Here is a 144,179-nt window from a genome sequence, read left to right on the forward strand (position 1 = left end):
GGATTCTGACGAAATCCCCATAGTGGAAGTTTCCACATAGCATTGGAGTTCCCCATCCGAAGGGGAACTAGGATTAGGGGTAAGTGTGCAGCTATATAATATGTGTTTTTTACCGTAAAAAAAATTCATTACGCCTATGGAGAGTCCTCGCAAACCATATACAGGAAACGTGTAATAGAATACAAATTTTGCTAGAGGATCATTTCCCTTAAACTGTATACAAGTATATGTAATTGCTCTGTGCTAAATGTGAACTGCATTTATTTAACTTAGTGTCACTGCCTGTTCATTCAACAATTCTGCAGCTCGTCTTCTCAACACATGGCTGAATTTCCTTCCTCTTCTCCGTCTCTCTTTTTCTCTCTGCAATCTTTTTGTCTGTAATGTATACAAACAATTCCTTCTGCATTAAACCCTCAAAGGAATATCCAATGAGTCATCTTACAACAGAGAATCAAAGAGAAAAGTGGTCACTTCCTGATACACTGGCACCAAATATCAAGTAGTTTACTGCGATAGAAGAAGACACTCTGAGCACTTTTTCTTGTATATTGTTTCTTATATTTCTTATATTACAAAATGTGTATAAACATAGGTGGATGGCATCTTGTGGCCTTATAGCTAGCTGTGAATGCCTTTGTTTCAATTACAAATTCATATCAAGCTTTTTTGTTTTATAATTGGCTTAATTAACTGTTTTCCGTTCTTAACTCATTTATTTAATTGATTTGTTGAGACTTTTTCTTTGGAAGTTTTCGATCATCATTTGATAACTGCTGTGAGAATCGAATGTATGTGCCAGTATCACCGATTGCTATTGTTATCCAGCATCTTGCCTGCTCTTAACCCCTCTGTCCCCCACGGTGGAGTTTTTATTTTTTTTTGTATCAAACAGCTTGGCAACCTGGAGAGTTTCCTCCTTCATTCTCTGATCCTTGACAAAGCAATGCGCTCACAAACTTAATTAAACCACCAATTCAGCTGAATCCTATTATGCAAATCTCTGTTTTCCGAGCTGTAAAGAGTCTCTCAGGTAATCTTAATGTTGTGAGGATATTAACAGGCTGATGTCTAAAGTTTGGATTTGTGTATTTGCTGCTCTGAGTTACTTTTAGCAAACAGTGGCCTAGTTCTGCTTTGGTTGTTTTATTAAGGAACTTTCCCAGGCCGTGTCTAAAACTGAATGCATTTGCCTTGCAGTCTTGCTGCCAAATCGGCTCCTTTACAAGGAGAATTTTGTGTATGAAGGTACCTTGTAAAAAAAGCAGTAAAAAAATACCCTGACAATTTCTGAAGCACATTGAAGGTATCTTAGTAGACATGATGTTACGTAAACAGGCTAGGTTACACGACAAGGATGTGGTCAAAACCATCGCTTTAGCGCTTAAAAAATTTCAACCCAGGCTCATTCTGAAAACGTAACGGTATAAACATTTCTGGAGAGTGCCAACTACATCCCAGGAGCTACGTTTTTTAGCAGTTTTTTGTTTTCGCAAATCCACCAGAGGCTGATGTGTATGCTTTTTGAGAACTCAAATTTCTCTCGAGGCCGAACAACTGACCCACGCTCCTCCTTCCCTAATGCTACGTTCACACCAGATGTGGATGAGGTGTCAAGAATGAGTGATTTACATGTTAAGTTAAGGCAAAGATGCGAATAGACATCCTAGAGCATGATTCGCGGGAATGAAGTGGCGCGAGTTGAGCATTTTGCGCGACTGACACATGCGAATCGCTCAAGTTGGAAAATCTGAACTTCAGTGGACATTCAAGCCGTATTATCCAATCATGAGCTTTGTTTTGTAGGGGCGTGATTATGACGTAGCACCTGTTGTTGATGTCCTGTGGGAAAATCCTGCCGACACTGGACAACAGTTCATTAAACTGGGCTCAGCTCAGTCAGAAGTACTGCTGAAGGCTTCCATCATCCAGGTATAGTTTCTGTTGGAGTTTATGAACTCACAGAGCTGGGTGCACCTTTGAATGGATCCAGTGGACTCAGACACCAATTGACACTGCTTTTTAGCCTTTATTAAGCTCATAAAAACATTCCCTCAATAAAATCCATGTTAGCCATTCTCAAGTTTACCGATGTACATGACAAGTCCTGGACAAACTGGTAACAGCTGGAAAGCCGTCCACACGGAGGTAAGTGGTTAGCTGGTGAGCGGGAAAAGGAACGGCATCATACCACCACATAGCATTCATTTTAAAACAGCCATACGTACTTCTGGCTACATAACTTGTGATCTTTAGAAATGTTTATAGGGCTACGTTTTCAGAATAAGCCTGTGTTAAAAAATTTTTTAAGTTACCACGACAATTTTTAAAATTCGCATTTATTCAACTGTTAAAAACTATTACTAGTTAATTATTTAAGTAAATAATAAAGCTATGATAACTAATAACCTTAACTTTGCCTAATTGAATTGTAATGCCTTGATGTAAACCCTTCCTTAAGATGCTTTGAAACAATTATTATTGTGAAAAGTGCTATAGAAATAAACTTGAACTGAACTGAATTTAATCGAATTACACATTTTCCCAGTACCGGGTTGCAACTGGAAGGGTAAAACATATGCCAGAATAGTTAGTGGTTCATTCTGCTGTGCCAACCACTGATAAATAAGGGACTAAGCTGAAGAAAAATAAACGAACGAATGAATTACACATATGCGAAAATGGATAAAAATGCTGGATTACACATGCCAAACAAAACGTTGGGGTACAACGTCAGTATGACATCATGTTGACGTCCTGTGCCTGCAGGGTAGAAATTGCTGTGTTTGTATGATGCATCTCGCATCTGTAATGTGAAGTAAATTCACAATTTACTGATGTAGCTTTAGAGAACACTTCTGCAACGACAAAACTACCATGTACTCCACCATTGTTATGTACTATGCATGTGTGTGATGTCCTGGTTTTCATAGACTCATCGTTTACAGACATTCTGCATTTTTAAAACATCTACTGTTTTCAGATTTATACATTTTCAGTCCTAAAAACAGCAACAAACAGGCAAAATGCATACAAAATTATTTTGGGAAAAACTAAATCTACAAATGTTGCGTAAATGACCCCTTAGATGTTCCTTGATTTATCTGTACCTCCACGGAGATACACATATGTTAGCATTATAAACATTTCAGTGTGCGACTGACTTGCTAGGGGAGCCAGTCCAGAATTCCTAAGTCTGGAAATCCAGGTCTACGAAGTTTCTCTCATCTTTCTCAGTAAAGTTCAGGTTCTGTGGTATTTATGACCCAAGCCCATTGCTTCACACCGCAGTACCGTTGGCTGTTAAGCAACTGCCACCAAATAAAAGCCTGTTTGACATCTGTTCATCTTGATTTGCAAGATTCCACTGACGTGTAAAGCTTCACAGCGTCTTAAAGATTTTTATGCCGTACATGAATCCAAATAACTGTTACTTGCTTCAGTAACAGTTAGTTCTTCTTGACCTTTTATAGGCCACCAACAAGGGAATTTCTCTCCATCTGAGAAAATACAAGTTATTCAATTAAACATTAAATAAAGTCACAGTATCTTTTACTCCTGCTCATTCTAACTGCAGTTCACCATGGGTATTCTTGAGAAGTCCTACATGGATCAAAGCTTTGGGATAGACAGGCATGTTGGTCTGGAATAAAGAGTGGTGGTCTCTTCTGAGGAGGCAAAAGGAGACAATGAGGGCAATTCACAATAGTATTAGCTAATGAAGAGACTCAGGCATTCCTCGCTGTGGAATGTAGGGTTGGATTAAACTGTAACATACCTTTTTTTGGCTCAAAAGCTGCTAGACAGTCGCCTATAGCTGATAGCTAGTGTGAAAGATGAATAAGCAAAGGATTGTATTCTGTAGACCATTTTGAGGGATGTAAACAAAAACAATGGTCCAAGTGTATTTCCTGTTTTATTATTAATTTCTATAGGTCATTGAGAATCATTGATAAATAATGTTAAGATAGCTGTTTTAACGTTATGATTGAATTGCCTCTTGTTACAGTTATGAAATAGTTTGATAACAAGCAGGAAATATTCATGGGCCAATGACATGACAACATTGAAATGGTCCATATCAAGGTGTAACCTCATTCATCCATTAATACGTCTTTGAATTTGACAGTTTTACGCCATCCGCCATGTCTTAACTGTTAGGGTTAAGGAAAAGGAAGACTGAGAGGAAATATCTGAATGTGATTATTGTGGCGCACTTTGAGGAGTGTTGAGAAGAAAACCCGCTTGTTTATTTAATGCAGCTCCAACTGGAAGTGACTTTGTGAGCTGTGGACACCAAGCCAGGATTCATTGGCTCTGCTTATCTAAACAGTGTCAACATGCTCATTTTAACTGGTGGTCTTTGACTTTCCTGACAGACCCCATCTGCCATTTTACAGGCTTATGGGCTATTTAACAGAGGGTCTCTGTAGCCACCAGAAGAGCAATGAAAAGGAATGCTGGTATTCACCCGAAACTCTAGACTTTCACTTTTGAGAAGCCAACGATTTGACCACCTTGAAATCGGAGACTCTTTAAATCCAAAAGAGCTGCAGGAATGCCTCAGACCCGTATAGAGTCCCTTTTCCCAAAGTCCTTCCATGTTAAGATGTTGAAAGAGAGGAGGCCTTCACTAAGACTCGAGCAACCATGTCTTGTCACTTTTTTCTTTTGCTATGCTCTGGTCACTGCAGGGGTCTGGGAAGCACCTTTTGTTTTACACAAGCCTATCTAAAGTGCTATTGCATGTAGCAGAGTAAATGGATGTTACATGCGGGATAGGCCTAGCATAGGAATGTGGTTCCAGTAGCAACAAAAGATGTTGATCCATGAGCATGTCTTACTTGTCAACCTTACAAAGACAACTATGTTTTCATACTCTTTCATCTTGTTCTATATTGTATTACATCTTTGACAACTTTTGATCAAGGCACTGGTTGATTACAAGAAGCTTGTTGTAATACTGAGTAACACTGTAGTATAGAAACCAATTCTCACTAATAACTACTAGTGGCGGGTGGCACAGTGGCTCAGTGATTAGCACTGTCACCTCACAGCAAGAAGGTCATTGGTTCGAGTCCTGGCTGGGCCAGTTAACATTTCTGTGTTGGGTTTGCATGTTCTTCCCGTGTTGACGTGGGTTTCCTAGTTCCTCGTGTTTCCCCACAGTCAAAAGACATGTGCTATAGATGAATTGGATTAACTAAATTGGCCATAGTGTACGACTGTGATAGTAATTGGATAGCGAAAGTGTATAAGCAGGGCCGGCGCATCCATAGAGGCAGAATAGTGAGAGCGGCCACCGCCAACCCCTTCACTTCGCAAACTAGTCACTTTTGTTTTCACTTTCGGGTTGAGGGCGGCGTCATCATTATTTGTCTAGAGTGCCAGTTTAGCTTGCTCCGGCCCTGTGTATAAGTGTGTGAATGAGTGTGTATAGGTGTTTTTATGGGTGCCATGCATTTTGGAATTCTAGACATAGATTACTATCTGGGTGGACACACCAGTGCTGCACGTTGATGGTTGTCCACAGCACCCAGCTACGAAACGACACTGTTCATATTTTTTTCGGGCCACAGAGCGCCACTAGTTTCATTTTAAATAACATGTGTTATATATTGTGCACGTCCAGTGTGCATCACTTCCAACTGTCATGTGCACGCCATGTTGTGGCGCTGACTGGCGCATATGATGTGCTACCCCCTCAATGCCTCATTCACACTAGCAGTGACTTTGTAGCTGCCTGTCGCTCTGGGTGGCGACCTGCTGCAAACGCAGGTCTGTGTAGGTCTACAGGCCAGAGAAAACAACCAGCCTCTGAGAGAGCTGAGAGAGGATCACGTGAGCTCTACTGGTGCTCCTATTGGCTGTCGCTCAAGAAAGTCGCTGTTTATTTGAATAAAGTTGAAGGATTCTCAACTTTGTCGCATCTCTCGACACGCCCACCTTGTAGCCAATGGTCACTGTCGCTCGTGTAGAGGGAAATTGCCGAAAGTTGCTCGCTGTCTGTTGAAATGAATGGTCTCTTAATGCTTTGCCGCAAGACTCAGGACACTGTTTATATTTCTGCCGCACCACAGAGCGCCATCTGAATAGTTTCATATTAAATTACATTTGAATGTCCGCGTCTGGTGTATGGTACTTCCAACTGTTATGTGCGCGCTGCGCCTCATCCGATATGAATGTATGAACTACTAGTGTTTTATTGGGTTACACTTTAACATAGGGACCAATTTTCACCTGCCTATTATTATGATATTGATGGTTTATTAGTACTTATAAAGAGCATATTCTGCATGATCTTATTCTACATTCCTAATATACCTTAATAACAATCGATAAGCAGCAGATTAGGTCGTAGTTAATGGTTTGTTAATAGAAAGAACTGTACCTTGAAATAAAGTGTGACCAAATATAGATTACCTCAAACTATTTACAAAGCTCTAGGTTAGTAATTGTCATTACCATTGCTTGAAAAGTTGACGATTGTATGAAAATGTATAGAACTCTCTTTGAAGCAATCATTAACATACAATTACATAATGTGAAGCTGGCATAACTTTGGTTACCGTTCATGTGCTCTTATCAAGTTCTACATACCTCTGCATGTTGGTTCTAGAGAATAATGAATGGTCACAGAGCACTGACATCAGTTTATTTTTCATTTCCACCACTCCGTTCTGATTCATACATGATCAAGTATGTGATGATTGGGAAGTAATGATGTGGAAGAGTAAATATTTACAGATTGGTAATGAGTACGGAAGAGCCGGCCACCCCCCCACCCCCACCCCCGGCCCCCTCTTTTTGCCCACTGACCATCCCTTTGTAACTCCTCCCCTCCGGCCATACCATGCATTCCTCTCCAAATCTGGATTTCATTGATGGCAAATCCAGTTTGCAATGGTGTAATTCCTGCTGAGGATTTGTACTGACAGCAATGGTTAAGTTGATGTCTACTCCCTGACATAAAATAAAGTCTATGTCAGTTCAGCCATTGATCCAGGATAAACGTTACCATAGTCTGGAGGTTTCAATTGAGTGATATTTAGAATCCAAGATTGTTACGTTGAAAATTGTGTTTAATCATTGCAGATTCAGTTCAAACTGGTTGATTACTGTGGATGTAGGTGATATGAAACATTGCTATGACCTTTTACCACACTTGTCGGCATCATAGTGTGCCGTTTCTGTGAGCAATTAGCTAAGATGTGGTCTAGCTGAGATGGTCCAAATGAGTTTCCTTCATCTATATCACCTCATCAGCTGGTTGCTCCTGCTGAAAGATGCTAGGTGTTTATGTCCACTTCAAAAGACATTCCTGTTCATCCAAAAAGACAGAGATCTCTGCTTTCAGTCCTTAGGCCAAGCACACACACATGACCTCCCCTCCTCCCGAACCTCTGCTTCTCCCCCACTCCACCTCTTTACCAGACAGGCCTTTCATGGCTGCCTAGCACAAAGCCTTGCAGCTTGTGAGAGGAAGTTTCCAATTTCCAATTTTGCATGTGGGAAAATATGTACGTTTCTGAGAGGACCTTTTGTCTTGGGCCTTAATGGCAGCAATTGGAGTGCAGAGGTCATAAAATGCAGCGTGTCATCGACACTACGCAGGCATGCATGAGACTTTTTATAAGGTCTCACTCTGGGCTGCAACCAGAATAGCTATGGTTAAAAGAACTGTATTTTACCTCACAACTCCACTTATGTATTTTGAAGTATCTGTCTTATTATTTAAGGAAACTTTCACTCTTCACTACATTCCAAAATAAAATACTTTTAATGTTTTAATCCACTATATTTCCTGAATATAACAGAGTAAAGTATTATTTTGAAGGGGAGAAATTGTCAATCGCTCAGAGATTAGGCATCAGTGTTTAATTCGTGGTCAAGCTGAATTTTATCTGTGAACTGGTTAAATCGGTTCACAAATTTCACTTAACATTTAATTTTTATTTGAACTGACATCTGTTAATGAGTCAACAACTCACTGATTTAAATGATTTGTTCAGATTAAGGCTCCAGTAAATTATTAACTGAATCAAATGATCCATTCAGGGCGATTCTCCAGTAAACTATTCCCTGATTCAAAAGATCCATTTAGGGTGATCCTCCAGTAAACTATTCACTGATTTAAATTATCCATTCAGAGAAAGTCTACAATAACCGATTCACTGATTCAAATGATCAATTCAGGGTAATTCTCCAGTAAACTGCTTACTGATTCACATTATCTATTTAAGGTGAGTCTCCAATAAATGATTAACTGATTCAAATGATCCATTCAGAGCAGGTCTCCAAAAACGAATTCACTGATTCAAATGATCCATACAGAGTGATTGTCCAGTAAATTATTCACTGATTCAAATGATCCATTCAGGGTGATTCACCAGTAAACTGTTCACTGATTCGAAATATCCATTCAAAGTGAGTCTCCAGTAAATGATTCACTGATTCAAATGATCCACTCAGAGCGAGTCTCTAATAAGCAATTGATTGATTCAAATTATGCATTCAAGGTAATTCTCCAGTAACAATTTACTGATTCAAGTGATCCCTTCAACGTGAGTCTGCATAAAAAACAATTCACCGATTCAAATGATCCTTTTAAAGTGAGTATCCAGTAAACGATTTACTGATTTAAATAATCCATTCAAAGCAAGTCTCAAATAAATGATTCACTGATTTAAATCATCCATTCAGGGTGATTCTTCAGTAAACTACTCACTGATTCAAATGATTTGTTCAGAGTAAGGCTCCAGTTAATTATTCACTGACTCAAATGATCCATTCAGAGCAAGTCTCCAATAAACGATTCACTGATTCAAATGATCCATTCAGGGTAATTCTCCAGTAAACTATTTACTGATTCAAATATCTATTTAAATTGAGTCTCCAATAAATGATTAACTGATTCAAATGATCCATTCAGAGCAGGTCTCCAAAAAAGGATCCACTGATTCAAATGATCCATTCAGGGTGATTGTCCAGTAAATTATTCACTGATTCAAACAATCTATTCAGAGCAAATCTCCAATAAACAATTCACTGATTCAAATGATTCATTTAAGGTGATTCTCCAGTAAACTGTTTACTGATTCAAGTTATACATTCAAAGTGAGTCTCCAGTAAATGATTCACTGATTTAAAGGATCCATTCAGAGTGAGTCTCCAATAAACGATTCACAGATTCAAATAATCCATTCAGGGTAATTCTCCAGTAAACTATTTACTGATTCACAGTATCTATTCAATGTGAGTATCCAATAAATTATTAACTGATTCAAATGATCCATTCAGAGCAGGTCTCCAAAAAAGGATTCACTGACTGAAATGATTAATTCAAGGTGATTCTCCAGTAAACGATTCACTGATTCAAATGATCCATTCAGGGTGATTCTCCAGTAAACTATTCACTCATTCAAATTATCCATTCAAAGTGAGTCTTCAGTAAATGATTCGCTGATTTAAATCATCCATTCAGGTTGATTCTTCAGTAAACTATTCACTGATTCAAATGATCCATTCAGATCCAGTGTCCAGTAAATGATTTACTCATTTGAATCAGACAAACGGATCTAAATGGGGTTTTGACTTGAATTATGATGAATTATCACTGTGGTTATTAGACTATGACAAATGTTCTTATGAAATAAACATTCATCAGCAAGTACTTTTGAAAATCAAGTAATATCAACTCAAGTAATAAACAACGTTATTCTTCTACTGGAGTAATATTTTATTTGGACATCTGTACTTTAACTCAAGAGCCTAATTTGCATACTTCATCCACCACTTTTAAACACCATGACAGATGAATCTTTGAAATTTGAGCCTGCCAAATCTCAAAAAGAGGAAGAGCAGCAATAATGACAGGAATGTAATGACTTCATTGAGAACTTCATCTCTACGATTCATTGGAAACAGTACTATTTTTTTACTGGTTTTCAAACCACCCTGGTTTTTAAGATCACTCACTTTCAGACAAGCAGCCTCAAATGTGATTAAAGCCTTTTGTATCTGCCATAAAATGCAAGACCAATAGGAGAAGAGGGGAAATCATTTCCTCATTTAGTCGTTTTCTCCCAGCTTCCTGATGTTCCTTGAGGCCACGGGGCTTAGTGTGTGAAACAAAAAGAAAAAAGAGCCTTGTAAATTCCTCACACACAAAAGAGGTGAAGGCACTTTTATTTTGAAACGTTAACAGCCAGTTGCTGTGACAGTGGCTACAATATAACAACAACTAGCTAATAATTGCATTAAAAGTATCGTCTAACATAACATGAAAGCATTTTAGGATGAGTCGAAATCTAAGTTTGAACGTAAGGGAAAATGACTTTCTGCCTACATAGACTTAGGCTTGTCATTTAAGCAGTTGTCCTTTCACAGCAGTTGTCCTCTATGGGATGTCCGTCTTCAGAAGTGAAGGGACTGCTGGGAGGGCAAGCTTGGTGGTCAACGCTCACTGCAGACTCCGATCCCCCACGCTGCCCCTGTCGGGCCTGCCCCATGATTAAAGGAATCATTTCCCGTTCAGAGGCTCATGGGACACAATGCAAGTGCCTTGAGAGGCTCGCCACAAAGGAGAGCAAATCTTCCCACAGCCTCGCACATCTCTCACTGCAAGGATTTGACAAAATGTATCACCATATCAAAAGTGCATTCTACCTGACCCCATTCCCCCCGACTGCGACCTCCAGCTTTAATGGCCGCTCCAAGACAAATGGTCACTACATGCCCTGCCCAGCTAACCTTTTGTCTCCCTTATTTCTCATCACTCCACTTCTGACAGGTAGGGTAGGTCAAGCCTTTTTTCCCTTTCTTTTCGTTTTTTTTAATAATTAAAAGAAAAAAGAGAGGCTGTTTTAAATCTTTAACTCTCTAATTACAAACGAAAATAGCGAACATGCCAAAATACACTGTACAAATTTGGGTTCCACACAATTCCTTCATGTTGTCCCAACACAAATCAATTAAGTTAACTATATCATACTTACAAATTTAAGTGGATTGAACATAAAACAATTGAGTTGTCCAGAAAGAACTTAATAATTATGTCGATTCAGCTCATTTTAAATCCAAAATTATTGTTTGAGTGTGTGTTGGACAACCAAAACAAAGCGGGAAATCACTTTTAATTCAAGATAACTTGGAAAATAGGATCATAAAACTATTTTGTGCGTGTGTGTTTGTATAAACAGCACTTTAAACCTTATACTTAGGCCTTTTCATACACTCTGTATGGTAAATGTAAGGAATTTTTTAGGTGCAAAAACGATTAAACATTTTAAAGCTGATAAATTAGCTGACAGCCTAATCAAATGAATCAAAAATACATAATAAATCAATGAAATAAGGTCTTGCGTACGTGTAGAATATTCTGAAAGATGCCGGTTCAACTATTCAGAGCTGGAATACTGTGGTGGTTATCTCATGGTTCATAAACTTGTCTCGATTCACAATTTTTTTGGGGACAATTGTTATCAGATATGTGCACATTAATATAGCTAATGCCAATTATCACGTATTTTGAGGGGGTTGTCCTTACTCCTTTATCCCTATTGATAACCCCTTCCTGTCATCCTGCCTGCTGATTCAGTTGAAAAGAGGCATATTCTCATTCATTTAGTGAGGACTCTCTCTCTCTCTCACTCTCTCTCTCTCTAAAAGAAGCATGTAAACCAACCATTTGTTTACACGAATGGTAGTCCTGAGTAATTTGAATGGATAATGCACTGGTGAATAAAAATAATCCACATTTACCTTTTCATTAGTCCCAATTTTGGGCGGCACAGTGGTGCAGTGGTTAGCACCATCACCTTACTGCAAAAAAGTCGCTGGTTCGAGCCCCGGCTGGACCTGTTGGTGTTTCTGTGTGGATGTTTCCCCCACAGTCCAAAGACATGCGGTATAGGTGAATTGTATAAACTAAATTGGCCGTAGTGTATGAGTGTGTGTGAATGGACCTGAATCAAAGGTCAAGAGCGTATCTGTGTTTCCTGGTACTGGGTTGTGGCTGGAAGGTCATCTGTTGCGTAAAACATATGCCTGGATAAGTTGGCACTTCATTCCGCTGTGGTGACCTCTGATTCAAATTTTTTGAGTCTTACCATTTCTGAATTCATCCAGGCGATCTTTAGGTCTGGAACTTTAGCTTAGCTTAGCATAGATCATTGAATCGGATTAGACCATTAGCATCTTGCTCAAAAAGGGCTAAAAAGTTTTATTTTAAGCTTCACTCTTCTGTAGTTTCTCTCTCTCTCTCTCTCTCTCTCTCTCTCTCTTTCTCTCTCTCTCTCCAAAACAAGCATGTAAACCAACCAATTGTTTACAGGAATGGTAGTCATGAGTAATGTGAGTGGATAATGCAAATTAATGTCAATAAATTAAATGTCAATAAATTTCAATAAATTAAAACAATCCATATTTACCTTTTCATTTGTCACACTTTATTTTAAGGTGCAACTCCCACTATTCATAAACAATTAACTATGACTTTGGCCTCAATAAACTCTGTCTGCATATTATAATCATTATAATTCACTGCATATTATTAGTTATTAAAGGAACGCTCCACTTATTTTTTTATTAGGCTCATTTGACATCTCTCCTAAAGTTAACCAGTTGAGTTTTATCACTTTTAAACCCATTCAGATCATCTTCGGGTCTGACACTTTTAGCTTAGCATAGATCATTGAATCGGATTAGACCATTAGCATCTAGCTCAAAAATGGTCAAAAAATGTAGATATTTTACTATTGAAAGCTTGACTCTTCTGTAGTTTCTCTCTCTCTCTCTCTCTCTCTCTCTCTCTCTCTCTCTCTCTCTCTCTCTCTCTCTCTCTCTCTCTCTCTCTCTCTAACTGGGTTTGGCCTCAATAGACTCTTAACTTGCTGCTTATTATTAATTATTAATGGTATTTTCAACTTATTTTTTAGATAGGGTCCTTTTACAACTCCTCTAAAGGTCTGGCGCTTTTAGCTTAGCTTAGCAAAGATCATTGAATTGGATTAGACCATTAGCATCTCGCTCAAAATTAACCAAAATATTTAGATAATTGTCCTATCTAAAGCTTGACTTTTCTGTAATTACATTGTGAATTAAAATCATTGGACACTTTCTAAGGCACTTTAGGATGACATGACCAGGAACTACACTGTAATTACAGCGTAATAATCAAGGAACTCTTTCAGCCTAGAAAAGAGTTATTTTTCATTAAAAAAAGCCTCCTGACAAGGCTTTCAACACTATAAAACAGTAAAGATGGACATTAAGTGTAACTGCCTATATTTTAGTACTTAGTTCAAATCATCAGATGGTATTATGGGAAATGTAGTATTTTTATTATGATTAAAACATAAATTTATAACATTGTTATCCCATAAACTTGCTAAATGTGTACTTTTTTCTCCCTTGTTTGATCATCATTATTCACAACAATACATTCTCAAGTTTCGCACAGGTAATTACGACATCAAGGTGGCATCCATACACATTCACCTCATAAATACTCCCATTCAGACATGACTTGAAGGCACTGTTCTCAGTTCAAAGCCGGCATCCCTCCACATTTAGAGCGGTCAGGATGAACTGACACCTATAGTCTCCTTGATGCATAGTGGCCCCCTAGAGGTCAATGCCTGACCGCTCACTTTGACCACTGCTCTCCTACAGCCCCAGACAGGATGAGATGACCAGCTGCAGGACACATTCTGTGTTTCCAAGTCTGTTTATCATGACAAACAGTTACATTGGCATTCTTAAGATACTTTAGTTGAGATATTGGTTTGAAAGAATCAATTTACATGTACAAGAAAAAGCAAAAGGGAACACATGATGGATAAAAAGGAGTGCAAACATGCTCTTTTTTAGATTAAAGTTAAAAGAGATGGTCATTATAAAAGAACTTGTAGGAATGTGGGTTTGCATAAGACGAGACTAGAAGGCCACACAGAAACCCAGTGAATCTGCCACACCACCTACTACAACCCAATAACTTTTCCTCCTTTGTTTCACACTAGCTGGAAATGATCCCGCAAGCTGACATTAGCATGTTAACTTTTCTAAACCATTGTTGCATGGTAACTGTAAGACCAAAGGAGCAAGAGATATAAAAGACCAGCTACTTCTTTGTCATACTATTTGGCAACCGTGATTCTTTTATAGAATAACTCTCTTTCGTAAAAGCAGCTTCATGTTAAATATGGGAACAGTTTGTCTTTGTCAATCACTTCCAGTAAGGCTAGAGACTTTTGCCAGGGAGTAGCTTGCAGTAGTTTTATTGACAGACCATTTCACTTTGCAATAAGGGAAGTCATGGTGGTTTTGAAAGTCCTGTGGCAAGCATGCTTCCTCAGCAATAGCAATGACATTATAAGGAAAAAAAAAACATCCTTAAACAAAACTGATAGCTCACACATACTTGGTGTGCATACTGAGGTTAATGTTGCATGTTCACCATCAAATATAATCAAAATTGATATAATTAATAATGTCATCATTTAAAATTAGGTAAATGGTTTAACATTTCCCTTGCCTTTTGTTGATCTTGCTGTAAAAACAGCTGTGTTGAAACATTTTTTTAAAAATGGTCAGTTTAAAGGGATAGTTCACCCATAACAGAAAATTCTGTCATCATTCATTTTCCTTTGGCTTAATCTCTATTTCAGATGTCACCACAGCGGAATAAACCACCAACTATTCCAGCATATGTTTTATGCAGCGAATGCCCTTCCAGCTACAATCCACTAACACCCATACACTCATTCACGCACACTCATACACTGCAGCCAATTTAGTTTATTCAATTCACCTATAGCACATGTCTTTGGACTGTTGGGGAAACCAGAGCACCTGGAGGAAACCCACGGTGAGAACATGCAAACACAGGGAGAACATGCAAACTCCACACAGAAATCCACAAGGGACTCAAATCAGAGACCTTCTTACTGTGAGGTGACAGTGCTTATCACTGAGCCATTGTCATAATTTATTCACCCTTTAAAACTTTATGAGTTTCTTTCTTCTGGTGAACTTTTTTTTTTTTTTAAAGTTAGAAACCAGTAACCATTGACTTCCATGGTATTTGTTTTTTCCTAAAACAGAAGTCAATGGTTGTAGGCTTCTAAATAAAAAAAAATGAAACTCATAATGGTTTGGAACAAGTACAGGGACAGAATAGGTTGAATAAATATTTAGTTTTGGGTAAACTGTCCCTATAAGTACTGTCAATACAATGTTGCCAAACTTTACTACAAATAAAAAAAAAAGAATAATAATAATAAAAACACAAAAGCCATCTAAAAAAATACCCCAAAAAAAACTTAAATACTCTATTTTGCTAAAACAATAGAGATTTGCTAACCAAAAACTTTCTTTTTCCACTTCATTAAGTTCAAATTATTTTTTGGATTAAAAATATAAAGATTCATTAATACATTTTCCTTCAGTTTAGTCGCTTTATTCATCAGGGGCCGCCACAGCGGAATGACCCGCCAGCTTGTCCAGCATACACAGCAGATGCCCTTCCAGCTGCAACTAAGTACTGGAAAACATTCATACACACTCATTCACACACACACACACACACACTACAGCCAATTTAGTCCATTCACCTACACCACATGTCTTTGGACTATAGGGGAAACTGGAGCACCCGGAAGAAACCCACGCGGACACAGGGAGAACATGCTAACTGACCGAGCCGGGACCAGCAACCTTCTTGTTGTGAGGCGACAGTGCTAACCACTGAGCCACCGTGTCACCCAAATATTAAAATATTCCTTCATTCTTTCAATTTCCTTTGGCACAGTCCCTTTATTAATCAGGGGTCGCCACAGTGGAATGAACCGCCAACTTATCCAGCATATGTTTTACGCAGCTGATGCCCTTCCAGCCACAACCCAACACACACATACACAGCAGATGCTGCCTTCACTATTCTGCCTCTATGGCATACCTGCCAACATCCAAATTATAAAATCCGAGAGATTTTATCCGGGGGTGCACGCGAAGTGAGGAGCAGGGGGTAGTGTGCGCGAAGTGAAGAGCGGGGAGCGGGTATGAAGATGGTTCATTGTGTTCGGTGCGCATGGGGACTGAACCAAAAAGCTAGCCGGACTGTACAAAAAAGCTGAGGACCGGGGAGGGGGAGGGGGGTTGATTTCCTGGAGTTTTCCAGGAGACAGTACAATACGGGTGATGGGCGGGAGATGGGTCTGAAATACGGGAGACTCCCAGGAAAAACCGGAGTGCTGGCAGGTATGCTCAATGGACGCGCCGGCCCTGCTTATACACTTCGCCTATCCATTCACATACACACGCACACACACACACACACACTCATACACTATGGCCAATTTAGTTAATCAAATTCATCTATAGTGCATGTCTTTGGAGTGTGGGGGAACACGAGGAACAAGGAAACCCATGTCAACACAGGGAGAATATGCAAACTCCACACAGAAATGTCAACTGACCCACCCAGAGCTACACTAAAATATTATTTTAAATTAGATTATCTACTACACTAATTATAACTTATATTTGGCAACATGGAGGAGTGGAGTCGACTGTGTCATTCAGTAAAACAAAGCAGTTTATAAGAGTCGTTTGTTCAGACAATGCTTTAAAGGAACACTCCACTTTTTTTAGCAAATAACCATTTTCAAATCTATTCAGCCAAATTACAACTCTGGTAGAAGCACTTTTAGCATAGCTTAGCATAAATCATTAAATCAGATTAGACCATTAGCTTCTAAAGTTTAAAAAGAGAGAGAACGATTGATCATTTTCCTATTTAAAGCTTGACATTTCTAGTGGGTGTCACGGTGCCACTGTGCCACCGTGACACCCACTAGAAATGTCATAGCACGATCGCCTCACAGCAAGAAGGTCGCTGGTTCGAGCCTCGGCTGGGTCAGTTGGCGTTTCTGTGTGGAGTTTGCATTTTCTCCCTGCGTTTGCGTGGGTTTCCTCCGGGTGCTCCGGTTTTCCCCAAAGTCCAAAGTCCCCCAAAGTCCAAAGACATGCGGTACAGGTGAATTGGGTAGGCTAAATTGTGAGTAGTGTTTGAGTGTGAATGAGTGTGAATGGATGTTTCCCAGAGATGGGTTGCAGCTGGAAGGGCATCCGCTGCATAAAACAAGTGCTGGATAAGTTGGTAGTCCATTCCGCTGTGGCGACCCCAGATTAATAAAGGCATTAAGCTGAAAAGAAAATGAATGAATGAATAATATACTATAATATAGAAATGAGTCTGTAAAATACCAGAAAACGTACTGGCAGATTGTTACACGGTTCTTGTACAGTTATATGTTATTATCGTTGTTCCTTTTTGCCTTTGCAAATATGTACCCTTGCTGTACATTAAAAAACATGGAGTTCGCTTCCACTGTTATGCTGATGATACACAACTTTATATCTGCTCTCAAGCTGATAATTTGCATGAATTTATGATGTATAGCTGATATAAAAAATTGGATGACTAATAACTTATTTCTAAATTCAGATAAAACTGAGGTCTTGCTTATTGAACCCAAAAATCTCACACGTAAAAATCTAGAACACTGTATAACCCTTGATGGATTCTTAGTTCAGTGCTCATCTTCAGTCAAAAATTTGGGGGGGATTTTTGATAGCAACCTGTCATCTGAAGGCCAGATTTCAAGCATCTTAAAAATGTTGCCAAACTTCGACATATGCTATCAATGTCTGGTTCGGAAAAGCTTATTCATGCTTTCATGACCTCTTGATTAGATTATTGTAATGCGTTACTAGGCGATTGCCCTGTTGGTCTAATTAACAAACTTCAGCTAGTTCAAAATGCAGCTGCTAGAGTGCTTTCTAGAACAAAGTAATATGATCATTTTACTCCAGTTCTTTCATCATTGCATTGGCTCCCTATTAAATATCATATTATATTTTTTTTTATTGACTACCTACAAAGCCCTGAATGGCTTATCTCCCCAGTATTTGAGGGAGCTCCTGGTGTATTATAGCCCCTCACGTCCACTACGCTGATTATTCCCAGAATATCGAAATCATCTGTAGGCAGTAGATCTTTCTCATATTTTGGTACTAAACTCTGGAACAGCCTTCCTAGCAGAGTTTGGGAAGCAGACACACTCTGTCAGTTTAAAACTAGATTAATGACACATCTCTTTGCATTAGCATACACATAAAACACAAAAGCTTTTGAAATCCAAATTCAAATTTACGAACACTTCCCAAAAGACAGGTATCTGCGCTTATGTTAGTCTGTTTTTATTATTCCAGAGGTTTCCATAATCCTGGACCAGGCCGTATCCTGAGCAGCTGCTGTTGTGGTCATGGAGGAGTGGAGAGCATGAGACTGATTCCTGAAAGACCCCAGTGACAGATGAGTCTTCGCATTGATCCTGAGGGGGCAGCCTGTACACCAGCAGATGACCTCTCCCACCTGCAGCTTCTCCACGATGGACGTCCAGGGTTCTCCAGCCTCTGGCGCCTAGACTGCAGCTCTGCACAAGAAGTTTGGACAGAGGAGAAATGGTCCTGCCCAACCGAGCCTGGTTTCTCTTGAGTTTTTTTTCCTTCACTTCTGTCAATTGGTGAAGTTTGTTCCTCACGGCTGTCGGCACTGGCCTGCTTGTTTCAGAACTTGTGGAGCTGCGCATTGATAGATTTGCTCTTCAGTGTTTAGACTCTCAACAGTGAAAATTAAACCAAACTGAACTGAACTGAACCTAAACTCTGAAAACTGAACTGACACTGTTTCAGTTTACTATAATCTTCTGTTAAGATGCTTTGACCTAATCTACATTGTAAAAGCACTATAGAAATAAAGATGAATTGAATTGAATTGTACTATAAAATGGGCAAGAAAACTGACCCTGCAGTGCCAACCCTAGTAGATCCGCCCCTGCTCCTGATGCACAGTCATTCTGTTCCCGAACAGAACCCTCCAACTTTTGTGCCGGTCTTTACACTCCAAGTACCACGACAGGTGAAATTAGGATGGGCTACATCTATGTTTCTGCAGCCGATCAAAAGGATCTCTCTTCTTTGCAGCTGTTGCGTGTAAATCAGGGGCGATTTCCGCAAACTGTCCACTCCTGAGCGCCCAGAGAAGGGGAAGGAGGGGGTACCCCCTGTGCAATGCATCTAGTAAGACAGATTCTATAGCTCTGGCTCATGGGCACTGAGGGTATATCGAGCAGATCCAGGCATATCAGGTTGCAGCTTGTAGATGACGCAGGGCCAGCAGCGTCCTGCCAGAGGAATATGTATGTGGGTGACAGCTGGAAGTGGAGCGGAGGGCCACTAGTGTGACATGCATTCCAGGGCATTGTGATCACATGAAAAAAGGGGTGATGGCAGTTTCCACAGAGGCGCCTGTGTCTGCGGAGCTTTAGTGCCCGGTCTCTTATCCCAATTACACAGGCCCCAGGGGGAGGTTTGGTATAGAGAGGTCGAGTAATCATGACCACAATGATACACAAGGATATTTATTCATTCAGATGATGCCATTATGATTGTTCATAAGCTTGTGAGTGCAATAAAGACTGCTCCGTCATCATGAGAACTCAAGGAAAGTGTTTTTGTCTTTAGAGGATCCTGGTTTAATTACTTTTTAATAATTTTTTTTAAATGTGGTTTAAAACTCATGGGGAATGTTTTAGAGATGTTTGTAAAAATGCATGTTTATGCAAGTCAGATCAATAAATAGTATCATTTTTGAAAACATTTAGTTTAATAAAAACTGTATTTAATGACAGTGAATGTGTCATTTCAATATTGTCTAGCTTTATTTCAATAATTTGATAATATTTTAATATTTTCTAACTTTTCTTATTTTTTTAAAGATTTTTTTGAGATGGATAAATAGACAGAGAGACAGAGATAGATAGATAGATAGATAGATAGATAGATAGATAGATAGATAGATAGATAGATAGATAGATAGATAGATAGATAGATAGATAGAAATACAAGGCCCTGCCATCTTACTTTCTGTCTGTTCCTGCAATCTCTCATTGAGTTTGACTACGTGACTACGGTTAGGCTTGTCTAATCGTGACTACGATTATTTTAATTGAGCAATTAATTTTTTAAAAGCGAATTAATTAAACTAAAAGTAAGTCACATTACATTTTGTAACAGATGTTATTACATAATTTTGAAAAGTTTTTAAGGTACGTGGTAAATTGATTTGGGCTAATTTTAGACTATCAAATTAAGTTGAACATTAAGAAATTTTATCTATTTAAAATCAGCCCATCAATTATTTGCAAAAACTTACCTTAAAAAAAAAAAAGTTAATCCAACGAATCAGGTTTTTTTTGTGTAGATAGACCTACTGACCTTATCACAGGCTATACTAGATAATAATAATAATAATAATAATAATAATAATAATAATAATAATAATAATAATAATAATAATAATAAATATGTCATAATGTGTATATACAGTGATAAAAATGTCAGCAAAATTTTACTAAATTGTACTAAAAAAAAAACTAAATTTAGTAATGTTCAACTTAATTTGTTTGCTTAAATTCAGCCCAAATAAATAGTTTAAAACCACTTAGCTTGAAAACAATGAAAGGGATCATCTTTGAATCATTTTTTCAGTGTATATATATATATATATATATATATATATATATATATATATATATATAAATCTAACTTAATTTCCAAACCCAACTCTTTTTTTTTAATCCGAATGGCCCCTGGGTGATTCTACAAATGACCGTTACTGCGCTATTCATTTCAAAGCATTAGATCTGATTTGCAATGAACAGGTGCATAAAATCACGGGTTTTGTCATGTTTTCCTCTCTGTGCTTCAGAACTGGGCGCCATTGAATAGAGCAGAGGGGATGCTCGGAACCGTAAAAAGAGTTCGTGGAAATAAGAGGCATTACCGAACAGCCGCACGAACAGCAGCTGCCCGAGAGAACAGCCTTCAGAGCGTATATGCGAGGACTGATGTGACAGAGCAAAAGATGGCCTATTGCTCCCTGAGTGACGTTAGGAAGAAATGTGCATATGTAGAGTCTCTCACACACACAAAAGCTGACTTAAAGTTGCATACCTGCTGCAAAAGAGGCTTTGAAGAATACAGACTTGTGGCACCTCAATGGATCATAAGCCGAAACGGAAAAAAAGTATGTTTTCCTTTGGATATTGTGTGTGTGCGTGCGTTCGTGTGAAAAGGAGCGGGGGTCAAGAACGGATGAGGTCCATTGGCAGGAGGCCACTATTAGCTATTCAAGCAGTAACGGCCAGTGGTGGAAGAGAAAGAGAAAAAGAGACATGGAGAGGCAGACAAAGACAGTGAGCGAGAAAGGCACACTAGGCCTGAAGTAAGTCACTTTCGGGGGTGACAATACCCGTGGAAGAAAGAGGGCCGATGACTGCTGCTAGGAGACTTCATTGAGAGGCATGCGGACAGCGGGCCCCAAGACCTCGAAAACATCAATGGGCTCATCCAATCCTCATTAAGGGCCTGAAATGATAGAGATATACATGAGAAAAAGCCCATAAGAGATGAGAGAGAAAAGAGGACCATGCCACCCAGTGAAGCAAGCCTGCCGCTGGCTAGAAAGCCTATTGAGACGGCACGCAAGTCACCATCTGCAAAGCAGTCACCCAGAGGGAACAAACAACAAAAAAGGGCTTATTTGTTTGTCTGAAGGGAATGAAATAATCAGGGAATGTAAAAAGTATTACACTGATCACGCTGGGACAGTCAAGTACATCAAACGAACCACTTATATTAGAAGGAATCTGCATGATACTTTGTTTCTGTCTGCTGATAGCGGGACATTTTTCACCATTCGCAAACTTCAAACTAATAACATCCTGCTTATAAAAAAGCTGACCTGCCTCTGATCTCCTTTAGCACTTTAAAATGGTTTATTTTTAGATCATGTGAAAAGAAAGGGGCTTTTCCTTGCACTTTCAAGCTGTTACAAATATAGACATTTTGATGAATGTTCATAGTAATCAAATATATACTGAAGCTTACAGTTTTTTTCAATACAGGCTCTTTGTGAAAATTTCACCTTTAAAACGAATGCTATGAGGCGGTGTGATGTCATCGACAGCTTCTGTTTCTTTTCGTGCAACTAGCTGACCACTTACCTCCATGTGGATGGCTTTTCAGCGGTTAACAGTTTGCTCAGTAGCTTGCCATGTACATCAGTGGACTTGAGATGTAAAGAGGAGTTGACTGCGACGATGGGGTTCGAGTCTGGCGAAGAACGGTTTCAGAAAGCAGGTAAAACAAAGGCAAAAAATAAAATAAATAAGTAAATAGCAGGGTGAAAACGGGGTACGGTCTGAAACCTGGTAAAAATCAGGCAGCCTCGAGGGCTTTTCTTTTTCTGGATTGCTTTTAAAAACACTATTGATTGGGTTTAGAAAAGCGGGTGATTGAGTCAGTGGGTACTTTTAAAAACACTATCGGTTGAGTTGATTGGTCGGTCAGACAGTCAATCGACAGTGGCCTGTGGTGGATTTACGTGAGAACAGCAGGCGCAACTGGCATTTCCGAAAGAAATTGAGGTCTGAAAAAGCATACACAGCGGCCTCTGGTGGATTCGCGAAAACAAAAACTGGAAAAAACATACCTCCTGGCATGTATTTTGTGATGTCCAGAAATGCATACAGGGGTACATATCAATAATGAGGCTGGGTCATACCTGTCAGCCCTCCCGTTTGATCATCATATCATCCCGTAAAGGTATTTTCCCGCATTTCTCCCGTATCTTCAGTCTTTCTCTGAAGGGTGGCAATAAACATTTAAGAGCCGATTCTCCTTATACACAACCCATACCGCCGAACCACCAGGGGCCGCCCCTTGCTCTTAAATGTTCTGTGCTTTTGTTTTATTTTGGCATGAAAGCCCTTTGAAATAAATATAAAAACTGCAGGATTCCCTTTCCTTTTCCTTACAGGTGCTGTCGGCCCTCCTTTGCAATCCTCAAAACAATCATATAGCGGTGCTTGACTGTCAGACAAGCTCCATAGAGATAAATAGACGCTGTTTCCCAACCGGATTCTGTACACGCAATTTGAAGCAGAGCAAAAGTCTGGGTTTTGGCTGCGTGTTTGAACGGACATATACACATAATTAATAATAGTAACATCTAAAGATGTCGATCTTGGTGGGTTTTTTTTTTTCAAACACAACAAATTTTGTCCTAAATAAGAATAAAAAGTTAGGAAAGCAATCAACAAGTTATACAGTGAAGAGTAATGCGATTTGATAACTTGATTCTATTTCTTTCAACTAGCTATTCATTTTAATAAGCTGAACTGTTTGCTAATTTATTTGCAGCTAATGTATACAATTAATTTTTTCTTTTGTAAATAATAATACTAAAAATTATTACTGACGTTTAACTGTTAATTTACAATGAAATAGCTCCAGAAGAATCTATTTAGTGATTTGTTTTTTTTGGGGAGGGATCCTTTATTATGGTGGGCATATCTCCTATTTTCACATCCCAATGTTGAAATACCCAAAGGTATGTTCTATTTTTTTTTTATTTACACTTTAATGTTCCTGATCTCTGCTCATACAGTGTTTGATGTCAAAAATATAACTCTACAGTTTAAAATAGGGTCCTTTTTGACCAAAATCAAACAAAAAGTGCTCAGATAATGTGTCAGTGCTCTTTGGGTGAGGGATTCATCAGAATAACAGCAAAAATTAGTCCAAGGCACTTGAAAAATGTGGAAAAAATATTCAAAAGCCTTTATTCACATGGCTAATGCTAAAAAACTGCGGCTACATGTTTCGGCAAAGAACCGCCTTCATCAGGGTAACAGTGATCAGGTGCGTCTGGAGTTTCTTTTGAATGCTACGGTCTCATGACTCAATAACAGAAATACATTTATTATAACACAAGCTCAACTCAATAAATATCATTAATTCAGCATTGATAAAGGGTGAGTTACTTTTTTGACATTTGTAATTGTCTAATCATTTTTATTATTATTAGAAATAAAACCGATACACTGTATGGTACATTTGTTAATGTGTTTAATAACATTAAGTAATGACTAATCTTGTAAAGCATTTATTAATTATTGTTCATCATTTATTAATGCATTATTAAAATCTAAAGTTGTACTTGTTAATGTTAGTTAACATGAACTTACGTAATTTAACTTAACATTAACTAACATTAACAAACATGAATAAACACTGCAATAAATGTATCACTAATTGTTTGTCCATGTGAGTGAAATAAAATCTGGAATTAAATATATTCTAGAATTAAATAAAATATGTAAATAAACCCTTAACATAACTGGCAGTTCATTACATGATATTTTTTTTACCATCACTTACAGTTTAAGTCAGAATTATTAGCCCCCCTGAATTATTAGCCTCCCTGTTTATTTTTGAATGAATACCAAAAATATGGAAACCAGTTAATTAAAAGCTTTTTATAGTAAAATTATAGTGACCACATCTAAATACATATAAATAATAAATAACAAAAACTGGATATAATTCATAATTGCGTGCTTTGTATATTCCAAACTGTATTGTACAGTGACAAATTATAGTTATATGATATCCTAGTGACTAGTAGTATAAAAATAATTATTATTTTAACAATATTACAATTGAGGTGGCATGGTGGCTCAGTGGTTAGCACTGTTGCCTCACAGCAAGAAGGTCGCTGGTTCGAGTCCTGGCTGGGCCAGTTGGCATGGAGTTTGCATTTTTTCCCGTGTTGATGTGGGTTCCTTTTAGGTGCTCCAGTTTCCCCCACAGTCCAAAGACATGCACTATAGGTGAATTGGGTAAAGAAAATTGGCTGTAGTGTACGAGTGTGTGTGTGAATACAAGAGTGTATGGGTGTTTCCCAGTACTTGGTTGCAACCCAGCAGAGGCTCAACCAGCGACCTTATTGCTGTGAGGCAACAGTGCTAACCACTGTGCCACCGCGTTGCCCTGAAGGAAAACGAATGAATGTTTTATAGTTATTATTGTTAAAACAGCTTGTTACAAATTTGTCACTGAATAAGTTTTAAAATGGCCCTCACAGTGCATCCGTGTGGTGAAAAGCTGAATTAAGATGAAAAGCTTTGATAGAGTGGTAGAAAATACTCACGTTATCAAAGGTCTTTATAAGAAACAAAATAAAACATTTTCTTACAACATGGATTCTTTAATAACACTGCTGACAAAACAGCTAACCCAGCCTAAATGTGTAAGTCTGGTTTCATGTGGTCTGCCAACCTAATAATTTTACAAGCTGGTCTTAACTGGTCAAGCTGAACTTAGTTGTATCATTAGATAAACATCACATTGGGCAGCCTGAGGGACCAGTTTGATTAGCTTAGCTAGGCTGGAAGACCAGCTAAAACCAGCTACGTCCAGCTTAAACCAGCCAAAGAGAAGCTTTTTTTCTCCTCACCAGTATACACCATGACACAGTCAGACCTGATGGGAAGTACAAATAGGACCACGCTACATAGGACAAGTTCTAATAATATTACTCTGTGTTTACACAAAGCTTACTATAAACCATCACCGCTGTTTGTAATAACTCTAAAATGCGCACTAATTTGTTCATGTAATAATACAGAGATAAGTTATTTTCTGCACATTAGAATAAGTGAATTCTTAAAACTGTTTAGCATTTCTCATATTAGCATCAAATTTTATAAAACAAAAGCTGAAATTTCATAAAAATAACATGCAAGACTTATGTGTTGAATTTCGAAATATTTCTCTGGAGACAGAAAGTGAAATTATTCCTTATAAGAAAGGATAGGGTGGGTTAGTGATGGATCTGTATCAAATGATTTTCCGTTGAGTCATAAAAGCAATCCTGGAAGTGAACAGCTATCGCTCACAAGAATGCAAAATTAAGGAGAGATTGAGTAGCAGTTGTGAGTTATAAAGTCGAGTTTTGAGGGGATAATAAGTTTTTATTGTATTTTCTTACAATTGGCAGTTCGCAATTCTGATTTTATAATTGTGCTACAAGGCTAAAATTGTGATATACAAAGTTGCAGTTGTCAGTGGGATACTGTATATCTCAATCGTTTGAAAAACTAAAATCATTTTTCTTTCTAAAAGCTTTGTAATTTATTTATTTTTACACTTTTCATCATTATTTAAATACTAAAGTTTTAGTAGGACTTTAGTTTTAGAACCTGTTATTTTGACTTATTATTACAATGAGTCATACTTGCATATTGGCTTTTTATTATGCTTATTACTTAAAAAAAAGACAAATTAAAGTGTTCATGACAATTTGAAATAGCTATACACTACCTGACAAAAGTCTTGTCGTCGATCCCAGTTGTAAGAGCAACAAATATTAACTTGACCTCTAGTTGATCATTTGGAAAAGTGGAAGAAGGTAGATTTTTCTGATGAACTGCATCCCAATCATCACAAATACTGCTGAAGACCTATTGGAACCCACACGGACCCAAAATTCTCATAGAAATTAGTCAAGTTTGGTGAAGGAAAAATCATGGTTTGGGGTTTCATTCAGTATGGGGGCATGCGAGAGATCTGCAGAGAGGATGGCAACATTGGCATCCTGAGGTTTTAAGTCATTTGTGCTCCCCATTACATTACAAACCACAGGAGAAGGCAAATTCTTCAGCAGGATAGCACTCTTTCTCATACTTCAACCTCCATATCAAAGTTCCTGAAAACAAGAAACGTCAAGGTGCTTCAGGATTGCCCAGCTCAGTCACCAGACATGAACATTATTGAGATGGAGGAGGCATTGAAGATGAATCCAAAGAATCTTGATGAACTTTGGGAGTCCTGCAAGAACGCTTTCTTTGCCATTCCAGATGACTTTATCAATAAGTTAATCGAGTCATTGCAGAGATGTATGGATGCAGTCCGCCAAGCTCATAGGAGTCATACACAATATTAATAGTTTTCCACTGCACCATGACTTTGTATTCTATACTGTACATTATTTCTGTTAAGACACAAGACTTTTGTCTAAGCAAAGTCAGACCTTACTGTCCTAATTAAATAATAAAAAATTAAGGCATGATCATATTTTATTTTGGTAAAACAAGCGTAATCTAAAGGCCTTTGCCTTTCATATAAGCCACTTCTGATAATGATCAACTAGAGGTCAAGTTATTATTTGTTGTTCCTAATAGGCGAAAAGACTTGTCAGGTAGTGTAAATATCCCCAACACCTCAGCATAACAACTTACTAACTATTAATACTCAGCAAATTTGTATTTTACTTTTGGGGTTGTTTACATGACAACATTGTCAGCCAAAAACAGGAAACTTCTTATGCATTTTGCCTGTTTGTTTACACAACAACACAACTGAAATCACATTCTTCTGAAAACAGTTTCAAAGTGTAAGTTTTTGAAAAAAAACAGAGATTTTTGTTTTTGTGTAAACACCCATTAGAATCTTTGAAAACAGTGACATTGTGTGTGTGTGTGTGTGTGTGTGTGTGTGTGTGTGTGTGTGTGTGTGTGTGTGTGTGTGTGTGTGTGTGTGTGTGTAGACTAGAGTTTAGATTCTCTGCCCAAGCCCAAGCCCAGACATTTTTCAAGCCAAAGCCAGATATTTCCTGCCACTATCTTCAGGCTGGGCTGGGCCGTGATCAAGCATTTGTGGGTTTTTTTTTTCAGTCATTGCTTAATTAACCTAATTGGGTGGAAAGCTGTGCCATAATTAGAAATATGATACAAATATTTTAGCAAAGTCGGTCTAAGCAACACATATGTGGGTCTACAAAGTTGCACAACTCAGAGCGCGAGTCATACGCAGCAGCACTCTACCTCCTGCAACAGCATTTCCTCCGCTGGCACACATTCACACCGCACATGCAAGCAGAGGTGAAGCAGCTCGTGCATAGCACACATGTAGAGCAGAAATAGTGAACATAGAAATCAGTGTATCTTATTGATGCATTTATTGGGTAAAATTGCTACTTTTTACTATCATTCAAAGTGTTTTTGGTAATCATAAATGCACGGTCACTTTAATTGACTGTGAGCAGCAGCAAAAATAGCGCCGAAATGATTGTGACTCTGCTGCTTCAGCTCTGCTCACGCTCTGCACTGACGCGCTACTTCTGTGTACGATAAAGAAGCTCTAATCTAATGCTCTTCATCTTCGTCCATCTTCGAGGGGCACATCCCCCCTCACTCTGGCTGTTCACTTTCGTCCGTGACACCACCTCCGACCGGCCCACTCTTCACTTGCATGAGGCTGGCATGAGCACCATGAGGGCGGCACGGTCGTCGATTGCCTAGAGTGGCAGTTAGGTTTGTGCCATTCCTGGGTGTGAAAGAGGAAAAAACAGGGACTTCTACGATGAACAGCCACATGAAGCAGGCTTGCCATGGAAGAAAGGATGATAGTCAGCCTTCAATGTCCTCTTTTGTTACGATCCATTCTGAATAAAGGCTTGGGTATGGTCGGATCTCAATCTTTGGGCCCTATCTAAGCTCTACATCTTACTGTGGTATTTGTGACTTTGGGTCTCTGTTTCATTGTGTCTGAGTTGCTGTCTTTCATTGTTCAGTGTTTATGCTGAGATCCGACCCTACTTATCCTGGATAGCAAAATGTCCCAAGTGTGGGTGTGGAGAACCGTCTCATTTTCATTTAAAGGCACAGGCGCAAAAAACAGCTACAATTACCTCTGACCCAATAATTGACATGTTCAACATGGTATAATGAATCTGATGGGTATTTTGACCTAAAACTTCACAGACACATTCTGGAGACACAAAAATCTTGTAAAAGAGACAAAATCTGAGCCCTTGATATATTTGATTTATATCCTTGCTCACATGATTTATTTGATGTGCATACTAGAATTTATTCAGCAAATGTGTTTCCATTGTAGTTGAGGTACATTTTTTGTCTTATAAGATAAAAAGTAAATGCAACTCAGATTTCTATGAGCATTTTTTGCACATCAGCATTTCCATTATGCATTTTTTTTAATGCAATACACAAGAATCAGTGAATGGAAACATAGCCAGTGATGAATTTAGAGACAAAACAACTGATCACAATGAGCTAATCGACACTTCCACACAAGGTGACAGTGCCAACTACTGACCTGGCATACACAATACAGAATTTTTAGCAGTTTTCGCAAATATGTGTAAATTTGAATTGCTTTGAAAACTTTGGGCTCAATCATACACCCGGCGCAATAAGGCGCAAGATGTGTTTGGCACAATTTATTGCTATTTTTCACATTTTGTACCACTTTGTTTAAATGGAAAATCCTTTTGCATCACTTTGTGGACTCATTGGTGTGCTGGTCTAAAAAGGAGAAGTGTTAAGGCGCATTGTTGGCCTGTTGCTATTTTGAGGAACTAAAATAGACCACGCCATTGACCAACTAAAAGCTGGTCTAAAGTCCAGCGCAGAGCATGTTAGTTATTCAATTTAATTCAATTAACCTTTATTTGTAAAGTGCTTTTACAAAGTAGATTGTGTCAAAGCAGCTTCACATTGAGGATTATAGTAAATTGAAACAGTGTAGTTCGGTTTTCAGTATTTAAGTTTAGTTCAGTTTAGCACAGTTCAGTGTGGTTTAATAATCACTACTGAGAGTCCAAACACTAAAGAGCAAATCCATCGATGCGCAGCTTTACAGATCCCAAACCATGCAAGCCAGTGGCGACAGCAGAAAATACTTCACCAATTGGCGAAAGTGAAGAATTAAAAAAACCTTGAGAGAAACCAGGTTCAGTTGGGCATGACCATTTCTCCTCTGGCCAAACATCTTGTGCAGAGCTGCAGTCAAGGCACCAGAGGCTGGAAGCTGGACCTTAGCGAAGACTCATCTGTCCCTGGAGCGTCACGGGAATCATTCTTATGCTCTCCACTCCTCCATGACCACTACAGCAGCTGCTCAGGATACAGCCTAGTCCAGAATATGGAAACCTTGGGATAATCTCGTTGTTGGTCTTGGATCGAATCAGTGGCACAGTTATGCGCCCATGCAGGTCCAAACGCTTACACATTGCTTAATATACACAGGATGTACAGCAATAAACAAATATATGAAAAAACAAGTAAAGGATTAAATTGTTAAATTATTATTTTCCAAATAAATATAAAAACCACTGCCTACATGCCTTCTTCATCTCAGGGGGCTTTTTTCAGTGTATTCATGGCAATTTGTATTTGTATAATGTTAATATTATTAGCAGTATTAGTTATTATATGTATATTTATATTTGTGTTAGTAAAAACAAGTTTAGATTTGTCCATCTGTCAGGTTTTGGAGACATATGCATCACCATGGGGCATAAGAATAGTTGTGTGTTTGGATATAACTCCGTTTTTTGACCACACTTCAGTATTATTGTTCGTTTATTATTTCGCTGTAAATTAGAACTGAATTTAGAAATAGTTTTGAAACAAATCTTTGCGCTTAACATTCATTCATTCATTTTCGGCTTAATCCCTTTATTAATCTGGGGTCGCCACAGCAGAATGAACCACCAACTTATCCAGCACGTTTTTACGCAGCGGATGCCCTGTCAGCCACAACCCATCTCTGGGTTGCATCCACATACACTACGGACAATTTAGCTTACCCAATTCACCTGTACTGCATGTCTTTGGACTGTGGGGGAAACCAGAGCACCTGGAGGAAACCCACGCGAACGCAGGGAAAACATGCAAATTCCACACAGAAACACCAACTGAGCCGAGGCTCGAACCAGCAACCCAGCAACCTTCTTGCTGTGAGGCAACAGCACTACCTACTGCGCTACTGTGTCTCCGTTCTTTGTGCTTAACAAATGAAGTTAAATATGTAGGCAAATGGATGTCTTCAGTGAATTGCATACAACACTGTTTCCTTATTCACGAAAGTAAAGGAGTAAAGTAAAGTGTAAAAGTATGATCTGTTTAACTGTTTTCTCGCCAGTGAAGCGTTCAGTTTTTCACTTACAAACAAAGACTGTCATGTAAATACCAAATGTGCCATGGCGACGCAACTGACTCTTAAAGAGAATGTGAGATGAGACTCTGATTGGTTTAATACACATGCTCAAAACACACCCATAGCTCATTAAGAGGATAAGCACAACCCTGTTAGACCATGCACCAGGGCACAGAGTGTATTTTTCCATCCTTAAAATAGCAAAAGTGGATTTGGACATGCCCTTAATGCTTTGGCACCATGCACTTTAGACTTTGCACCTAGATCGTAAAAATTTAGCTCTTTGTTGTTCGTGTATATGTTAATTTTTTTAAACAGAGAGAAAACATTTCTGTTTTGACCCTATATTTTTGACCCTATATCATGTAAACGTAGCCTTAGGCAAAAGTTGGTCGCTAAACTGAAGTTACCACATTTCTACATAGAAAAAAAAACACTGTGAACACAAAGTTTTTTTTTTTTAATTTTGAGCTCTATGGAAAATAGAAACTGACATAAGGGAGAACAAATAATGACCGAATTTTCATATTTGAGAGAGAAACCAGAATCACAGACAGCAAGTCAGCATTTGGCAATGGTGTGAGAAATGGTTGAGGTTGCGGTTGACCATGTCACACACAGCAGACTTGTTTAAAAACCTGAAGTGGCGAAGACATTCAGGTACTCATAATAAAGTCATGTAACCAGTGATTAGTAATCAACACCCTGTGGTCTAAAATCCTGAGCTCCAGCCATTCCATTTCAGAGACAGGGATTGAGCAATACACACTGACCATATTCTCCATCATAACCAAGACCACTGGAGGTGACTAAGAACATTTATATGTTATGGTTCACTATTTTACCAATAACATGATATGAATGAATAATTGACTTTACTGGCCTTGAAGGAAAGCAAAAGTGGAGTCGAAACACTATATTAGGACAATTTAGGAGTGGAGGAGACAAGGTTCATAATCTGAAGATCACATGAATTTTTTAATCACTAAGATTGCTTAGTGTTTTGTGAGGGGAAATTAATTGTGAAGTATTTTGAATATAAAATTAATAAAAAATAACTGCAATCTAAATACAGATGTGTGAAGGAGTGTGTATGAAAATGTAGTCAAATGTACCCTCAAGCATCTCTCAACTCACAGGGTTTCTGCAGGTTTCAGCAAGTTAAATTTATATTTTATTTTAGAATTTTGATATTTTAGAATCATACAGGGCAAAACACTAAGGAGATTTTCAAAAGGCCCAGTTGGGAAAATATTTTTATTTGCCCTATCAATCTTTTTTTACAATTTAATAAATTTTATAATAATTAAGTATTTAATATATATAATATATATATACATACATACAATAACTATATATATAGTTGAAGTCAGAATTGTTGCCCCTCCTGAATTATTAGTCCCCCTGTTTATTTTTCCCCCCACCATTTTCTGTTTAACAAAGAGCAGATTTTTTCAACACATTTCTAAATATAATAGTTTTAATAACTTATCTCTACCAACTTCTAATCTAAAGGGGCTAATATTTTTGTCCTTAATGTAGTGTTTAAAAAATTAAAAACTGCTTTTTTTCTAGCCGAAATAAAACAAATAAGACTTTCTCCAGAAGAAAAATATTATCAGACATACTGTGGAAATGTCTTTGCTCTGTGAAACATTATTTGGCAAATATAGTTGTATACATACACTTTTTTCAACATAAACTGTCTTGATTTTTTTTTAAGATTTTAAAAACTGTAATAAACTAAATATATGCACAAGAGTCTGTTCAGGTCAGCGTCCTCAGCAGTAAATACATGAAGAACTTTATAAAAAAAATTTATTGTAAGGTAAATAATTCAACCATTAGGGCAAATAGAGTTAAAAATTGCCTTCTTAAATAAAAAGTTAAAAGTTTTATTGAGAGAAATTGTTTAGGATTGGATGGGTGTAGGCCAGACTGGGTAGCTATACGTGAACAAACAAAAATTAAGACCTGTTTAAAAAAAGATTTAAGAACTACAACACAATATTTCAGTAAATTTAAGATATTTAATACCTGAAATTTAGTTTTTGAGATTTAAGACACTTTAAGACTTTTTAAGACCCCGTGGACAATGCTGTTAATTCTCTTGACTGAATAGTTCAGATGTGAAGATTATGTCAATATTTGCTCTCATTTACGCTGGTCCATATACAGCTCCTACAACTTCTGTTTTGAAATATTTAATAAACGAATTCCTGTGATGGCAAAACTTAATTTTCAGGAACCATTACAATTGTATGTGCCTATTACATGAATAGGAAATGTTCAAATATATAAAAATAATTTTAAATTGTTAAAAATATTTTGGAAAAAGGCTTAATTAACATAAGAGACTTTCAAAAGTTTTAAAACTTAAAAAAATGTCAACTAATACACACAAAAACAAAATACTAGTAATACATATAGTAAACACTTTTGAACAAAATAATATAGTAAATTTTACTATTCAACACTTAAATTGTTAATGAACACTTGTTAATGAATGCTACAGGATACTGTAGTATTAACTATAATGGACTGATAAACTGTTATAAACACTGCACTAGTTCAGTTTATACTGCAGTAAACAAAGGTGTATTGTAGTACAATATTCGGTCACACTTTATTTTGATGGTTTGTTTGTTGAATTTAAGTTACATTGCATCAACATGTCAACTAATTCTCATTAGATTATAAGTAGACTGTTAGGTTGGGGTTAGGGTTGGAGTTAGGGTTAGTATAAGTTGACAGTTTACTGTCATTTAACTGTCTGTTGAAGGATATCAACAGATATTAAGCAGACAGTCTACTAATACTCAAACGGACCATCAAAATAAAGTATTATCCAATATATAATATAAGCTTTGTCCCATTTCAAAAGCTACATCCTCCAAAGGATGTAGACTTCCAATGTGAGTCCTTCGAAGTCCACACAGGCCGAACCAAGCATTTTGAAATGAGATGATCTAGCCTACAGAGGACAGATCTCGTCACCTAGCAAGCGTAACAGCGGTAGGCCTACTAAAAATAAAGTGAATTTAAAACATATTATATTGATCTGAAAAATATCTTTCTTTAATCCATACATGTACAGTACACATAAAAATGCAAACTTTTAGTAAGACATTTAGCACTCTATTTATTTATTTATTTATTTTCACGCGTTTAGATATCTAAGTCAAATAAAACCTGATGCATACATTTAAAATTGTAATCTGGAGTTTTCTTTTCTTTTTGCCATTATTAGTGTGCAATGAATCTTGGGACGTTTAAGGTCGCGAAAGATCCATCAGTTGGGGGAAGTATCCTTCATTCATTCATTCATTTTTCTTCGGCTTAGTCTCTTCATTCATCAGGGGTCGCCACAGCGGAATGAACCACCAATTATCCAGTATATGTTTTACCCAGCGGATGCCCTTCCAGCTTCAACCCAGTACTTGGAGACTCATTCAAACACATACACTACGGCCAATTTAAAATGCATGTCTTTAGACTGTGGGGGAAACCAGAGCACCTGGAGGAAATCCACGTCAACACCCGGAGAACATGCAAACTTCACACAGAAATGCCAACAAACCTCAAACCAGCAACCTTTTCCCTGTGAGGCGACAGTGCTAACCACAGAGCCACTGTTTCACTTTGTATCCTTCATTACATGGGATATTTGAAGGAGCCTTCTAATTTTTTTGTTGACAGTTGAGACAGTTTTTGTCGCGGTGCGATGATGCAGTGCCCTTCGAATGCATCCTTCGGAGGAGACACAGCTATTGTGCTATGATATTGGGTCATTTGTTTATATTACCAGGTGTTGTATTACAATAGCAACCATAGAATTAGTAACAGAATCATTCAATTACTTTACTACATCATTGTTCGTAAAACGCTACAGTATTTACTAAAAGTTAAAAGGGTAATCTGTTTTTTTTTTCCTCATTTTTATTCATCAGCTCTAATCCCAGAAGAGTCATTAGCTCTTTCTTTAGTCCAGAAATTCTGCAGAATGTGTTTAAGATTGCTAAAGTTCCAAAAGTGTGAGTTTTACTGTCTGGCTGACAGCTCGAGACATGAAAAGATAAAATATTTGTGTGGGATGTGAGTGACAAACACTTATAATCTGCCAAATTCTGTGCCATAATTCAACCGTTTTTCAACTTAAATGTACTTGAGAAAAGGTAGTGAAAAAAAGAAAGAAAAATAAATTGTGTATATACAGTTGAAGTCAGAATTATTAGCCCCCCTATTTATTTTTTCCCCCAATTTCTGTTTAACGGAGAGAAGATTTTTTTTCAACACATTTCTAAACATAATAGTTTTATTAACTCATTTCTAATAACTGATTTATTTTATCTTTGAAATGATGACAGTACATAATATCTGACTAGATAATTTTTAAAGACACTTCTATACAGCTTAAAGTGACATTTAAAGGCTTAACTAGGTTAATTAGGTTAACTAGGCAGGTTAGGGTAATTAGGCAAGTTATTGTATAATAATAGTTTGTTCTGTAGACCATCAAAAAAAAATTGCTTAAAAGGGCTAATAATTTTGACCTAAAATGGTGTTTAAAAAATTAAAAACTGCTTTTATTCTAGCCGAAATAAAACAAGAAGAAAAAATATTATCAGACATACTGTGAAATTTTCCTTGCTCTGCTAAACATAATTTGGGAAATATTTAAAAAAGAAAAAAAAAATCAAAGGGGGCTAATAATTCTGACTTCAACTATACTGTATATATATATATATATATATATATATATATATATATATATATATATATATATATATATATATATATATATATATATATATATTTTTTTTTTTTTTTCTTTTTCTTTTTAATGTTTTTTTATTATTATTATTACAACTTTAAGGGTTATTTTTTTCAATGTTTAAAACTTTTTGAACCCTCAGATTCCAAATGTCCAAACCTTATGGTATATGCTAAAGAAATATATCAGAACTGCTAAATTAGAAAAATATTCCATTATGTAATGATTTATTAATTGCAAATAAACAAATAAAAACATACCTTTAGGCCTGGTTTTAATAATAATAATAATAATAATAATAATAATAATAATAATAATAATAATAATAATAATAATAATAATAATAATACTTTTTATTTATAGTGCGCTTTTCTTAGACCCAAAGCGCTACAAGGCATACCAGACAAACAGTAAGAAAGCAGAACAATAAAAAAAACAGTACAATAAGACAGTAAAATATGAACAATAAAATTGAATGATTAAATTGTTTTGTGGTCCAGGGTCACAAATGCACTGTAAAAATTGGTTCTGCATTTTATTTGATTTTGTAAGTTGAAACAACAAAGTTGGTAATTCTTCCTAACCTGGTAAGTTTTCGCTTTCTCAACTAATCTGTACTATAGTATATGTTGATTCAACTTAAAAAAACATATGCTGACCCAGCGTCCTTTAAGTTGTGCCCCATACTTTTAATACAGCAGGTGGCTGATTGTGCACCATTAAATCGGTTTGCCAACTACCAGTTAAACACTAGAAGAAGTCAGACACATGGGGGCTATTTCTCAATTCCAAGAACGCAGAGTATGGACTTGCGTTCTTGTAAAGACCGGTCTTGCCAGGTCATCTCGGAAGAACGAACTAGGCAGACCGCAAGAACACAGAAAGCATCCTGTGAGGAATGAGATGCTGCATTCTTCCTGATGATCACATGACCTTCACGCGTTTTTGACCGAAAATTATTGAAACATTACAGCATTCATACAATGATTTATTGTTTTTCCCCTTGTCACAATATATACTATGCATATAGACTTTACAATACACGTTGTACAAAACAAATAACAGATTTTAATAGGAATATGAGCAAATAAACACCCTTAATGTGTTAAGATGTTCATGGTAATGTGTACTTTCACCGTCTCCTTTAGGAAAGACAAATAAGTTATGTTGTCACCTTAGAATTATAAGGTTCTATCTGACATTTTTGTCAAAATTGAGTTATTGACATATTCTTATTAATTGGCAACTTATTAACATTATGGGATGTTTTTTAAGTTGTTTACACTTTAAGACTTTTCATTTAAAAAACAAATGTTACACACATACTGTTTGCTATGGAATGCAAAAACTTTGAAGCTCAATATCTCAAAATCATTCAGAACGCAGATAGAACCTTAAAATTGCAAGTTGACGATATCTCTGAACTTTAATAATAAATCTATATAAAATGCTTTGCTTCCCACCTCTAGTCGCAATGACTTCTGGGACTTCTAGAGTGGGTTCGGTCCTCAAGTCTGCATTAGTGCGTCCTCGATACCAACAACACATCCGGGAACTTTCACGCGTCCTCTGTTTTTGGGGTCTTGAGTATTAGAACTGAATTTTGGCAGTTGATGATGACGTTACATGAGAACGAGGACGCAAGATTGCTAAAAAACGCATATTAACAAACAGCTGGGAAATTTTTCACCAGATTTTTTAATTGTTCAATTATCACATTTGGTAAGTAATGCTTTTTCAAATTTGTGCTATAAGTTGTAAAATGACATATATAAACTGATTGTCAATGTATTGCTCCCTGTATAAATGTTTGTAGTGCAGATTAGACCTTTGTTAATACATGTGGAGTTTGGCCACATTTATAAAGCTTGGTAAAGTCTGTTGTAGGTTTGAATTTGCAATATATCACTATGTGTATAAAAATATTATATTTTTAGTTCCCTGATTAATCTACTACAGGTATTTTTAAATATATATTTTAATGGATCTCCCATTTACAGTATATACAGTATAAGATATTTTAGAAACATTTTAACAGTAATTTATTTAAATGCACTTTTCTCATTTTAAATGTTGTTGCCAGAGAACAGGCTGACTTATTAAAGGTGAGATTTTACCAGTATTTCCATTCATAAATGACAGTAGTCAAATATTTACAGTAATTTTCTCAAATTTGATTTTCTCATTTTAAAGGTTGCAGCACATTCCCAGAGGCCAGATTGAATTACAACTGTTGAGATTTTTTTAAACCTTTTTTTTACAGCAGAAATTCATATAAATGCCATTTTCTCTTTCTAAAGGTTGCAGCACATTCCCAGAGAAAGACTGACTTACTACAGGTGAGATTTTACCAAATATATCCCTTCATATGCATACAGTAAAGAAATATTTAAGTAACAGTAGACAAATAATGAAATATTTCAGTGAATTTATATTTTAAAGATTTAGTGATTACTCCGATCTTGATTGTGTACATGTACACTGTTTATTAAATATGTTTTGGCCTTTTTTCATAGAATTACTTCAAGATTCACTTCAATCAATCAACGAATGGTCATAAGACACTAAAAGCGGAGGCACTGCCATCACGCAAGTAATGATTTGTAGGTGAATAAGATTTGGTGTATTCATGTTGTGTTTATGTCTTTCAGCTTTAGACATAGATTTTTAGATGTTGTAATGTTTGTTAGATTTTTTATTGCTTGGCATATTTTATACAGCACACAGATTCTGAAGGAGAGTTGAGCAGAGCCATGACTCCTAGAAATCAGAAACTGTTAAGGACAATTGGAGCAGATTTCTGCAGTGCAAGAGTACACTCGCTTAAAAAATACATTAAAATAAAGATGTTGAAATCTGATTTTACAATCTTCTAAAGTTCTGGTGTCATTTATTTGTGTATTTTAGAGTTTTACAGTTTTTTCTTCCTCTAGATATTACTTTTACTTTATAGTTACTTTGTAAAAATTACTTTTTAAGAAAAAATACTTTGTAAAGACAATTAAATTGTAAGTACATTATGTGTAATTGCTAGAGTAAAAACATTTAATAATATGTGTAATATATTTTGTTGTCTGTTTTTTCTAATTGAGAAAATCTGCTAGATTAAATTCAGTGAACTTGAAAATGTAAATTCTTGTATTTAAACTCAACTTGGCAAGTTCTGCTTACTTGATAATGTAAGTTAACCTATTAAAACTAAACTTTGTAAGTCCAGTTAACTTGAAATAAGTAGTTGGGTCAATTACTTAACTTTGTCAACTAAACATTTTAAGTTGAGAAAACTTTGAGTATTAAGTCAATACAACTTAACTGAGTCAATCCAACAAGAAGACCTAACGAAGTTAAGTAGAGTGAACAAATCATTTTTTACAATATGTGTAATTTTTTTGCTCACCAAGAATGGTTTTAATTCTAAGAATGCATTTTGGGGTTCCTATGTCATTGTAGGGTCTAACTCAGCATTACAGTTATTACAGTTATTATGTTGACTTGAGAACGCCAACATATTGTAATCCTACTTAAACATATTATTATTGTTGTTCCATCTTCTTACACCAATTCTATCTCCTCCTAGGGCTTTAATGCTACAAGCCCCAAATTTGGCCAAAAGCTGTGTTCTGCATTACATTACGTTGCAATATCTTTTCAGGTTTATCAGACTTATAGTTTCTAAGTTATTAATTTTTAAGCATTATATTTCTTATATTTTCTTATTTTGAAATAAACTCTTTTACTGATATGGTAAGCCCTTTTTACAAATAGTGCAAGTCCAGTTTTTGACTGTAATAAGGACTGTCATAGAGACATTGTGGTTGAATTATATCACTCATATTGACAAGAAGCTTTGATGCATCATCACTAAGCTGTCAATTGTCCCCATAGCATCAAGACAGGCTAACCTAGCAACCATTTAAAAACAGCAATATCTCCACATCAGACCTTCGTAGGAACCTGGGTGTTGGTGCATTTGACTCTTGCTAGCAAAATGGGATTACTTGATTAGCCAAATGCTAATAACGAATAGCAACATGCTATTAATGAGTATCTAAAGGCAATAGCATATGCTAGAAATGCTTACTAGGTATTAGGATTTGATCAAACATGTACATGAGCGTTGTTATTTAGCAACACAGTTTACGTTAGCAACTATCTAGTAATGCCATAAACATTTTAGCAACTGTCTAGCAACTGCTGTGCTTCCTGCCAACTGCCATTCCCAGTCCTAGCGCAATCATGTAGCCTTTCTCAAGCCAACATCAAAGTTTGTCAATAAACTTTAGGTTCTAGTTATTATTATTATTATTATTATTATTATTATTATTATTATTATTATTATTATTATTATTATTATTAACCCAGTTATTACAGTGTTATAATATATCAATACACAATCCCAAACTGTTCCTAAGAGACTGAGAAAAATCTTTTTCACAAGGGGCTGTCACAGAGAGAGCGTATATTGGTGAGGGTCCATAAATCCAAAGGGTCTGAAAACCCCTGATCTCCAAGAAAGTTAAACGTTCAAATCTTTCCGTATTTTAGCCACCACCGCCCCCATTCACACTTCCAAAAGCGTGACCCCCAGGCCTATCCCCTGTCAGACTGCTGCCCACCTCTGCTGCATTCCTCTGTCCACCCTTCACACAATCGTACGTCCAGCGGCCTCTAAGCACATAATCCCCAGCAGCAGAGCCACTCTCTGCAACCCCGAAAGCTGCAGAAGGGGAAAAGGAAGGGGTGGATCCAGGGAGGAAGAGCTGTGGATAAGGGGGAGAGCATGGTGTGAAAAGCAGATGGTGAACCAGAGCAACAAGTGAGGGAGGACTTAACGAGTGGAGGAGGGCAGTGAAAAAAAGGGGAAAAGGGGGCACCGGGGAGAGAGAAAAAAGTCAAACCCTGAGATGGGGGAAGCAATTGTGCTGGAGAAAAGAAAGGATTAGGTGACAATATTGGACAGAGCCGAGGGGTCAGGGGACCAGGGGCCCGAGCGGCCTCCGTGGAGAGAGACAGATGAAAGAACGAGCCCCTCCTCCAGTGAATGGACATGGTTCAAGTGCAAGCGCACCTCTGGACGGGGGCAACCTGCCGTGCCCTGTGTACTCCCAGACCTCACAACCACTGCATGATGCACTTTCAGACACACAGTATATGAGACCCTGGACCACATACAGTTGAGGTCAGAATTATTATTATGGAACGATTTTTTCAACACATTTCTGACATACCTGCTAACACTCCCGTTTTTTTCCGGGAATCTCCTGTATTTCAGACCCATCTCCCGTATTGTTCTGTCTCCCGGAAAACGCCCAGAATTCCACCAACCCCACCCCCACCATCCCGCTCCTCAGCTTTTTGGTACAGTCCGACCAGCTTTTTGGTACAATCCCCATGCGCACCAAACCCAATGTGCAACCATCTTCATACCCGCTCCCTGCTTTCCAGTGTGCGCCACCTAGCACCCTACCCCCCGTCCCCCGTTCTTCACTATTCACACTAATAACTGACTTCTTTTATCGTTGCCATGATGACAGTACATAAAATTTAACTAAATATATTTCAAGATACTACTTTTCAGCTTAAAGTGTAATTTAAAGTTGCAACTCGGTTAATTGGGTTGATTTGGCAAGTTAGAGTAATTAGGCAAGTCATTAGCTATGTTTCCATCCAAAGATGCAAATTAAATTTATACGCATAACTGGAATATCGCTTATAAGACATGCGAATAAAGCAGCGTTTCTATCCTAGCCAACGAGAATAAAATTGTCACTTCCCGATTAACTGGAGCCAAATATCAACAGTACTGGAATTTTTTTTGGTAAAAGTGTTTCCATCGCAGTTTATATGTATCTTTTCTCATCGAATAACTGTATAACAGCAGTTTGTTCTGTAGACAATCAAAAATTGCTAAAGAGGGCTAATAACATTGGCCATTAAATTGTTTAAAAAAATAAAGTTGCTTTTATTCTAGCCGAAATAAAACAAATAAGACTTTGTCCAGAACAAAAAATAGTATAGAAAATACTGTCAAAAATTATTTTCTCTGTTAAACATCAATTGGAATTCATTATTGGAAATATTTTAAAAAGAAAAAAAATTACAGAAGGGCTAATAATTCTGACTTCAACTGTATATGTGGATGTTTGACACTTATATTTTTTGCAGTAGCCAAAAGTACATTAATTCCAAAAAATGATGGGTTCACAGTTGCACCAACACAATTCATTCATGTTGTCCCAAACCAATTAAGTTAACTTAATATTTGTTGTTGATTGAACATAAACAATTAAGTTGTCCCAAATATACCTCAAGAATTGTGTGTTTTGCACTTTGCAGAAGCAGAAAAAATCCTTTCTGAGTGTTGTTTCGGCCAAAATTATTGATTCTTTCAATCAAAAAAAATTCTATTTTTTGCTGCTTGTTCAAATTACTTATTTTAATATTAGTTGAAACAACACAACTCTTGAGATTTTGAGGGGAAAACTTAATTGTTTTATGTTCTATCAACTTAAAATTGTTAAATTAACTTTATTGATTTGTGTTGGGATGACATGAATGAATTGTAATTTTCGTTTTTTTCCAATGTTTATGCTAAATACACTGTAAAATAGTCTGAGTTCCACACAGTTCCTTCATGTTGTCACAACACATTTTGATTAAGTTTTGTTGCTTTCACTCTTATTAAATATGATGTTTGAACAAGTAGCAAAAGTGTATTCATTTAGATAATAAGTAAAGAATTTGTTAAAATACCAAAAAAATTGTTTATAAGAACTTACTTTGGATGACTTTAAAGGCAATTTTTTCAATATTAAAAAAAAATGTTTGAACCCTCAGATTCCAGATATGAATGCTCCATAGCACATGTAGAAGAAACATATTAGGACTGCCAAATGATTAAATGCAGCCATATGTACTTCTGACTACATAATTCGGGATCTCCAGCCATTTATATGGGGATACATTTTTAGAATGAGCCTATGTTGCAAATATTAACAGAAAAAAAGGACACTTATGACTGGTTTTGTGGTCCAGGGTCACACATTGGGGGCTTTCACACCACAGGTCCTGCACTCAAAAATTTTTTTTTTGCTGATTTTTTCAAACTATTTCATTAAAATGAGCTGAATCAACACAATTCTTGAGTTTTATTGGAGACAACTTAAATGTTTTATGTTCAATCCACTTAACCAAATTGTGTTGGGACAACATGAAGGAATTGTGTAGAACCCAGCATTTCTTACAGTGAGGGCTGGCATACTTGTTTTTTTTTTTTTTTTTTGTACACTGCAGAACTTGGGAATGACTTTAGCTCTAAGAATGCCATTTGGGTAACTAAATCAGCTCTTATTTTATTCAAGTATCTAACCCAGCACAAAATATACTACCAGTTACATAAGTGAAATGTCCACTGATTAGATGAACAAAAGTCAACATAGTCATTTAACGTGTTCCAAGACATACAGGAAGTTTTCAGAATTTACCTGTCGCTTTTGTCTGGAGGGTTGTATTCTTTTCTCAACCGCGATGATATGTAGCATTGCAAGTTGTCACAGATGATTTAGTCTCTTAGCTCTTCTTTTAGCTCTTTCTATTTCATTATGTAAACGTCTACGTTCCATCTCCATCATGATGGATTTCTTTATCCTACAGTTGTTGATTTTGCTACATTTGATGTTGTTGTCGGCGGGCGAATGCAACAAAGAAACTTATAATATTTACATTTATGAATCTGGCAGCCTTGAAAGCAACTTACATCAAAGTAAAGCTCATTAACTTTTTATTCTAATATTATAACATTCTAATTGAACACCTGACGGGATAAATAAATCAACAAAATATAATCAAGAAGCTTTATTTCCCACGGAGAAGAAACTCATCAATCAGAAAGCACATTTCTGTCAGTAGATTTTCTGACATGTCATAATCATATCAGAATACAGTGAAAGTCTGGCTCTTTTGTTGAAGCTACATATTTAACCTTTAGCTTTTTAACATCCTCGTTTAACAAAGGATGCGTCAAAACAGTTGACATACAACAAGATTAAAACAGGTAGTTTTTAGTACAGGAATTTGCACGTTGCTGTTGACTTGCATAACACTACTTTTGCTTACTATCTTTCACATGCTCTAATAGTTCACAAAGAAGCTCGAAACACCGTGGGAGTTTTTGCTTAAATTGAAATGTATACTTTAGCATATACTAGCTAGTTTACAACATATTTTGGTTGAACCATTAGTTCTTAAAGCAGAATGCAATCAGAAGATCGTAAACTTCATAAAATATGACATATGATTCAATAAAATTTAATTGAACATTTCCAACTTTGTTAAGTGTTGTGAATTTCAGGTAAACAGTTTAGCCTTTTGATCTCGTATAACAATTTCTGCTTATTTAATCGCTATTTTACGTTTTCAACTTTATTTCTAAGTGCTTTATCTATAGAAACATTAACATTAAAGGCATGAAAAATTATAATTTTGTTTCTTATTGGGTTGTACAATAGGCAGCAATAAATTTACACAGAAGTGCCCTCTTTACAAGCTTGTTTTCAACTACTTTTTAAAAATGTAAGTATAAACTTAAAGTTATATGAGACCTATAAGTCTGTAAAAGTGACATTTTTGATGCAAGTGTAAATTTTACAAGTGCTGTAGCTTTATAGCACAATTGTAATTCTTAATTTACTCTGTGCTTGTAAATTTTACAGTATTACTGGCGATTTTTACAGTATTACTGGCAACCAAAATTGAAAGTATTATTGTGAATTTTACAGCAATTTTTGCAGTGTACCACAGCACATTTTAGGGCTGTGCAAAATGACAATAGAAAACTACATTGGGATACAATGTTGGGTAAAATTTAGACAAACCCTGGCTTGGGTTAAAAACTGTAATTGAAAAACTAACATTGGGTTACAACAACAAAGAGTCTATGACACAAGTTACCCACCTCTGTATCAGATGGTATTAAGAGATTTGCATATTGGTCTTGTACGAAATGAGAGAAAGGGATCCTTTAAAAATTTTGAAAATGTGTAAAATGGGGGTAAAATCTGAAAACGTAGTAAAATCAGGCTGCCGCAAGGGCTTTTCTTTTTCTAGATTGCTTTTGAAATCACTGTCGGTTGGGTTTAGGGAAGTAGGAGGGTGGGTCAGTCAGTCAGTCAACAGCGGCCTCTGGTGGATTTACGTGAGAACAGCAGGTGCGAATGGCATTTACGGGATAAATTTGAGATCTCAAAAAGCATACACAGTGGCTTCTGGCAGATTCATGAAAACAAAAACTGCAGAAAATGTAGCGCCTGGGATGTATTTGGTGCTTTCCAGAAATGTATATAGGGGTACATAATCAGAATGAGCCTGGGTTGAAAAAAAAACAACAACAAAACACAACAACAAAGTGAACCCTCCACACTGTTAGCGATTTTTGTAACTTACACAGTATTTAACTGTATTATGAACTGAATCTTACTGTAGGACATTTATGCAGAATGCCATTGTATGGTTAAGTTGCACTGTGAAAATTACTGTATATTTTACAGCAAAGATATACAATACTGTAAATACACATACAGCAAGATAGATGATACTGTACATTTAAATCCTATGAATGCTATAAATACGGTCAATGTAAATACTAAATGTAGTACGTTTGCTGTAACTGATTTACAGTAAGTTACTGGTAAACTGCTGCCAGTAAGTTATCGTAGATTCTACAAGAATTTGTTAATAGTGTAGTAATTAAAAAAATAAAAGTATTGGTATTTTCTCAAAAGTTGGTTCCAACTTTCATTTTTTTGTGTAAACTGTTATAGAAATCATGCTTAAAAAAGATACCACTAATGAGGCATGGCGGAGAAAGGCAAATAAGAGCAGATAAACAAACACTCATGTCATGATACAACCAACAGCTCGAACTGCCCTCATGTTTGTTTTATCAAGAACCAGTCCAACTGTAAAAGTTGCAAATGGCTTCTTTAGAAAGCCGCTGGTGTGGGTCAAGCACTTGTTGCCAAAGAGGTGGAGCAGCTGGCAGAGGTGTGATAAGAAGTGAAAGAGAGAGAGAGTCAGTTAGGATATCACACGGTCCTCCACAAGCCACTTTTATGGTTTTTCCTTAATCCAGTGCTGTCAGCAAACAAAATGAAAACACAACTTCCTTTCTCTGTGCTATTTTGGGTTCAGAAAAAAAAACAGCCACGCAATCTCAATGTCATGGTCAGGAAGCTTCTACTTTTAGCTATTTGCATACAATAGTGTCTGCACAGGTCCAGCAACTAACTGTAGAAATAGTGTTAAACGGAGAAGGGGGGATGTGAGTGTTTCCATATCCTTAATACAGCAAAGGGACTTGCACTATTGCCCTAGCCCGTCCCACCAAAATCCTCCCTGCACTGAGATCACAGTTAGACCTGTGTTCATTTGCAGTCCAGGACGCTCTTCCTTCCTGGCTGACAGACAATAGCGGGGGTAAACATGACTCCACCCTTATCCTTCCCCGCACACGACCGCGGGACGGGACACGAGTGCCTGTCCCCCACCTCTCACCCCTCATATGCACTTACAGCACACACAAAAGGAAGAGGGCCGCTTTTACAATGCAGTGCAGACGCAGTTAGGGACGCATGTTTATGAATAGGGCCCGGTTTATGGAGGATGTCACAACTTTGGGACTGTAGCCACTCAATGACATTCGCAGCTCTCCAACAAAATCTACAGAGAGCTGTCTATTGTGATAACGTCGTATCCCTGAGGTGTTGAACCCGGTGCTGAAGGTGTCGGGACCCGTGAAACGCTAACATCTATCGCATTTCACTCAGGCAGAAAGATGAGGGTTTTTTTTTTACAAATACCGCTACTGATCCTAGTTAAACCTCATGTCTAATTTATTTATACAATGTAAAAAATTCTAGTCTAATTAGATGAAGTTAGTTGAATTATTAACACCCCCCTCCCATATTTTTACCACAATTTCTGTTTAACAGAGATAAGATTTGTTCAACAAATTCAACACATAATAGTTTTAACAATGTCATGATGATGGTACATAATATTTTACTAGATATTTTTTAGGGTGCTAGTATTCAGCTTAAAGTGACATTTAAAGGTTTAACTAGGTTAATTAGGCAAGTAAAGGTAATTATGCAAAGGTAATTGTATAACGATGGTTTGTTCTGTGAGAATCGAAAACAAATATTGCTTAAGGGGTTAATAATTTTGACCTTAAAACGTTTTTTTTTTTTTTAAACTGCTTTTATTCAAGCCAAAATAAAGCAAATAAGACTTTATCCAGAAGAACAAATATTATAAAAAATACTGTTAGAAATTCCCTGTTCTGTTAAGCCATTTGGTAAATATTTGAAAAATAAAAACAAAAATTCACAAGAGGGCTAATCATTTTAACTTCAACTATATATTAGTTGAATCAATATAACTTTTATTAGTCATCTCAACTTACATCAATTGAACTGACTAAAAATATTAAGTTAAACTTTGCATAACTTCAAGATTTTGTTGAAATCTCATTAACTTAACGGATTAATTAAGTTAAAGCAACATAAAAATGTTTGTTGTCTTTTTGTTATTACACTGTTTACAGTTAGGTAAAATTCTTAGCCCTCACGTGGAATTATTTGAAAAATATGTTCCGAGGGATGTTTAATATACACCACGAACATTTTCACAAAAGCATTTTTTAAATATTTTTAAAATATGTTTAAGGTCAGTATTATTTGCACCCTGATGACTATTTATTTATTTATTTATTTATTTATTTATTTATTTATTTATTTATTTATTTATTTATTTATTTATTTATTTATTTATATCAATAACTTGCCTAATTTACCTAAGTTGCCTAGATAACTTGGTTAACTTATTAATATTTTAGTCAGTTTGATTGATGTAAGTTGAGATGACTAGAAAAGTTATTTTGACTGAACTAATATACAGTTAAAGCCAGAATGATTAGCCCTCCTGTGAATTTTTGTTTTTGTTTTTATTTCCCAAATGATGTTTAAAGCAAAGATTTTTTCACAGTATTTCAGATTTCATTTTATTTTATTTTATTTTTTATTTCGACTAGAATAAAAGCAGTTTTATAAAAAAAAAAAAAAAAAACATTTTAAGGTCAATATTATAGCCACCTTAAGCAAAAAAATTGTTATTCAATTGCCTTATTACCCTTTCTTGCCAAATTGACGTAGTTAAGCCTTTAAATTGCACTTTAAGCTGAATACTAGTATCTTGATAAATAAATTGTGAAATATTATGTTTTCATGGCAATGGCTACACAAATCAATCATTAGAAATTGGTTATTAAAATTGTTTAAAAATGTGTTGCAAAAAATGTGTCACTGTTAAACAGCACTTGGGAAATATTTCAGAAAGATTAAAGATTAAACCAGAGGGCTAATAATTTTGACTTCAACTGTGTGAACTAATTTATGCACAGTAATAAACAGGAAAATAACACGGTGATAAACAGGAAAATAACTGCGGACATGTTGCAAAATGCATCAATTACAAAACAAATTCCTGTCCAGAAGACAATGACGTTGTTCTTTCAGATCAGGTCAGTTTATTGTTTTCTTCCATTCCCTGTCAGTGTTGCAAAGTTCATTCATTTTCCTTCAGCTTAATCCCTTTATTCATCAGGGGTCACCACAGTGGAATGAACCGCCAACTTATCCAGCATATATTGGATAAGACATCAAATGACCTTCCAGCTGTAACACGGAAACATCCATACACACTCATTCACACTCATCCACTACGGCCAATTTAGTTTACTCAGTTCATCTAAAGCGCATGTCTTTGGACTGTGGGGGAAACTGGAGCACCCAGAGGAATCCCTCACGAATACAGAGAGAACATGCAAACTCCACACACAAATGCCAACTGACCCAGCTGGGACTCGAACCAGCGACCTTCTTGCTGTGAGGAATTACACTTTTTGTTTTGACCAATAGCTGAAAAGATCTGAAGGACACTGTGTTTATTTAACTGAAAAGTGTGATGTCAGACACACCGATGTCATGCAAGCGTAAAAACACACTGTTATGAGTCACAACACACTTATAAGTTGTCATCTCATTAGCTTAGCAGACACAAACATGCTGATGTGTAATAAATAACAAAGGAGTGAAATTTGACAAGATCAAATGTAGCACTTAACACTTAACGTAGCACAAGGACATGAGAGAGAAGGTGTTCCTTTCTAAAATTTGACAAAAGTCACAGTTTGTCACATCAGGGTCAACATCACCTCGAAAAACAACAGATCCAGGAGGAATAGGGTATACACAGGAAGGCCTTTAATTTTCAGTGAGCCAGTTCTAGTGCTTTTGGTGAACTGTTAAGTCATTACAAAATCACAGCGTTTAGGGTCTGTTTTCTTTAAAAATCAGTGATCTTCACTGCCTGATTGATATACGATATACAGTGAGTCTTAGAACCTATAAAATGTACTGCATTAAATTATATTATTCCGCACAATGTCTTTAAAATATGAACATATATTTTACCACAGTATTTTCACAGTAAGGTTGCCTTGGTTGAAAACCGCGTATTTGATTTTTTCAATCAGGAAGGCTTTCAAAGGGTGTGTCTGCGACCAAAAATGTGACCTCCGGTGTGTCTCATTTCAGCAGCCCTGAAATGAGACACAGATTCAGAGTTCCACATCAGGTGGTTATTAAATAGCAAATAATATAAATATTACAAACATAAACATTAGGTGAGCAGGTTACATTGTAACCCCGTGTCCTAACAACACGCTACGCGACGAGGTTTGCAGTGATAAGCAATTTAGATGTTTACACCAGACGAAAACACACCAGAAATTTAAATACAGCCATTCAGAAGAACAGAATAGTGCACTTACTGCACTCCAACGAAATAACAAGGTTTATAATCTAATTAATACACATTAAACCTCTTTAACATCATTATATGTACATGCTGAATCACTGATATGTGTTGGTTTGCACAGTTCTAAAGTTCAATTTCAAATGAGTTATTTTATTTTCAAGATCTGAGGTGAACTATCTGCTGCTGCTTTCAGTAGTATGGCAATAAATGACAAGTAAAATGACATTCAAACTCACATTATTAGCATTTAACACTGAATAAAGCACATGAGGTGTACCTGAGGTGATCATTGTCAGGTTTCTGTTGTTTACTTGTTTTTGAAGCCGTTTATAAAATATAAATTTCAGGTGTTGGTTACAACAAAAACTCCTTTTAGTATGGAAAATATTCATTCTATCTTGTGCCGTTGCTTTTAGTTAGAACACCACTGAAATCAAGCTTGAATCAGCCTTTAGGCTCAAAAGTCAGACACACTCACATCAACCTGGCAACCTGCACTTGCGTGCACTGGTCAGAGGAGCAGCTGATTGAAAATGTGTTTTGATCCAGTAGTGCAATACCTAGTTCATCCACTGGGTGTCAGACTTACATACTGCACTTTTAACTGATTGTATGTCAAACAGTCAATGCTGTAAAATAAAGCATGAAATTGAAAATACTCACATTAACCTTTCACCGGAAGTTTATCGGTAGGGGACACCCCATACACCCCATTCATCATGCAAAATTCTCAATTAGCTTAAAGCTAAATCAATTAGTCATGTCCATTTCCTGCATTACAGCATTTATTGTCAGGAAATAAATGACTTTAGCACCTTTTGAACCTTCATCTTAACATCTGTCCCTTAAATACCCAAACCAAATTACAAAGGCAACTATTTGCACGTGTGATCAACAGGCAATTTATAATTTGTTAAGTGTCAGGTGTAGCCGCACACGCTCACTCTGATCTAATAAAAGGAAGCGTGCGTGTTGCAAACCATTGTGCTTGTTGTCTTTCAGAGCCCGCTTTTGAAACGAACGCTGCAGGTTTATTGTTGGCCCAGCATGGAATGTGCAGGAGATTTGTGGCAGATGAGGGCTATCTGGGACATGCTGACCCCTACCACCCTGCCACATGTGTAAGAGGTTCATCAAACTGAGGTCAGGGGTCGTGAGGTTAGGATTCTGTTTCCTGTTTCACACAGACCGCAGCTTCATCTGGGTCCAGATCTCAGCGCCTCCATCGAAGCCCTGACAATGGTAGCCATTCAAGCCAGGGCCCTTTCTCAAGCCATTACAGAGCAAGCCCAACAATTTCACTCTGATTATGACGAGATGTGGATGTCAGAACACTTCCTCCCTGGATAATTCTCTGACAGCGTTTCATTGAGCCACAATGACGGCTGTTTATATTTCACACTAGGTTCGGTTGATTGCTTTTGTCACCTTTATAGTCTTTTTCTGCCAGTGAGGCATTGCTTTTCTAAAGCTGTGTTCACATCAGTAACACTTTACAATAAGGTTGTATTAGTTAATGTTAAAGGTCTAGTGAAGTGCTTTGAAATGTGCATTTTTTTTTTCAAAATTTGACAATCTCAACCGAAACACAAAGACAAAGACATGTAATAGCTCCAACAGCATTTGGTTTTTATCATAGCTTTGCCAGTGAGAGTTAAGCACTTCCAATGAAAAGCAAATGCAAAGTATCTTAAAGGGGGCGGGACATGTCAGACACTAGATAGCATTTGATTGGACCGAGGATTTGATAATAAACTGTATGAAGTGTATGAAGTATGAAGTAATGTCAAAAATTGTATTTCCATTTGAGCAAAAGTGACAAACTTCTAGCTTTGGGTGTTTTTATCTTCTAAATGTGAATTTTGTCACCTGTTTTGAAGCATATAATACTGATAATAGCTTCTAATAAACTTTATTTTAATTTCACAAGACCTTTAATGTGTTTACTAACATTAAAAAACAATGAACAACACATTTATTACAGTATTTATTCATCTTTGTTCGTGTAAGTTAATGGAAACAAAGTTGTTTATTGTTAGTTTGTCAACTCAGTGCATTAACTATTATTAGCAGAGATAAATTTGTTAATGTTATGATAATATGTTACTAATTGCATTAGTAAATGTTGAATTAAAATGAACAAATGCGGTACAAGTATTGTCAGCCTGATCTCACGAGAAAACGTAAGTATTTTACGTTTTGCCAGTTTAGTGGCTAAGTCGTACGAAATTGTACATTTTTAAAAAGGAGGCGTGGCACCTAACCCCACCCCTAAACCCAACCGTCATTGGGGGATGAGCAAATTGTACTAAATTGTACGAATAAGATTGTACGAATTCGTACGAATTAGCCACTAAATCAAAAAGTTACGAATTGCCGTGAGATTGTGTTGGTATTGTTCATAATTAGTTTATGTTAGTAAATACATTAAATAAAGAAAACTTACTGTAAAATGTGACCTTAATATCTAATATTTATATTCAATGTTTATTAACCACTGTGGTGTTTTGAATGCATGTATGCAGAAATGACAAATGATCGAAATAGCAATCTTAAAAAATTAAGGTTATTGCATCAAATATTGCTTTTATAACTTTATAAATTTCAAGAGTTCACACTTTGATATTCCAGCAGATTTGGCATGCTGTTCTGAGAGAGAACCTTGAGCTCAGAGATAATTAAGCCCAGGTTTCCCGCTTGCCCAATGAGCATGTAAGGGGGTATGAGATCAGGTAATTCAAGAGAGCTCTCCCTGGTAAAGGAGGAAAACAGGGAAATAAGGTGGATGGGGTGAATCTTCAAAAAAAAAAAAAAAACAAAGATAAGGGAGTAAGGCTTGAGTTTGGAATAATTCGATTGGCTTACTAATGATTACAGATGACAGACCAATCATATCACGTGCTCCTCTCAAAATTAATTTCTGAAACTTCATGAAGTTAAAACATTTTTATATGGTGTAAAATTATCACGATCACCTGCGATCTAACCACCAGAGATTGCTGGAAAACATTCCCATTCACACTCACACGAACTACAATCCTGCCTCATAATAGACTACAAATCCCAGTCATGCAACACACACACTCACACGCTCCAAGTCACCACTGATTACACATTCACAGCTGCGGCTCATTCCCTCTCATCACCAGGACTATATATACAGCTCTCAAACACACACATGTTGCTGTCTCTTGTTATCTGTTTAGTGACATTATAATGTGTTTTCCTTGCTTTGCCTTCGTTGTTTTGAACCTTTGCATGCTGCCTGCCTTCTGACCATTTGCCTGCTATTTCGACTACGACTCTGGATTGCCCTCATACATCTGTTTGCTCCTGTGTTGATCATTGCTTGCCTGACCATCCTGTTAATAAAACCCTGCATTTGGATCCTCACCTCTGTTGTCAGTGTCACGTCCCCGTTACAAAAATAAATAGAATTAATAAATTACACCATTTTTTATTTAAATTGGGAAGAAAAATTAGAAGAAACGTTTTTGCACAAATTAGCAAAAGGTGTTTTCAGACATGTTTATATTATTTTTGACCACTCAATACCAATATTTACATCTAGAGACACTGAGCATTTTCAACTCTTATCATTTAACATATATTTCTTTATTTAACCAGATAAAAACCCATTGAGATCAAGATCTCATTTACATAGTTGACCTGGCCAAGAGGTCCGCAACACAAGACATGAAAAATATTAATAATAATAAATAAAAAGTAAAGATAATATAAAAAAATACAGTTTAGTTTATTAAAACTGTGTATTTGAAGGTAATACAATATCAATGTATATGTATATATATATATATATATATATATATATATATATATATATATATATATATATATATACATATATATATAAAAGCTTATTTTAAATATGCTCTAGAGTGCATTTATTCAATTTGTTAAATTGTTTGTAAACAACATATAATGAAACAGAAAAATGGATTTAATCTTTTCAACTAAAGCAGTAGATACGTTTATTTTAGTTAGTCAGAAATCAGAAAAAAATTGTCAGGAAAAAAAAGAACCAACAGAGATGCATTTGGAGTTGTATTTTGTGATTTTAACATATATAAGAACAGAAAGTAAATAATATCAGAACAAAGAGTACATAATATCAACCTCCACATTGCAGATGAGTTTTATAAGGTATACTGTCGTCCTTTCACTTCAGAGAAATCACAGTAAAGAGCTGAGTGATATGACATGATGCATAAACATACCTTAAACACATAAATTCAGCAGTTTAGATGTGTTTGTTGCCTCATCACCGAAAAAAAAAAATGCAGACACTTTCACAATAAACATGTTAAAATAACAAAACCAACCGTTAAACAAACTTTCTGCCTTTTCAAAGATGCTGAATTTATAATCCATACATACCCAGCCTGATCTCACGAGAAAACGTAAGTATTTTAAGTTTTGTCAGTTTAGTGGCTAATTCGTACGAATTCGTACAAGTTCAGTCGTACGAAATTGTACGATTTTAAAATGGAGGCGTGGCACCTAACCCCATCCCTAAACCCAACCGTGTTTGGGGGATGAGCAAATCGTACTAAATTGTACAAATTAGATCGTACGAATTCGTACGAATTAGCCACTAAATCAAAAAGTTACGAATTGCCGTGAGATTGTGTTGACACACATTATGTGTTATGGCAATAAGTTGAGATGCTCCATGCCTGGTTACATTTCCTGAGAGCTCAGTGATAATAATAATCTCAAGAATAAGGGAAACATCATTATTGTTGTCATCTCATTGCGAAATATTGTGGCCAGTTAAACTCTGCCTGAGGCAGGCATATTAATGATCTCATATTGCCAGAGTCTGTGTTTTGTTCCAGGATTTTCATTCCATTAAGAGAGTACACTTTTTAAATTGTTTCTTTACACACTTTGACTAAAATAAGGCAACATAAAATCAATTATTACATTAGAATAAAAGAAGTACATCCGTGATGCCATAAAATACCACCTCACAAGCCAGCTGACTAAAAACAGCAAACCATCCTGTCACTCAATCTCTGAAACAAACCTCATCCTTCAGGCTTACACAATCACAAAGGTCATTTTAAGCAGACTTCTGTACATGAATGTGTTTTAGAGGCAGACCCAACCCAGAGTCAACATGCATCAGCAATCCTAGGTCAAACTCAAATACCTCCGAGTTCTATGAACCCATTCACATGTGTCTGGGGAAAGTTTTTTTCTGCAGTGGGTCTCAGGTAAACTATGCATTGTTTCATGAAAGCTCACTCATATCTACCGTGAACGTGTTGTTATAGGCGGGTGTGTTCAGCCTTACTGGATGGGGTCCACAGAAAGTCAGCTGAGGTGCAGACATGCTGCTAATCGATTGAAACAAAGAAAAGAAAGATGAAGAATCTGTCTTGACTGTTTTATACTTAATATAAACAATTTAAGTCATTGAAGAATCACTAACCAGTATAACTAGTTGTTCACTCACACATTTGGTTTCTCTCCAATAATCATGCACTGTTGTGTAAATCTGATCATGAAATACTTAAAACAAAACTGTTTAGGGAGCTAGCCTTAAACTAGAAAAGTAAAGTTCGTAGACAAACATTATGGTGGCTTGAGAAAGTTTGAAGTATCTTTAAAGATTAAATAATTGAAGTAGTTTTTAAGAAGCTTGAAGCAGTCGGCATAGAGAGACAACTACATATATGTTAGCATGGTTCTAGTATGGATTGACATGTTTTGACTGATTGACTTGATTGACTTGCTAGGTGGTTGATAGGGTGTTCTGATTGTTTGCCAAGGTGTTAATAGGTGGTTGCTAGGGTGTTCTGAGTGGTTGCTAAGGCATTACTAGGGTGTTCTGAGTTGTTGCTAAGGTGTTGCTAGGTGGTTGCTTGGATGTTTTGAGTGGTTGCTAGGCGGTCGCTAGGGCATTGCTTGGGTGTTTTGAATGGTTGTTAAGGCATTGCTAGACGGTTGTCAAGGTGCTCTGAGTGGTTGCTAAGGCATTGCTAGGGTGTGTTAGGTAGTTGTTAAGGTGTTGCTAGGAGGTTGCTAGGGTATTTGAGTGGTTGTTATGCGGTTGCTAAGTCATTGCTATGCAGTTGCTAGGGTGTTCTGAGTAGTTGCTAAGGCGTTGCTATGTGTTTGCTAGGGTGTTCTAGGTGGTTGTTAAGGTGTTGCTAGGGTATTCAAAGTAGTTGCTATGTGGTTGCTAAGTCATTGCTATACGGTTACTAGGGTGTTCTGAGTAGGTGCTAATGCATTGATAGGTGTTTGCTAGAGTGTTCTAGGTAGTTGGTAAGGTGTTGCTACGTGGTTGCTAGGGTATTCTGAGTGGTTGCTATGTGGTTTCTAAGATGTTGCTATACAGTTGCTAAGTCATAGCTATGTGGTTGATTGCTAAGGTATTGCTAAAGTGTTGCTAGGTGGTTGCTAGGGTATTCTGAGTGGTTGTTAAGTCGTTGCTATGTGGCTGCTAAGTCATTGCTAGGGTGTTCTGAGTAGGTGCTAAGGCATTGCTAGGTGTTTGCTAGAGTGTTCTTGGTTGTTGTTAAGGTGTTCTATGTGGTTGCAAGGCAGTTGCTAAGCTGTTGCTAGGCGGTTGCTAGGGTCTTTTGAGTGGTTGCTAAGGCATTGCTAGAGTGTTCTAGGTGGTTTCTAAGGCGTTGCTAGGCAGTTGCTAAGGTGGTCTGAGTGGTTGCTAGGGTGTTCTAGGTGGTTACTGAGGTGTTGCTAGGTAGGGTGGGGCTAGTAAGTTGAAAGGTAATCAGTGATTGGCAGATTGGTAGTCGGAGTTAAATGAGTCCAACCTTAAAGGCGTTCACACACCAGAATTTCAGAATTCTAAACATAGGTTTCTATCAGGGAACACACCCGCGCTGCAAGTCGGCAGCTGTCTGCGACACCCAGCCATGACTCAGGACACTGTTCATACTTCTGCCGTGCCACAGAGCGCCATCTGAATAGTTTAATTTTAAATTGCATGCGAATGTGCGCATCTGGTGTGCGATACTTTCAACTGTCATGTGTGCGCCGTGTCACGGCGCTGAGCGGCACATCCGATGTGTGACAGTCTGGTACAACTTTATGAGGTCACAAAGTTTGGTCCAATGTTAAGTCAATGGGACTTTTTCTAAATTTTCTGGGACAGTTTCTGGGAAACTGTAATTCAGATCAGTTGGAAAAGATATACCAACTTAGTTCAGTATAGTTTGGAGGTGTATGAACGGTCATGAAGCTGAAATTTTCTTAAAATAGTCTAAGATGAAGAATAAGACGGAAGAAGAAGAATAAGTTTATGTAGTATAACAGTATGTTGGCTTTCTCAAACCACCATAATAAGCTGTTTTAGAAGCTGTTTAAATCAGAACTAGTGATTCTTAAATTAACAGAACTAAACTGGTATCACTCATTTTTCCAGTGTTAGGGTATATGCTTTATAGAAAATGAAAAATAAAAGTCACCGAATGAGGTGGTGTTTAGCTTCAGTTCTTTGTATGACACATATTTTGCAAACTGACAATGTGTCAGCGATGAAACCATTGTTTATTGTGCATTGCATGCATCTTGTGAATAAGCAAAGAGCTCTATACTGCAGGTAAAGACAATTATGTTGTATTGTTTATAGAAGCTTACTATACCATTGTATTTTTTATAACTCATGAAGTAGAGCATGGCACTAGCAATGTCAAGGTCACAGGATCAATTCCCAGAGAATGCATTAATTGAAAAGTCTAGTATATACGTTGAGGGAGCTGTTCAGTATGTTAAGATAAAACTCACTAGCAAATGCATACATGTAAAGAAAGCAGGGGGAAAAACTTGGTACTAGATCAGTGCTGGGTGTAATTAAATACAAGGTAACAAGTTACTGTAATTAAATTACTTTTCCACTGAAAAAGTAAAGTAAGGGATTACTTTTGGTTTTAGGTAATCTAACTACAGTTACTTATAATGTACAAGCCTTAAATACTGTACATAAAAAAATTCAGATAAAGAGAAATTAAACAAATCAATTCAGTCAATTCAAGGCCATGGGTTACATTCCCAGTGAATGCATGAATAAAAATAAATTATATATATTAAGTGGGCTTTTCAGTATGTTAAGTAAAAATGACTAGCAAAGGCATAAATGTATGAAACAAAAAGAGGAAAAAACTTGGCACTAGATCAGTGTTGGGTCTAATTAAAAACAAAGTAAGTAGTTACTGTAATTAAATTACTTTTCCACTAAGAGAAAGTTAAGTGATGGATTACTTTTGGTTTTAGGGAATCTAACAACAGTGACTTATAATATGCTTGCCTTAAATCCTGTACATTAAGAAATTAAACAAATCAATTCAGACAATTCAATGTCAAGGTCATGGGTTCCCAGAGAATTCATGAATTAAACAAGTATATACCGTGAGTGAGCTTTTCAGTATGTTAAGATAAAAAAGGCCGGGCAGCAGGAAAAACTCACCACTAAAACAGTGTTGGGGGAAATTTATTACAAAGTAACTAGTTACTGCAATTCAATTACTTTACACTGAAAAAGTAAAGTAAGAGATTCATTTTAGGTAATGTAACTACAGTTACTTATAATGTACAAGCCTTAAATACTTTACATAAATTCAACAATTCAGTTTAGAGAAGTAGATTAGTTGTATTATTTACTAATACAAATATATTTTACAGAATAATTCTATTTTTCAACTAAAGAAGGTTCAATTTGTCAAGTTTTTTATATTTATCAAGTGTTTCAAACAATGGATTCAGAAATTGATGACAATACAGTATATGGCATGTATAAAATATGGTGTTATTACTTTGAAGCGCTGCACGCTTTGATACATACAATGTTGAACTTATCTTAATTATTTAAATAATTTAATAAAGCTAAAGGCTCTGTTTTGACTCAGACTGAACAAATTAAAAAAGGTTTCTATTGTATGCATTGAGATTTATAGAGATTTTTAGTATTGACTACTTGATGAGAACTTAAATTACTTTTCAGACAAAGTAATTAGAGAAGTAGGTCACACTTTATGTTAATATACATTTCACGCTATTAGCAATTCACGACATCTGATGTTTAGATAATAAACAACTAATTAGCAGCTTATTAATAGTTAGTAAGGTAGTAGTTGGTTTAAGGATTTGGTAAGATTAGACATAAATAAGATCATACTTTATATGCTGTGGGCTTGTTTTTTTCTGCCAGGGGCCAGAGGACATCTTGTTTAGATTCAGAGCATCTTGGATTCTATCAAACACCAGCAGATTAATTCACAGCAAAATAAAAAAATAAAATAAAATAAAATAAAATAAAATAAAATAAAATAAAATAAAATAAAATAAAATAAAATAAAATAAAATAAAATAAAATAAAATAAAATAAGCAAACCAAAAAAAAAAAAAAACCTGAATATTTTTAGTTGAATTAAATGAAGTTTTCTAGTCCTTTTTTTAGTCCTAACTAAAATATTTTTAAGTATAAACATAATACTGATTTATATTAAAGAAACAACATTTGCTAATAAACAGTTAAAATCTGAATAAAAGGCACATATAACTGGTGTAAATTGTTACTTAAAGTGTTACCAAAAATGTATTTACAAATATAGGATTAGGGATAAATAAGATAATACTTTATAAGTGCCAATAAACAGTTAATATCTAACAGGCGGGTAATTAACCAGTACTAAATGGTGTGGATTGTTACTTAAACTAAAGTGTTACCGAAAAGCAATTTACAAATACAGGACTAGGGGTAAATAGGATCATACTTTAAAAGTGCTAATAAACAGTTAATATCCTACAAATATTCAGGTAATTACCCAGTATAAATGGTGTTCATTGTTACTTAAACTTAAGTGTTACAACAAAGTAATTTACAAAATATAGGATTAGGGAAAAATAAGATCATACTTTATAAGTGCTAATAAACAGTTAATATCTAAATAACCAGCAGGTAATAAGCCAGTTTAAATGGTTTGAATTGTTATTTAAACTAAATTGTTACCAATAAGTAATTTACAGATATAGGATTAGGGATAAGATCATACTTTTTAAGTGCCAATAAACAGTTAATATCTAACAGGCGGGTAATAAACCAGTACTAAATGGTGTGGATTGTTACTTAAACTAAAGTGTTACCGAAAAGTAATGTAAAAATATAGGACTAGGGGTAAATAGGATCATACTTTATAAGTGCTAATAAACAGTTAATATCCTACAAATATTCAGGTAATTACCCAGTATAAATGGTGTTCATTGTTACTTAAACTTAAGTGTTACAACAAAGTAATTTACAAAATATAGGATTAGGGAAAAATATGATTATACTTTATAAGTGCTAATAAACAGTTAATATCTAAATAACCGGCAGGTAATAACCCAGTTTAATAGTTTGAATTGTTATTTAAACTGAATTGTTACCAATAAGTAATTCACAAATGTAGGATTAGGGATAAGATCATACTTTTTAAGTGCAAATAAACAGTTAATATCTAACAGGCGGGTAATTAACCAGCACTAAATGGTGTGGATTGTTACTTTAACTAAAGTGTTACCAAAAATCAATTTACAAATATAGGACTAGGGGTAAATAGAATCATACTTTATAAGTGCTAATAAACAGTTAATATCCTACTAATATTCAGGTAATAACCCAGTATAAAGGGTGTTCATTGTTACTTAAAGTTCATTGTTACTAAAGTGTTACAACAAAGTAATTTACAAATGTAGGATTAGGGAAAAATAAGATCATACTTTAATATCTAAATAACAGGCAGGTAATAAGCCAGTATAAATTGCTTGAATTGTTATTTAAACTAAAGGGTTACCAATAAGTAATTTACAAATATAGGATTAGGGATAAGATCATACTTTATAAGTGAAGAGTTCAGATGCAAAGATCTCTCAAACCTCTGAAAACATCTGAAATTTCCATAAAAAATTTGTACATTTTTCACAGTCTCCTTAGTTTATGTTGAGATATTTTACTTTAAAGACCAGGAAAAGAACATATTCCTTGCCATATGAGTAATATTACTGAAGATACACAGATTAGACTGATAAAAACAATAATTATAAATAATTTTAGAAGAAAATTTCAGATGGCATTTAGAGGTTTATGCATCTAAACTCTTCAAGTGCTAATAAATAGTTACTATCTAATAGGCAGGTAGTAAACCAGTACTAAATGGTGTGGATTGTTACTTAAACTAAAGTGTTGCAGAAAAGCAATTTAAATCCAATATTCATCTCTATTTTTGAAGTAACTGCACTAAATCATGACATACAGTACTTTTTTTTGTTAAAGGTAGCATGTCAGCTTTACATGGAAGGCTACAGAGATCAGGCTGGGAATGTAAAAGAAGCTTGGATTATACGACACTGGCATCCCGGGTCTTATGAGCACCGCCATAGCCCGTGTCTCATCACCTGGCTCTGGTTACTCTTCTCAGTGTGTGACCGACTGACAGAGACACCACTCTTCATTTCCCTTGTCTAGGTGGGACGGGCTGATAGGAGCTGGTGGTCTTGCACCATTGCACCTCTAAAGGGCCCGTACCCAGATACAAAGCATGTCACATCCTCATAACAGTGTGGCAGGACCAGGAGTTCTGCTAAATTCTTCACCTTTGTACAGCCCTCATGAAGACTCTGTAGATGGCCTGTCGGTGTGGCCCTTACATCCGACAGTGCGTCATAACACAGAGAGAAGAATTGCCAATTGTCATTGAGAGACGTGTCTAGAGACAGTCATACGGCATTAAAAAAGAAGAGATGAAACAACATATGGCTCTATATTAGCAGTGTGACATCATGTTTATCCAACTGTTCAACTGCAATGTGTGTGTGTTTGTGTTTACACAACAGCTCAACTGCAGTGTGCATGTGTGTGTTTATTTAACACTTAACCTGCAATATATGTCTGACTCTGAATGTGTGTGTGTTCATGTGTGTGTGCACATATACACTGCAAAAAAGTGATTAGTTGACTTTACTTAAAAAAGAGAGGAAACTCTTTCCCTTATAATTATTAAGTAAACAAACTACACTGTAAAAAGTGATTAGTTACTTAAAGCGAGTAAACCAATTGCCTTAAAAGCAACAAGTTGACTTTACAAACAAAATGAAAGTAAACCAATTGTAGATTTTATAGACTTATTGACGCACCAAATATGTAATATTGTGATAATTACAGTATTTATTTGAAAACAGACGTGCTAAAATAGTCTGACACTGTAAAAAGGGATTAATTGACATTTAAAAAAGTGAGTACAATTAGCATAATTTAAAAAATTAAGTTGACTTAATCAATTGAACTCTAGTGCTATTTTGGGATTTCCGCCTGGATTTTACCTACCCAAATTTAAAAGCTTCCCAAATCCACATACAGAGGTGTAAATGCAAAAATTTGGTATCATTTTAAAGAAAACCCTTTGAATTTTCATAAAGCACCATTGAAGGTGTTTACAATAACTGTATATGTTGTCTGTGTTATAATAAAACCCTAAAAAAGAGGCACTTTTTGTATTTTTTTATAAACTCAAATTTGAAAGTGTACCTTTTAGGTTCTGTGTGGCCTAGCTTGCTGTAATTCATTTTGGTGGTTCCTGCACATGTCTGTAATCATAGGAAAATGTAAAAATGTATCTACCATAATCTATGCATAAAGTTTTTGTATTCCAACTGATGAGAGGTGCTATACAAGTCACAGGGACCGATCGTTGTTTTCATATTTCACTATTCTTTTGTTCGATCAAACATAATTCACTGTGTTTAGACCACGTCGGACATATAAAAGGATTACTTATGCACATCACCTCATAAACAGAGGATAAATTGCCATGAAGCGCACAGCATAAGGTAAGAGATGACAGCTGTCTGTGCTATCTGGGGCTGCTTATTGATCATGTATTGAAATTCAATTCAATTCAATTCAATTCAATTCAATTCAATTCAATTCAATTCACCTTTATTTGTATAGCGCTTATACAATGTAGATTGTGTCAAAGCAGCTTCACATAAAAGGTCATAGTAAATAGGAACAGTGTAGTTCAGTTTGTAGTGTTTAAGTTCAGTTCAGTTTAGCTCAGTTCAGTGTGGTTTAATAATCACTACTGAGAGTCCAAATATTGAAGAGCAAATCCAACGATGCGCAGCTCTACAGATCCTGAACCATACAAGTCAGTGGCGACAGCGGAGAGGGAAAAAAAACTTCACTAAAGGCGGAAGTGAAGAAAAAAAACCTTGAGAGAAACCAGGCTCAGTAGGGCACGACCATTTTAATTTCTCCGCTGGCCAAACGTCTTGTGCAGAGCTGCAGTCTCAGTGGCGGAGGCTGGAAGCTGGCCTCAGCGAAGACTCGTCTGTCTCTGGAGCGTCATAGGAAACAGTCTCATGTTCTCCACTCTTCCATGACCATCGCAGTAGTTGTTCAGGATTCGGCCAGGTCCAGGATATGGAAACCTTGGGATCATCTCGTCGTTGGTCTTGGATCGAATCAGTGACTCTGCATAGTCTGAGGGCCTCGGGAAGAGTATCCCCAGGTGGAAATGGAGAAATGTATTGTTTTCACTTCTGCGCCATGGAAACACCACGATTCATTTGACAACTGTTTGATTTGAGAATATAATTCAGTAAAAAGAATGCTAGAACCGTATGAGCACCGGCAAGAGCTTTCATTTGAGCTATGACTTGTACATGTGTCATATATGAACCATATGAAAAATATGAAAATGAACTAATGTTCAATACCCAGCACGGGTATCCAAAATACTGTGTATGTAAGTGTAAATAACTTTTGTACAATAAAATAAAAACCAAAGTGATATATGTGCATATATGACATATGTGCATAAACTATAGATTCTACACTTTCAAACGAAACCACTTAAGGGGGACTGGTGCAATGTTAACCCATTATGCGAAAGCGAAAGTCGATGACGTCACGGACCTTAGTTTAACTGGTTAACAGTTTAACTGGTTAACAATTCCAACTTACAATGGCTTTACTTACATTGTTTTTGTAAAGTCAACGAGTTTACTCACTTTTTTAAAGTAAATTGTTATGTGTAATTTCATTAGAAAACATTTTGGCTAAGGGTGTAGATTTGCTCTTGACATTGGGGGGAACATACATCCCTATAGCACAAGCATAGAACAGCACAAATTCTCTTTCATACTTTTAAAAACACGAATAAAGGCTTTAAACACTGAATAATACGAATAACAACTAATGAAGCACGTCCCATGCTGCAAAAGTCAATTTACTGTACACGATTTTACTGCAATCTGGCTTTGAGGAGGTATGAATGTAGAGAAATTTAAAGAGGCACTTGACACAATTCAACCGTTTTATCCCAATTAATATTTTTCATAATCATGAAAGCCAAAATCGAAACTGAATTTCGATTAATTGCACAGCCTTGGTTAATGTTATTATGGTGCACTCCAATTGAACTTGACTTTAAAACTTGAATCTTTGAAAAGTTGCTGGTTATGTCCACGTCTTGTACAGTGAACAGTGACTGGGAAAATTCCTTGTTTTGGCGCTTCTCACATCCAAACGTAATTACAGCTGTCATTAACAGAATGAATAGGCCCAGCTAATCACACTGTCTTTATGTGTGTGTGGGAGAGAGGACCCGAGAAGAGAACATGATTTAACTCTTTCTGCATGTCTAGGTTACTAAGGGTTGACGGAACATTATTTTATTTTAAAGGTGATTATTGGTGGGGACATTTCAGTAATTACTGGATATTGAACACATCCCCTCCATCCATGCTAAATCTACGCCCTTCATTTTGACCAATCAAAAGCTGCCTGAGGCATGCATATTAATGATTGCATGTGGCTTGTCAGTCTATCATTTGTTTCAAGCGTTTCATTTTATGATGAGAGTAAGCTTTCATGGGTGTTTTCACACCTGCCTTATTTAGTTCGGTTGACTCACACTAGAGTTCGTTTTACCTCCTGGTGTGGTTCGTTTGGGCAGGTGTAAAAGTAGCAATCGCACTCAAGTGCACCCCAAAAGTGGACCAAAAAAGGGTACCGAGACCTCTTTGAAGAGGTGGTCTCAGGATGCTTTCGAACGAACCCTGGAGTGGTTTGTTTGTGGTGAGAACATGATCTGAACTAGAACGAACCCAACAGTTTGTCTAAAGTGATGTATACAAACTATATCGTATACTATAACCAGGGATACAATCAGCCAGCACAGTCGTCCCTCCATAGTAAAAAGAGACATTTTTTGTCTGCTGATTTGTTTACTTCTAGGAGTTCAATTGGCATTTTCCTGCATGTTAATTCTAAATTGAAAAAGCAGTTTAGATAATACGTTTAATAATATTTGGCCAGTGAGTGATGTGGATTTTGTCACATGACTGCATTTTGGTTCTTTTCAACTGATTCGGACCAAAGCAATCAGTGTGCTGTGAAAATTACCCAAAAAACAGCAGAAAAATGCTACAATGTACCATTTGTTGCCCTTGGTCCGGATCAAATGAACTGAACCAAAGATGTGAAAGCACCCTATGACTGTTTCTCTACACAGTTAAGTACACTTCTAAAAAGTTAACTTTAGTATCAAGTTTTACTTGTGGTTTTGATAACTAAAATAACTAATTATATTTTACAATGTATGTGTGTGTAAATACAGCAGTTCATCTGCAATATACCCTTACTCTCACTGGCCACTTTATTAGGTACACCTTACTAGTACTGGGTTGTGTCCCTTTTTGCCTTCAGAACTTCCTTAATTCCTGGTGGCATAGATTCAACAAAGTACTGGAAATATTCCTCAGAGTGTTTGGTCCATATTGACATGATAGCATCACACAGTTGCTGCATATTTGTCGGCTGCACATCCGTGATGCAAATCTCCTGTTCCACCACATCTTAAAGATGCTCTATTGGATTGGGTTCTGGTGACTATGGAGGCCATTTGAGTACTGTGAACTCATTTTCATGTTCAAGAAACCAGTCTGAGATGATTCGTGCTTTATGACATGGGCCGTTATCCTGCTGGAAGTAGCCATCAGAAAATGGGTACACTGTGGTCATAAAGTGATGGATATGGTCAACAATACTCAGGTAGGCTGTGACATTGACACAATGCTCAATTGGTACTAATGGGCCCAAAGTGTGCCAAAGACTATCCCCCACAGCACTACACCACCACCACCAGCCTTAACCGTAGGGTAGGATGGACCCATGCTTTCATGTAGTCTGACCATACTATCTGAATGCCTCAACAGAAATCGAGACTCATCAGACCGGACAACGTTTTTTCAATCTTCTGTTGTCCAATTTTGGTGAGCCTGTGCAAATTGTAGCTTAAGTGTCCTGCTCTTAGCTGACAGGAGAGGCAACCTGGTCTGGTCTTCTGCTGCTGTAGCCCATCTGCCTCAAGATTTGATGTGCTGTGCATTTGAGTTACTGTTGCTTTTCTATCAGCTCGAATGAGTCTGGCCATTCTCCTCTGACCTCTGGCATCAACAATGCATTTGCACCCACAGAACTGCCGCTCACTGGATATTTTCTCTTTTTCGGACCATTCTCTGTAAACTCTAAAGATGGTTGTGCATGAAAAAATGCCAGTAGATAAGCAGTTTCTGAAATACTCAGACCAGCTCATCTAGCACCAACAACTATGCCACATTCAAGGTCACTTAAATCACTTTTCTTCCCCATACTGATGCTCAGTTTGAACTGCTGCATATTGTCTTGACCATGTATACATGCCTAAATGAGTTGCTGCCATGTGATTGGCTGATTAGACATTTGCGTAAACGAGCAGTTGGTAGTGGCAAGTGACAAGTGGCAGGTGAGTGTATGTTTGTGTGACTGTGAGAGAGAGAGAGAGAGAGAGAGAGAGAGAGAGAGAGAGAGAGAGAAACAGAGAGAAAAAACAATAACCAAAACTAATCAGTAACTATCATGATCAATGGGAAGGTATTTTGTAAATAAATCAAAACCTATTTTTGGATTATTAATATGCATTATTAAGAACGTCATTTGGACAACATTAAAGATGATATATATATATATATATATATATATATATATATATATATATATATATATATATATATATATATATATATATATATATATATATATATAGTTGAAGTCAGAATTATTAGCCCCTCTTTGAATTTTTTCTTTTCTTTTTAAATATTTCCCAAATGATGTGGTACAGAAAAAGAAATTGGAACCACCATTATACAATAACTTGCCTAATTACCCTATCCAGCCAAGTTAACCTAATTAACCTAGTTAAGCCTTTAAATGTCACTTTAAGCTGTATAGAAGTGTCTTGAAAAATATCTAGTAAAATTGTATTTACTGTCGTCATGGCAAAGATGAAAGAAATCAGTTATTAGAAATGAGTTATTAAAACTATTATGTTTAGAAATGTGTTGAAAAAAATCGTCTCTCCGTTAAACAGAAATTGGGGAAAAAAATAAACGGGGTTAATAATTGAGGGGGGCTAATAATTCTGACTTCATTTTTTTATGTTACAGATGTAATCTATAATGGATTCAATTAATTTATTTCCTCAAAATTCTACACACAATATGGCATAATGACTATGTGAAAAAAAAAAAAAAACCCTGAAAAATCACATGTACATAAGTATTCACAGCCTTTGCTCAATACTTTGTTGATGCACCTTTGGCAGCAATTACAGCCTCAATTCTTTTTGAATATGATACCACAAACTTGGCATACCTGTCTTTGGGAATTTTTGTGCATTCCTCTTTGCAGTACCTCTCAAGCTCCATCAGGTTGGATGGGAAGCGACGGTGTACAGCCATTTTCAGATCTTTCCAGAGATGTTCAATAGGATTTACATCTGGGCTCTGGCTGGGCCACTCAAGCACATTCACCGAGTTGATGGGAAGCCACTACATTGATATTTTGGCAGTGTGCTTTGGATCATTGTCCTGTTGGAAGATGAACCGTCGCCCCAATCTGAGGTCAAGAGCACTCTGAAGCAGGTTTTCATTCAGGATGTCTCTGTACATTGCTGTATTCATCTTTCCCTCTTTCCTGACTAGTCTTCCAGTTCCTGCTGCTGAAAAACATCCCCACAGCATGCTTCACTGTAGGGATGGTATTTCTGGATACACTGTATATATATATATATATATATATATATATATATATATATATATACACATACAAATACACACACACACACACACACACACACACACACACACACACACACACACATACACACACACACACACGTTACAGATATTTGTATACTTGTATCTGGCCAACAAAAATACAAAAATAACAAACCAAATATCAATGAAAATCTTATTTATTCAGCTTCAAGATAATGTGTAAATCTCAATAAAAATGACACTTTTGACTAGTTGAGTTGGGGTCCTGGATCACATTTATATAACTGTAATGTAATAATTTAAGCAAACGTTTTTACAATTTTATTCTATACATTTTTACAAACATTTTTACACTTTGTGCAAATGTAGGAGCGGCTCCCTCCCAAGGTGAAAGGGCTCAGCTCTATGTAGGCTGTTAATAAGCCAGGCAAATCTAAACATGCAATTGTGTCGAGTTTTCAAATGCCTACACATGTGCATAAATTCAACCTAATTTTAAAATTTGCTTTAATGAAAGACTTGTAGCTAGGTAAATGCATGTGCTGCTTTGTTTCATATGATATTACGTTACATTTTCACAGCAGTTAACACTGAGGTGAGATTGTGGATACTTATTAAGTTAAGCATTCAAATGTTTAGTGTAATTTAATCTTTACACACCCACGTGTAAACATGAAGACATGCACAAAGTGGAAGAAGAAAATGAAAGGGGAGTTGATGAGACTTGCGTAGGTGTACTTTGGTATGAACGGTCTCATGTGAACATGCTCCCAGTGAGCTGGGAGGGATCAGAGAACCGCACAGAGAGTAGGGTGCGCCTCTCTATCCATGCATTGCTAAACAATACTGCCAAGGAATTGACAAAGGTCAAGCAAGAAAGAGAACGAGCGTGCCTTCTTATCGCACCATTGACCTACAACTCCTACACGCAGTGGAATTCTTCTAAACGCAGGTGCAATAGTTACCACTCTGAGGTATGAGGCAACAAAGTCAAGGTGTCGGCTCTTTAAGAAGTCCTGATAGAGTCGGAAACACTGTGTTAGGTTTGAGATAACATTCTCTCACAGGATCGTTGTTAGCTTGTTCATAGAACCACCATTGCCTGCTATTGCTGGGCTTTGTACAGTGTGCTGCAGATGATTCAAACTGTATTCTTCTAAAGATGGCTTGACACTTAAATTTCATATGATTTACCCATTTAAAGGGTCATTAATCCATCAAAGAAGACACGCAGAGTATGCATTTACTCCTGCGGTAATTTTAGACACACCTGCAGACAGAATGTATCTTATCCCCTCACACCTCCTGGCAACATTGCTTTCAATAAAGTACACTTAACTTTAGGGTAAAAGACAATCTTCCTGTTGACTTAGCAGAAAATGACACAGTGAGAAGACCCGCCTTGTCTGTGTGCTTGGTTGAAGAGTAACAACTCAAGATTCTTTGATTTGACAAGTTTCCAGTCTCTTAGACTTCCACCCGCCTGGCCTAAACTAAAAGGACCATTTCCAAGAAATCACCTGACTCACTTTCGCTTTTATTCATTGTTTTGACCACCGTGATAAGTAAATGGCAGTAATACAAGCTAGTGAATGAGTAACATATTAACTCAAGTGTGGGAGTGGAATCTTTTAAGTGGTCACTTTTTTGTACCTATACGCCAAACACCACCACCAAACCATTTGCTCCTTCCTTCCACCGCTTAGCCAAGTGACAAATGGGGGATTAATTAATATGAATGGGTGGTTTGCAGTGGAGGCATGTTTAGGTTATCCCAACCTCCTCATCATCTGTCTAATCAGCACCAGGGAGGCAGTAATATCATCCAGATGCAGAAAGACGCCCATAGGGTGCTGGGAGAACCCTGCTGGGAGCTCTTCAGCATTAGCCCTTCATTTGCTTTTGGGGGTTTAGTTTGCCCGTGATATTGGTTGCCCACAGCACTGCTGTTATTAAAAAACATATGAACTACGATGTCAAACATGACTGCAGGTCCATGAGAGCACAAACCAAATCTTGTAACAAGAATGAAGTGTTGGTTTTCAGAAGTTTGACCTTAGACTAGTGAAGTTTAGGTTCGGAAAGCTGCGTGACACATGTGGTTCTCTTTACGCCTCTAAATTCAGCTTCCAAATCTGAGCTTTTCCTAAACAAGGAATCAAGATCAAGAGTAAAAGTGGCCCATCTGACCTCTACAACAGCAGCAATATGACCAGGAGCAGCTGAATGTCTGCAGAGATCAAAAGCCACTGGTGTCATGCTTCAAGACCACACAAATATTTTTGAAGCTCTCTTCGACTGACCAAATACATGGTGAATTTAGATTAAATGGTCTTTGTTTACAAAGCGAGAGTTTAAGATCGACATCTTTATGAAGTGATTCAGAAAGTGGCACAGAGATCCTTATCACAATGACACAACATTAAAAGAAATCCAATGAATTGCAAGTTCATTCATCAAACCCCAAATAACCAACAAATTTGTTGAATGATTTTCACTTAGTATAGTATCAACATAGGCTCATTCTGAAAACGTACCCCTATATACGTTTCTGGAGATCACAAATTATGTAGCCAGAAGTACGCATGGCTGCATTTAATTTTTCAAAATGAACGCTACGGGACGGCATGATGCCATTCCTTTTCACGCTTACCAGCTGACCACTAACTTCCATATGGACAGCTTTTCCACTGTTACCAGTTTGTCCAGTGGCTTGCCATGTATGTCGGCGGACTTGAGATGCAGAGAGAAGTTGACCATGACGACGGGGTTTGAGTCTGGTGAAGAACGGTTCCAGTATGTGGGTAAGACAAAAATAAAGGCCAAAAAAAAAAAATTAAATAAACAAGTGAATAACAGGGTGAGAATGGGGTAAAATCTAAAAACATGGTAAAAATCAGGTGAGGGCTTTTCTTTTTCTGGATTGCTTTTGAAAACAATTGGTTGGATTTAGGGAAGGAGGAGGCTGGGTCAGTCAATTGGTCAGTCAATCAGTAAGTCAGTCAGTCTGAGTCAGTTGACAGCGGCCTCTGGTGGGTTTACGTGAGAACAGCAGGCACAAATGGCACTCGCGAGAGAAATTTGAGACCTCAAAAAGCATACACAGTGGCCTCTGGTGGATTCTTCAAAACAAAAAACTGCAAAAAAAAAAACATACCTCCTGGGATGTATTTGGTGCTCTCCATAAATGTATATAGAGGTACATTTTCAGAATGACCCTGGTTTGTATAGTATGGTGGTTGCGCTTAAATCACAAAACCAACAGTATCAGCTCTGGTTACAGACCTTGTCATTATTCAAATATGTAACAAAAACAAGGTAAGCATATGTGAAGAGCAGACCACTGTACACTCTCAGAAATAAAGGCGGGCTGTCACCGGGGTGGTACCTTTTTCAAAGGTACACATTTGTACTTGAAGGGTCCATATTGGTGCCTCAAAAGTATATATTAGTACCTAAAAATTTTAAGAGGAACATTTTTGTAGTTTTTAGGTACTAATATGTGCCCTTGTGGTCTTAATATGGACCTTTCCAAATTTGTACCTTTCGAAAATGTTCCACCCCAGTGACAGTTTGTGTACCTTTATTTCTGAGAGTACAACATGGTAGACAAGTAAGGTCCATTGTGATTTTATTCACTAGAACCAGGTTTACCAAATATGTGGTTGTGAATCTTGAAAATGACAACTATATTATATTGTGGTATCCATAACCTTTGACCAAGATATTCTGTGTTAGAATTTCACCTTTAGGAGTATAACTAGGATAACAGGTATAGTCTCATCAATGCCTCACTTCAGCTGTATGCTCTGAACAGTCAATTTAAACAATCTGTTTCTTCTAGTGCTCACACTCTGATATATGGTTCTGATTAGGAATATAGTAAAACACAATTAGGAAGGAGCAGGAAATTTGAATGAAAAAGAAATGAGCAACATCCCTGACTTGGTCCACCCGACCTTTTGTGACTTGCCAGCTAGTTGTGCTTCAAGTTGTGCATTGAAAAAGAGGCCTTCTGCATTGCGGGAGGAGAGGTGAGGCTCTGTGCTGCCAGAAGGACTCGGCTCTGATGCCACAGTGGCATCATGGGTTGAGCTGATGAGAGCAGGGGGCAAACACAAATGTTCAAAAGGGGGCTACAGAAAAGAGAAAGGGCCCCAGTGAAGAGAAAATTCCAGGCTGGCTTGCGGTGTTTGTTTCTGGGCTTTGTGTGGAGAGGCCCATGGTGAGTAGTGTTGCGTAAGTGGGCCGCGTGGCTGCTCTGGCATGCGGGCGGCTGAATTACTGCGGCAGATGGTAGAGCCGCTCCTGTGGGGGCCCACCGTGTCGTGCCAATGTTCCGGGTCGGGTGGCCCTTTCCCCCTCCCCTTTCTCTCTCTAACTCAGTAACACACAAAGGCCCCAGGAAGTGGCGATGAATGTACGGCCAGAGGAGCATGCCGAGGCGTGGGCCACAATTGGAGCTTTCAATCAGTGAACGCTCGTTAATGCTGAGCCACGCTGCCGCTGCTGCCTTGCTGTCTCACATGGGCCTCGCACCCCTTCCCCCTTTGTCCCGGAGCGCGCCAAAGTGTGGGGCCCGTTCGCCTGATTATTTAGAAACCAGTGTTGGCTGGCAGTGTTGTGCCTGTGTTGCTTTGAATTGCATAGTCGAGGATCAAGCTCGTTTGCTAGTTAAGAATCCCTCTTCTTTCTAGGCGGCTGATGGCTTTGTGTCGAGAAGTGTGTGCGTGTGGGTTTCTCTGTGTGTGAGTGTGGAAGCGTACCAAAAGCTGCACTTTTGTAAAAAAAAAGTTACGATTTATATTTGCTTAAAATACTTTATCATGTCCTGTAGAGGCGATGCAAGTTCTGCACTTTGTACCAAGGTCAAAATCAAAGAGAATTATATCTCTTTATCTAAATCTCTTCACCTGGCACCTATATCTTGAGTGAGAATCTTAGACTACGGGAGTGTTGTTTATTATGACATTCCTTGAACATTAAAAAGGGGAATGATTTCAACGGCCTGAAAACAAGCTGATGTCAACCATTATCTAGTATCAAGAGGACTTCTGGAATACCTTTACTGTACATTCATTATATATTTCAATTTCAAATCAAATTTTGGACAGGCATATTAACTAACTAGTATTTCCCTACATACTGTTTGTTTTTTTTCATCACTTTTACTAATATTCATAACATTTTGGAACAAACATCAGACTTTGGTTCTGATTATGTGCTTTTTTCTTAAAGTCTAAAGTGGCTTAAACAGCACCTATTTCACCCCTTTTTTTAAGATTTAGGATAAATGTTTTGTGTCTCCAGAATGTGTCTGTAAAGTTTCAGCTCAAAACACCCATCAGATAATTTATTATACCTTACTGGATTTTTTGCTCTGAACACAATGTAGCTGTTTTTGTGGCCTGTGCCTTCAATGCTAGTTCAGAGTGTGCCTCAATCTCTGCCTTGGTTGCGTCAGAAAAACAGCACAGTGACAGACAACCCAGCAGGCACACAACATCATAAGATGTTAATATTAGGTTAGATTTATAGGTCATGACATCAGGTGACCAAAATTCAATGTCTAGCCAGTGTCTAAGGACAACTTTATTTTGACGTCCAATAACGATGTCAAATAACGTTGATATTTGGTTAATTTTAGGTAGTGTTGGAAAGAGACCAAAGTTCAATGTCTGAAAGATGCCATAGTGGTAACGACCACACAACGACAATGTGTAACATGATTAGATGTTGATATTTGGTTGATTTTAGGTTGGACATTGACATTGGCCTGACGTTGGGTTATGACGTCAACCAGATTTTCATTTCCAAACAAAATCCAATGTCCACATGACGTTGAAGACAACGTCAACATGACATCATGTTGATGTCCTGTGCCTGCAGGGACGAAGCAGATCTCATGTAACGTTTGCTGTATAAACATCTGGTATGTTAATGTACAAAATAAACCTGATTTAATGTCCACAAACCAGGATTTTTGAAGCGTCTTCTTTTACAACTGTACTGACACATGGCTGTGGTGATTAAGACAATAAAATCAATGTAATTCATTACAAACATACACTGTTTGAAAAACATTTTAAACTTGTAAAACTTATTCTTGATCACATTTCATGATGATTGATGATCACATCTTGTCTTGTTGACATGATTATACGCATTACTACAGAGACATGTTAAGATGTCAATCAAATCAGTGGGCAGGGAAACCGCACTCCTATGTCATGTTGCGGTTGGCCTCAAAATGGGAGGGATTTGGATCCTCTTTTAACGTCAGGAAATAAAAAAAAGACGTATTTCTATCACCCCAGTATGACTGTGGACACACTCTACCTTTACACAGTTCTGTCCAAACAGCTTACAAAAAATGATTTTCATCATAGGTGCCCTTTAAGCTGATGTCTAAAGTGGCTTAAATATTGCTGACTTATGTTTGTTAAAACATTTTCACAAGGCCCAGAAATGGGGCGTTCCCATAATCCACCAAGTGACCTATGATCCCTATTGACCTTCTTTGTAGTACTGTTTTTAACATATTTAAGCATATCTGTATGCTGTTTTCACTTGCTAAGTTAACTTTTTATATGCCTGTTGCAGTTATCGACACATTTATTTAATAAAGATTGATGTAAAAGCAACTCTAATGGCAATATTGCTTTTTTGCAGTATCACTCAGAGTGTTGTGTATTGTAGCAGAGACTTCCGCTGAACAGAGATTTAGCATTTCTCCACTGTTCGGCCAACAAGCCTCAGATGTGGGACAATGGAATGGACTGACCATCATTTTTATCACGATGTTACGATCCTGTAAAATGTGTTTATGGATGACAAACAGATGTTTGCACTGAGTCCTACAAAAAGGCCTAAAATGGCCTCTAGACAGGAACAAACAAACGGCAATGCTACGAAAAGCGCTTTATAATGGGACTGATTTGGAATGACTGGGTTTTTTAAACAGTCATAATCCCTTTTGCAGGCCAGGGAGCTACCACACTAAAAAGAGCCATTGTGGTGGCGTTGAGCTTGTGGGAGTGATTTACATAGCTAAAGGAAGGTAATCAGCTGGCACTGCGGCCATTGAGGGGGGGTTCAAAGGAGGTTTGATTGAAGTCCGCTGAGGAAAAAGCTAAATAGATTGACAGTCAGGCCTCCCAAATCAGCCCCCTGTTCTGGCTTGGGAGAGTGCGTAGGGCAAGAGGTCATATTTTAAAAAGGAAAAGGGGAAACAGGTCTAGGTTAGCAAACTACCCTCACTTTTGGTGATTGTGAGTCTTGGCAATAATACTGTTGAACAATGCGACCAAGCAAAACTATATGAGAGTTTGCAAGCAATAACCTTTTCTCAAACATCTAAGCAGGACATAAATAGTATACATAGAAAGATGTGAAGATGTCTCCATTGATTGTTCAAACAGCTCACATCTAGAATCACAAGGAGGCCGTAGTCTATACCAGAGCGATCAGAAAGCCCAGAAGAAAGTCCATTCAGCTCATTCATTCACTGGAGTACATGTTAATGCCACTGCTTATCTTCATTTACAGTTTTATCGCCTCAACTTTATGACATATTTCCTTTTTCCATCATAACTGGATTGCTCTGTGAAGATAGATTGAGGTCCTAAAAATGAATGATTCACACATCAAAGAATCTGTCACAAGCTTCCTCTTTGATGTCTTTCATTATACCCATATTTAGATGACGGGTGGAGTGTTCAGAGTTGTTTACATTGATTATTTTGCCTTTAATTATGTCACTGGCAGCTTTTATGGAAAGGTTAATCAATATGTGGTTTACATTTAGAGGAGCCCGTTTAACAGTGCTGCACAGCAAAATGTCACAGTTTATATTAGACTAATACAGACTAATATGAAGTGTACTGTAACAACACTGACTAATACAACAAATTTATTCCACACACACACGCACAGTTTCAATGCAGCTGTCAGACCTCACAAAGCCAAGCCTGTAATGCTTGGAACAGCCAGCTGGACACAGCATACCCTCTATTCCTTCTCTAGTACAAAACTTTACCCCCCTCCCACTGCCCTCTACCACCTTTACACTAATTATCACATGCCATGGCACTTGCCAAGTGGGCAGCTGTCAGCATGGGTGGCAGGAGTGGATGAGAGACAGTACGTAAAAGGGAAAAGAGAGAGAATAGAAAGACAGATTGAGACACATTAAGAGAGTTTCGGTAAAAACATGTCATAAAGTCTGAAAGAAATTACTGGGCAACAGTGGAACAGTGAAAAAAAAAAAGAGTGTCTTTTCATTTATAAAACACATCCATGATGAGTGTTCCAAGTGATTCTAAAGATGTTGCTACCTAGTTGCTAAGGTTTTGAGGACAACAACACAGAAGAAACCTGACTCCAAATGGATGACAATTGAAACTTGGATAATTTTGACTTACAGATAAATAGAAGCATTACTGACATTGAAACTTTGTTTGTTGGGGGCGGAGGGAGGGGTGTATTTTTAATTGAATGTGAGATGAAACCAGACAAGTGAAGATGAACAGTGTTGGGGAAAGTTACTTTTGAAAGTAGTGCATTACAATATTGAGTTACTCCCCCAAAAAAGTAACTAGTTGCATTACTTAGTTACTTTTCTGGTAAGTAATGCGTTAGATTTAAGTTACTTTTGCATTACTTTTAATTACCTGTCTGAGCCTTGATCTCTTTCAGAACTTGTTTTTTTTATTATTTTAATAGAGGGGTTTTGCAATTAATAACGCACATATAACCTACACCTACATTTACCTTTAAAAACACTTAAAAAATATTTAAGGATAACGTTATCTTCTGAGAACTTCCTGACCCCAGAGCTGTACATGCCGTATATACAGATTATTGAAAGTTTAAAGCAATGTGTGTTTGCTATTTTTGTACTAATTGTCTTAAGTAAAATCACTGTCCATTGAGACAATCCCCTTTTCCTTTTCTTCAATGCGTTCAAAATAATGAACACATCCTCTCTTTGTGACTACTTTAATTTTAATTCAGCAATTTATTTTTTAAAAGCGAATATATTAAACTAAAAAGTAACTTGCGTTACATTTTAAAAAAAAAAAAAACTCAAATATTAATAATTAAAAAAAAAAGCATTACTTTACTCATTACTTAGAAAAGAAATATTATTAGGTAACTCATGTTATCTATGTAATGCTGTCACATCCCCAGCTCGTTCCTGCTTTTACATTTACCATTCTCCCTCACCATCACACTCCCTCAGCACCAATCATCGCTCCCCATCTCCTGCCACCTCTCATCACGCCCGAGCACATTCACCTGAGTACTAACAGGACACACCTGCACCAGCAATCACCGGAACCCCATATAACCCCAGCGACTCTAGACAGTCAGTGGCTGGAATCAAGGACTACGTTTACATGGACATCAGTAATTGAATTATTTGCCTTAATCTAATTAAGACAATAATAAGATTAAGGTGTTTACATGAGTTGCTTTTTGAATGTTTCTTTTAATGATCCTGTTTTACATGTTGTAGCACATAATTAGATTAATGTCATTGCATCACTGTGCTATCCGCATTTCCTCCAGAGTTTCATGTAATTTCAGGTGTTTCATTATTAATTTGTTGATTTTTAACTGTGGTTTGACACTTCCATTTAATCAGAGGATTGTCTTAATTGCATTAAAATCGAATTATTGGTGTCCATGTAAACATAGTCAATGTCAGATGGTTCACTTTACCTTCTCCCTGACTTGCCTTCCGTGGACGTTTCTCCTATGGACGTTCACCCAAACCTGTGGATGAACAAGCTATCATTAAAGGAAGTGACTTTATGCTCTCTCTTATTTAAGATCCTTGTTTACATCGTAAACAATATTCCATCTGCTCATCTGCAAGGCTATCACTTACCTGTTTCTCCTGTTTATAAATCCACTGCTTGTTTGAATAAATTGATGAAAAGAGATAACCTTCCTTGTCCTCATGGTGTGACTGTGACAAATGCGTAAACTACAACACTGGGTATGAGGATGTTGTAACCCAACTTGGGCCAAAAATGGACAAATGCAATGTTGGGTCAATTTTTTTCAATTAAATTTAAAATCATTCCTTCATTATCCTTTGGCTTAGTCCCTTTGTCAGGGGGCACCACCGCAAAATGAATTGCCAACTATTTTGGAATATGTTTTACATAGCAGATGCTTTCCAGTCACAACCCAGTACTGGGAAACACCCATACACACTCTCATTCACACACATATTATGGCCAATTTAGTTTACTCCCTTCATCTATAGCGCATGTCTTTGGACTGTGGGGGAAACTGGAGCACCTGGAGGAAACTCAAGCGAACATGCAAACTCCAAACAGAAATGCCAACTGGCCCAGCCGGGACTCGAGCGCTAACCACTGGGCCACCTTGCCTTACCTTTTTTTTAAAGTAATCATTGGGTTTGTCCATATTTGGCCGAATATTAGGTTATGACAAACCAGCAGTTTTTAAAGTATGTTTTATGAAATTTGTGGCAATTGAATCTCAAATGGGGCGATGCCGTGGTGCAGTAGGTAGTGCTGCCGCCTCACAGCAAGAAGGTCGCTGGTTCGAGCCTCGGCTGGGTCAGTTGGAGTTTCTGTGTGGAGTTTGCATGTTCTCCCTACGTTCGCGTGGGTTTCCTACAGGTGAATTGGGTAGGCTAAATTGTCCATAGTGTATGTGTGTGTGAATAAGTGTGTATGTGTTTTTTCCAGTGATGGGTAGCGGCTGGAAGGGCATCCACTGCATAAAACAAATGCTGGATAAGTTGGCGGTTCATTCCGCTGTGGCAACCCCAGATTAATAAAGGGACTAAGCCAAAAAGAAAATGAATGAATGAATGAATCTCATAATGCTCAGCCTTTTATGGATCGTTTTCAATGTCTGTAATGACACTTTTGTTTTTGTTTTTTTTTTTAACCGCAAATCTACCAACAATACCATAATATTTAAGACTAGTGTTTCCAACACAGTTATTATGAGATGTAAAAGTGCTCCACTGTGAATGTAAACTCATCTGGAGTTTGACGTCATCCATCAATAACCCACATTCTGAAATGATACCTCATGGCAAACATGAACATCTGTAGTGTTAATTTTCCTCACAACATGCCTAAATAAAACACTTTGACATTCAACGTTTCCCAAAGGTGATTTGATTGTATCATCAGGTTCAGCGCTCCTATTGGTTCTTGGTTTGATGGTCGTTGTGGCTGTGGTCAAATTACAGAAATCTTCACTGACAATAAAAATCTGGAGGGAAAATTGTATCAAAATGTTGCAGCTGTCAGTAAACATGTCAAACCAGTGATCAAAACACACATATTAAAGCCTTGGGTAACAAATCTTTTAGGATTTCCAAAATTTGTCTCAAACAACCAAATTATGGCTGAAAATGCGAGGTGTGAGCAGGGTGAATACATGGCAGCAATCTAAATTTGAAGTTATACATGACCAGTAATAAAGTTTCACCATTTGTACAGTAACTGTGAGAACTTGATGGAACCTTAAATGTCAACATTGTAATGTTATGTTGGCCGTGTGAGGCTTACTTTAAACTTTATAATTCAGAGCTATGGTAATGTTATTGTCCTCCACAATAAACATTGAAAAATATTAGCAATTATATCAGTGATAATTGCCTTGACATACTCTCATGATGAATGATATAAAGAAAATGAGAGAATGACAAAAAGAGAGTGAACATAAATGAGGATGTTTACTATTTCTCTACCACACCCTTTGTTTTCATTCTGCTGGCGGGGGCTAGACTCGTTAACATGCATATCAGCATCTTAATTGCTGCCTTGATGTCATGCACGTGGGACCCACCACACACCCTGCGCACCACCCACTTTTCCCCATCGCACTCATTCGGCAGCCTGACTGAAGCAAGACAGTCCTCCTCTTGGGACTATTACACCACATTAGGTGTAATTAGGGACCCTGTCCGGCATCCATCAAAGGGGTCGCAGGTTCAACAGTGGGGTGGGGATCCCAGGCCATTGACCACACATTCAGTAAGTTCATACTGTACTTTACCCACTCCTACTGGCCTCAAGATATGTGGACAAATCTTCAAAGTTAATTATCCGAATGGGTTCCAGGAGCTTCCAGGAAAACTTAATGGCATAAAATCCAGTTTCTAATTCTCTATTGTCAGTGGTGGTTTCTGTTGGGCAGTACAGTTCTGTTATCAGATTAAGCAAGATGATAAATCTGTATGGATGCATTTTCCCTTTGGGACGGGCACAGTCAAACCCTAATGAACATGGTGCCATTCCCACCGCCTCCGGCTGCCCTGGGCAGCTTCATAGGTGGTATCAGCTGGCATAGATGTTTGAGAAGTAGGTTCCTTGGTAAGATCATCTGAATTTCCAATAGCAACATGGTTCTGACTGGCCATTCATTAAAAAAAAAAAAAATCTGTCATCCTTTTTTCACCCTTACTCCATTTGATTTCATATGATTTTCTTGCTTCAGCAGAACACAAAAGAAATTTGAAGAATGTTCCTGATATTTCAGTCAATACAAAGAACATCACAGAGGACCAAAAGATTCAAGGCATAAAGCACAGAACAACCTGTAAATCTCTAATAGCTTCAGAAGCAGAATGCAATCAGAATTATATATTAATATGCAAGTAATCACTCGCAAATCAAATCATTGATTAACTTGTATATTCAGGGTATTTTTGAAGTTGAAGGATTTTTGTGTCTAGTCTGTTGTCCTATTTGGCATTGTGCTAAAATGAGTTCACATGCCTACATCATGGCCGTGTTTTACACAACCCAGGCTCCTTCTGAAAATGTACCGCTATATATATTTCTGGAAAGCACAGAACACATCCCAGGAGGCTTGTTTTAGCAGTTTTAGTTTTTGCGAATCCACCAGAGGCCGCTGTGTACGCTTTTTCAGATCTCAAATTTCTCTAGCGAGTGCCATTTGCACCTGTTGTTCTCACGTAAATCCACCAGAGGCCGATGTCAACTGACTGACTGACTGACTGACTGACTGACTGAGTGAGGGATCAACTGACCCACCCTCCTCCTTCCCTAAACCCAATCAATAGTGTTTTCAAAAGCCCAGATTGACCTGATAAAAAGGAACGACATCATACCACCCCATATCGTTTGTTTGAAAGATGAAATGCAGCCATTCGTTCCTTTGGCTAGATAATTCGCTTTCTCCAGAAATGCATATAGTGGGACGTTTTCAGAATGAGCCTATGTTGGTTTTACAAATCTATTGGAATGCGTGTAAATGATTAAATGATTTTGCCCACATGGAAAGAACCTATATGAGGAAATATGCGCATGTATGAAACCTAAATGCAGTATATATGCACATATATATGATAATATATGTGCTGCATATATGTGTATATATGCCACATATAGGCAAAATATAGGTGCATATATGGTAAATATATACATATAGGTGCATATATTTGCATTTACAGGCCATATAAGTCTTCTGTATTGCTTCTTTATATCCACTTATAACCCCTATATGTACATACAAGATATGTCTCCTATATAGCTCATATGTCACTTTGGCAACTGTCAAACATGATGCTTAGCTCATATTTTCTATTATCAAGGCAATAACTAAGAACTAACTAAAAAAAATAAAAAAAAAACAGCCTGATCTCACAAGAAAACATAAATATTTTACGTTTTGTCAGTTTAGTGGCTAATTCGTACAAATTCATAAGAGTTCAGTCGTACGAAGTTGTACGATTTTTTAAAAGGAGGCGTGGCACCTAACCCCACCCCTAAACCCAACCATCATTGGGGGATGAGCAAATCGTACTAAATTGTACGAATTAGATCGTACGAATTCATACGAATTAGCCACTAAAACAAAAAGTTACGAATTGCCATGAGATTGTGTTGAAAAAACATATGTATGTGCGAACACTTGAAGCTGGTATCACATGTAATTGGCATGTAATTGGCATGTGAAATTTAACCATGGCACATAAGTGAGATGGAAAGCTATGATGACTACATGTTTTCCTGAAACATTTACAAGGTCAATTCTTTCTTTTGTTCAGCGTTTTGTCTTATTTTTGTTCTTGTACTAGATTTTTTTTGTACTATTTGATTGTTCTTAAGTTAATAAAAAATGTCAATTTCTACATGGGCTTTGGTTCATGTTGTCTAGCAGCTATGGATTTGAATAATTTTACTAATATATAGGTAAACATATAAGTGAACATTTATGTGCATGTATGCACACATATATGCTATATAGGTACATGTATACACATATTTATGTATACATATATGTACACATATGTGCATACTGTATATGCATATATAATAAAGGAAATCAGCCAATTTTTTATATGTCACATATATTAAAAATCTATATCAAAACCTATATTAAATCATATTATTTATATATGTTCTTTCCATGTGCATGGGTTACAGGATGATGTCTTTGATTCATCATTTAGCTTACAAAGAATGAAGGATCCTGTCCTTACAGTCAGGTCAGATTTTTGTTTCGTGCCTCTCACCTCAGTATCCTTCGCCACAGTGGAATGAACCACCAATTACTCTGGGATATGTTTTATGTGGCAGATGCCCTTCCAACCACAATCCAGCACTGGGAAGCACCGATAAACTCTCTCATTCACACACAAACTCATCATCACTATGTCCAAATTTGTTTTATCTAAATCACCTATACCACATCTCTTTGGACTGTAGGGGAAACCGGAGCACCCGAAGGAAACCCATGCCAACACGGAGAGAACATGCAAACTCTGCACAGAAATGCCAGCTGGCCCAGCCAAGACTTGAACCTTGCTGTGAGGCAACAGTGCTTACCAAACCACATGAGTTTGATTGTTTGTTTTGTGTGTATATGTGTTAAGAGCCTTCTCAGTACGTTTATCTTTCTACTCAAGTCAAGATAACACTTTTCTAGTTTACTTATCTTAGTTTTGCTATTTGATCCTTTTACTTATTTGCTTTCATTTAGTTGCTTAGACAGAAGTGTTCTTTGATTTTCTGTTTAATAGATTGTTGGTAACACTTTAATTCACACTATTAGCAAACCATTAATGGACTATTAACTCGATATACTATTAATTAGCTTATTATTAGTTAGAAAAATATTAGTTGGGTTTAGGTTTGGGGTCTGATAATGGATATCAATAACTAATAATAAACAGTTCCTATCTTAATGTTAGGCAATTACAAATGAATAAAAGGAAAATCATCCCACAAGTAAACTAGAGCAATTGAGGTGCTCCGCATTTGGTGTGAACCCAGCTTTACTCCCTTAATGCTGAGCAAAAATGCTGCTCTATATGTACTCACTGAACACCAGCTAGAATGTAAATTCATAGGACTGAGGATGGGCTACCATACGTACCCTTCACTTTCTTCATCCTGTTCACTATTATATATCAATCAACCAATCAATAGAAGACCCACAGTTAAGGTTCAAGCAGTGGCTGGTCCTAAACTTTGGAATACACTCCATAATTAGCTTTGTACAATCACTGACCTACAACTGTTTAAAGCCAAGCATGTTTAAAATGTATTGTTTTTGCATTGTTTGCTTTGTAGTTGTGTTGTACAATTAGTTTTTACAGGTCTAAAGCACTTTGGTGCTATTTAAATAAAGGTAGATCGGTTGATTATTACACTACCTGACAAAAGTCTTGTCACCTATCCAAGTTTTGAGGAACAACAAATAATAACTTGACTTCTAGTTGATCATTTGATCAGAAGTGGCTTATATGAAAGGCAAAAGCCATGCCTTGATTTTTATTTATATAACTAGGACAGTAAGGTCTGACTGTGCTTAGAAAAAAGTCTTGTGACTTAACAGAAATAATGTACAGTATAGAATATAGAGTCATGGTGCAGTGGAAAAATAATTAATATTATGTATGACTCCCATGAGCTTGGAGGACTGCATCTATGCATCTCTGCAATGACTCAAATAACTTATTAATAAAGTCATCTGAAATGGCAAAGTATTCTTGCAGAACTCCTAGAGTTCATCAGGATTCTTTAGATTCATCTTCAGTGCCTCCTTCTTCATCTTACCCCTGACATGCTCAATAATGTTCATGTCTGGTGACTGGGCTGACCAATCCTGAAACACCTTGACCTTCTTTGCTTTCAGGAAATTTCATGTGGAGGCTGAAGTATGAGAAGGAGCGCTCTCCTGCTGCAGAATTTGCCCTCTCCTGTGGTTTGTAATGTATTGGGCAGCACAAATGTCTTGATACCTCAGGATGTTGATGTTGCCATCCAATCTGCAGATCTCTCGTATGACCCCATACTGATCGTAACCCCAAACCATGACTTTTCCTTCACCTTCATCCATTTCCTTGACTGATTTCTGTGAGAATCTTGGGCCGATGTGGGTTACTAATGATCACAAATACTGCAGAAGATCTATTGGATGCAGTTCAACAGATGATTGAAAGGAAAAATTTACCTCCTGCCACTTTCCCAAATGATTTCCCAAACTAGAAGTGATGTTATTATTTGTTGCTTTTACAATTGGGATCAACCACAAGACTTTTGTCAGGTAGTGTAAATATGTCTTCATTATCTGATTTTTTAGTTTAAAATGTACCTATTTAAGTAATGCAATGCCACCCTGCCAATACACACCTGTTTGTTTTCGCGAATCTCTTTCTCAGTCTGGTTTATATCTTGACACTACGATGAAGCCTATCAGTTGACATGCACCTACATCAAATATGGCGAATCAAATATCATGAAGATTTAACTTCATGATGGTATGAAACAGTCACAATTAACTGGTAGATTGTTGATGAGATCGATATCAAGAAGTACCGAAGTCAGTCTGGTACACCATCTGCGTCAAAGTGGTTAGAACTGGTAGGCCACCAAAAAAAAAATCAACTCCCATGTTTCAAAACCAGCTGGACCCCTTTGACTGGCATGACCTGTTTATTCCAGCAAGAAACAAACTCAAACCCAAAGATCCAACCGATTTGGGAAGGACTAATGGCTTCCAATATAAAAATCAATGGCTATGTTGTGATGCGAAAGACTAAAGATCGTAATCCCAAGCAGACATTTATTATGATATATCACTACAATCATAGCCATCACGATCCCAAAATCACCCAGGAAGGAAAAAAGGCAACAATCTGCTTTGAAGAACTTTGTGGGTTAATCTCCCACACAGATCGTCCTAAGTGAGGGGGTCTTTGATTTATGACTTTCAGCACTCTCAAATTTGTCTGGATATACATAAAGCATGATTCACATTTGCGGATGGATATCTACCTGTGCTTTGTGTGGAATGTAAACGCCTACAACCTCTTCGTGTTGCTTCATGTTATCAAATCCCATCCTAAATCTCTTCGATGTTAAGCACGTAGTGGGATGTGAACCTGTCAGAACAACCAATTTTCAATAAAGAGTCACAGACCCAAAACTAATATGGGAACAGTGTTTTTTTTGTTGTTGTTTTTTTGACCAGTGTGTTTAAAGAGGGCAAAAAATGTGGAGGTGGTTTTCGAAGGCCTGTGTATCTTTATTCCCCACAAATATTTAGACGGCAGTCTCTGTAATTGACTAGAGTAGGGGCATAGATAGTTAGCTTGAGTGGGAAAGGGGAAAAATTACAATGTCTTTTAAGCAGGCATGAAACAGAAGTCATGATAGCCTTTTTTTATCAGAGGCTTTTTGAATAAGACAAAGTGGTGGGTGTGAATTAATATACAAAATTGAGGTCAAAATGATTAGCCCTCCTGTAAAATATTTATTGTTATTTAAGTATTTCTCAAGTTATATTTTATGGAGCAAGGAAATTATTGCAATAAAGTTTTTTCTTCTAAAAAAAGTCTTAATTGTTTTATTTTGGCTAAAATGAATGAAAGTTATTAAAAATTAAATAAAAATATAAGTTGTTAAAATTACTATGTTTATAAATGTCTTCCCTTTGTTAAACAAAAATTGGGGAAAAATATGAAGGAATTCAAATTTGACTTCAACTGTGTGTATATATATATATATATATATATATTGTCATGGATTGGTCAGGCTCTCACGACCCCCACTCACGAAGATCACCATCACCTGACTTCTAATGAGCACACAGCTGCATCACATTCACGAGCACCAGATAAAAGCACAGCACTCCAGTCGCTCATTGTCCGGGCTCGTCTCGACGAAAGCGGACAACTGAGCGACCACTCAGCGTAGTCATCCTCAGCTAAAACAAACGATTTACTTACCTGTTCTCTTTGTATTCCTCCTAGTCTTCCTGGTCCTCCCGAATCGTCCTGTCTTCCAGTCCTTCCAAGTCTGTGTCATCCTCTGTCAGCTGTATCTGGTGTGTGCTGTCCATCCTCGTGTATTCCTGTTACCCAGCCACGGAGGAAAAGACCCCAACATCATTCCTGATCCTCCTGGCTATCCTTCATGTGCTCCTTGTTGTCATTTAATAAACACCCTAACGTTTCCTTACCTCTGTCTCCTGTCCGCTTCATAACAGAAGCCCGGACCCATAACGACGACAACATGAGCACCCCCGATCACCTTCAAGAGCTGGTGGACCAGTTGAAGCGGATTCTACAGCCACCAGCTCCACTTTCCAACGCACCACCAGCACCGAGCACTTCCGCCTCCACAGTTTCTTCTTCGGCCCTTCCTTCCAGTCCCATGGCCCGACCAGCGCCCTACTCAGGCGGAGCGGGGGAGTGCAATGGTTTTCTGTTACAATGTTCCCTCATATTCGAAATGCAACCTTCTCTATATCCCACAGATAAGTCGAAGATCGCCTACATCGTATCTCTACTCTCTGGACCTGCACTTAAATGGGCTGAGACGATCTGGAACCAAGCCGGGCCGGTCATGAATTCCATCACTACCTTCACGGAGTATTTCAAAGAGGTGTTTGGACGTTCTGATGGGGAAGTAGCCGCTGGAGAGCAGCTGTATCATCTAAAGCAAGGTACTCTATCTACACAGGAATATGCTCTCCGGTTTCGCACTCTAGCAGCTGCAAGTGGATGGAATGAGAGATCGTTGTTGACCACGTACCGGCTCGGCTTGGAACCCACTCTCCGAATCCAACTGGCCACATTAGATGATACAATGGGTCTGGAGAGATTCATCCAACATTCTCTCCGATGTTCCGATCGTCTCCGTTCCTATCAACAGGACACCATCACCCCCTCGTCTGCACTCCTCCAATCGCCTGAGTCAACAGCCTCTCCAGAACCAGAACCCATGATAATAGAGTCTGGAAGACTGACATCAGCGGAACGACAGAGGAGGCTGACCCGGGGTCTGTGTCTATACTGCGGTGTCAGTGGACACACCCGTATGGAGTGTCCCCTTCGTCCCATTCGGACTTCAGTGAGTGTATTCAGTACGAATATTGAACAATGTAAACCACTTACTACCACCGTACAAATAACTACTGCCTCTATTTCTCTCCTTGTCACAGCCCTCATCGACTCCGGGTCAGCAGGGAACTTCATCTCCCAATCCCTCTGTCGTCAACTCCACCTCCGTACTGAGGCGTCCTCGCATATATACCAGATACAACCGATAACCCAGTGCACTCGATCTTCGACCCGTATCCATCGACAATGCGAAGACATCCTTCTTCAAGTGGGGTTGTTACATCAAGAGAGGATTCAATTTCTGGTTCTGGAGGGTGCAAATATGGACATCATTCTAGGGCGCCCGTGGCTGGTGAAGCACGATCCCATCATCTCTTGGGGCACAGGAGAGATAAAGAAATGGGGATCTGGATGTACACCTGCCTGTTTTCCAAATCTCCCTCTTCAAGGTCGGAACCCCATTTCTTTGTTTGCAACATCGGTCGAGAGCCCTCCTGAGAAGCAGTCTATCCACATTCCTAAGGAGTACAGCTCCTTTCATGATGTCTTCTGCCCCAAGAGAGCTTCCCAGCTACCGCCGCATCGGCCATGGGACTGCGCGATCGACCTAGTTCCAGATGCCCAGTTGCCAAGAGGTAGGATCTACCCGCTCTCGCTTCCAGAGAATCAGGCAATGGAAGATTACATAAGGGAGGCTCTGAGTCAGGGGTACATACGTCACTCAAAATCACCAGCCGCCTCAAGCTTCTTCTTTGTGGCCAAGAAGGACGGAGGGCTGCGTCCATGCATCGACTACAGGGTCCTAAATAACGGTACAGTAAAATACCGATATCCCCTTCCTCTGGTACCAGCCGCTTTGGAACAGCTCCGAGAAGCTAAAGTCTTCACTAAATTGGACCTCCGCAGCGCGTATAATCTGATAAGAATACGTGAGGGGGACCAATGGAAGACAGCATTCGTGACCCCTACTGGCCACTATGAATATGAGGTCATGCCTTACGGTCTGGTCAACGCCCCCTCCGTATTCCAAAACTTCATTCATGAAGTCCTCCGGGAGTTTCTTCACCACTGTGTAATAGTGTACATAGATGACATCCTCATTTACTCCCGGAGTGAGGCCGAACATCGCCAACACGTTGCGGAGGTCCTACACACATTGAGAGAACATCACCTCTACCTCAAAGCGGAGAAATGCTCATTCCACCAGAAGTCGATTCATTTCTTGGGATACATCATTGATCAAACCGGTATACGTATGGATGGGAAGAAAATTGAGGCTGTTCTATCCTGGTCAGAACCCACTTCCATTAAGGAGCTCCAGAGGTTTCTTGGGTTTGCTAACTTTTATAGACGGTTTATCAAGGACTACAGCAGGATTACATCACCTCTCACTAATCTCCTCAAGGGTAAACCCAAAGGACTGGAGTGGACCAAAGAAGCAGCCGCAGCCTTCCGCCTTCTTAAGAAGGAGTTCACAAGGGCCCCACTCCTGACTCATCCTGACCCAAATCTTCCTTTCGTGGTGGAAGTGGACGCATCCACCACCGGCGTCGGGGCAGTATTATCTCAACATCATGATACACCGCCCCGACTGCATCCCTGTGCCTATTTCTCTCGGAAGTTGAGCCCGGCGGAGCAGAATTACAGCATAGGAGACAGGGAGCTTCTAGCAATCAAGCTAGCCTTGGAGGAGTGGCGTCACTGGTTGGAGGGAGCCAAACATCCGTTCCAGGTGATCACAGATCACAAAAACCTCCAATACATCAAAGAGGCCAAGAGACTATGTCCACGTCAAGCCAGATGGTCACTTTTCTTCTCACGTTTTGATTTCTCCATTTCCTATCGTCCAGGACCCAAGAATCTAAGAGCAGACGCTCTCTCTCGTTTACACGAGCATCACGATCATGAAGAACTCCCAACGAAGATTCTTCCCGAACACATCTCCATTTGTCCGATCACCTGGAACGCTCCTCCAGTCGTTGCCACTCCGGAAGCCCCTGCTCCGCCGGGATGCCCTCCTCATCGGCAGTTCATACCACCTGAACACCGGGTAGATCTGATCCACTCCTTACATACCTCGCTAGGCACTGGACATCCAGGGATCAACAATACTCTCTCGCTAGTATCCCAACGATTCTGGTGGCCAAACATGGCAAGGGATGTGAGGCAATATGTTCAGGGCTGTAAGGACTGTGCCCAATCCAAGAGCCCACGTCATCTACCCGCTGGAAAGCTCCATCCCTTGCCGATTCCGAACCGTCCCTGGTCACACCTAGGAGTGGACTTTATCACTGACCTCCCTTCGTCAGAAGGTAATACCTGTATTCTAGTCATAGTAGATAGATTCTCAAAGTTTGTCAAACTAATCCCTCTGAAAGGTCTTCCCACAGCCTTTGAAACTGCCGACAATATCTTTAATCAAGTCTTCAGGTCATTTGGTATTCCAGAAGATATTGTGTCGGACAGAGGTCCACAGTTCATCTCACGTCTATGGAAAGCCTTCTTCAAGCTCCTAGGTGTGGCCGTCAGCCTCTCTTCTGGATATCATCCCCAAACCAACGGGCAGACAGAGAGGAAGATTCAGGAGGTGGGACGGTTCCTGAGGACCTTCTGCAGTGGTCACCAGAACTCCTGGAGCCAGTATTTGGGCTGGGCAGAATATGCCCAAAATTCACTGCGGCAACCCTCCACCGGACTCACGCCATTCCAGTGCGTCCTGGGCTTCCAACCACCGCTCTTTCCCTGGGATGGCGAACCATCTGATGTCCCCGCAGTGGATCACTGGTTCCGGGGAGAGCGAGAGAGTCTGGGACGAGGCTCATCAACATCTGCAGAGGGCAGTCCGTCGAAGCAAGGTAACCGCCGATAGGAGAAGGTCTGAAGAACCCAGATACACACCCGGACAAAAGGTGTGGCTATCCACCCGGGACATACGCATGCGACTGCCCTCTCGCAAGTTAAGTCCCCGATTTGTTGGTCCCTTCACCATCGTGGAACAGGTTAACCCCGTCACCTACAAACTACAATTACCCTCTCACTACCGTATTCACCCTACATTCCACGTATCACTCCTGAAACCCTATCACGATCCTGTTCTTCCCTCCACAGAGCCTGACCACGAAGAGGAACCCCCTCCTCCACTGCTCCTAGAAGAAGGAGCCGTCTACGCAGTGAAGGAGATCTTGCGTTCCCGACGTCGTGGTGGCCAGTTGGAGTACCTGGTGGACTGGGAAGGGTACGGCCCCGAAGAAAGGACATGGGTTCCCAGAGCTGATATTCTCGATCCTAGTCTCATGGTGGAGTTTCATGAGAGCCACCCTGAGTTCCCAGCGCCTAGAGGCAGAGGGAGACCACCACGGCGTCGGAGGTGTCGGCCCTCAGGAGCGGGCCCTGGGGAGGGGGGTACTGTCATGGATTGGTCAGGCTCTCACGACCCCCACTCACGAAGATCACCATCACCTGACTTCTAATGAGCACACAGCTGCATCACATTCACGAGCACCAGATAAAAGCACAGCACTCCAGTCGCTCATTGTCCGGGCTCGTCTCGACGAAAGCGGACAACTGAGCGACCACTCAGCGTAGTCATCCTCAGCTAAAACAAACGATTTACTTACCTGTTCTCTTTGTATTCCTCCTAGTCTTCCTGGTCCTCCCGAATCGTCCTGTCTTCCAGTCCTTCCAAGTCTGTGTCATCCTCTGTCAGCTGTATCTGGTGTGTGCTGTCCATCCTCGTGTATTCCTGTTACCCAGCCACGGAGGAAAAGACCCCAACATCATTCCTGATCCTCCTGGCTATCCTTCATGTGCTCCTTGTTGTCATTTAATAAACACCCTAACGTTTCCTTACCTCTGTCTCCTGTCCGCTTCATAACATATATATATATATATATATATATATATATATATATATATATTTGAAGTCAGAATTATTATGCCCACTTTGAACTTTTTTTTCTTTTTTAAATATTTCCCGAATTATGTTTAACAGAGCAAAGAACTTTTCACAGTTTTTGCTATAATATTTTTTCTTCTGAAGAAAGTCTTATTTGTTTTATTTCGGGTAGAATAAAAGCATTTTTTAATTTTTTAAAAACCATTTTAAGGTCAAGATTATTAGCCCCTTTAAGCTAAATATATTTTTCCGATTGTCTACCGAACAAACCGCTGTTATACAATAACTTGCCTAATTACCATAATCTGCCTGCAGTAGTTAACCTAGTTAACCTAGTTAAGCCTTTAAACTGCACTTTAAGCTGAATACTAGTATCTTGAAAAATATCTAGTAAAATATTAGGCAAAAAATAAAAGAAATCAGTTATTAGAAATGAGTTTTTAAAACTATTATATTTAGAAATGTGTTGAAAAAAATTGTCTCTCTGTTAAACAGAAATTGGGGATAAACAAGTGGGCTAATAATTCTGACTTCAACTATATATATATATATATATGTGTGTGTGTGTGTGTGTGTGCGTGTGTGCGTGCGTGCGTGCGTGCGTGTGCGTGTTTGTGTGTGTAAATGTTATTTGTTATTTATTTTAAATCAATTATTAAAATAGATTTAATGGCTAATTTACATATAAACTGAAATACAAGGGTTGTCCATGGAAAAGAAAAGAGAAAATACGAAAAAGAAATGTTAAAAGAAACGACAAAAATGAATTTCAGATAAATAAATGAATAAAGATGTGAAAAAAATCGAACACTAAAATATTATTGTGTAGAAAAACAATGTAATGTACTGTAGTTTAAATGTATCTAATATACAGCTTAAAAAATAAACCATTGCTAATAGGCGATATTGATGCCTGTTAAATATAATGTGATTATTCATTCATTCATTCGTTAATTTTCTTTTCAGCTTAGTCCCTTTATTAATCTGGGGTCGCCACAGCGGAATGAACCACCAATATATCCAGAATATATTTTACGCAGCGGATGCCCTTCCAGCTGCAACCCATCACCCAACCCAATTTAGCTTTCCCAATTCACCTATAGCACATGTCTTTGGACTTGTGGGGGAAACCGGAGCACTCGGAGGAAACCCACATGACAAGGAGAACATGCAAACTCCACACAGAAATGCCAGCTGACACAGCCGAAGCTCGAACCAGTGACCTTCTTCTTATGAGGCGACAGTGCTAACCACTGAGCCACCATGTGACCAATTTGTGTATTATAATATATATTATAAATGTAACACAGTTAAAAAATATTAAAATGTTGTTATTTTCAACGCAGGTTGTGATTGTCATCCAAAATCTGTATTTTATGGTTCCTTTTCTTATTTGTTTGGATGTGAAATATGATCTGCATATGTTTTTTGACAGGTTTTATGAGACTCCCCCTAGTATGGGTTTATTTGTGTATATCTAAATAAAGGTTACTGGGGGCAAATCATCCAAAGCCGCTGTTTGTGTGATGATGAGCCTCTCTGGGGTGGAGTGAGTCAAGCTTTATGCCTGGTGTGGTCGGCAGTGGCAGATCATCATCTCTGTGAGTTATAGTCACCCAAGTATGGTGGCAAACAGCATGCTGTCTTCCCTTCATTCGCATTCCCGGCCTCTCCATCCAATAAGACACTACAGAGCCACCAAGCTTACCGCAGCTCTAAATAGACACGTGGTTGTAAAAGCTAATTGGCTGTGATTAAAACAAACTTATCTTGCATGCCGTACTCAATTACATGTGTGCGTTGAATGGGTGATCTTTCTTATCCAATCTCTCTCATCCTGTCATTCTTCTAGCCCTCATGATGCATTCAAAATCTGTATGCTATTTGTGCATTCTGGGTTTGTTTGCGCTTGAAGAACTGTTATTTCAATGCGATCTCATGGCAGTTTGTAACTTTTAGGAGTTAGTGGCTAATTCTTATGAATTTGTATGATGTTGTTTGTACATTATATTATTACTTGCTCATCTTCCAGTGATGGTTGGGTTTAAAAATAGTATGAATATAATTCATACAAATTAATTCATTTCTTTTTTTATAATTATTTTTAGGGGTTTTTCACTTTTATTATCATAGGACAGAAGAGATTTCAGACAGGAAAGCATTTAGAACAGAGGGAGGAGAAGGATCGGCAAAGAACCTCAAGCCGGGAATCGAACTCGGGTCACGTGAGCACGTTGGTGCTATATGTCAGCGCACAGTACCCATGGGCTATTGGCGCCAACCAAATTAATTTATTTCTGGATATAAAATATAAACTTACTTCTGAAATAGTGTAAACATCTGATGATAACATCTGACACGCCACAATTTGCGATTTATTTGATCATTTATATAAATTTATATGTCAATTGTCAATGTCAATATTAATTTTATTTATATAGCACTATTTAACACAACAAGAGGTTGACCAATGTGCTGCACAGTACAAAACAGATATGTATATATATATATATATATATATATATATATATATATATATATATATATATATATATATATATATATATATATATATATACATATAATTATATCTAAAACTGACAATTTTCACTGATCAAATCAAAGAGGTTTGTTTAACCTAGATTTAAAAACAGACAGGGATGAAACAGATCTAATACAGAGGAGCAGATCATTCCACAACCTAGGACTAGCTACTTCGAAGGCACGGTCACCTCTGCATTTCAGCCTCGACTTAGGGATGCATAACACTCTCTGTTTAGATGACCGAAGAGACAGACCAGGCTGATGCTCAATTAACATGTTTGACAGATAAGAAGGTGCCATTTAGAGATTTAAAAACCAAAAGAAGCATTTTAAAAGTGACTCGATAGTGCATAGGCAGCCAGTGCAAAGAGCGTAAAACTGGTGTAATGTGGTCATGTTTCTTGGTACCTGTTAAAAGCCTCGCTGCAGCATTTTGAACTAATTGTAACCAGGATAAGTTTTTCTGACTAATCCCAAAGTATAATAGGTTACAATAGTCCAATCTAGTGGTAATAAAAGCATGGATTACTTTTCCAAAACTTTTTTTAGATAAAATAGGTTTGACTGTTTTTAAAGGTCTTAGCTGTAAGAAGCAGGATTTGACCACTGCATTTATCTGTTTGTCAAAGCTCAAGCTATTATCCAGAATAACACCCAGATTTTCAACCCAGGGCTTCATAGAAAAACTAAATTTTTCTATATTAACTGTTGGGGCGCTGAAAGAGTTTGACGGACCGAACAAAATCATTTCACTCTTACTCCTATTAAAATTTTGAAAGTTCAAGGACAACCAGTCACATCCTACAAGCATAGCGTAAGGATCTCTAGCCCACTTGAAATTAGTTTTAAACACAGGTAGATTTGGGTGTCATCTGCATAACAGTGAAAAGACAGACCATGTTTTCGAAAGATAGAGCCCAGAGGAAGCATATACAAGGAGAAAAGAATAGGGGCTAAAATACATGCCCCCTTTTGCTATGTATGCGTTAAGTTTTTTGACTGTATTACGATTCACTTATGTACATGTTTTTAGACTGTGGGAGGAGACCGGAGGACCCGGAGAAAACCGACGCAAACACAGGGAGAACATGCAAACTCCACACAGGGAGTGCCGACTGGCTCAATTAGAACTTGAACCTGTGGCCTTCTTGCTGCGAGGCAGCAGTGCTAACCACCGAGCCACCGTGTTGCCCAATCCTGAAAGAGGAGGAGGATATATATATATAGTACACTCATAAAACATGTTACTGGAATACATATTATTACTTATTATCACAGTTACTGTATGCTTCATAAGAAGCATAAGTATTTTACACTGTAAAAAATGCAGAGTTCCACACCATTCATTCATGTTGTCTCAACACAAATAGATTAAGTTAACTTAACACTTTTAACAAATTTATGTGGATTAGACATAAAAATTAAGTTGTTGCAATGAAATGTCAAGAATTGTCTTGATTTAGCTTATTTTAAATAAGTAGTTTGAACAATTAAAAAAGAGAATGTTTTGAGTGTACAAAGTGTCCATTTAAGCAGTAAATATATTAAGCACAGTATCATTCATTTGATCTTAATAACTGAGCTAGCTCTCTATAATACAAAAATAAACAATTTCATTATGGTTGATGAGTATAGCAGACATTTTTAACCAAAAATGCATTTTTTACAAAACAAAATTGTTAGTTATACCCCTTTCAGCAACATCAATACAAAAACCTACATTAATATAGGATTCAGCATGGTGGAGCCTTTTTGTTAAATTTAAAGTTATTTTATATACAATCAAATCCAAAATGATTCATACTTAAAGTTGACTTGAAAAAATATGTTTATTGTGTTTAGCCTGTGTAATTTTGTTTAAAAAAATAGCTGGTTGAATAAAAGCAAGTTTAAGAAATTGCCAGTGATATTAATAATTATACACAATTTTATATATATATATATATATATATATATATATATATATATATATATATATATATATATATATATATATATATATATATATATATATAAATATATATATATACATACAGGTTGTCATGATATGTTGTTGTTCAAATAATACACTAAATATACAATAAAAGAGACAAATGAAAAGTGACATGCAATTCATAAAGCCTAAAATTAAATGGTATTTCATGACTTCTGGAGGACCTTATTTACGTCATTGCATTATTTTGTATCCCCCTTTTCTGATAAAGACCACTCAAATGCCATACACTGTATAGGCATAGAATAAATGAACTTTTGATTCCTTCTTTGTCTACATTGTGAAGTTGCTGTGTATAAAATTGTCTGCTAAATGGTCTATTAGTTAATGCTAATGTATGTATTAACATGAACAATACAATGAACAATACATTTATTACAGTATTTATTTATCTTTCTAAATGCTAGTTAATGAAAATAAAGTTGCTCATTGTCAGTTATTTTGTCAGTTATTAACTCACAGAATAATAATGTTAACAAGAACAGCTTTGGATTTTAATAGTTAATTAGTAACTATGAAAAATAAATGCTAAACAAACTTTTTGATACTTAGTTTATGTTAGTAAATATATTAACCAATGGACCATTATTTAAAAATGCTACCAACTTTCACTTTTAGATGAAAAAGTAAAGTAATTTTAGGTCTACTTGCACTGTAAAAACCAAAAGCGGCTGTCAGGGCTAATCATATTTACACAGTCACTTCCAGGGCTAGATCGGGCCTCATTGTGGCTTCCTTGGGGCCAACGGCAGTTTACCTGAGCCAGGACAAGGCTAGCGTCATTGCTCATTCCCGTGGCTTTTATATTATTACAAACTAACATCAAAATTGAAGACATCTAAAACTATTTTGCTTTTGCTATTTAATTATTCAGAAATTACTTCTAAAATTACTTCAGATTGTGATGTAATTTATCATTAATTCATTTATTCATTCATTCATTCATTCATTTTCCTTCAGCTTAGTCCCATATTTATCAGGGCTTGCTACAGCAGAATGAACCACTTACTATTCCGGCATGTGTTTTACGCAGCAGATGCCCTTCCAGTCACAATCCAGTACTGGGAAAGACCCATATTTCACCCATATTAATCTAGTTCATCCAATTCACTTATATCGCATGTCTTTGGACAATAGGAGAAACTGGAGCCCGGAGGAAACCCATGCGTACACAGGGAGAACATGCAAACACCACACAGAATTGCCAACTGGCTCAGCGGCACTTGAACTAACGACCTTCTTGCTGTGAGGCCACAGTGCTAAGCACTGAGCCACTGTACCGCCCTTCATTATAAACTAACATCAAAATAGAAGACAGTATTACAGCACAGTTGTAATTTTAAATTTAAAGTGTGTTTGTAAATTTAACAGTTTTACTGGCCATTTTTACAGTATCACTGACAATTTTAAAGTATTACTGGCAAAGTTTACAAGCATACTGTAAATTAACAATTAAAACCGTGATGTAGTATTGCAACGCAAATATACTTGTTAATTTACTGTGTGCTTGTAAATTTTACAGTATTGTCGACTTTTTTACAGTATTACTGGCAAGACTTACAAGCGCACTGTAAATTAACAATCACAGCTGTGCTGTAGTATTTTAATGCAATTATACTTATTAATTTACAGAGCGCTTGTACATTTTACAGTATTACTGGCAATTTTTACAGTTTTATTGGCAATTTTTACAGGATTATTGGCAATTTTACAGTATTATTTGCAATTTTTACAGTATTACTGGCAAAATTTACAAGTGCTCTGTAAATTAACAGATACAACTGTGATGTAGTATTACAGAGTAATTATACTTATTAATTTATTGCGCTTGTGAATTTTACAGTATTACTGTAAATTTTAATAGTATTATTTGCAATTTTACAGTATTATTGGCAATTTTTACAGTATAACTGGCAAAATTTACAAGTGCACTGTAAATTAGCAGATACAACTGTGCTGTAGTATTACAACGTAATTGTGATTGTTAATTTTACAATGCGCCTGTAAGTTTTACACTATTATTGGCATTTTTTACAGTATTACTGGCACAATTTACAGGTGCACTGTAAATTACCAATTACAACTGTGCTGTAGTATTACAACAGAATTATACTCATTAATTTACAGTGCACTTGCAAATTTTACAGTATTGCTATCAATTTTACAGTATTAATGGCAAAGTTTACAAGTGCACTGTAAATTAACAATTACAACTGTGCTGTAGTATTACAGAGCAATTATACTTATTAATTTATTGCGCTTGTGAATTTTACAGTATTACTGTAAATTTTAAGAGTATTTTTGCAATTTTACAGTATTATTGGCAATTTTTACAGTATAACTGGCAAAATTTACAAGCACACAGTAAATTAACAATTACAATTGTGCTGTAGTATTACAACACAATTGTGATTATTATTTTCCAGTGCGCTTGTAAATTTTACAGTATCACTGCCATTTTTACAGTCTTATTTGCATTTTTACAGTACTATTGGCAAAGTTTATTAGCGCACTGTAAATTAAGATTTGCAACTGTGCTGTATTATTACAATGCAATTATACTTATTAAGTTACAGTGCGCTTGTAAATTTTACAGTATTCCAGATAATTTTTACAGTAATATTGGAAAATTTTACAGTATTTTTTGCCAAAATTTACAAGCGCACTCTAAATTAATAATTACAACTGTGCTATAGTATTACAATGCAATTATACTTGTTAATGTACAGTGCGTACAGTTTACAGAATTACTGGTAACCAAAATTCCCAGAAATGCTGTAAATTTTTAATTTTTTTGCAGCAGTTTTCTAACACAACACATCTTTAATAATTGTATCTCTTTAAAATTGAATGTTTAAAATACATTTCAAATAAACTTTAAATACAAAAATGAACAAATAAACAAATAAATAAATAAATAAATAAATAAATAAATAAATAAATAAATAAATAAATAAATAAATAAATAAATAGGACGACTGAATGCATTAACAAAGTTTCATTCTACTATAAACTACTTATTTTTTCTAAATTATTATTATTATAATTGTTTATCTCTCTCCTTGGTCAAAACAGACCCTAATGCATTATGAATTCTAGACAAAGGCCTGCACATGTTATCTTACACAGCTTGAAAAACAAAACAAAATTAGCTGTTTTCCCTAAAACTCAAACATTAGAGCATTTCCTGTGTCGGCTTTCAGACATACTGTATATCTCAGTTACCATCCCCATCAGGATGCAGTGAAAGCCTAACAAACAGGCCCCTTTCCGCCCTTCCTCCGGTGAAAATAGCACACTTTTTTGCAGAGATTATCAGGAAATTCCCCTCAGAGAGGGAAGCAGAAGTGACACAACAAAGCTAAGCCAGACAGTGGATGTCCTGAGGGAGAGATCCACTCGTCTAATGTGGTCTAAACTATATGAAGGACAGCTGATATGCCAAACCACGAGAGCTGTAACTGTATCGTTTCAGTTCTTCTCTGTAGCATTAGTTTAGTATACAATTTAGTTTCTAAGTAATTACTTCCGGGTGGGTTCTCATATTGTTTCATTGACAAGTGTTAGTTAGAAGATAGAAAATATATGAAAACAATATAGAAATGATACGTTTACAGTATTGTGTCATACTAGTACACTGAAAAATATACACTTTGATACATTTTTTTTAAACAATACTGTAATTTGTTACAGCGTTTTTGTTTGTTTTTCTTAAAGTATAATTTTAACTTTGGCTAAAACATTAAAATTGAATTCAGTGTTTATTAAGTATTAAATTTAAATTAACATTTTGAAAGGTGTGTGTCCCATTAAGCGCTGTGTAAAATTAATACTGCATTTCATAAAAAAGAACACCGACAGTAAAATGTGGTGGTGGTAGTGTTTTAGGACTGTGTTACAACCGGCTCCAAGTTGCAACATTAGAGAGACAATACAGACCAGGTAAATTGAAAAGAGAAATGATTTATTAACAGAAAGTATAATTAACAAACGTATTTAAAGCAATCAAAGTCAGTAGTGAAAAGCATGTGTATGGTAGTGAACTGAGCTCATGATCCAAAACAACTAAAATAAATCAAAAACGCCAGGGCAGGGACGTCCGGCTAATCGGGCTCTCTCTCAGAAAGAACGTTGAACTGTTTATAGGCACCACATAATGGGTCTCAGGTGAGATGACCCACCCACCAATCTGCACTCACACAGGCTCTGCAAATCACAAAAACACAAAACAACAAACAGGTCCCACATGGGACCTAACAGACTGTTTTCAGACCTGGAAGACTTGCTGTGATAAAAGGAACCACGAATTCTGCTGTTTACAAAATTTTTCGGAAGGAGATTGTCCGGCAATCTGTTTCAAGCAGAAGTGAACTTGGCTTCTGCAGCAGGCACAATGATCCAAAGTACATTTAATTCAATTTATCTTTATTTCTATAGCCCTTTTACAATGTAGATTATGTCAAAGCATCTTAACATAGAACATTAAAGTAGATTGAAACTGTGTCAGTTTTCAGAGTTGAAGTTCAGTTTAGTTCAGTTCAGTGTGGTTTAATTTTCACTGCTGAGAGTCCAAACACCAAGTCACGAACCATGCAAGCCAGTGGTAACAGTGGCGAGGAACAAACTTCCCCAACTGACGAAAGTGAAGGAAAAAAAAAACCTAGAGAGAAACCAGGCTTGGTTGGGCAGGACCATTTCTCCTCTGGCCAAACGTCTTGTGCAGAGCTGCAGTCTAGGAACTGGAGGCTGGAGAACGCTGGACATCCATCGTGGAGAAGCTGCAGGTGGGTGAGGTCATCAGCTGGTGTACAGGCTGGCCCTTCAGGATCAATGCGAAGACTCGTCTGTCACTGGGGTCTAACAGGAATTAGTCTCATGCTCTCCACTCCTCCATGACCACCATAGCAGCTGCTTAGGATACGGCCTGGTCCAGGATTATGGAAACCTCTGGAATTATAAAAACAGACTAACATAAGCGCATATGCCGTTCAAATTATAGTGTCTTATGAGAAGTGTTACCGGCTCCGGTTGCCCTCAATAATGTAAACTAACAATTCTTTAGAGGATTTGGATTTCAAAAGCATTTGTGTTTTATGTGTTTGCTTATGCAAAGAGATGTGTCATTAATCTAGTTTTAAACTGACAGAGTGTGTCTGCTTCCCGAACTGTGCTAGGAAGGCTGTTCCAGAGTTTAGTACCAAGATATGAGAAAGATCTTCCGCCTAAAGTTGCTTTTGATATTCTAGGAATAATCAGTTGTCCAGAATTAATTGAGTGTAGTGGACGTGAGGGGCTATAATACACCAGGAGCTCCCTCAAATACTGTGGAGTTAAGCCATTCAGGGCTTTGTAGGTAGTCAATAAAATTTAAATTTTAATACATGAGCAAGTCCACTTCTGAACGGCTGTATAAAACAAAATGAAGACTTTGGAATGGCCTAATCAAAGTCCTGGCCTGAATCCAATTGAGATGGTATGACCTTAAAATTCATAATAATTAATAATTCATGCTCGAAAACCTGTAAAAGACTGTAGTTATCGAAAATGCTTGATTGTTGTTGCTGCTAAGATTGACGCAACCAGTTATTAGGTTTAGGGGGCAAATACTTTTTCACACATGGATATGTAGGTTTGGATTTTGTTTTCCCTTATTAATAAAAGACATTTAAAAACTGCATGATGTGTTTATTTGTTTTATCTTTGACTAATATAATTTTTTTTTGATGATCTCAAACATTTTGATGTTCTTCATTAAAATGACACACATTTTTGTAGAGTGAGAAGGAAGTCAGCAGCTGTTTGGCAGTCAGTGTGGAAGAGCCGGACAGGTTCTCACAGCACCTGATCAGCCTGTTTGACTCCCCCACCCACAAATACCCTCAGCCAAGGAAAAAACTGTCAGAACTTTCCCCTCCTTGTCAAACATGCTGCTGCCCGCCATTTGGAATGTCAATTCTGTGTATTTGCATAATTTGTATATATTTGAATAGTGACCCCAACCTGCCTGGTTGTTGTGTAACCATCCTATGTATTAAATGACAGCACAGAAAGCCCCCTTTTTCTGGAGAATGATCCCTATCATATGTCTATGTAAATATCTCATTAGATAAAGACAGGAATGTGTTTACTATGCCAGCAGGTAACCTGGTGAGTTCACTTCTTCTTCACTTAAGCACCGGCATTAGAGAAAGGTTACTCAGAAAGGGAAAAAAAGAGAGAGCTTCCCCTTTAAAAGGCGCTGAAGCAAACAGAGCATCCATCACAGCCTGTCCAGGGCCATTTTCCAATGAGTAACTCCAACTGAATTTGGGGGGGTATTTATAAACAAAGTAACTTTTCACACGTTAACAAGGTTCTATTAAAACATCTCAAGGGGGCACAGTAATGGGACGACTGGGCGACTGCAGAGAGGCAGCTATTTTCACACATGAGTACAGTATATACATGAGAGGGTTTCTTCTTGTAAGTGCCATTGATCTGACAGAGAGCAGCACTGCTTAGATCCTGCCGACAGAGTTTGGATAAACAGAAAACTCTCACCGTCTCAACTCTCTCCTTCAGGCCCTCTCATGTCAAAGCTCCGGAAGGCTGAGAAACAGGCACATTATTGAACTCCTTAGCAAGTGTTTACGTATATGGTAGTATTGTCATTATTACTGGTTTCAGGGTTCCACAGTTATTTTGCAGGTGTCAAGGCTCATTCCCTGCAGGCTCAGGACATCAACATGACATCAGATTGACCCCAACCCCAAGATTTTGGTGGCCATACCTGACAAATAAATGCCGGTTGTCAAGATCACCAGCGATCCTGCCTGTGCAGATCACTGGTAAACACACAAGATCACATAGAACTACAAATCTGCCATTATATGGACTACAAAATCCAGTCATGCACTGCAACAAACACACCTGCTCCAAGTCTTCATTAATTACACTCACACAGCTGCTCAAAGAATGATAATCTGGACTTATTTGTACAGCACACAAACATACAGACTTTGCTGAGTCTTGCCATACTGAACTGTGAACATTACGACACGTTTACCTTGCCTTGCCTTCTGTATTTGAACATCGCTTTGTTTTGTTTGTTAATGTTGCTTGCTGCCTGCCTTTTGACCATCTGCCTGTTTATTGTCCACGACTCTGGATTGCCTGTATACACTGCTTCTGTGTTGACTGTTGCTTGCCTCATCATTCTCTGTTTAATAAACCTGTGTTTGGATCTGCACCTCCCTTGTCAGCATCCACATCACATTACACCGGTATTTGACGTCCATATGACGTTGGTTTAAGATGTTGTCTAGACGTTGAATTTTGGTCTCTTTCCAACACAACCTAAAATCAACCCATCAACAACATCATTTCACATCATTATTGGACATCAAAATAACATTGTCTTTAAATGCTGGCAACCTAAATCTAACCTACTACAAACGTCTTATGACCTTATGTGTCTGCTGGGATTCACACCAATCATTATAAGGATAACAATTAAGATAGAATTCTTAAAATCATTCTGAACGTAAAACAACAGCAGAGTTCAGACCACAACAGTAGATGTAGAGAAATAATATCTTTGCTAATTAACGATTGGCCAAATAAAATTTATTGAAATGTTTAAGAGCTTGTGCAATTAAAACTAGACAATAGTGTGGAGAAGCTCTGCTTGATGCTTGATCCTGCGATTTACCGTTCAGTCTACATTCCTACTCTCATCTATGTTCATTAACTTTGGGTCATGACCGAAAGGACAAGATCTCGGATACAATCGGTCGAAATGAATTTCGTTTGCAGGGTGGCAGAGCACACCCTTATAGATTAGGTGAGAACTCTGTCACTCGGAGGAGGAGTTCGGAGTAGAGCTGCTGCTACTCCACATCGATGGAAGTCAGCTGAGGTGGCTTGGGCATCTGTTTCGGATGCCTCCTGGATGCCTACCTACACTCTCAGAAATAAAGGTACGTGATCTGTCACTGGTGTGGTCCCTTTTCAAAAGGTACCAATTTGTAACTAAAAGATCCGTATTAATACCTTAAGGGTACATATTAGTACCTAAAAAGTACAAAAGTGTTCTTTTTAAAATTTGTAGGTACTAATATATACTTTTGAGGTACCAATATAGACCCTTCAAGTACAAATGTGTACCTTTTGAAAAGGTACCACCCCAGTGACAGCTCGAGTACCTCTATTTCTGACAGTGTAGGGAGATGTTCCAGGCATGTCCTTACAGCCTCAAGGATGCTGGAGGAAGTGTCTGGGGAGAGGGAAGTCTGGGAGTTCTTTCCTAAGACTGCTGCCCCTGTGACCCGGCCCCTGAAAAGCGATTGAAAATGAATGAATAAAAATGAATGAGCTCTGCTTGATGTAAACCCTCTTTTCAAATATTATTTAAAGGTAATGAACAGATAAAAACAATTGGTAAAATTATAGGAAAGAATGATAAAAATGCATGGATGTTACGCAAGCCAGGCTGGTAAATTGAAGTATGGACCTTTTTCACATTTTTTGGAATCTCCACAACAGACGACGGCATAGTTGAGTAAACTTAGAGAGCAGTGAATGGGAGAGTACAACAACAACAACAAAAAATCCCTTCTCATTTGATCAAATAATAAAAGAAGACTGCTTGATAGTGTTCTCGTGACTTTCAGAAAAAGTAAAAATTGTGTGACACTAGCTATGTTTCCATCTAAAGATGTCCATTAAATGTATGCGCAAAACTGGAATTTCGCATAAAAGAAGTGTCAAACAAAACAAAATAATCACTTCCTAATTAACTGGCCCCAAATATCAAAAGTAAAAATGGATTTCATTATTTAATAAATGACTAGCATCTCAGAAGACAATCCCGACATGCAATGAACTTGTGGTGGCGTTTAAAGGCGTCAGACGCATAGCACAGACGCTCTTGACAGTTCTGGAGGTAATTAATAATACTGAAATGGTTCAAGCGTTTTAGAATGACCAAAACAACATTTCAGATGTTTTACAGTGTGCTCAGCCTGCTGGTTTGTCCATTCACACACATTTTTACCATCACATGATCTCTTAACACAAAATCACATGACCTTTTTTAATGCACGTACTGGAATTTGTTTGGTAAAAGTGTTTCCATCATAGTTTATTTTCTTATCGAATAAAAAGTTTATCCACAAATAGTTATGTGCATTCGTTTTTTATGCACATTTTCAAAATTAATGCAGAACTTAGGATTTCCCTCAATCTTTTTTTAATGCTCAAATGTGTATAAAAATAGATGGATGGAAACATAGCTACTGATAAAGGCAGCTAGAAGAAAGAAAGATGTCAAATTTACTGTCCCATTCATAGACGCTGCATTTAAAACACATTGCATAAGCGGTAGTTCGTTTTTTGTATTTTGAAAACAAAGATGATATAATACAAAGATTAGCTTTATGAATGCACATACGTTTTTTAGAAATGAAAATATTAAAAACGTTAATAGGATTTAAGATGTTGATGACTGTTAAGCTACAAAAATGTCAATAAAAGTCACTTTGTTAACCGGTTACATTTTTAACGTCAAAGGATGACAGAGCAGAGTTCAGAGTGCAGCTGTTAATTAACACAATTTGTACAGTATTGTAATTATGTAGAAATTTTAACAAGACTTTGGTTTTGAGTACGACAAAGGGTGTGCATGTGCTCTTTGTCCAGTTCTTTTAGGTCTAAATATTTCTTTAACCAGAAGTCTAACCAGACCATAAAGTAAGCAAGAAGGTCGCTGGTTCGAGCCTCTGCTAGGTCAGTTGGTGTTTTTGTGTGGAGTTTACATGTTTTATCCATGTTGGAGTGGGTTTCCTCCCGGTGCTCTGGTTTTCCCCACAGTCCAAAGACTTGCGGTATTGGTGAAATGAATAAAATAAATTGACTGTAGAGTACGTTTGTGAATGCGAGAGTGTATGGGTGTTTCCCAGTACTGGGTTGCGGCTGAAAGGCCATCCGTTGTGTAAAACATATGCTGGATAAGTTGTTCAAGTTCAGCTGTGGCAAAGGATTATGCATAAATAAATGTATATATGTATATATATATATATATATATATATATATATATATATATATATATATATATATATATATATATATATATTTATTTATATATATATTACAGGCTTAACTAGGTTAATTGGGTTAACTAGGCAAGTTAGGGTAATTAGGCAAGTTATTGCATAATAATGGTTTGTTCTGTAGACTATCAAAAAATTATATAGCTTACAGCGGCTAAAAATTTTGACCATAAACTTTTTTTTTATTATTAAAAACTGCTTTTATTCTAGCCAAAATAAAACAAATAAGACTTTTTCCATAAGAAAAAATATTATCAGACACTGAAAATGTCCTTGCTCTGTTGAACATCCTTTGGGGAATAATTAAAAAAGAAAAAAAAAATTCAAAAGGGGGCTAATAATTCTGACCAACTATATATATATATATATATATATATATATATATATATATATATATATATATATATATATATATATATATATATATATATATATATATATAATGTTATTTTTTAAATTAAACAGTTACTGCAGTAACGCCCACCTTAAGAGGAATGTGGACCTCTTTTCCATTTTCTTCAGTTCAGTGCAGTGACATCTCCAATAGGAAGAATGAGTCTTTTTTCCTCCATTCTTTTGGCAGCACTAAAGAGTCCTTGCATTTAGCTCAGTCTAGGCCACCCCATCACAGTCAGGTTCATGGGTCAAAGACATGAAAGAACAACCGGTTTTGAAGGATCTTATTAAAGAAACACTCTAAATCAACATTCTCATTTTGTTCAGTCTCAAACCCGTGCATAACTTTAAATCACGAGGTGCCAAGGCTTAAAGTGTATTGGCCAATATCCAGACTTTGTCCATTTTTTTTTTTTTTTTGCCAATGGCATGCAGCCTACAGAATGCTAATAATGTAGACTATTCCTTAAACCAAATAAAAAAAATCATAGTTATAGGGATGGAAATTATTCTGTTAATGATCATTTTAATAGATTCAAAGATGACAGTAACAGCTAATCAAAGCTAAATTCCACAAAATCTTGTACATTTTACAAGAAGAAACAAACAACTGAAAGTTGATTGCTGATTCATGTCCAAAAGCTAAAAAAAAAAGAAAAAAAAAAAAAGATCATGTCTACCTAATCTTAAAGAGCCAGATTTTCAGACTGATTGAACTCTAACATGGAATCCATCACAGCTTTCATTAGCCATGGATCACTCAAGATGCCAACTGACCATCTGTAAACCAATCACAGTTCATGATGTTCTGCGTCATGTTTACAGTCATGAAAATGTAAAGTTAATGTTCCCACAATAACAGCCTGGCATATAACCATTCATTCGTGCAGTTCATTTATATGTACAGTATATCACATTTTAATACACCACAGCACTGCCCAAAGTTCTGTAAGGCTAATAACTAATAAGGCCCAAATGCTAAACAGAGAAAGAGCAACTTTACATGATTCTTAAATATATTTTGAGGTGGAAGCCTAATTCAAGTATTTAAAAGTGACAACTGCAAAGGCCAGATCAGTCCTTCATTTACATCTAGCCATCAAGTTCTAATGAACAAAATAATGCCAGCCATTCATAGAAAAAAACTGATCAATTAATCTTGACTGGACTTTGCTAACATCACTTGTAAACATAATTTAAAAAATGATCGATTTAATGACTAAATTATTCAGTTTTTCAAATCCATGTCACCAATTCAGAACCTGTAATCGATCTAATTTTTCCAGGTCAATTTTTTCAATTACTTTCCCTACAATGTGTCGAGTCATGTGACCCCGCTTTGTTAAGGCTATTTTAGACTTATTATATTATGATTTATATTTATTAAATTATTCTAATATTATACTTTTGCCAAGTGCATGGTTCGGTGCAGCCTTCTTATAACCATACACCTCTTAAAAAAAACGTAACTACACATCACAACGACACATAGTGCAGGCTTTGTGATTGGTTGGTTAGGTAGCAGTGACGAGGGTGGGCGACACGGAGACATGCATTTTAGGCAATGTGTTTTAATTTCAGTTGTTCAGCAGTGATGTTCAATAAATTGCAGTGTAAACAGCACTGTTTCCTTCAATTATTTCAAATAAACAAAATAATTGAAGTACAAAAGTACTAGTACAGGTACAGGTACAGGTACAGGTACATGTACAGGTACAAAACCTGTCCGTGAACTATGAGACCAAAAACATAAATTAAATAAACAAATTAATCATTTATTAATCATAATAATCATAATCGAGTTAAAATGTTCAATTAATCGAAATTTTTATTTAAGGCCAAATAGCCCAGTCCTAGTTCAAACAAGGAAGGCAAGACAAGGAAACCTCTTCGTAATGTTCACAGTTCAGTATAACAAGACTCAGCAATGAGAGTGTTAAAGTAAGCCATATATATGTGTGTGTAATCCGTCCATAAGCAGCATCAGTTGTGGGAGTCTAATCAATGGAGATTTGGAGCAGGTGTGTGTGTGTGTTGCATGACTGAAACTTGTTGTCCATATCCCAGCAGATTTTGTAGTGCATTGCGATCTGCACAGGCTGGATTGCTGGTGACCGTGACAGAGTGCATGTGTGAATGTGAGAGTGTATGGGTGTTTCCTAGTACTGGGTTTTAGCTGGAAGGGCATCCGCTGTGTGAAACACATGCTGGAATAGTTGCCAGTTCATTCTGCTGTGGTGACCCCTGATTAATAAAGGACTATACCTGAAGGAAAAGGAATGAATGAAGTTGATTGAACATAAAACAACAGAGTTGTTGGGCAACAATTTAATAATGTTATGTTCAATCCACTCTAATTTGTGAAAACGAATAGGTTAAGTTAATTCCTTCAAGTTTTCTTAACACAAATTGATCATGTAGCACCCATCATTTATTTTCACAGTGCATAACCTCCAAAAAGGGGCAGCATGGTGGCGCAGTGGGTAGCGCTCTCGCCTCACAACAAGAAGGTTGCTGGTTCGAGTCTCGGCTGGGTCAGATGGCATTTCTGTGTGGAGTTTGCATGTTCTCCCTGTGTTGGTGTGGGTTTCCTCCTGGTGCTCTGGTTTCCTCCACAGTCCAAAGACATGTGGTACAGGTAAATTGGGTAAGCTAAATTGTCTGTAGTGTGTGAATGGAAGAGTTTAGGTGTTTCCCTGTGATGGGTTGTGGCTGGAAGGGCATCTGCTGCATAAAACATATGCTGGATAAGTTGACACTTCATTCTGCTATGGCGACCTCAGATTAATAAAGAGACTAAGCCAAAAAGAGAATGAATGAATGAATGAACCTCCAAAAAGAAACTGGCTATTATACTTAATACTTTTTAAAGCATTCTAAATATTCTGAATAGAAAGTAATTCTTATATCTCAGAACTAATGGTTGGGTAATATTGAGTCATTTCTGAATATCTGAATCTGCCTGCATATTTCTCCCATACGTAGCAAAGTATGGGTGGCCGTCAGACGGGAGGTAAGCTTTGGTGTGAAAGTGGCTGACCAGTGCACCAGGTCACATAAGGGTTATTCTTGTGACAGGAATGTCCAATCCTCACACATTCAGGCTTCAGCAGCTTCGGTGAATGCTGTCGGGAAGAACAACCATGGATGGTCTGGACACTCATTTTTGGCATATTAGGCATTGCTCATTACTCTCTCGGTTACAAATTTCCTAGAGGAGCACTGTGTTCTTTGATTTGCCTTTAGGGATGACTGCCTCCCTGTACAAATGAAGGAAATGAGGTCTGCCTTAAAGCACATACCATGCAGATTCAGCCCAGGGCCGGGACCGTCTTTTGAAGCCTTTCCACCACACTGGGGCAAAAGTCAGTGTTGGTTTAAATGTGTCAGGGCCCGTTCACACAGTATGTAGTGCTGGCGTCAGCTGCTTTTTAATCATTTTTTTATGCAAATATGTGATGGACAGATTTCCTGGCGAATGAATTTCTAAAAACAGATGTTTTTGAATCTGTCAAGATGTTCGGTTTCTGCCAGTATCAAATGTTCTTTGTATTATTGTGATATTGACCTAAAAGAAGAGTTCAACAGCTATAATAACCCCAAAATACTGTTAGTGTATAGTGTATTGCTTTATTGTACATACACTTACAGACTACTTTATTAGGTACACCTTACTAGTACCAGGTACCCTTTTGACTTCAGAACTGTCTTAATCCTTCGTGGCGTAGATTCATCAAGGCACTGAAAATAATCCTCTGAGATGCTGGTCCATATTGACATGATAGCATCACGCAGTTGCTGCAGATTTGTTGGCTGCACATCCATGATGTGAATCCCCCATTCCACCACATCCCAAAGGTGCTCTATTGGATTGAGATCTGGTGACTGTGGAGGTTTGAGAGGATTTGTGCTTTATGACATGGCGTGTTCTCCTGCTGGAAGTAGCCAGAAGATTTATGACTGTGGTCATAAAGGGATGGACATGGTCAGCAACAATACTCAGTTAGGCTGTGGTGTTGACATGATGCTCAATTGGTTCTAATGGGTCCAAAGTGTGCCAAGAATATATCCCCCACACCGTTACACCACCACCACCAGCATGAACCGTTGATCCAAGGCAGTGGGTATTGCTGTTTGCTCATAACAAGAAGGTTCCTGGTTTGAGCCCTGGCTGGGTCAGTTGGCATATCAACTTCAATATCAACTTCGATATAAATGGTCCTAGAAATAAGGAAGTAGTTGTCATTACGTTAATTTCGTTCATATTACCTGATATAACAAATGGAGCCTAATGGCTGGTTTACACTTCTGCGTCGAGCGTGACCCACAGTGCCTGCCTTGCGCGTAGCCATGCATTTACTGTATACTTCTGTGCGCTGTTTGTGTTGCTCTGCAATAACACTTCTAAAATGCTAGCTGGCAGTAGGTGTTTATGTTATTCTGTGTCGAGTTTCTTTACAGGTGTTTTGTTTTTTCTGAACGCTACCTTAATGTAAAAGTAGTTAAAGCTCGCTTATTTAGAGGCGGGAACCAGTAGACGTGCAACAAATTTAACCATAAGGTAAACACAAAACAAAAGTTGCCATTTGGAGCTATTTCACGAGACTCGACACTTGCTCCATTGGGTTCGCGGCTATCAGCATTGCCCACACTTGTCATAGCTACCAAGCCGACCAATCATCAGCATTCGTCATGATGAGGAATATGCGACCACACGAAGGCTGCGGCGGACCATAAGTGTGTGCCCGATGCAGAAGTATAAATCAGCCTTTACTGTACAGAATTAGCAAACAAAAATATAATAAAATGCTATAAATTGTCACAAAATTTTCAATGTTCAAGGCCAGATTACGTTGTGAAAAGTGTTTTAATATAAATCACCAATTAAGCCTTTAAGCATTGCTTATGTGATGAACAACCACTGTCAATACAATCTGAATAATCTTCAAAAAAAAAAACACTCTAAAAGTTTGATTAATTAATAGTTATTCACTGTGTTTTGAAGTGCGCACAATATTTAGCATTTTCATTATCACAATATATTGAATTATTGAATATCGGCATACACTCAAAAATGACTTTTCTTGCTTGTTCAAATTACTTATTTGAGTTGAAACAGCACAATTCTTACATTTTTTTCACTTTCAATTTATATTTAAAAATGTAAAACAAAAACAATTAACTAATTACCTCGCATTTTGACATAAACCTGAAGCTTCTAAGTTTCCTATACATTGGAGCACTAAGGGAATTTGCCTTTCATTTTCCAAAAAAGTGTTGTATCATCAGCAAATTGACTGATAATAATCTGTTTCCTTTCCAATATAATGACTGATACCTTTCCCATTTTAATCAAAATAGATAAAATTTTTTCTACCATGATAAAAAGTAACGGTGAACAACCACATCCTTGTCTAATGCCTCTTTTTACCTGGAAATGTGGGCTTGTACCTTGTGTAAGAGATACAGAGCTGTTTATATCTTTAGAAATCATTCTAGCAATGTTTATAAATTTGGGACCAAAACCAAAATGATTAAGAGTCTGGAAAATAAATGAATGTTAAACGCCTTATCATTCATACATCATTAATTCATTTTCTTTTTGGCTTAGTCCCTTTACTAATATGGGGTCGCCACAGCGGAATGAACCACCAACCTATCCAGCACATGTTTTACGCAGAGGATGCCCTTCCGGCCGCAACCCATCTCTGGGGAACATCCATGCCCACTCATTCATTACAGACAATTTAGCCTACCCAATTCACCTGTACCACATGTCTTTGGACTGTGGGGGAAACCGGAGCACCCGGAGGAAACTCATGTGAATTTAGGAAGAACATGCAAACTCCACACAGAAACGCCAACTCACTTAGCCGAGGATCGAACCAGCAACCTTCTTGCTGTGAGGTGACAGCACTACCTACTGCGCCACTGCATCACCCTCAAAGGCCTTATCAAAATCCAAAAATAAAACAAATCCATTTAATTAGATGTCTATATTCAAACTAATCTAGGATAATTCTAATATTATTTTGGATTGACCTGTTTTAAAAAACCTGACTGTGTCTCACTAATGATTTGTGATTTCAGTCCAGTTTTTAGTCCAAAAGACAGAGTTTTGGTAAATATTTTATAATCTGAATTGAAAAATGTTATTATGGGGCGTTAATTATCTAACAATCTATTATCTTTATTTGGCTTTGGTAACAGAATTATTAGACTTTGTTTCATTGTTGAAAAGCTACTTCTTTTGGACTGGAATTGTGTGGAACCCAGCATTTTTTATTTTTACAGTTTATGTCTACAGGCAGTGTTATGAATGTGCATTTCTCAGCCGTTGATCAGTGAAATATATCCTGTTATAGAAGTCCAGAAAGTCTAGTAATTCTGTAGATGTTGCCAGCTTTAATGTAGGAGGTGGCATATTTCACGTCTCGTGATTTTAAAGAATGAAACACTGCTTGTGTCTTTCAGCTTAGCGCCTGGCTGGGCTAAATTACAGGGTTGTTCGTAACACGGAGCAGAGCTGTCGTCTTCATAGCTGGGAAGATTTATAATAGAGACGTCTGCCCAAGGTCTTTTGTTTTAAATTACCTGGGATATCCGGTCTTTGAGGCCGCTGCTCATCATTTTTATCCTCTTTCTTTTCTTTCAAGAATTTCTTACACTGTTATCTCACCTACACCGTAAGAAAGATATCTGTAAAAAAAAAACAGATAACGTCCTGACAGAAAATTACCACATTGTTTCTGTTAAGTTTACAAACCTTTCCCTCAGCCGTAAAGCGCAAAGGAATGCGTAATACAAAGTATGAGTAACATGCCTATGAAATATTTTAAAAAAAAATACCCTGACCTGATACAGGAGATGTAAGTCGTTTTTACAATTTTTGGCACACAAAATTGTTCAAGGAGCTTTGAACACTTGCTGTGTAAATAAATCTGGGTTTCACACAATCGATTTGTGTTGGGACAACACGAAGGCATTAAGCTAACATTAGTTTTTTACTAATTTAAGTTGATTAAAATTAAAACATCTGTAGAAATGTCTGTAAAAAAACAGATAAGGTCCTGGCAGAAAACTACCACATTGTTTCTGTTAAGTTTACAAACCTTTGCTTCAACCGTAAAGTGCAAAGAGATGTGTAATGAAAAAATATGAGTAACATGCCTATGAAATATTGATATAGAAACTTCTTCACAGTAAAAGGTCTAAATGTAAGAATTTTAATGCATTAATTGAACAGCTTGTAACAAAACAAGACTTTTTAGGATGTTTGTGAAAGCCTGTAGACTTGTTCTTATATAAAGAATGGAGAAGGTTGATTTAATTTCTTAATTTTTTTTTAACAGTAAGAATGAAAGTTTTACTTTGTAACCTCAATGCCTTATTTTCCACTGAGCAGTACAGTTGAGTATAATACAGTAAAGTACAGTACGCTTGCATGCAGAACTCTTGCAAACAATTTATTTGTGTTGAATGTAAACAAACAAATTACATTTAATAATGTTTAACTTAATTTGTTTGTTTAAATTCAGCCCAAATAAATTGTTTACAACCACTTAACGTAAAAAAATTGAGGAAATCCAAGGAATCATCTTTGAATAATTTTTTCAGTGTATGGGTCTCCTCAATCAGGCTCGATCATTGTTTCCAATGCCAACAGTACTCATACATACAGAAAGTTGTGATCAACGTCATTCTCGTTTAAAGAAAGTCAAACTTGTTGTTTACATATAATGTCATTTATACGTTCAAGTTTATTATTTCAAATGTACAGTAAATGTGCAGCAAGGAAGGGGTGCAAGTCGTCCTTTCCACACATTTAAGAAACGATAAGTGATGTTTCACAAACTCATTTTGAGAGGAGCATGTGATATGATTGATCGCAGCTGGTCTCCTATCCGTAATCATTAGTGAGCGGATCGGATTAATCCAAACTCACTATAAATAGCCCGTCTAGTATTACTCCCTTAAGTTCATTTTTTTAAGAATCCCCTATCTCCCCCTTTTCCCCCTTAAGAACTACCTGATCTCGTACCCCTTACATGCTCATCAACTAGGCGGGAGCCCTGGACTCAATTATCTCCGAGCTCAGGGTTCTCTCCCAGGACAGCATGCCAAACTGGCTAATATTATCAAGCAATGTCTAAGTGTGAACTCTTGAAACAACAATGGAGGACATGTAACATGTCCTGCTCTTGCCTCTTGGCATGTGGATGTTTGTCACAGGAAGCTGACAAGCTTTGTTTGCACATGGTTCATTGCTGCGCACCTTCACTGTTATTAAGGTGTCATGTTTTGTATGAGTAATTAAAAATGGTGATTCCTGTGCTGACACTTCCCTGGCTTGTTACATGTGCAACGGACAATTTTCTGTAAACCAATAATGTTCAGCAATGAGTCTAGCCAAAGACTACAGGACACACAAGAGCCGTCACTCATATAGATTTGAATGGGTAAGATTGTAATGGTCAATATGGCGATGGAAGCCCCACCTACTAGTACAGTAGCCAATCTTCAATTGATATAGATTGATGATTCTGCATTGGATTCACAGCAAATACTTGCTCCATCACATAAGAAATATATCCATATAAAGCTTGAAATCTGTACTTTTAATTGAACCAACGACACTTGAAAACAAAATTTTTACAAGATTTTTGGTTTTGTAATCTGCATGAAATGAACGTGAGGTACAGTCTGTCCTGTCAAACGCACATCACATGACAGCAATCACCCAAACGCCCACAAACTTGTAAACTAAGAGTCGCTGTCATTTCTGGAGGAGATTCGCCATCAAGACCAAGTTGTGAATTAGTTCAGAAGACTAGCATAATCTGACAAAGCATTATTCAGAGGATGATAATGTGTAGAAACCGTTGGTTTCATGATCTGGTTCTTTTCGAGTGCGCATAAGCATTAGCTCATGCAACCTGAAAAAATCACATTTTGTTTGATTCGAACATTTAGAAATGAAACTTATGAGACAGTTGTTGTTTAATCTTATTGGTGATTCCAAATATGTAATGTAATCATAAAATTGCCCAATAGTTTTGGAGAATTTGACGTTTCCCCATTCAGACAGAATGCCCGAGCATTCTGCCAGAGAGGTGTTTCAAAGACGGCCGCCAAGTGAAATGTCTTGCTTTAAAGGGACTTTCTAGCTTCACCCTTTTGGTATTGTACTGTTAGATACTCTTCGGAAAGGGTGCCAAAAAAGTTGTATGGTATGGTACGGTTCACTATTTTGGTGCTTCTGACAATGGAAACAGACATAAATGCATACCATACTGTACTGAACCAAACCATACTGTTTAATAGAAACGGGCCATTTGTGTAAAGTAAATGTATCATGCAGATAAGTATTTTTAATGCAAACTACATTACTGCCAAATCTATACATTCTACAGTCTTAGAAACTGTATTCAAAGTATCATAATAGTATTTTTTAGCTACATTTTGTCGACATGATGCTGGTGAATTGCAAAGCTTGTATGGTATGATCAGATGCTTTCTTAACTTCTGTTTTCACATTTTTCTTATGTGTTTGTTTTGTTATTGAGATGAAAGAATACATCTAATGTGCGTTAAAATAGCATTTTAGAATGAAAGCAGAAAGTCGTTTTTATTGCGTTTCAGAAAAATGATCTCTGCTCAAACAATACAGCCTAAAATGCATGATAAGTGACCATTCAAGCTCACTGGGCATGCACGTATTTTGCCGGCATACATATCTGCAAACTTCTGCTTGTGTAAATGCCATATGAAGACCAGAAGACCAGTCAGAGAGTGATTGTGGAAAGTCATGCTTCTGCTTTCAAAAGTTTACATTTCAGTCCATCTACACAGAAATGGAACACCGGGCGTTTCCAAACTAAATGGGGATCTTTAGCATTTTCAAAATTCTTAAATTTTGCAAGGCAAAGTTGCCACAGTACTGTGTACGTAAGATGTAACTGTAACAACACATATGTATTTTAAAACAAGATGCACGTGTGTAAAAACAGCATCTAAATATCACTCTCAACGTTAAGTATAGGACTAGAAATTGATGCGAATACCAAAATGGGACATCCCGTTTTACCTTATTTACATGTTAAATTATTTGTGCAACTGCATCACAATTGTTAAGAATTTTTTAGAACTGCTATTATTTTGCCCCTGATCTTTGTGTGCTGTAAAAAAAATGCTGGGTTCTACATAATCGATTTTTTTGTTGGGACAACATGAAGGAATTAAGCTTAGACTGAACATAAAATTAAGTTGTCCCTGCCAAAAAAATTGCAATATAGGCTCATTCTGAAAACGTAGCCCTATATACATTTCTGGAGATCGCGAATTATGTATCTGCATATGGCTGCATTTACCTTTAAAACGAATAATACGGGGTGGTATGACACCGTTCCATTTCTCGCTTATTAGCTGACCGCTTAACTCTGTATGGACGGCTTTTCCACTGTTACCAGTTTGTCCGGTAGCTCGGACTTGACCCCGACAACAGGGTTCGAGTCTGGGGAAAAATGGTTTCAGAAAGCAGGTAAGACAAAAACAGAAGCTAAAAAAATAAAATAGAGTAAATGGTAGTTTAGTAAATAACAGGGTGAAAATCTGAAAATCTGTCAATCAGTGCTTTCTAACACTATTGGTTGGGTTTAGGGAAGGAGGAGGGTGGGTCAGTGGAACGGTCATTCAGTCATTCAGTCAGTAGACAGTCAGTCTACAGCAGCCTCTGGTGGATTTACGTGAGAACAGCAGGCGTAAATGACACTCACGAGAGAAATTGGAGATCTGAAAAAGCGTACACAGCGGCTTCTGGTGGATTCGCGAAAACAAAAACTGCAAAAACGTAGCTCCTGGAACGTATCTTGCTCTCTCCAGAAATGTTTATGTAATCAGAATGGGCCTGGGTTACAGAATTGTGTTGTTTCAACTGACAAAGAGTTTTCAGCTTCCACCATTCCCTCTGCTCTTCGCTCTTTGTCACTCTGTCAGGAAGTTACCTTTATGCAGTTCACAGCTGTAATCTGAACATGCCCTTTTATAACCCCCCTCTGAACTTACGTCTTAGCGTTATACCAGTACCGCTGCATTTAAGAAACCAAACAGCATGCACATAAAGGGAAACAACCCCTGAACACCAAAACCGGATTCAAGATAACACAAGGATACCCTAAATGACCTAATCTTTTTATGAGCGAGGGAGGACAGCTCTCATTCACAAAACCGGATGGGTAGAAACCAGTTGCGGCTGCTTTCATTTTTTCTCTCTCTGTCTCTCTCTCTCTCTCTTTTTTTTGTTATCCTCCAGCAAACCTCCCTCTCCCCAGGCTGATTTTGTCAGCATGTCTGTCATTGGTTCCCACTTAGGCCTCATGTGATTTCCTACCAAGTCCTAATGACATTTGGCTATTTTTGTCGATGGCTTTGTGCTTATTGCCCCTTATAACCTCAACCCTTCCTGCTTCACAAAACTAAGAGCGCAGACCTGGTGAAGACACGGCCTGCAGACGGAAATAAAACCAGTCAACTGATGCCCGCAATGTCTGGGACAGTTCGTTTAAATTTTTTTTTTTGAAGAAGAAGAAGATGAATTGCAGCGACTAGACAATAATCTGCAACAAGATAAGACAGGAGCACGACATTCTGGAGAGTTATTAATCTAATTGGCTTCATGTTTCATTTTGTTCGCATCAAAGTAAATAATTCCTGCATAATATACAATGATAACAGTTATTAGAGCCTTATAAATGGCTTAGTACAAAAGTGAAAGAATGCGCTTCCCTAAAACAATAACACAAAAGGTGCGAGCGATTTCAATGACCTGTAATGACTAGTAGATATGAAATCGCAGAACACACAATGTGTTCATGTTTCTCTTCCTGTTGTGCACTTTGTTTTTTGACACAATTAAACCAGTTGCATGCTAAACAAACATTTCTACTCTTTTAAAATAGGATCCAAACATGAAAATGTAAAAGCTATATATAGGAAGTAATAGTAAATAAACTTACAAACTAAATAAATGGATCAAATTGCTTCAAGCTAAGGAAGTTTGTCTAGAGCTATGTTATCCTGAGGCACAACAGTCATGCTTCAACTTGTTTTTTTAGGATCTAAGATAAATGAAAGGAACTGTTGTTACAGAAATATGAGAATAATCACGGTTATGTCTCAAGCTGGATTATATAACATTTAGAAACAATAATTATAATGCACTTGCATGAGAAGTGTTTCATTAGTTTTGTAATGGGTTTTGGTCTTACAAAAATGTTGGTCAGTATGGTTCATTTCCATCAATTGAATCAAACCGTCCTTTTCACACACACACACAAAATATTGCAATGATTTGTTTGCAATAATTTGATTGCATCACACATAAATATGTGGTCATTTGGTAATTTTTTATTTATCACATATAATAAAATCCACCTATTCATTTGTTCTTAATTTTGCTTGGCTTCTTTCATTTTTCAAATCTGTGAATTTCCAAAAAAAAAAAAGCAAATCAGCTTTTATTTAAGATCTAAATGCAAATTCAGTCAGTTAGAACCACTTGCTTAGTAAGCAAAGCAACATCAGTTCTCTCATATAAATTAATCCCCCCAAAGTAAGCAAAACATAAAAAAAATGAAATTCTTACTTTACAAAGAATATAACTCATCTAAACATATAAGTATTTAAATATTCAGTGGTATGTATTTATTATAATCCAATTATAAAATAATATTACTGTTTATTTTTTCCCAATTTCTGTTTAGCGAAAGAAGACACATTCTAAACATAATAGTTTTAATAACTCATTTCTAAAAACTGATTTATTTTATCTTTGCCATGATGACAGTAAATAATATTTTACTAGATATTTTTCAAGACACTTCTATACAGCTTAAAGGGAGCTTAACTAGGCTAATTAGGTTAACTAGGTAAGTTGGGGTAATTAGGCAAGTTTTTGTATAACGATGGTTTGTTCTGTACACTTTCGAAAAAGTTATAGCTTAAATGGGCTAATGAAAATGTCCTAAAATTGGTGTTTTAAAAAAAAATCAAAAATCTGCTTTTATTTTAGCCGAAATATTAGAAATAATAAGAAAAAATATTAGCAGACATACTGTAAAAAATTCCTTGCTTTGTTACACATATTAACAAAAGTAAATAGATGGGATGACTGACTCAACAATCTGAGATTTTCGTTTGGTGTAGATTCTGTGTGGGTCTAGTCATCAGCAATATAATATAAGTAGGTTTATATATAGTATTTTATATATAGTGGGTTTATTGTATATATCCATATCACATGGTTACGACTGTAAAACCCAACAGACAACTTTATCAATTGAAATGAGTGTAGTTAACTAAAAATTTACAGAAAGCTAATTCTACTCATTTGAAAACAATTTTGGACGCAGTGTTGAAGGTAATAAATTAAATACCTCATTACTTCAACTTAAATGGAGAAAGTTCACAGTACTCATTAAGATTAGTTTTTGAACTTAAATAGATTGTTGCAATTCGTTTCCTCAAACGGTTTAAGTTACCTTAACTTATTGGGTTTCACAGCGTAGGATTCATACAACAGTTCAATGACACAGTTCAATAAACAAATAACACCAAGTGTTCACTTTTTAAAATAAGGAACTGTTTCCTTCTGCCATGGATTGGAATCTGAAATTGATCCTTCAACAGAAGATTCAACTATTTCAAAAATGTCCCTTTAAAATACAGGAAGCCAGGGTTGCTTAATTTATGAGAATTATGAGAGAAGGATTAAGCAAGTGAGATTACACCATCTCATTCAGTTTAGTATAATAACTTATTTCGCTCTATATATATTGATAATATATTACATATAATAAGTGTAGGTGAGAAAAAACATTTTCTTCCATCTAACTTTTTGATTTAGTGGCTAATTCGTACACTGTAAAAAAATACATTATAAAAAAGTCCTGACAACTTATGTTTTTATGTTTCTTTAACTTAATTTAGAAAGTTATTTAGGATTTAACTTATTTTTCAAAGTTAAACAAATTGCAACAGATGTTTTAAGTCAGCTTAATTGACGTTAAAATGTTAAAATAATTTATGTTTAAATGACTTGCAAAGTTAAATTGGTTTAACTTAAAATTTTAAGTGAGCAACATATTTTTTACAGTGTATGAAATTGTACAATTTAATTCATGCATTTTCAACACTCTCACAACAATTAATAACTTTTTTGATTTATGGCTAATTCGTTTGAAATTGTACGATCTTATCGAATTTAGCACAATTTGCTTATGCAGTGACAGTTGGGTGTGGGGGTGGGGTTTGGTGCCACACCTCCTTTTAAAATTGGTACATTTTTATATGATTGAATATGAATAAGCCACTAAACTAACAAAACGTAAAATAGTTACGTTTCCTCGTGAGATCAAGCTGTACATTTTATTGTGATTTGCTAAGAGGTGAGGTTTGGGGACATGCCTCCTGTTAAAAACAATAAGATTTCACATGAATGAATATCAATTTGTACATATTAGCTACTTTTCTGACAATCCGTAAAATAGGTACGCTTCCTCATGAGATTGGGCTATAGTTGAATCTCTCTGAATAATGATGGAACATTTTTTCCTCCACAATTATTCAACATAGGCTCATTCTGAAAACGTAGCCCTATATACATTTCTGGAGATCGCGAAATATGTATCCAGAGAAAAGTATGGCTGCATTTCGTCTTTAAAACGAACGCTATAATACGGTATGGTGCCATTCCTTTTCGCATTTACCAGCTGACTGTTTACCTCAGTATGAACGGTTTTTCCTCTATTACCAGTTTGTCCAGTGGCTTGCTGCATGCGTCAGAAGATTTGAGACACAGACTGAAGCTGACCATATCGTGAGGTTCGAGTCTGACGAAGAATGGTTGCAGAATGCAGGTAAGAAAAAAGCTAAATCCAAAAAATTAAAACAAGTAATCCAAAAACAAACAAGGTAAGAATGTGTTAAAATCTAAAAACAAAATAAAAATCAGGCGACCGCAAAGGCTTTTCTGGATGGCTTTTTAAAACGCTGTCAGTTGGGTTTAGGGAAGTGGGTGGGCGCTGGTCAATCAGTGCTTTTTAAAATACTATCGGTTGGATTTAGGGATGGGGTGGGTGGGGGTATCGGTCAGTCAGTCAGTCAGGCAGTCGACAACGACCTCTGGTGGATTTATGTGAGAAGAGCAGGCGCGAAGTGGCACTCATGAGAGAAATTTGAGATATCAAAAAGCCTACCCACCGGCCTCTGGTGGATTCGCAAAAACAAAAACTGCAAAAAAAGTAGCTCCTGGCACGTATTTGGTGCTCTCCAGAAATATATATAGACGTACGTAATCAGAATGAGCCTGGGTTGCATGTATTTGGACAAGTTATTTGAAACAGTAAATCAGTACCTTTACCTCCAATAAGACAACCTTTCCACATTTAATTTGATGCAGTCAACACATATATCCAAAAGCATATATATACAATCCAAAAGTACTATAAAAACAATCTTTATCAATGAACAGAGGAACTGCTTTTGGTGCATCTCTGCAATCTCATTCCATCTGCAATTTAGATCAATTGCTATCGACAACTCAATCCTCATTAGGCCGATTGTGAGAACTGGCTCTAATTGAGAGCTCATGACTTCAGTAGCTCAATAGCAGCTGCTATTAGAGAAGAACATAGGGAAGTGGTCAGTGACAAGGACCTGCAGTCAACAAAAGCCTTGACACAAGACACAAACAAACAAAATAACACACACACAATGGGAACGCATTGTGGATGCGAGCTGCAGAGCAACATTCCTGGAGGTAAAGCCTAGAGGGCAACTTAAAGCGGCTCATTTCCCCAGGTCATCTTTTTTTCACAAGGACGCGCCACATCAGAGGGGCTTTTGCTGGAAATCAGATCCAATCAGATGTTCCTGAGGCTTTGAGAAGGCCGATGGAAGTCACCCACTTGATATTTGATCAGATCCCCCCTCCCCTTCAACCTTACTAAACCCACCCACTCTCTCTCTGTCTCTCTCTCTCTCACAGTCTACCCTGCTTAATGGGAAGTAAAAGATCAGTAAGCCTTGTGGAATTCAGGACTCCTGTTACACGAGCATGTGCTTGCCGTCTGGACAAGGGCTTTTTTTTTGCTCTTACTTTCTTCTCCTCCCTTTCTCGCACCCCTCTGTTCTTCTCTTCGGAGCGCTGAGACATTGTTTTGGCGATGGGAAATGTCACTGCATGCGTCTGAGTGAATGTCTTGTGAAAAATCAGTTTGTCTTTGTTGTGTTTGCAGCAGTCCTATCATCCCTCTACAAACAGCTACACCCTTAAGTACCCGGCGGAGCATGTCCCTGGCTTGCAGGAGCACGATGTGTCATAACTCAAGCATCTTAAAAACACCAAAGCAAATGTGTCTTTTCTTTCAGGCTCAGAAGAGTCGGCAGGAAGGAAAAGGCAAGGTTGTTGCCTTTATATAGGTCAGCAAAGGCAAAAACACAGGATAGTTACATGTCTTGGCTTGGGCCTCTATCGTGTAGGCATCGTTTTCCCCCATTGTAAGTCCCATTGTATTGGATCTGTACATTCACAATTCAAGTCTCGACCTTCTCCCAAAACAATAGAAAATTTTTGGTGATAATGGATATTTTTCTTTTCTCTCAAAGCACCCCTATTATGCTATCTAAATGTAAATGTGTATTATTTTGGATATTTTGTACAATAGGTTTACATGTATCCAACAAGGTCAAAAAGACGACTAATGGACTTTTATTTTATTGTAGATTTAAAGGAAAACTCCACTTTTTTGTAAATAGGCTCATTTTACATGTCTCTTAGAGTTAATCTCTTGAGTTTTACCATTTGTTAATCCATTTAGGCAATGTAGCAGGAGTTTAGAGGGTTAGCATAGCATAGATAATTGAATCAAGTAGGTAGCACATTTTGATGATGCAATATGCTACACATTAGATTTTGCTGCCAATGCAAATTTTAATGTAGTGTGATTTGAAGCTGTAATATTGCTAGGGCTGCAACAACAAATCAATTAAATCGATAAAAATCAATTACTAAAAGAGTTGGCAACAAATTTCATAATCGATTCGTTGTGTCACGCGACACAGGGATGTTTGATTATTAAAAAAATACTTTAGTTCAGCGCGGAGCAGAGTGAACACGGTCTCTCACACACTGAGACAGAGTTCGGCGTCTCATAGACAGGAATTAGGAGGAAGGGAGTTTAACAGCAGGGTTAATCACTAAAGAATCCTACTTTTGTTCCGTTTTGAAGTGAGTCCCTGGTGCTGGTGTTTTTACTCGATATCCAGCTTGACAATAATGACAAGTTAGCGTTAGCTCGTTTACCGTTAGAGCGGCAACTAAAAAATTCTAAGTGAGATTGGACGTGTTGGTTAGTGCTGACCAAGAGAAAGACTTGTCATATTATAACAATTTTGCAGCGTTTTAACCGCCTAATGCTTATTTTATGTTTTAGACATGTAAATATACACGAGTACTAGTAAAACAATCCATTTAGAGTTTGTAAAACACACAAGGAAGTCTAACAATCCATTCAAATATAATTTGCCAATGTGTTTCATTCATATCAGATACACATAGTGAAAGTAACTATAAAGTTGAATCTATTCTTCTCTAAGTTCACCAGCCACTTGTTTGTATTTTGGGAGTAATTGGTGAATTTACATGCTGAATCCTGCGTGTTCTACTTATAAATGAGGCAAACGCGTGGCTGCAAGTAAACATGGAGACGCCCATCTCACGTTATAGATCACGATCACTTACACGTTTATGTGAAATGGAATATCAGGTAGCTGATGACATGATGAGCAAGCGTGTGACTATGTTGAATTAAAACGGAAAAAAAGAGATACATCTGTCATACAGCGCTATTGTGGCATGTATAGTGTGTCACGTGACAAACAACAAACATGGCGCGTCGCCATGGAAATAGTAAGGGTGAATGTTCTAAAATAATGGTCGTCTAAAAAAAATTGACTCCCGGTTCCAGAATATTTTAAACCAGGGGTCTCAAACTCACGGCCCGTGGGACGATAGCTTGTGGCCCCCGCTTTAATTTGAAAGTTTAATGTCAGTGCGGCCCGCGAGTCTAGTATGCATGGCACTTTACAGTGTTGTGTGTGGAGCTGAATGAACCCACCAGTCACAGTGGGGTATATGGCTCTCGGGGGCGGGGCATCGGCTGGACTTGACACAGACAGAGAGATACATTTGTGAAAGCTATCGTACATTCAAACTAAAAGCGGCGAGAGCGTCAAAGTAACCAGAAGTCATTCATTTTCAATGAGAGGCGGCGGCGTTAAGCGGCGAGGAGCAGCGCGACGCGTCTTCGCTGGTGTGAGCGTCGAGGAGAGTCGAAATCAAGTCAATTTTATGGTAATGAGCTATGACGCGGTTCGGCAACAAGCAATAAAAATGAAGTAGTCCACCGCTTGAGAGGAGTTCAGAGAACACAGACTTGTGAACTTTGGTTCCGACCACAGTTGTTCCCAAGGGTTTGGTTATTGCAGTCACTGGATTTTCAATTATTTACAATGTTTTCTTACAGGAACATGCATTAAATAAGTTACTGGTGAGTTACTGATGTGCATTAAGGTTTTATATATTTATCTTTAAAAGAGCGGGAATTTCATGCGACAGTACAAAACAGTATTGCTGCTTCAGCATATTTCAGAAATTGGATAATTGAATGATGTTGAATGTTGTTGAATGAATTTGATAAAAAGTGTACAACATTTTTACGCTAGAAAGCTTGAATTTTATGCTGGAATGTAACTGATATGCTACAACGGCTCCTTTAAATACGAGATCAATGTAGCGAATTTTGACGCTCTCGCTGCCGGAGCTGAAGGCAGACAGCGTTGTAGCCAGGGTGGCCAGAGTGACCTTGGACGCTGTCACCGCTTTCGGTGTGAACGCACAGTTACAGCAGCATTGTGAGTGTTTTCCTCCGTGCCTGCTGGCTGCCTCGTTTCTACTGGGCACACGAGGACATTCGTCCTAGTGCGCTTCATGAACAACACTTCAAAATGTTTTTGAAGTTTCTGCTTAGCGGGACATAATACGAAGATAAATGTATATTAATGAGTGCTTAATTTAAGCAGGATCTTGCCGGATCCTGTTCCAGGAAATGTCAGATATTCGTGTTTTGGTTTGCGGTATTTTTTTAATTGATTCGGCATTAACTTGTGCGCGGTGGATACGTGTGTGTGTGTGTGTGTGTGTGTGTGTGTGTGTGTGTGTGTGTGTGTGTGTGTGTGTGTGTGTGTGTGTGTGGGAGAGAGAGAGAGTGAGAGAGAGAAAGAGATAGCATGGGAAGGTTGCATGAACTGTGTGTTGGCGCATGCATGAAGGTAGTCACCATGCGTATGTTAACAATATTTTCATCCAATCATCTCCAATAATGAATTAATATATATTAATCAGGGGTCAGGGGTTGCTACAGCGGAATGAATCATCAAATTATCCAGCATATGTTTTACACAGTGGATGCCCATCACTGGGAAACACCCATACACTCTCATTCACACACATACACTATAGACAATTTAGTTTACCCAATTCACCTATAGCACATGCCTTTGGACTTGAGGGGGAAACCGGAGGACCCAGAGGAAACCCACGCGAACATGGGGAGAACATGCTAACTCCACACAAAAAGGGCTACTGGGCCAGCCAAGGCTCGAACCAGCGACATTTTTGCTGTGATATATATACACACACACATACATATATATATATATATATATATATATATATATATATATATATATATATATATATATATATACACACACACACACACATACGGTATATATTCAAACTTTTAGGATATATTTATATTTATATTATAATTATATTAAAATGGTCATGGGACATTTTTGACCTGCAAGTCAACAGGAGGGTTAACACAAAAAGGCATTAGAAAAGGAATGATGATATCTAATACATGGCCACAACTTCCAGTTGTTCCAACAGTTGTGACAGGAATGATACAAAAAGTTGGACAAACTCTGGACACATGCTGTGAACTTGGGTCAATCTCTGATGAGCAGCCAATGATGACACACTACTTTCCTTGCCACATTCTTTAGGTTTTCCTGAACTTGAACCCTCATGACTGAACCCTCTGTGCTCTTCAGATATCAGAACAATATTATGTTAAATATACTATCAGTCAAAGGTTGGAATCATTTATTCATTCATTTTCCTTCGGCTTGTCCCCTTATTCATCAGGGGTCACCACAGCGGAATGAACTGCCAACTTATCCAGCATATGTTTTACACAGCAGATGCCCTTCCAGCTGCAACCCAGTACTGGGAAACATCCATACAAACTCATTCACACACATGCACTACGGCTAATTTACTTTATTCAATTCACCTATAACGCATGTCTTTGGACTGTGGGGGAAACCGAAGCACCCGGAGGAAACCCATGCAAACACAGGGAGAACAAGCAAACTCCACACAGAAATGCCAACTGACCCAGTCAAGGATTGAACCAGTGACCTTCTTGATGTGAGGTGACAATGCTAACCACTGAGCCACCATGTTGCAGGTTTGGAACCATTAAAGGTATATTTTAACTACAAAATTATTCTTATTGTTTTGCTCAACCACCCTCCAGTGGATTTTAATGATAAGGCAGTCTCAAGCAACCTTTAATATTTAAGCACGTAAGCATTCATAAAAAATTCAGAAATTGTCACTACGACAAATGGCAAAAGGATGCCACAGCTTGAAAACTCAAAACACACAATTCTCTTTCCATTAGGCCCATCTCTAAAAGCCTGTGGGCATACATTACAACCACAAGACCCTGCAGAATCACTTCCTGTGCTCATACTGTCCCTATTATTCAGGGTCAATGGACCGTCTCAGACACAAGTCTCGAAGCTTTCATCAATGCAATTTTAGCTTCACTCATAACACAAGGTCAGAGTTGAAAGGTTGAGCCTAGACATTCCTAAAACAGTGAACCTATTACTTCCTCGCAACTGTCAAAACACGCATACGAGAAACTGATCACAGGAGCTAGTGTTCCATTGTCACACTAATCTTGTTGAAGTTGCATGAGATAAATGAAAAAAGCAGCAACATTTTAAACACACACAGTCAAGGCAGACCTGTTGAGTCGGTCTTATCACACTTCAAAACAATCCCACCCAGAAACCACCTTTCTAATCTACTGAGGCATAGGGAACTACATTTACTGGGAACCAAACTGTTCAGTGACATTAATATGAAATGCATTTTAATCCTTGTTTATAAAAACTAGTAACTGATGCATTCTTGGATTGTCATGTGTTGTCAAGCAGTGTTGGATCTCACTTAATACATAGTTAACGATTTTTGTAAATGAACAATCTGTGATTAACTGTAGGACGGCTATGCAGTATGTTACTGTATTTTAAAGCTGCAATGTGAAAATTACTGTATATTTTACAGTAAAGACATATACAATTCTGTAAATGTGTATACAGCAAGATAAATGGTGCTGTAAGTGTAAATACTGTATTTTTGCTGTAATTGATTTACTGTAAGTTACTGTAAATTCTGCAGTAAATTGTTAACATACTATAGCATTAAAGGGATGTGCAAGCAACAACAACAAAACATGTTATTCTAAACTTTCTTACTATATTTAAAACGCTACGCAGTGGTGCAGTAGGTAGTGCTGTTGCCTCACAGCATGAATATTGCTGGTTCGAGCCTTGGCTGGGTCAGTTGGCGTTTCTGTGTGGCGTTTGCATGTTCTCCCTGCATTCGCGTGGGTTTCCTCCGGGTACCACAGTCCAAAGACATGCGGTACAGGTGAATTGGGTTAAATTGTCCATAGTGTATGAGTGTGAATGAGTGTGTATGGATGTTTCCCAGAGATGGGTTGAGCTGAAGGGCATCCGCTGCATGCGTAAAACATGTGCTGGATAAGTTGGTGGTTCATTCTGCTGGGGCGACCTCGGATTAATAAAGGGACTAAGCCGAAAAGAAAATGAATGAATGAAGTAATATATTTAAAACCAAATTGCAGATATTTTTTAATGTTTAAACCAGAGATGCCCAAAGTAGGGCCCGGAAGCCAAACTTGGCCCATTGTAATTTTTGATTTGGCCCTCCATCCCATCTGAGAAGAAAGTGAGAAGAATAGGGTTGGGGTTCATTTCTAATTTGACTTAGCCATTTTTTTGTTTGTTTGCTTATTGCTGAGCTACAAAAAAGCAAACTGAAATGAAATGTTTCAATTAAACGAATCAGATTTTGTAAAATGTAAATAATGTCACTCGATGGATAGAGGACTATGCAGAAGACATCTGTGAACAAACCAAGGCAAAGACTAGTGTAAGTCCATTCTGTTATAGATGAGATTGTTTTTGTTTTTACTGTGACCAGTTCATTATAAAAATGTAAATATATCCTTCCCCAATTTCTGTTTAATGGAGAGAAGATTTTTTCAACATATTTCCAAATATGATAGTTTTAATAACTCATCTCTAATAACTGATTTATTTTATCTTTGCTATGATCACAGTAAATAATATTTTACTAGATATTTTTCAAGACACTTCTATACAGGTTAAAATGACATTTAAAGGCTTAATTATGATAATAAGGTTAACTAGGCAGGATAGGGTTATTAGGCAATTTATTGTATAATGATTATTTGTTCTGTAGACAGTCGCAAAAAAAATAGCTTAAAAGGGCTAATAATTTTTACCTTAGAATGTTCATAAATTAAAAACTGCTAGCCAAAATAAAACAAATAAGACCCCCAGAAGAAAAAAAATATTATCAGAGATTCTGTGAAAATTTCCTTGCTCTGTTAAACATCATTTGGGAAATATTTAAAAAAGAAAAAAAGAATTCGAAGGGGGGCTAATAATTCTGACCAATATATATATATATATATATATATATATATATATATATATATATATATATATATATATATATATATATATTAGTTAATATAAAGTAATATGTTCTAGTTATTTTTAAATATTAAAAAATTAGGAAATGACCCATGGCAATTATATTTATCTTCTGCCCACTAGCCTCAACCAAATTTTGCCCTTCATAAAGCTGCAGTCACATTGCACTTTTCTCCCTATAGACTTCCATTCATACGCACGCAAATGCGTCAAAGCGGAAACGCAAGCTTGTGCAACAAGTTTCACTGTTCGCTGCGTTGGAAAGTTCAAGCTTGGTGAACTCTGACCTGCGAATTCGCATCACATGATTGCGTGAGACTAATCGAAGATCAAAACAGGACCTCTCTGGACAGAAATTTAAAACATTGACCAATCGCTGGCTTTTTAAATGTCTAATCATCTCGTTTAATCCCTTTTCGCAGCGCAGTACAATAGAACTTCGCATGCATAAGTTCTTGAGTGACGGCAGCATTAGAAATAAATTTCTTTTGGTTTAAACTAACTTGAGGGTGAGTAGATGATGACTGAAGTTATAATGCACCAGCATAAAAGAAACTTATACCACAACTTAAGCCCGGATCAGACTTTTTTCAGATTTTTTTTTCCAGATTTCACAACAAGTTGCTTGACTTAGAGCAGGGGTGTCCTAAGGGCCCTTGTCCTGGAGAGTTTATCTCCAACTACTTCAACACACCTGCCAGGAAATATCAAGTATATCTAATAAGAGCTTGATTAGCTGGTTCAGGTGTGTTTGATTAGGGTTGGAGCTAAACACTCCAGGACACCGGCCCTCCAGAACCAAGCTTGGACACCCCAGACTTACTTGTCGTGGGGATTCGTAAACAACAAATGAGCATCGGGAAGCAATCAGAATTGTCTATCATTCGACAGTTTTCAAAATTCATTTTCAAAATTCGAGTCTTCAGTGTCACACGATCCTTCAGAAATCATTGTAAAATATTTTTTATTTCTCATTAATTTTGAATAGTTGTGCTGCTGCAGCTTAATACTGTCATATTTTCAGCATACTATAATTAAATACAATTTAAATTGTTAAAAAGACAAGAACAAAATAAATTGTACAGATATTTCACATTATTATTATTATTATTTTTTTTTTTTGTATATTTTATTAAGCTTAATGATGAGTGTAAGATACTTGTCCACATATTTGACTGATTTACTAAATGTATTTACTAAATTATACTTTGTGTTAGCAAGCATATAGTCAAGCAATATTTATTTATTCAGCCTATTTTGCATGAAATATTGTAAAATATGTGTATTATTATAAAATATTCCAATCGTTTAATTATTCATATATAGGTGAAGTAGATTCTACAAGTGTTTTACAAGGTTCTTTCTAGTCTTACTCTACAGAACAGTGTCATTAACTGAAGTGTCGACACATTTTAGCTAAGAAAGAATTAAAGTTTCACTTGCAATTAGATCTATACATTAGTCACCATCGTCAATCTCATTTGAAGTACAGTAGCAGCTCAAGTGTGTGGTAGTTAATTGTGTCCCGTTTCACAGGGGTAAATTTCAAAGGCCTTGCCCTTCACATTCTGTTTCAAGGGCCAAGAGGAAGGGGTAGGGGTTAAATAAATAGAATTGGGATTGGGCCTTAGTGTTTTGTTAGTTAGGGCAATACTGTTTATAGTATTGCTGAGAACCCAAAAGCACTTCTTGCTGGGACAATATGAATCTATTTATCTATGGTCTTATCTACTGTTATTCATAAAACACACACAGACATATATATAGGGGAAACTGTAGTGGGACTGCATATATATCTGTGGGAAACATTCAATAGGCAATTACAGAGATGTTTGTAATTTATGCAGCTTCTGTATAATGTAGACATCATGACTGGTAAAACAACTTGTACTCTTGCATATGCAGTACCCACAACACATCAAGAATTTATCTAGACAAAATCACAGTAAAATCATAAAAATCACAATAAAAATAATGTAGCCTGAATAGGACTTTAGTTTTAAATAATGATAAAAATTCCTAATAAAGCAGTTTATAACAAGTTTTAATGGTAAAATAGTTTTGAAGCTAAATCAAGATCAAGGTTGACAGAATCATCCACCATTTCCAATGAAATTAAACACCCCAGCTTTTATTTGATGTATTTAGTGAATTCATTTATGCTTTCAGCTACAATTAATAATTTAGTTGTTTGGTTGTTCTTTTATTTAACCAATATTACCACTTTTTACCTCCATAATCAATTCATAAATCAGTAATTATTCTACTCTTGATTGTTCAAAAAGATATGTCATGTAGAATAAAACTGTCAAGCGGGGTGTATCAGATTTGAAGATTGTGGACACATACCTTTATTGAAAGGTGTCAAGAGATGTGGAACTTTGCTAGATTTAGAAAGTTTATGTTGGCCACTTGCTACACTGAAGGCTATAAACAACATAGTGAATGTGCTTCTAGCTAGAGTACTATTAGCTTTCAGTTTATTGACTTGAGAAATGTATGAGAGGCTCTAAACAAACTAAGTGGTTGAGTTTTGGATACGGTTTGTGAAGTGAGTTTCATATATGATTCATCTATTTTACAGTAAATGAGTGGTCGGAAGAAAAAATGCATTTCTTTTGGCTTTGCACTGTTAATGATTTTTGTAATATGAACTTTATTTTACTGTAGGAAAGTAATGCAATATGTTACTGTATTTTGAAGTTGCTTTGTGAAAATTACTGTATATTTTACAGTAAATATATACAGTGCATACATTTCTGAAAATACACATACAGCAAGATAAATGCTGTTGTAAATGTAATTTTGCTGTAATTTATTTACAGTAAGTTACTGGTGAACTCTTGCCAGTAAGTTACTGTAGATTCTACAGGAAATCGTTAACAGTGTATTAGACAACAATTCACTGGAAACTTTATGGTGCTTTTAATTTATGCAGCCTCAGGCCATCCAAGATGAATATAACCTCTTTTTTCTCCAGTAGAGATTTATAGAAGAGTTTTAGAAGAAACAAGTTATCACCTACCAAAAATACTAAACAAAATGAAACAAAAACCTACAGACAATACAACAATATTCCCCATACCTCCTCCCAGCAGGCACACAATGTCATAAGACATTAATATTAGGTTAGATTTAGGTCGTGATGTCAGGTGAACAAAATGTCTAGTCAGTGTCTAAGGACATTATTTTGACATCCAATAACGACGTCAAATGACATTGATATTTGGTTGATATTAGGTTGTGTTGCATGACCAAAATCCAACGTCAAGCCAACATCTTATTAATCATATTGCTATCAAATACTGATTTATTCTTCAGACCTGATTTATTCTTCAGGTATGGCAACCAAAATCCAACCTCATAGTGGTTACGTCCACACAATGTCAACCTGTAACATCAGTTGATGTTGATATTTAATTGATTTTAGGTTGGACGTTGGACATTGACGTCGTCCTAATGTTGGGTTATGGCCTCAACGCAATTTTCATTTCCAAACGAAATGCAACGTTCCCACGATGTTAGGGTACAACGTCAATCTGACATCATGTTGACATCCTGTGCCTGCTGCGCTGGCATTGACATCTTAAGGGTGCATTTTTACCTGTAATCCAAAGCCACTTTTGTGACCATTTTATAGAGGTTTTGGGGGGGAAATAAATAGAATCGAGGGAAGAGCTTCCCTACAATCTTTAATAAAAATTTCAGCTTAAAATCTATAATGTACAAAATCTAAATGTTTCAGCTTAAAGTCTATATTAAATTTAAACTACTATTTAAAGCATGTTCTAACCATCTGTTCAATATTAATGATATTTTTGTATTTTGACGATTGACAATTTTAAACTAAATAAGCTTTGTAAAGCTCCATTGTTCTACCACAACTTTCAGCATGCTTTACTTCAGTGTGAATGAACAAATTGTCATTCTTCAAGAGCACACAGACTGAGCATGGCAGCGTTTTTGTGAATCAACCTCTCTCATGAATGCAGGCAGACAGAGGAAGTATAACGAACTTCTTCTTTTCTATTTTCTCAATGCACAGAACCTGTAACAGAGAAAATGCGTCGTGGTCTCTTTTTCAGAGGTGAACACGCCAAAGCAGCATTTCCCATGTTGTGGTTTTAGCGTGAGTCCGGAAGACTGACAACACACATAAACACTCGCAGCAACAGATCGACCTTTCTTTGGCTGAGGCCAGATACTTCTTCAGTCATCCAATCGTAGACAACACGTGTGTTGCCAGAGCAGCCAATCAACTTCCTGGATCTCCTTTCCAGCAGTTCCTGCAGTTTGTCATCCCCTGCCCCATTCACAAAATGCTGCAGGGTCTGCTCACATGTGCCATTTGTTCTGCACTGAAACTATTGTGCAAACACTTTAAGAGAATCAGGAACTGAAAAGAGCAAAAGTAGTCAAAGTTAGCACTTCCAATTTTAACCTTTTAAACTGATTATTGAAGCACAGACAATGCTTTAAAGAAAGTCTAATAGGATGAATACAACACAATCAAACATAGTGTATTAGTGGACAATTGTGAGTTATGCAGCAGCATTTCTGTTTCTGACAAAAACCTGATGTTAGCAATTCTCAAAAAAAAAAATATTAAGAGTGTTTGAATGTGTAAAAGCGTAATGCGTTTATAAGTAAATAATAACAGTTATTTCCATACACACACACACTTATACAGCTATCTTTATGGGGACCTACAGTACCTTAGATGTAATGATTTTTATACTGTACAAAGTGTATATTCCACCCTCCTACCCTTAAACCCATCACTCAAACAATCAATATTTTTACATTTTTTAAATGTTTCATTCTGTGATTTATGAGTCAAAAAAATTACTGGCATTGCTGTATACTTGCTGTACACACTCAGAAATAAAAGTAAAAAAATCTGTAACTAGGCCTGTCCTTTTCAAAAGGTACACTTTTAGACATTAGTACCTTTAAGATTCACATTTGTTCATGGTTCTTACCCCTTTCCCAAAGTTACATTTAAGCACTTTTTAAGAACTTTCAAAGTGAATTTTCAAACATTTCCACATATACATTTATTTTAATTTTTGAGATAAAAGAATGAAAAGACAAAACACACTACATGCACTTGTGCAGACTCCAGAGTTTTCATTTTTAAAAGGAAAGAGTTAAATATTAAATAGTTAATTATTATGACCTATATTTAGTCAGATAAATTATTATGAAAGCAACACAAAAACATTTTCAAGCACTTTCTCCCAAATTGAAGCACTTTTCAAACCTTGAATACATTAGAATAAAATTCAAGCATTTTCAAGGATTTCCAGCCCCCGTAAGAACTCTGTTTGTACACTGTAAAACCCAAAAAGTTAAGGTAACTCAAACCATTTGAGGATACCGGTTGCAACAAACCATTTAAGACCAGAAACTAATCCTAATGAGTACTCTGAATTTATTCCATTTGAGTAAATGAAGATATGTGAGCACAGAAAAACCCAATAAATGAAGCCTAATATGAAACCCAATAAGTTAAGGTAACTCTAACCATTTGAGGAAATGGATTGCAACAATCTATTTAAGTTCAAAAACTAATCTATATGAGTACTGTGAACTTACTCCATTTAAGTTGAAGTGATGAGGTATTTAATTAACTCATTAACTTCAACACTGAGTTCAAAACTCTTTTCAAATGAGTAGCTTTAACTTTTAGTCAATTTTGAGTTAACTACACTCATTTTATTTGATAAAGTTGACTGTTGGGTTTTACAATGTACGTTTAAGCTACTATGAGGTACACATTTGTACTTTTTGGGTATTAAAATGTATCTTTAGGAACCTGTTAGAAACAAAAATGTACAAATGACAGAATTTGTACCTTTATTTCTGAGAGTGTAGGGACATTTGGTCCACACAACATGGGAAATATGAGGTACACACAATGTATAATGTATAGTATAAGAAAACAGAATGAGGTGCACAAATCATATGGATCAATTTATGACTTTTTGTGTGAATTTATGAATTTTTATAGCACTTTTTTTACACTCAACAAAATTACATTTGCTGTTTGTTTAAACTACTAATTTAAAATTAGTTTTTTTGTGAGACAACTTAAATGTTTTATTTTCAATCCATTTACATTTGTAAAAACTAATAAGTTAACATAATTCCTTCATTTTGTCACAACACAAACTGATTGTGTGGAACCCAGCATTTGTATAGGGTAGCTTGGGCACACACTGTAAATACTGCTGGGTTCAACACAATCCCTTCATGTTATTCCAATACGAATCTATTAAGGGTGCTTGCACAGTAGTACTTTTGGTCCGCACCTGGGTTCGTTTAACGTCGGAGTTCGGTAAGTTTAGCTAGTGTGAACGCTGTCTTCTGAACTCAGGTGCACACCCATGAACCGTACTCGAGTCTGCCTGAAAGAGCTGGTCTGGGGTACGGTTTGTTCAAAGTCTGATACAGTTCACTTCTGATATGAGTGCAATCGTAGCAATTAACAGGAGTGAAGTGCCAACAGTACAACAAACTTTAGTTTTCATAACATTCATTCATGTGGGTGTGTATGTCTGTGTATCACCTACCTTGGTGACAACCAGGACTGACCCAGTGCAAACAGTGATAATGTCTGCTTGCCTCTTTCAAAAATTACTTCTGCAGACATCGTGTGATGTTCTGAACATTTTTAATGTTTTTGCGGCAGATAGGTGCAAGTGGCTGTCTGTATTTTGGTAACAAGCGTACGTCTCCATTTTTGCACTTGGCTTTTGTGGCCATCAGCTAGCAACAGCCGTACACAAAACAGCAGCTTGATGATGCAAGCGTACCGGGGTTCAGAAGGAAAAAAGATGGTGTACACACAAACCAGCTGAGGGGGGGACAATCGAACTTGGGTTCGAACCAGACATTTGGACCAAGTGTGCGTCAAAAACATCATACTGCGAAAGGCACACAACTGTATGCATACACTAGCATTCACATAATACAAACAAAATATACTTTGAGCTTATGTGTGTGAACCCTCCCTTTAACAAAAGCACAAGGTATACTTCTGTCTATATGCTAGCATTCTCATACAATATGTATGCTGCAAATATCCTCATCATCATCATGTTTGTATCATTAAAGTGATTGATTTACACTATTTGTGCCTCTTAATTGACATCTTATTTGTGCATCTTAATTAATTGATTGATTATAGGTCACACAGGATTTTAGCTTTATCTAGTTTCTTCCACAACTTGACAACACTGGTCAGGCTGTTATATTAAAGTCAGAAAAGAGATGGAGGATACAGAACAAGAACAGCAACGAACTACTGAAGACGCCAAAGGACGCATATGTTAAAAAGTGATCATTTTAGGGGATTTTAAATTATGTAACATAATGTAATGTGTATTTATATAGCGCATATATACATCCAAAGTGCTTCACCAGGGTAGCACCCCTATACTCCTTACGAGAAGTGCCATGAGATTTTTAATGACCACAGAGGGTCAAGACCTTGGTTTAACATCTCATCTGAAAGACTGTGCTCACTGACAGTATAGTGTCCCCTTCACTTTACTGGGGCATTAGGACTCACACAGACCACAGGTTGAGCGGCCCCTGCTGGCCTCAACAGCAACCAAGGGGGGACAATCGAACTTTGGTTCAGACCAGGCATTCGGACTAAGGGTGAAAGCACTAAATTAACTGTTTACAAATTTAAGTAGATTGAACAAATAAGTTAAGTCCCCCCAAAACCTTAAGAATTGCGTTGTTTCAACTAATTTTAATTAAACAGTTTTAACAAGCAGCAAAAGTCATTTGTGAGTGTACTCTAAACTTTAGTTTTCCACAAAAAATAAAGTAATTTGGTTTGGGTCAGTAGATTTAATCAGAAATGCGAAAGTTGACTAGAACTGAACTGTAGCACATGACATTGCATACATGTGAGATTCAACAGGAATTTGAGGCTTCAAATGGCCTTAACAGGATCTGACCTCATCGCAAACAGGAGCCCTTTCCCTTTAACACTGGCTAGCCATCTTATGCAACACATTACATCCCACCCCATAAAAAAGTAGTTTTGAAGGGGGGTTGGGGGGGGGGGGGGGTCTAACTGACTTGTGGGACTGTCATAAGAGGAGGCAATCTATAGGACTCATATGGGTGGAAACAAGAACAATCTTTGTGAGGGAATGATAACAAAGACATACGCTTCTGCACTTTCTGCAGGCACACACTTGAACACAGACAGATTTGGCGATAATCGTTCTGTTGAGTGAAAGCTGATGGTCTTAAAGAATTGCTGCTGTGCACTGTGATGGAAAGTGGAGAAACACTATATCTCCTCACATCAACAAAAAAACTTCCAGCCAGGAGGAAGACATAGGAAAAGGGGGATGTAAAGGGGGAAAAAGATAAACAAAATCAAGCACGGAGAGCTCAAATTCTCAGACTCCAAAGCGGTAAAGTTTGATGGATGGTTAAAAGACAGAGAAGCTAACAAAATGGAATTCGAATGGCTAAGTTGTATCCTACATAATACCAGATGCTTTCTTTACAACAAACTGTTCACAAACGTGTACTTAATCCTATTTAAATTATTTAAAGGTTTTGTGCGGCTCAAAATTTAAACTACCTCATCATTTCCACTCCCTCATGTGGCTTTAAATTTTCTTTCTTCCTTTGTATAAAACAAATTCAATGGAAGTCAATGGATCACAGCAACCACCACATTTTTAATTATCATATAATACCTATCTAAAATAATCTAAAATAGGTTTTAAAGTGTGAAGGGTGAGTAAGTGATGACAATTTCTATTTTGGGGTGAACTAAAGCACAAAGTATACTTCTGTCTACATGCTAGCATGCATATACACTATGTGTACTGCAAATATCATCATCAGCATGATGTTTATATCATGAAACTGATTGACTTACACTATTTGTGCATCTTAATTGATCTTTTTTGAAGCTACACAGTATTGTTGTTTGAGGTTATAGGTCACATGATTTTAGTTTTACTTAGTTTGTAGATTAGCTTAGACCGCTTTGCTAATTTGATTCATTAGTTTTCCAACAACTTCGCAACACTTGTCAGGGTGTTATTTTAACATCAGAAAAGAGATAGAGGATACAGAACAAGAATAGCAACAAACTACTGAAGACGCCAAAGGACACATACATGTCTGCTTAAAAGTGATTATTTTTAAGGAATTTTAGGTTATGCACAATTCTGTGAACAATGACAATTTAATTTCTCATAACACCTAAAGACAAATAATTCTTGCACCAAAAAGAGTATACTTCGAAAGGCACACAACTGTATATCATGATGATATAATGTGGCAATATAATCGTAACTGTACTGTGCATTTACACGTGGTAATATTTATCGATGTAAACAAACGAAAACAACATTAATTATAATTTTAATTATAACATTAATTAATTATACCAGACACTGTAAAAAGGTCATTCCCAGCCACTGGACTTTTCAGACAGAATATTCAAGTGTCATCAAATGAGAGATGGGAAAGTATATGTTGTGGGTCTATACAGGAGTTATTATTATGGATTATAGATAGTGAAATTTAGGGGGGTTTATCTTAGCGTTTTTTTTTTTTTAGCATGATGCTAAAACACAAACGCTGTTATGAATGTTTTAAAATACATGCTTGTTTGTTGTAAAAATTTGTAACAATGACAAAAAATACTGATTTGTGCATCTCCTTACTTCTGTGTGCAGCCATTATGCTGTTGTAGATGGTGTATTCTGGGAAATTTTTTTACCCCTTGGTTTCGAGTGTGGTCCTGAAAAATCTTCGTTTGAAGATTATCTAAAGGATAAGAAGAAGGGTATCCAGCCCTTCCCTTTAGCCCTATGCCTTCAAGTTAAAGAGAATTGAGACACCCCTAACCCTTCATGTGAACACCCTAAATGAGGGGTATGGGGTAAGGGGTAGAACTGGGATTGGGCCAAAGTATGTATGCTGCAAAAGCATTATCATCATCATGTTTATATCATTAAATTGATTGATTTACATCTTAATTGACCTTTTTTGAAGCTACATGGTATTGTTGTTTGAGGTTATAGATCACACGTGGTTTTAACTTTATTTAGGTTTTAGATTAGCTTAGACTGCTTTGCTAATTTGATTCATTTTTTGTTTTTTTTCAACAACTTTGCAACTCTTGTCAGGCTGTTACTTTAAAGTGAGAAAAGAGATGGAGGATACAGAACAAGAACAGCAGCAAACTACTGAAGACGCCAAAGGATACATGCTAAAAAGTGATAATTTTAAGGAATTTTGAGTTATGTTATGTAATGTAATGTGTATTTATATAGCACATTTATCGTGTATGGCCATACACCCAAAGTGTTTCATGATCATGAGGGGGTCTCTCCACACCATGGATAATGCAACGGCAGCCACAGGACAACAGCACCATCACCACACACTAGCTATAGTGGAAAGACAGTGACAGAGCCAATTCAGTGGATGGGAATGATTGGGAAGGCCATGATGTGTAATGGCCGATGGAGGAAATTTCACCAGGATACCGGGGCTACACCCCTACTTCTTTTGAGAAGTGCCATGGGATTTTTAATGACCACAGAGAGTCACGACCTCGGTTTAATATCTCATCCAAAAGACACTGTTCACTGACAGTATAGTGTCCCCTTCACTATACTGAGGCATTAGGACTCACAGGTTGAGCAGCCCCTGCTGGCCTTACTAACACCACTTTCAACAGAAACCTAGTTTTAACCTGTGGTCTATGCTTTGTTATGCACAGTTCTGTTAACAATGACATTTAAATATCTCCTAACACCAAAGGACAAATAAATCTAGTGCGCACGTGAGCTCTTGCATCAAAAAGGGTATACTTCGAAAGGCACACAACTGTACGCATACACTAGCATATGCATAATACAAACAAAGTATACTCTGAGCTTAAATGTGTTAATCTGCATGGAGCACTGCCTAGTGTGCTGTGTGCTGAGCGCATTGCTTGGAGGAGAGCTTACGTGGGAGCATTACCCTGCCTAGTGTGTGGGCTGGGAAGCCTTTGTTGTAGATTACCGTCCCATGAGAACCTGGAGCAACAACCATTCGGGGGAAGCAGGCTGCACGAGGGAGGGGTATATGGAGACAGACATGCATCAAGCAAGGAATGCTGTCGAATCCCACCACCCCCATGCACACACACACACACACACACATGTACGCACACAGAATGATGGGTAGACGCGCACACATGTAGGGATGCATATCCACATGCCGTGGCCTCTCATCGAAAGGAGCTTTTCAGCATAACGTAAACAAAATTGATGAGAAAATTGCATAAGGAGATTCCCCTTTACTGAACAACAGCTGGCCCGGGATGTGTGTGTATAAAGCAGTCAATAAGACAATAAGGCAAGCTCAGCGTTGAGGTAAACACACGGTTCCTTGGCAGATTCTCCTGTCTGATGAAAGATCAATGCTCGGAATGCCATCGGATTTGGAGCTTCTTAAGGTAGAGATGGGGGGAAAGTCTATTTATATGAAGCACGGCAAGCTGGGTTTGGCTAAAGCTTGGAGTTCATGAAAACTAAATTCCGTAGTCTGTTTGAGGAGCAATGGCTAATAATCTTGTTGAAATTGCAAGAGTATTGCACTACACGTCATTATCCATCTGTTTGAGGTCTTGGATTTACAGTATGTGCTCCTCTTCTCTTTACTTGACGGACATGAAAAGTTTTTGACCTCTTAAATGTCTCATGTCTAACACACTACTCCATAAAATGTCAGGTCGAAATTTCAGTGTATTGAAGTTCCCAAATTCACCTTATTGTACCCAAGTTCACCCCTTCAAGAAGTCAGAGAGTGTATGGCTGCAATGTGTGTCCTGTCTACTAGTACTTCTCACACAGCCATTAGAGCAAAGGTCCCACTGGAGCAACTGGATTACAAGCACCACCTAGAGGACGTTGTGCAAAATTACAGCCATTTCATGACATCTGGCACATGGGAAAGAACAATGAACTTCACAATGAACCGTACTCAACTTCACCAAGCAATCTTTTAGGCTCTGAAATGTTTGAGTATATCGTTTTATTAACTTAAGACATCTGAGCAAGTTGTCTGTTAAAGGGATATTTCCTCCAGAAATGAAAAGTGACTCAACCTCAAATAGTTTCACACCTTTATAAGGGTCTTTTTCTGTTGAAAACAAAAGTTATTTTAGAGTTTTAGAAACCTGTAACTTCTTAAAATCATCAGTTTCTGGTTTTCGGGATTTTTCTAAATATGTAAATACAGAAAAAATTTTTACTTAAACAGTTTTGTGAAAAGTGAAGGTTGAGTAAATAATGACAAAAGTTAAGGTAACTCAAACCATTTGAGGAAATCGATTGCAACAAACCCTTTAAGTTCAAAAACTATCCCTAATGACTACTGTAAACTTAATCCATTTGAGTAAGTGAAGCAATTTGAGCACAGTAAAAACCCAATAAATGAAGAGAACTCAAACCAACTGAGTACTGTATAACCCAATAAGTTAAGGCAACTCAAATCGTTTGAGGAAACCATTTGCTACAAACCAGTTGAGTTAAAAAAAAAACTAATATATAGGAGTACTGTGAACTTACTACATTTAAGTTGAAGTAATGAGGGATTCCATTAACTCATTAACATCAACACTGAGCAGAATTAACTTTCAGTCAATTTTGAGTTAACTACACTCAAAAAAGGTTATCATTTGTTTCTGAAAACAGTATACAATTTCACTTTCAGTATCAAACCATAAAGTTCAAGGTCCTGAGATAAAAAAGGCAATAAAAAGTCTCGGTTCATAGAAGTTAACATCTCTGAAATCCTTTCACATTATACTGTAAAAGCATTAGGCAATGTAAGGTACAATTCAACCTCATAATGTAGGGGGAACAAACAAAAAAGATAACTACTTTCAGATCATCAACGTGAAAATTTGTCTTAAACACATTGTCTTATTGTTATCCAAGAAGTTTGTGTCATGTGATGTTACAAGAAAACCCAATCCTGAGAACCATGAAGAAGAGCTCTGCCATTCCCTGATAAGCACAAACTATCACACACCCGTTTTTTTTTGCAGAGGGTGTTCACGGTCCACAATGACATTGCACTAATGATGTCCTGATGTTATGTCCTCTGTTGAGGGGGGGTCTCGGTTTGGTGCGAGGTGGACTGGACACTGTGAGAATCACAGTATTGATAGCGGTGTCTGAAGCTTTCTTCATTATCATGCTTTCCAAGATGTCACATCAAATCTACATCACGGATGATTTAAAGTGACAGGTCCCAGACTCAAGACTTGGAGGCCATTGTCTTTCAGTCCCCGAATTCAAGAAAAGATAGCGGGTGCCGTTTAAGCCCAAGCCTCAACAACCACTTGTTGGTGTAGGAAAGTGGAAGGGAATTCGCAGGCCTGTTTTTTTTTTACATGTTGTATGCTTATGACGAACACATGGTATGGTTCATTTAGTCAGTGTGGTCAGATTTATAGCATTCTTCCCTTCAACTCTAGAGTTTCAAAGCTGAAATTTGCATGTCTGGATGGCCAGTCGCACAATTCAGTTTTTAAACATTTACTGTTTTAGAATCAGCTGTTAGCGGTGAGATTTTACATTGAGCAATGAGACAGTTGAAACCTCTGCATGACCTTGGGAAGATAGGGGGGGGGGGGGTTGACTTGTCTGCCACGATTGTTATGGCTTACCTCAGACCAGCACCCTGTGGGCCTCTGGACACACAACAGTGGAAAAAAGCAGCTGCATACAATTAAGAACAGCCACCAATGAACAGAGAATACCTTACCCCTCAAACCAGGTGCAATCTATCACGACAAAGGTCTCAGGGCTGACCTGGGATCAGGCCCTTGTTTGCATGACCAAGAACTCGAGTCATTTGTCAAAGCAGCATCTTTGAGATGGACAAAGCCACCGGTTCTGTTTAGGCTGGTATGTCTTTCCGTTTACTTGTAGCTGGGTCGGCCATGCGTGTCATTTAACTTGTGAAAGAATACAAGAGAAGGTGATGAGAGACCCCTTCATCATTAATGCGTTGTGTAAATATAACAGGGATTTTCTTTTTTGCACATACACAATTAAAGAGTGAGCACACCCCAAAGTTAAACATTCCTCCTAGAAGACAGAAAACGTCCTTTGTTCATTATAAAACGACACACTTTCGAAATTAGCATCACACAGTACTATTATTAGAGTATGACAGGATTTTCTTATATTTATTGTCCTAAAACATATATTTTTTTCACGCTATCTTAACTGAACTGCACCTCAGTTTCCCTTTTAGACCTCATTGGGAGCATGTAAGAGGAAATGATGAGCTGTTTACATTGTTCTTTTTGTTAATCAGGTACACTCAGTGGGAAATGAACCAAAGGTAAACATTAATAATAGCATTGAACGTTTAAGTTCCGCTATGTCGGCGTCCACCCCTGTTTGAACAGCGTAGGTCAGGTGACTGATGGCATAAACATTTGTGAATGAAGGAGCGAGCTGCTGATATGAAGAGGCCTCCATTCATGCATTCCAGCCTCTTAGGGAAACATGAGCCAAGGGCAGAGGGAGGGATCAGGATCCTGCTGTACAGGCACAAGGCTATTATCCTGTTCGCTGCAGATCACATGGTTGACTGCTAAAATGAAGAACTGTTCAAATGAATGAGCTGGATGAATTCATATGTGGAGAAATCAACGGTAAAGCAATGAGCGAGTGAATGTTTAGTTAATAAATACGTGAATGAGCAGCCATGCAGAGAGAGTGAGAGAATAAAATTGCTTTCTTTTAAATGGATGAATGAGGGAGTAAGTGAACAGCTACAAATTTAACATTACATTAATTAGTGAGTGAACCAACATAAAAAAGTGAAGAAATAATTAATGAATGAATGTATTTTAATTAATGGATGACTAATGGAAAGCATAAGTAATCTAGATATACTGAATGAATGAACAAATTAATGAATGAATTAATGAATATATAAATAATTTAATCCATGGATGACAGAACAAATAACCAAACAATTGAGATAAACCAAATTAATGATTGCGTATATAAATTCAATTTAATGGATGACAAAGGCAATGATTAAAATATAATTTAATGAATAACCGAGGTAATAACTGGTGTATAACGACTGATCATTTCAGTGCGTGAATTTTTTTTTTAAATTT

The sequence above is a fragment of the Danio aesculapii genome, chromosome 7 (genome assembly GCF_903798145.1).
Source record: "Danio aesculapii chromosome 7, fDanAes4.1, whole genome shotgun sequence".
Classification (NCBI taxonomy): Eukaryota; Metazoa; Chordata; class Actinopteri; order Cypriniformes; family Danionidae; genus Danio; species Danio aesculapii.